We start from the raw sequence: 123,108 nt of genomic DNA, 5'->3' as shown, positions 1-123,108 counted from the left end.
CATTTTATTTCAGACACAGAGGTGCTTCAGGAAAAAACAGAATCTTTCAATCTTTTCAATCTTTCTGAAACCAATGCCACCAGTATAAATTAGAACAAAGCTTAGAACAATGAGATATGATCCCTAACAACTGGGACAATGTAATATAACTAAAATGAGAATGAAAATAAAAGCATAAAACCAAGTATCTGCCAGTTTTAAGAATCTCTTTGCTTTACTAGACTTGTAATTGTCTTTTGTTTTACTTTTCTTTTTTTCCTCACATACATAACACAGGCTGCTATTTCATGCTGACAATATTTTGGATACTTCAATAGGAAGAGAAATACAATACAAAACTAAAATTGAAAGTATCCAGATGTTTGCATCTACAAAATTATACTTGAAAATATTCAGATGTTTGCATCTAAGTTTCCTTTAAAAAATTAAAAAATGGGTTCAAATAGAGACTTCTAAGATTAAAAATCTCTGAAATGGAAGAGGCCTCAGGGTGCATTGAGAGCACTGACAGGTTTATATTGAAGATTTATGTTGTTGACAGATTTATATTGAAGCTGGACACTTCATTTCTACTAATTTTTGGAAAAGCAGTACATGGATTATACATTTTGCACTTGCCAAAAGATTGCTGAATTACTTGTGACTTACATAAATTCCTAAAATAGATGATGCTTCCATTCTGTTATAGTACTGACTGTATTTTGAAAGATATGTCCTCCTGGAAGCTCAGCTTTCCCTCAGGCAAAATCCACAGCTGAAACTGCACTTCCAAAAGGACAATGTCTGGTCAGCAAAGTCATCTTGTTATTTGACCATGGGAGAGACACAATTACTAGCTGGTGTAGGTAGTCCCCAGCGGAGCTTTCCTGTAGCCTAGTGGGGATTCACCCATAAAATCCTTCACACAATGACCTTCCTAGACTCCTACCCTTAAAATCTAGGTGGGACTCCATGAGGTCTGTCTTTGTCTCAATGCAGGCTGGTAAAGGTGGCATGAACCTGCAAAGTACAACTTTAGGGTTTGTGTTTTTTTAAAGCCTGCTCTTACCTCAACCCTACCAGCTTCATATTCCTTTTGATAGCTAAATGATTAGTGCTTTCTCCTAAATTTGTAACTTCAGAGTGCTCCTGGACACCAACAGGGGTAGTACACTTTTCTGCCCCCGAAACTGTCTGTTTGAACAGGGAAAACCCAGGGTTTTGGGCCAGGCTGCTGTGCCCCACTTATTTTCAAAACTGTGCAGAGCATCCTCATGAGGCATGAAGCCATGAGCATCCCAGACAAGAAGCCAAGGCATGAGCAATGCAATTCTGAGAATCAAATTTCCAGACACTTTTATTCATTGTAACATGCCACTGCTGGGAGAGAAATTTACAATTTATTAATCTTTTATATTTTGTTCTTCTGAAGCCAGAAGAATGGATTGAATGCTGGAATGAAACTGAAATAAAAACCATCAGTTTTTAAAAAGGCTTGGGTCACCTTCCTGACCTTTTATTTATGAGTAAATCAGACTTTCACTTCTTTGTGGAACAGGATGGGGATTTCTTAGTTAAAAGTTTGTTTCATTCTTCAAAAATAATTATGCACATGTTGTATTAGGGTTTAAGCTGGAATTAGAGACTGAAATTATACAAATGGAAATATGAATTTTCTGTAGGGTTGCAGTATCCCAAACTATTAAGTATACAGCTGATGTAAACAATCCAAGTCCCAGTTTAAGGAACAAAGAGGTCATTGGGCACTGCAACCCAGCTGTCAGGAGGGGATCCCCTTCCACTCTCAGTCAGGGGTTGAGGAACACATCTGACCAGAAGTGGACCCCAAAAGATGAGCCATGTGATAAGTTAGGAATAATTAATGTACTTGAGATGCCTCACAGAGGGATGGGAGTTGTTCAAAAGCCTGTTTAGAACAGGAGCTGACTCCTGAGTCTCTGGTACTGGGAATGAAGCTGTTTTGTACAGAAATGGCTGTGCAGGCACAGGAGAGCAGCAGACCTCCCAGCACAGACAGACACGTGGCAGACAATACAACTGTCATGCTAAAAGGAGTATCTGTGCAATTTAGAAAAAAAAAATCAGAGGATAGAAATTCTCTGTGGCTGCTCCTGGGAGTGAGAGAAGAAACACATCCTGGGTGTCCCACACAAGGATCAGAGCCTTGTCTGGTCGCAGGCCTTCATGTGCCAGCTCACCTGATAGAAGCATGGCGGGGAACAGGGAAGAGCTGTCAGCCGGTGAATGATCTCCCCACGGAACGCCAGCGCTGCGCGGCTGACATGGAGGGGCCTGATCAGCAGGTGTCACTTACAAGTCAATGCTAGCCTAAGATCTGCCTTGAAAAATCCCTCAGTGCTCTGTAGAAATTGAAATATCTCTCTTAAAGAGATAACAAGATGTGAGATTGATGAAGTAAAGGATTGAAAACCAAACAGAAATCTGTTCTGGGTGCAATCACTGGGGATTTAGTAAAATGAAGAGTAGAGAGACAAGGTACTTGAGGGAAAGTAAAGTAGATATTTTAAAATCCCCCTTACTTGCATTTTTAGGGTGCTGGATGTCTGAAGGTATTTTCTCAGCTGTGAGCAATTCATAAGAAGAGAATAAAATCTGAAAAGCACATTCCTTCAGGAATACTAGGCCATAAAAAAACACACCAGCACTTCCAAATTGTAATGTGAGTACTAAGATTTTTCCAGCCACACCTAAAGTATCTGAAGATAATCTTTGATGTCCTAAAATAATGCTGCTTAAATGTTGCTTGATACTTTTTTAGGCTGTGGCAGCTCTCATTTGATCCTCCCATCTAGGTCACTTTTTCTGTTCTTGAATTAAATGTTGTGAGTTTTTCCTTTGCATATTTTCACTGTAATTACTGAGCTTTACTTCACAAATAGTTTATATAGAGTCCAGACTCTAAAGAAACATTAAAGACAAGCATTTTTAAACCTTCTCAGATACTAAAAATGCAAATAACCACTAACTACATTTAAGAGTATGGATATCTGATCTGGGGTAAATTTTTTTCCTAGATTATTTGAAAAAATTATTTTCCATAGTTTGTAATTTAAATACCTTTAAAGGACCTAACCCAAGTGCTCAGTTCTAGTGTAGTGTTATGAATCAACATTTAAAATCATGGAAGCAGCCTCCAGTCCTGTCATAGTCCAGCTCTGCAGAATTTGAGGACATATTTAAGCATATAAATAGTCCCAGTAGAATTAAAGAAACAGCATCCAGCTTTAAACCAGACAGATATTAAAGGAAAAAAGTGTGATAGTCTGCAGAGAGACTGTATTTATAATGTGTGTGCAAGTGAGAGGCTAAATTAAGGCTGTTTGGAAGCCTCTCAGCCTGTGTTTTGAGCCTGTGCCTGTTTAACTTCAGGCTCCTGAATCAAAATGTGTTAGTGGTCCTCAAGGCACTTTGTCTGCTCCTCTATGCAAGTGGAAACTAGGACTGAAGCAATGAAACACAGCTGATTATTAGAAAATAAACATATTTTTGAAACACATATTTTTAAAAAAAATATTCAGTTAAAGCACTTTCTATATGGCATTACATTGTTAATTCTGGTTTGACCATCACAGCTGCTAATATGTGATACATCCCTTTGTCAGAGTGATTATACTAAACCCACATATTGCTAACATTTGCAGTGCCAAGGAAGCTGTTTCAGAAATTTTACACTTTTGTCTAGAATTTGAAACCAGAAACCATATTGAAATCTGGAAATCCATGTATCTGCAGCCTCATTTTCAGATGGAAATGTGAATTGTGTCTTGCCTACAATCCTTATTTCTCTGAAACCCCCATCTCAGCATAGGCTGTATTTAATCTCTGACCAAGTCTTCATACAGGTGATAGAAATTTTTGGTGATAAGCATCCAAAATGCCATCAGTCACAACCCAGGAAGGGATATGCTGAGGGCATTTGTGGCAGAAAGCATTGCTTCTCAACACCCTGTGTTTAAATCTAACTTTCAGTTCAGTATAGCTGACTGTAGTGCTGCAAGACTACCTGAAAAAAAAATCATAAATTTAGCTTTCTGATTGAGTCTGGTATGGGGAGAAATCCTTTTCTATGAGCTGGGTTGGATGTACTGCACCACATTTTCAGGTGGATCCGTGTGCTGACCAGTGTCTGCGATGGCAGTACAGGATGGCACACGTTTATTAAATATTTTTTGGTTGCTGTAGAGAGTTGTGACAGTGAAATATACTTCCGTGTATATATACTAGCAGCCCAATTACACATCCCAATACCTAATACACAGACTGATACCCCTCAACTCCTGTGGTTCCTCTTCTATGCATCTGTCCATGCCACAGTCACACCCCTGTGCCAGTGTAGGTGCACCAAGTGTGGTCTGAAGTGAGAAGACCATGGTTCTGACAGGCTGCTACCTTGCCTACATCCTGCTCTCTGAGGCCTGATCCTCTGTCAGAAGGTACAGGTTTTATACTTAGGTGTATCCTAAGTAAGAGGCAAGCAATACTAAAATTCTGTGAGACCTGTCATTCAGCCATTCACAGGAGATGCAGCAAGAATGAAAGAGGTCAGTCCTAGCTATTGGCTGCTAATGAAACCTTTGACAGAAAGAATTGTAGATGTGATCCTATAGGAAACAGAAGCTTCCTGGAAGTGAACATATAATTCCTCTCGTAATCCATTTTGGTTCTGAGTATTTAATTGTGAAGCTTTATGCCTTCTGCCACGTCTGCAAAGGTCAATCCACACCTACCCTGAGTCTACACCCTTCTCAAATGTAAGTAAGGGCAGATCTCAGCATGGTTTAAATTCTTATCATTTTATCTCCACACAGAGAGAAACGTGGAGTTCATTTCAGGTTCACAACTCGTTCTTTTCCCATTAGAGCTGGAAATGCTTTTAGAGAATGCAAGTATCTGATACTCAACAAAAAAAACAAAAAACAGAAACAAAACAAAAGAAAAGCCTGGCAAATATAGGTGCTATATTTAAAGCCTGTAAATCAGGAGGGTGGATTGCACAGAGCCATCCCAGGTTTCCAAACTGGGGGACTGATCAGATCAGGCAGGCGGCTGACAGGGAATTTTTAATCTCTGAGGAGCTGGAATGGCAGACAGGAAGAAGAGAGAAGGATGAATGATTAAAAGCAAACCAGTACCTGCATTACTGCTTTTAGAGGATGTAATCTCACAAATATGTGCCTCGCCTGAGGAGTCAGCATCCTAATAAGAAGCTGGCTCAGCCCACTTGGGAGGCAGAGTAGCAGTTAAATCTCCTGCTGGCTGGATCCCATGGGCTGCTTTCCACACGTTGCAAAATTTCTGCCTAATCCTTGCAGGTCAATATGCCTTTGAACACTAGCAGAGCTCCCCCAAAGAATTCTACAAAATTATTTCCTTTGTGAGGCTGCACCAGTGCAAGTTACTGGGTTCCTCCCCTGTGAGATGAGGTGAGAGGATAAAGGCATCTGAAGGAAGTTTTAAATTCATAAAGCTACCCAATCCCCATTTCAAATAATTCCTTAGGAAGCTTACATTAATGTAAGTTTCATATAATCTCATTGTCCAGGATGCTCTCTGCCATCCCAGTATTAGTCCTCAATAGATCATCACTGCAAATGCAGACATTTCACAAGGAATACAGGTTTGGAGTTGCACATGTGCATTATGGCTGGGTATGAATAATGCTGTAGATATTGTTAGGGAATGATCAAGTCATTTTACTACAGCTATTTAACCACGAATATTTGAGATGAAATTGCAGGATGACTTCTAGCCACCCAAGCATTGTGTTTGCCAAATGCTCTCCTGTTAGCTCTGGCATGCAAGTGGTGGGCACCAGATTACACTTTGACAAAGCTTCAAAGGTGTTGTATGATTTAGGGCACCTAAATCTACATGAGATGAGAGAAGGCCAGTTGAGGATGGGACACAAAAAACTACAAGTTTTATTACACATTTACTTCAGCTTCACCTTTTCTATTTGGACTTCTGTTGCCAACTTCTCTATGGTGAAGGGGAATGAAGAACAACAGTGCAAATTTGGCACGAAATTATCAAACCCTAAATTTCTTTTGGTTCCTAAGAGAATTTCTGTTGCTTTTTGAAAAGATTGGGCTGGTAACAGGGGGAATGTAGGGAAAGCCTCCTGATGGGGATTGGAGGGCTGTTTGTGTTCATTCAACAAGCAGAGCCAAGAGCCTGTAGCTCTGTCTGCCTGTACTTGTATTTCTGTCCTGTTGTTGCATGTCTTTTGCAACATCTGCTCCTGCTTCTCTACAGATGCTCAGTGAATAATGCACTGAGTCTGGTCACCCTCAGCACTCACAGGGAATTAAGGGTTTGTCTCTACTAGAACTTGAATCGTAATTCAAATTTGAATTGTTTGCCTTTGCCATGTGTTGAGTATACATGTAACACTCAGAGACACTTTTTCTCAGAGCAGTAAAACTGATATCCATTGTGCCAGCTTTTCAAAAATAGTTTAGCAGTTGTTAGTAACAGCACATAATAAATGTCTCTAATTCAGATCCCAAGTTCATATTACAAAGAGTCTCTTGGTTAATTTCTGAAAAGCCATGTCAATTTTCAAGCTCATCTGACTCTTTCTGAAACGTCTAGACTCTGTAGAAACCCTTCTTACACAGAAATGCTCTTTCAGCCTTGCCTTGTCTCTAGGCAAATGTCTATTTGCTTACTGAACATTGATAAACCCTGGGCAGGGCAGTGACAGTTTACACAGATCATGTGTCATTAGCTCTGGGGAAGAAAACTCAAACACAAATCTGTGACAGTTTTGAAGTGGAGCTGAATTGTGGGTGGCCATTTCTTGCTATCCATCATTTGGAGAATTTGTGGTGTTACCTCTCACAATAATTTCTGTGAGCTAAATTATATATGGATATGGACTTACAGAAGACTCTCAAGGTTAATTTTTAGTAAAAAGTTCTGCTTAACCTGACTCACAAATTCTCCTTGAGCTCCTGCAGGGGAATCTCAATAGACCAGAACCCTGCATTTTAACCCCTCCTGCCTTTCTCTATGATCTCAGGCCATATGGGCTCACTACACAAGGCCCAAACATCTGAAGTCTCAGAAACAGCTATTGAAATAGCAAAACGCAAAAATAAACAACAAATGATGTAAGTTCAAGTCAAAACCTAGATAGATATTAGCTAATGTTTGAGCTGGCTTTCAATTTGACTTTTTAAAGCAACATTGTAACACAGTTAGCTATGTCAAGAAACAGTCCTAAACTCTGTCTTTGGGCAGGTTTTGTTTGTGGGTTTATTTTTTACAAGGTTAAAACAAAGAATAAAATTCATGCTGGTGATCAGGAGTGCAAAAGAAAGTTTCAAACAAAGGCAAGACTTGAAATGACTAAGCATCAAGGATGGGGAAAAAATGCAAAGAGGTAAACTTAGGGAAGATGACATACTTTTAATCATTACATAATATTTGATGTACAAATATCATGCAGACACACCGAGTAAGATAGAAAGTTAAAAAAAAGTAAAATGGTTGTCTCCAGAAAGAGTTAAGTATTTGTTTTTGGAGGAGAGAACTGGACATGAAATCATAGAAAGGAAGATAAGGGAGTTCGAAATGCAGTTTAAATATTACATGGGGCCAGTAAAAGAGGAGGGAAGAAAGAGCCAAAGAGCTAAGAGTAGCAATATGATATTAGAAATCTAAATATACAAATGGAATGTGGGAAGGATACTATATAGGCAGGTAGGGGTAAGAGATAAATGAGAAATAGGAGCAGTTTAAACAAAGATACTAAATGTCAAATTGAGAATTTCAAAAGAACAGGTCAGAAGGTACCACTGACAGAAAGAGAAGATGGAGACACCTGAAAGGAGAGCGAGATTATGTGTTTTGTTACCAGTTCTCTTGGACATTCTGGGGAACTGCTGGAAAAAGCACTGCTCACCCTGTCTGCAAAAGGAAAAGACAAAAACAAATAATGACATAATGTTTTTAGCTAAATGAAGCAAGGATTTGGGAAAGCCACTAAATACAGCAATGGAGAAATTAGGGCCTAGGATCACGAGGATGTGTACCAAGAGGGTGATACTAGCTGATACATGAGACAGTTCAAAAATATGATCTGCAAAAGATAATATTAGAAATAGGGAGTGTAAGGAGGAAAGAAGCGTGCCAGAAAGTTGGGCCAACAATCCTAACATTAACATTAGAATTGTGAGGATATCAGTGAATATAAAATGGATGAATAAAAGGTGGAAGGGGAAAGAAATAGAATTTTGAATAGCGAAGTATCATATTGCATCATTTATACAGGTTAAAAATAGAGGCACCAATGCTGCTAGAAGAAAAGCAGCGCTTTCATTAGGTTGTCTCCTTGCATGCATGATACAGAGCACATCTCTCAAGAGAAGTGGCTGACTTCAGATGAGAAATCCAACAACTAGTTACCACATGTTGAAGGAGTTCTTGAATAGCGAGTGTTTTGTAAGAACTTCTCCAGAGCAAGAACTTCTTATTCAGCCTTGCTACTGAGCAGGCACCAGGAGAGCTGAGACATCTTAATGCTCTCCTCAGCAATCCTGGGTCCCACAGTCTTCAAGCAATAAACCATGAATTATTTCATTTGGCATTTGGGGTGAGGTTGCACTATCCCATCAGACCAAACTTTCTCAGACAGATGAGTCACTCCCTTGGTGATTACAGCCAAGTGCTGGCACAGCACATAGAGCAATGCAAGCGTGGAAGGGCAGGAGGATGCAAACCAGCTCTGGAACTCACCTCCCCAGTGACACAGCCACTACCTGTGGGCAGGCTGACAACTCACATGGATTGTGGCTACCTGTGTGTTGATGGGAGTAACCTGTTCCCCTTGGTGCTATTCATGCACAAGGCTGGAATGTTGTGGCAGAGGTAGCATGACATGAAAGCTTAGGAAGAATGTGACTTTCAGCTGAAATATTGTAAAACACAGAAAGCTGTTTTAAAAATTGCCAAAAACACAGCACATTCTCACTCAACAGATTTGGTAATTCAGTGTGCTATTTGTTCACTTTACTGATAGCACTAATTTGCAGTTTGCACTTTTCCATTCTGCTCAAAGAACAGAGGTGACACAGCTATGAATAAGTTGGCAAGACACTACTGGCTTCCCCACTCTGCCTTAACCCAGAGGTTGCATGGTTTTAACTAGACCAATGCAATTAAACAGATACATTTGAAAGGAGAAAGTTCAGCTCAAACAGAGTAACTGAGCTACCAAGAAAGGAAATGAGCTACACCTGAATTCCCATTTCTATAAACCAATGACGTGCAGTGGTATCAGGAAAAGGGAATCACATGTCTATACCACACTGCTTTACCAGTATAAATGATCTGTGTAAAATCAGGCTGTAAGACATCAAGTTTTTATATTTTCATCTGTTGCAAAGATTTTTTTCTGTTGTTAAAGCATGAATTGACAGAAATATGCTGTCACTCCTCCCACTGCAAAAATTTCAGTTCCATTTGTTTGCTTATTAATTGACTAGGCTTTGTTCTGATTTTCAAGGAAGGGTCCCCCCAAAACAGACATATAAAACATTTAGATACAAATACTGACTTCCTTGCATAAATATAAAATCTATTCTGTGGCTACAGGAGCATTAAATTCTCAATGAGAACTTTGCAAACCCTTCATTTAACCAACGCCTCCCAAAAATAGGAAGCACCAGCTTTTATTGATATTAAAGGAATAAAACAACATGGAAAAACTGTCATTACATTCCATGGGTGCCCAGTCACCACACATTTCAGGTAAGTCTTGAGTAGGCCAATATTATTCTATCACTTCAATAAACACAACCACCAAAAAACTTGGAGGTATTTTACTAATATTCTCATGTTACATTTTAACTTTACAAAAATATTGCACATAAAAATTAAAATCACTTAGTGCTCTGTGTGTTTGAGAGTATTATCCTCAAGATTTGTGTAGTAATGTGAAACCATTGACTTATTTACTCCCATGATTGCTTAGCTATCAAAATGTCACAAATCTTGGATATACAGGCACCCATGGATTGCTCTCCTGTGGATCCCCGACTGCCTCCTCTCTTCTATTTTTGCCTAAGGGTACAAAAATTGTTATTTCCTTTTACCATTAGGGGAGAGCAATCTTCCTTTTGGTAACAGTTTTAAAAGCAGATTTTATAGACGTGAAAGATATCCAGAACTGCACATACAGTAACAAACACATGCAAAAAAATCAGAGTGCAATATTTCTAACAGTTTTCAAAAAACATGTATTTTTGAAGAGCATATTTATTTTACACATTGCTTACCTCAAGAATGAATCTGAGGATGTTTTTTATTATATCAAACATACCTTCAAAATATCTTTTTCTATTTTGGCCTTGTCTAGACATCAGTTATATTTTTAAAACTTCGTATTTTCAGTTCCCACTTCTAGAAGTCACTTTTGGGTTACCAAAAGCAGCCTCAGTGACTTGATGCTGAAGAACATAATCACTATCTAACCATAACATGAGGCAGAAAAGCTACAGAGAAAAAGCACCTTATTTTCCATACTAATATTAAAGTATTAAAGCAAACAACAGCCTTAGTTACCTGCCTTTTGTAGAAAAGGTTCTTAATTTTAAATATGATGCAATCTAAAGCTATATTCTTCCTCTCCCTCCAAAAGATACCACCCCAGGATGTAAAAAATCAGTGTGCTGGTGGTTTACCCAGACAATGTAAAGAGATCTCCAGCTCAAACTGTGTGCACAGGCTGAACTGACAAACATTTACACAGCACACTGCTTCCTTTTCCAGTGTTTGTACTTCAGATCTGGGAGTCTGCATCTCCCCATGACAAACACCTGAAAAAGTCGCAACTTCAGAATGGATTTCATTTTCACTCACTATAAATGTGACCAAAATCCAAGTGAGGAGAAATATTTGGGCTCCTAAATAACTTTGAAAGCTATAGTGTTAGAATATAAAGTGTCTGACTTACACAACCAGTTTCAGTGAGTGCATTTTAGTTTGGTTTCTCAGAATGAACTAGGAGGCTAGGAAAAAGTCATAAATTCTCTAGAGATACAGGATTTTGACAGGCTGTATGTTTTTTAAAGCAAGTTTCACAATTTACCTTCAAAGTCCAGGCCAAATTAGTAAATCCTTCCTGTTGCTTTCATGAGGGAGTATGAAAACACCCAGTAATTCACTTCCTTCCTTTCCAGCTAACAATGTTATTTCCCATCTGCTGATTTTACAAGCCTCTTCTTGCAAAAGTTACACTTCTTGTAGAGTGCACCCTTGTTTAACCAAGATTTGCTGCTTACATAAATGAGTCTTCCTCAATCAGATCCAATACCTTCACACACTGAATTCTCTCAGAAGGAAACAGAGAGGTTCTTTACCTGGAACCCAGGCCAGTGAGGTCCACATGGAGTCAAATTATAACAAATTATACATTTACTACATGGATAAGAGAAACTTTTCCCTAAACTTGCCTTTAGCAGGAAAAGCTGTTCCATAGAATCTATTTTAAATTGGAAGATTACTATAGGAAAATTATCTACAGATGTCTATGGGATTTAGATGAACTTCAAATAAGCTTAAGTAAGTACTTTTCACAAGCTTGTTCTTAAGTATTTAAGCAAGAAGAATGTAACACAGATTGTTAATTGAAAATATTTTGCATCTGTTTTAAAATACTAAATACCCAGAAAAGATAATTCAGAGGAATATGTTTTTCACCAGTTTTATAAATCTCCATGTAGGACTTTATTTATTGGGATTTCAACAGAAATTTCTTAATTAATCAGAATATTCTTTGGATGGAATTTGCATAATATATTTCACAAGAAGATACCAGAAGTTTGTGGGGATTTTTTGGAAGGGGTTCTAGTAAAATGTTCTTACAGCCAAAAGCTTTTTCTCACCAACCGTAATATTTTCACTGTCTTCCAACAATCTGATACATTTTCTGAAATGATTTCATGATAATGAAAACGGATAAACTGTCCTGCACCAGAAAAAAAAAAAAAAAGCCAGTAAACAAAGCTATAGCCAAACTATTTATTTAAAACTGAAGATTCACATATGCATGAGATTTTTTTTTCTCATGGTTTAATTTTAGGCAGCATAATAGATTTTTTTATTACTCAGGCTTCCTAAAGGGCCTCTAAATTAGAAAAATTATTTTCTCCAAATTTTGAAAAAAAATTAAATTTATAGATAAGGAAAAGATTTAAAACAAGTTTTGAAAAAAGCCAGAAGGTCATATACACTGTGGGTTTTGGCTCTGATATGATTACCTTGTTTGAAATGCATACTCAAAGACATGTAAATGTCCTGTGATTTACACAACTTCACACTGCAATCATGCAAACAGCACCCTTGGTAATGGGACTTGTAGTGATAAACCACATTAGTGCATTGAATCTTACAGCAAAGCCTCCAAGTATTGAAAATAAAACAAGAGCTCAGTGAGGTTTTTACTCCAGATACTGGGGTTTAATTTCTGTAGAAATACATGGAGTTGCACAAAAAAACCTACATCAAATCTATGCACCAAAATGGCTGAAAAGGAGAGAATGACCTTTCTTTTTGAAGTAAAGGTTTGTTTGTCTTTTGACTCTTGGATAAATGATTATGCCATTTGAGTGTATCCATACATGAGCAGTTTTAAGAAAACAAACCAGCACATTCAAAGCTGCGGTAACTTTCTGCTGTTCGTCATCTGCTGCAAGAGTAAAGATGGCCAGAATTCTTGATAAAGGGCAAAAACTATTTCTTTTTAAAATGCCTTAATTCTCTGAATTTAAACATGTATTTTCTGTGTTATTCAATTTTGTGTTTATGTATCAAAAGCACCAAAGGGATAAATATTTACTACTCCATTGTCAAAACTCCAAAAACACCAGTGAAATTATTGATGTGTAGAAGTGCCAGTCTCTTGAAGAAAGAATTCCAAGTGGTCAACAGTTTATCCTGAGTGCATCAAACTGCTCAAAGAATTTCTTTTGCCTCCACTGTACAAATTAAAGTTAGCATTTTAAGGGTTCAGCTTACTCCCTCTCTTCACCTCAAATATATGCTATTTGCTCCTGATTTTGTGGAAAATTTCAGTTCATAGCCCTTTTTTCATAGTTTTGTTATGTTCATCTAGGCACCTGAGCAAAACATACCAGAGAACAGTTCAGCAATGCTCGTTTTTAAACTATCTTTGATTATATAATTTTTTTTTCCAATTACATGCTTTCCCACTTTGCTAAAATATCTATTCACATGCTACATGTTGAATAAAATTCTCCAAGTCAGCTAGGGAATCATAAAGAGAATCATCTGTGTCCTGACTTGTGAGAAACTTTCGAAGGGTATCTAAAGCACTCAAAGCCTCATTTTTGGATGGTAAAAGCTGTTCAGCTCCCTGAAGTTGATCACCTTCATCCTTATCTTCATCACCAACAAATGTCTCAGCTTTATCTGATGCACTTTCTTTGGCACACATTCTTTCATTATTTGTGGGCACTTCATAAGTGACCAAGCCATCATCTATAGCTGCATATTCTTCCAGAGACAAACCTTCTGGAAACTCTACTCCAGCTGCCCGTGCATGTGCAATCAAATCCAAATCACTTTTGACTTCATTGTCATTTTCATTTGTCTCAGTTTCTAATTTGGAAGTTGCTCCATTGCAACTTTTTGCAATAGTCTCTGGTGTTACTTCCCTCCAGCACAGGTACAGCATCTCAATTGCATCAAGAAGGGTCAGCATAAACTCTTTATTACTTTCTACACAGTCAACAAATCTCTTGATAAGACAGTGCCTGTATTTTACCTTCAGACTTCTGATAATCCTTTCTTTCATAGCTATACATGAAGAAGAGTCTGGAGGAAGGAACACTGATTTGACAGACTTCAGGTTCTTTACTTCTGTGTGAGCTGGGAGAGAATTAACAAGAATAACCACTCGACGCTGCTGTGCTTGAAATCCTTGATCGAGTTTGTGCATCCACTGTTCAAAGATTCCTGAAGTCATGCACGCCCTATCATTTGCTTCATAATCCACTGGCAGCGATTTCACATCTTTGAAAGAGTGTGGACTTTTGCTTTTTCCTATGATGAGCAGTGGGAGTTTCTCAGAGCCATCCATATTTGTACCCACCACTACAGTGATGCTCTCTTTGCTTTCTTTGCCTTCAGAAAAAGTTTCCCCTTTAAACGTAAACGTGTTATGTGGTAACATCTGATACAACAACCCGGTCTCCTGTATGTAAAACACATTTTTTGGCTGATAATCATTTAAATAACAAGGAAGCACATTTTGGTACCAAAGAGTTGGAGCACCCACTGCAGGAGTAGCAGCTGCTTCTACAGGCTGAGCTCTGAAAACTAAACCGTACCTCGACTTGAATCGATCGAGCCAGCCATTGCTGCATTTAAAATCACTGTGTCCAAGCTTCTGGGCAAAATCATTCGCCTTGAGGCGCAACATGGGGCCATTGACCGGCACATTCAGGCACTGCGCAATTCTGTACCACTTCATCAACGCTTCCTCCAGGTCGGCATAAAAAGCAGTTCTCAGTCTTTTCCTTTTAGGATCAAACCGCAAAGTTTCAAAGGCTTCCAAAACTTTTTCCTTATTCTTCATAATCGAAGACAGTGAGTTCCTCTTGATGCCATACTTGGCTGCAATCTCCGCCTTTTTCTTGCCGCTCTCCACAGCGCTTATGATGTCGATTTTCTCCTCGATAGTTATGCTTTTCTTCCTCCTCACTGTGGCTTCGGGCAGACCCTCTGCCATGGCACCGAGCAGCGTCTCCCGGGCGCGCTCATCCGCGCCCACAGCCGGCCGGGCTCCTTCCCTGCCGCTCCGGCCCCGACCGCAGGGGCTCGGCTCGGCGGGGCTGGCGCAGCCTGCCGGGCGGTGCCGGCGGTGGTTGCCATGGCTGCGACCATAGACATGACGGCCTAGAGAGGCCGCCGCCGTCATCCCTTTCCGGCCCGGCGCTTCCGGCTCCTGGTGCCACCGGAGAAGGAAGAAAATAAAGCTTGAGAGGGGCCGCCGGCGCCGCCCCGCCCGGCCTGCTCCGTTCCCCCTTCCCTCCTGCCCTGCCGTCCCCCGCAGCACGACGCCCCCGGGGCCGCAGCGGCGCCGCCGGCAGGTGAGGGACGGGCCGGGCCAGGCCGGGGCAGCCGCTGGGCCCGGGTTCGGGGAGGGCCGGGCCGCGCCTCCCGCTCCGTCCCGTCCGACGTGTCACCCCGCGGGGGCGGCCGCGCTTCGCCGGGCTCCGGGCCGCCCTTCCCCGGGCACCGGCAGCGCCCGGCGGGTCAGGGTCGGCCCGGTGCGGGCGTGCTGGGCGGCAGCACAGGGAGAGCAGCGCCCTGCTCGGGAGCAGGCGGGTTCCACGAGAGTGAGAGAGAGGGAAGCTGTGTGTTGGTGGAGGAAGAAAGCTCTAGATGCTGTGTTAATTTTGTGCCCCTGGGAGTTATTCCACACCCTGGCAATTACTGTTTTAAGTATGCCAATTTGTGTTTTGCTTATGTTCTTAAAGCATGGAAGCGCTTTGGTGTTGTGCGACAAGCAGGTGTTGCATGTGTAATTGTCTCCAAAGGAGTGGCAGTTCTTCCAGAACTTCTTATAGTACCGCTCTAATGGGTTATTTTTAACTGAAAGCCACTAATAGCCTTTAATTGCATGAAAGTCTTTGGAGGGGATCATTCTGAACATCCAGCCCAGGATGTAGTTTCTGTTTCTCACGTGTGCTTTTTATGCTTGGTGGAAAAGGTAGCAAGGAGTTATCACTTTGCAGTCGGCGGCTCTGTTACTTAAGAGTTGATTCTCTGGAGAAGATAACAGAAGGGTTCTTTTTGCAGGGCTGGAGAGGGATGTCATTTGATCAGTGCAACTCCAAAACTTTCTGAATCATGTTTATGTAGGTATGTGCATGTGTACTCACACAGTTAAAATGTCGGGAATAAGAAACACAGAAGAGTGTTAGATTGGCAGAACTGGAAGCTGAGGCAGTAGCTTGATCAGCTGGTTTTTTTCTGATTTGATAGAAGTTGAAACCATAATGGCAGCCCATGGCTCAGCTAATCTGGAGATGAGCAGAGCTTTAAATTGTTTAGGGCCGGGTTGATGTAGCATGGAGAATATGAAAGTCAGCAGCAGCCCTGTTCTCCAGTCTTCTTCTCCATCATGTCTTCTAACTCCCAAGCATAATTAGATCTTGCAAGTGCAGCAACCAGGAAATTCAAGAGCATTAAGAAGAAACTATGGTGTGATTGCAGCAGGAAGTGTTTAATACAGTTCCTTATAGTACTTTTTTTTTTAAAAGTATTACTTTTATAGTATAGTACTTTTTTTTAAAAAAAAAAGGTGGTTGATCTCTATCTTGACAAGAATTAGTGAAAGTGTCTTAGAAATTGAAATAGTCATTAAAATGGTCATTTTTCTACCAGAGATTTTCTTCAGTGTTACAAAAATTTACATTCTTTATGCAGTTAAGTAGTAAGACAACGATAAAAGTGTGTAATAAACTTCATTTTAAACATAAGATATCTTGCTGTTGTCTTATTGGTAATTGATTTAGGAGAAAAGTAAGTGAAGGAACCAGTGAATCTTGCTTAGAAAAGCTGATCTGATTCTTGAGAATCCCACAGTTCTTATTTCTGAGACCATCAATCATTTACCTAAGTGATGTAAGTATGTGAGTAATATACTTCTTATTCAAAATTAATTTATTGTTGATGATATTTACTTCATATTTTCATGAATAAGCAAATATGAATTTGCCTTTTTAATGAAAAGTACATAAGTATGCTCTTTTAACCATTAATTATAGATGGTTAAATGTCTCTTTATGTCTCCATCCTAGAGGAAGCTTACTATGTTGTTTATAAGTTCTTGCTTTGCTTTGCTTTTTATTTTGCCAGTTGAAAAAGTGATACTTAAATCCCCGGGACTCAAAAATCATGTGGTTTAATTTATGATGAACAAACCTTGAAATTACCGAGGCTGTAATCCAATATGCATTCAAGGTAGCTGCACTATGAGGGGAATGACTCTCAGTCTGATCTGTGTCTTCTCTTCTGCTGTGGTGCAGTATTTGTGTGGATTTGCACAGTTGGGATGGGAGGTAAAAGAGAACCCAGAAGGGCAGGAGTGATGTGGACAGGTTTTGTTCTTGTGGAACCAAATATGGATCAAGCATGTTTTTTCCAAGTAGAATCTCTTTGAGTTGTTCTGTTGCAGCAGATGGTAGCAAATGTCCTGGTACAGCAGTCACCTAATGTGTTCTAAAGTTGTGGCTGCTTTAGTGAGGAAACAAACCAAGCCCTGGGTAACACAATCCATGCTGTTCTGGGGATTAGCAGCTTCTTACAAAGAACAGCCCCTTGTCTGGCACCTGCAAGAACTACGGAGATGCTAAAGTCTGTGTGCATTTCTGTAGTGGAACTTTAAATGATAGATGTGTGTAGATGTTGTGATTACCACAATTTCACATGAGTGTCTTCGCTTCTGAATCTTGATGAAGATGTAGAAAGTTTTCATCCTTGCATCCAGTGTTTGATGCTTACATCCCCATTTTTTTCTGTAAAAGCAGTAATCAGGAAATTCTGCAGTTAAATTGGAATGTGCAGTTGAACTTTGTATGAAAGCCACCTTTAATCTACATTTTTTCGCCTTCTCATGTTTTGAAATTGATCACTGTGATCCTGCAGAGCTGCATTGAAACTGTTAGTACTACCTGTAGGAAAAGAACTCTACAAAATATTGATCATGGAGAGGTGTTCTAACATAAATGGTGAATTCATTTGGGTTTTAAAAAATTAATTATTTGCCTTTATGCAGTGTCTTCTACATGGATTTGTGAGATGGTTCTTGCCCCTAGGTTCTTAAATCTTTCAAAAGTTCTTAAATCAATCAAAAATGTTTTTGCCTGTAGCATTTAATAGTTTAGAACAGTGTTACCATGGTACATAGGCTTGTATATGATGAACAAATATGACTCCAGGAACACTGATGTGGTAGAACTGAAGAACAGATTGTCTTAAAGAAGGCTCTGCCACAAGATGAATTTAGCTTTTTGTTTAACAAGTAGAGCAAGGAAGTAACGCTTATTGTCCTATTCTATCATGTAATTGTTTTAGCTACTCCGAAATAAGCTGTAAAGCACAGAGGTTTTCAGCCACAAGCAGAGTTTGAACAGGACCATGTGGGCAAACAGCATCTCTGCTGTACAGTCTTCCATGTTCAAAAGAAATTTGAAAAATTAAGGAAGCTATATAAGGATGTTAAACTTATTTCTTAATTACCTCAAAGGGAGTTTTATACTGATCCTAGAAAAATCCAACTTCATTCAGTGGTAGCCCTGAATGAACTGTTTTTCTGGAGAAAACCTCTTATTTTACGTATTTGGTTTTCCAAAATAAAGTAATAGGTTATCCAGTGCAATACGATCTAGATGATCTAGGTGATTCAGTTTCTCAGCCTTTGTGTCCTTATTTTATTTCTCCTGCTATGTGAGCTGCTTACCTTATTAATTATTTGCTTTAGTTAGAATGTTTTATAGGTCAGGAATTTGAAATACAATATAAACACAAATAGCAATCTCTTTATAAATTTTCTTAATCTGGTATGTGTCTGAACATGTATGAAATAGTGCAAGACTTAATGAACTGAAGTCATGTGTGATTGTATGCAATACTGGCAGATTAATTAATTTTTAATGATTGGTTGTCTCCTCCTCTCAAACAGCTGAGTGAATTGTGGTGTCACCTGTAGTTACCAGCTATTTGGAATCAAATTGAGATAATTTCTTTACTTAAGATAAAATTGTGTATGTAATTCATCTTTCATGATCGCTATATTCACAGAGTTGATTTCTTTCTCATGTGCTTAGTGTTAGCAACTTTCTTTGCTTCTGCAGCTGAGATCTTTTTGAGGCTAAAATGAAAGGGATTCTGTTCTAGTAAACACAACAGATTTAACAGCTTAATAAGTTTCAGTGGCTTAGCATTAGTGTAATCTTGCAATGTTTGGATAAATCTTACGCCTTAACAAAATGGTGATCTTTGCAATGGTAGGATACAGTCAGTGTACTGTTGCAAGTGGCAGGATATATGTCACCTGAAGAACCTTGTTTGACTTCCAGGGTTTTATGTTTCAAGCTTAGTTGTCTGTGGGGAAAGGTTGCTTTGGCAGTGGAAGCTTACACTAGACTGTATTCCTAATCCCTCTTAGATTTTTGGAGAGCTGAAGGCCTGGTCACTATCAAAAGAAGGAGGGTTCAATTTGCTTTAGCAGAACTTGTAAAATAAATGTTTTCTGAAAGCCTGCTTTGGTTTCTGTGAGGTGCAGCATCCAGCTCCTTTCACTTCAATTAATGCATGCCAAACCTGTTTGGTTTTCAGGTATGTCAGAACACAGCAGTGAATCCACAACACTTGATGAGTCTCATCCATCTGCAGAAGAGATCCAGTCTGGCTGTGAGGTGATTGGGTGATAGTTATATTAGTGTAAAATCAACCAATCCTAACAAGTTTCAGATTCCCAAAAATTCTGCTTTACATAGCACAGTGTTGTTAGTATGGGGATATAAGTTCATGCACAGCATCTTGAATGGGTGGGGTTGGTTTTGAGACACCATTAATAACAGTCCAATTAATTCATAGCAAAGGATTACTTCAGCCAGTAGCCTGTTGCTGTGCTGCAGTATTTGTTTTGTAAATTGAATAGATTTAGGCATGGTAGAATCTGAAATGTGTGAGTATTGCAGGAAGAAAGGGTTGGTATTTAAAGGCATCAATCTTTGTGTAACCTCACTATAACAAGGTGTTTTATCTACTGCAGAAGGACTGAATCTTTTTTTCTCTGACAGCAGATACAGTTTTCACCTTCTCTATGGAGAAGTCTGTGATTTGAATTATGAACAAATTCCTAAGGTTCCCAATATTATTTAGCTAATCAGGTGTGTTTGGGATGCTCTTTCAGAAAGATAGGGTCAACATTTTCCTGACTGTTCTAGAGTAAAAATGAAAAAAAGTAATGCTGACTTTATCACTATTGGAGCTTCAGTGACAGTGAATTGTTTTTAAACTTTCAGTAAAAACAGAATAATGATTCTCTTTAGTGTATTTCCAGATCTGATATTTGTAAACATAGATGTACAAAGAAAACATAGATAGTTACCGAAGGACAATTCTATTTTTTCAAAATAAAACATGCATCTGAAATGCAATGTTTTCCTCTAGTCCAATTAATGTCTAATGCATCAATACAAATTTAGGAACTTATTTAGATTTATTTCAGGTTGTTTATACATATGGTAAACTTTCTTCTGAGGAATCAATTTCTTTGTATGTTTAGTTTAAGTCAGTTGTGGGCTACACTTGCCAGAGAGACACTTGATTCAGCAATCATACTCCTTATTTCAGCAGAAATGCTGCTGTGGTGTGGTGGTTTAGTTTTCTCTCAGATCAATAACCTTACCCTGGTTGTGTGGAGTTACAGGAACGCACATCCAGAGGTAAAGAGAAATGGCTGCTGGATTTGGCAGTAGCCTACGGTCAGAGTAAGTATTTTGAGGTGCTGCACTGCTGATGCTGTGGGCAGTGCTCCATTCTCAGTGGCTTCTTCACTGCATTACTGCCTGCTCTGTTTCAGAGGTGCAAGTGTTGGAGATGTGCCTGCTTGGGAGACTTGATGGGAGTGGAAAAATGACCCATCCTCTTTTTGAGCACAGGTCACTTTGTTTTGATCTGCAGTGTTTCCGGAATCTTGTTTGCTGTGCAAATACATTGCTCTGGCTCAGGAAGGAGGTGAAGGGATGGTGAAAGCTGCTGGGGGAAAGAGTTGGGGGAGAAGGGCAAGGAGTGGTTCTTGACAGCAGTGCAAGCTTAAACTGTTAACTAAAATGGAGATGATGGTTTCTTGTTATGTCTGAGTTAAATTAGCAGTTTATCACACTTCCCCTTTTCAGCTGCTCATTTCAAGGCTTTGGTGCTTGTCTGACCTCATTGCAAACTGATTCAGCTCACTGAAGCTGGAAAATTAACCTGGTGAAAAGGTCTATTGCCAGGCTAGTGAGTTGTGTATGGTGTCTGTAGTCAAGTGAGTGTTGGGGAGGTGAGGCACTGTGTGGTTCACAGTAGAGAGTGGAAAGTAGAGTGGTGAAATGTCCCCTTTTCAGCAATGGGAAGTTGTTGGTGTTCAAAAGTAGCATGGAACTGACATTAGCAAGTAATTTTTTGCTTTCTCTGAACTAGATACAAAGGTCTGACTCAAGTAGGAATGTAAAAAAAAAGGTGAATTGCTTCTAGTTGTCCAGAGAAGCTGATGAATTTTTGTTTCCTAATATATGTATTTATTAGAGATGTGTGCATGTGCTTTGAGCATGTATATCTCTCAATAAAAGCATAAAAATATATCAATGCCAATATTTGCAAAATTATTCTAGATTCTTGTTGAGAAGCACCTGAGTCAAGGTGTTTTTCCTTTTATTAGAGATGTAGTTTTGTTTATGATCTCTAGCAAAGTGCCCCTTGACAGAAGAGGACTTTCCCTTTGAACTGTGTTATCTGATAATTTGTGGAAAGAGGAACAAAAGTAGCTGTGACTGAACGTGGCCTATGCTAATGCTTCTGTATTATGCAAGTAGCTGTGACAGGCTAAGCATTTTGAAAAATACCTTACTTGACCATATCAAGTAGAAGTGTAGTTTCTAGCAGCCTTAGAGCTTAATTAAGCACATATGAGATGTAGAGCAAGCTTAAGAAACTTGAGCTATTGGACAGATTTCCCAAATCAAAATGTGATGTGGCAGGTAACTAGGGCATCTAGTCTGATGATGTTGTATAGCAACTCTCTGTGAGGAGCAGGGAGTTGGGCTTGATGATCCTTGTTGGTCCCTTACAACTTGAGATAGTCTATATTCTATTAAATGAAACAAATTACTCTTTTAAAAGTACTCATAAAATAAGCACAGACCTTTTGGTGTGCTTCAGTAGAAGCACATTTAATGGAGCCTACAAACAGTGACTAGTTAGAAGAAGTCTTGAGAAGCCTCAAGACTAATAAAGGAAATCAGGCTCACAAATGTAATTGAAGTGGTGATATGTGAAAGTGGAAGAAATATTAGTAATGGGGTATGACGGAAGATGTTCCAGTTAAGAATGATGCAAGTGATGCTCAGTAAGTACCAGTAAAATCTTTGTGTTATATTCATACTCTGTAAAGCTTCACGTGTGGTAGGAGAAGCTGATGGTACTTCAGATCCTGACCTCAGGCTGTGCCTCTTCCTGACCCTTGGGCTGAAAAGAGCTGGTTCAGTTTGATGATTTAAGAGCTTTAAGGGTATAAGGGTACCTATTCTCAAGTACCTGTTGATGGTACACCTTGTCTTGCCAGTCTAGCACAGGTGTACAGGCTGGTTTGAGGGCTTGAGACAACTTTTACGTAAGTGAACAAACACTGCCTTGGTTGTCTGTTGATTTTTTCTTCTGTTTCCACTTTAGATGACTGGTGAAGCTGCCTTGCAGAGTTAGGAGCAGCTTTTTCAAAGGGACGAAATTTTCACTTCCTCTTAATTTTGGAGTGTTAAGCTGCCATTCTCTCTTCACGTGCTTGTAAATGATGTGCAGTTCTTCTGGGAATGTCTCTTCAAGGCTATACCTTAGGTTGTACTTGAAACACAGCTGCTGCTACTGTTCGTGATGCAGCTGCATTTGAAACTAACTTTGAGTACTGAATTCTCTTGGTACTTTTGGGCCCTTTTTCATGAGAGTTGTATACCAACAGTTTAGTCAGAAGGTGGCACTATATTATGGTAAAATAAGAAGCAGCTGAAACGATTTCAAAGTTTGGAATAATTGCTTTTCTTGTTACACATAATTAAACGTATTGCTCTTCTCTAGTATTTATTGTTTATTAATTGCCAGTGCAATTTTTTTTAGCCAAGCTCATTATAATTGGAGATCTCAGGTTCAAGTGTGTGTGTAAAACATTTGTCTGAGCCCATGCCTCATTTGTGTCTTACTCCCCCAATGCCAATGGGTTAAATTTTCATTTTCCTTTGCTCTTAGCTCTGGAAACTTTAAATAACTTCTGACTGAGCTGTGCTAGAGTATTACTGTGATTCAGTGATGTGATTAAATAAACATATACAGACTGAGTATATCAGAGTATTTCCAGTCGGAGTTTGAAATAAAATCAACTGTTATGAAACCCATACATCAAATATTTTCATATGGATTACTTATTGGAAATGTAAGACAAATGCTAACCTGTTTCTTTTTACAGGGAAGTGCAATGGCTCAAGAATCTCCCAAAAATTCAGCGGCAGAAATTCCTGTGACTAGCAATGGACAGCTGGAAGATTCTCATGAACACAGCTTTAACAGGGTCAGAATTTTCTTTGCTTCTATTATGGTACCATTATCAGAAATGCTGAAGTTACAATTCGGTGCATAGCAGTCTTCACTTGGCGTAGTTTTCTGGAGGTTTACTGCAAAAACGCCTTTGAAGCTCAGCGATAATTGTAAGAGTTGAACTAACACAGTGTGGGTGCATATAGCAGTGACCTGTTTTTGTGTCAAAGGCACGTTCGTGGTGGCAGGGGCTGAGTTCTTCCCTCTCCGCTCGCTGCAGGTGAACGATCCGTTCTGCTCGTGCCCGGGCGTCCAGCAGAGGGCGCTGGGGCACAGCCCGTGGAATTTGGGGTCGGGCTCCTTTTATTTGGATTTTCCTTTGGAATTGTCCACGTTTACTTGATATCTGCTGAGGCTTAGGTTTTAAAAAAAGCTCTGAAGTCTTAACAGTTCCATACTGACTTGCAGTGCAGAATTATTCTTAAAAGAAATACTAAGCAGAACTTCAGCAGTTTATTCTGTTTTACTAAAATGCTGATTAGAGGGGGGTACCTTCATAAGGTTTGTTGTTCACCTAAGATCTACCAGTGACATAATGTAAAAATTAGTAGAGTGTTTAATGAAATAAAGCTTAAACTACATTTCTATGAACATGTATATTCAGGGAAACCAGCTTGGGAAATCATCTTGAAGTGGTAAGGAATTTGGGTTCACCTTAAAGCGGGGAAACAGACTTAGTAATTTGAAGCTTGATGATCTTGCTGCTGCTGTGACTTGACTGCTGTCTAAGTTACCTTTTCCTTACATAGTGATTCTTCTGCAGTGCAGTGCATGCAACACTTGTGTACAGCAAATGGAACTTGCCTTCTTGGTGACTGCATTAGGGCCTGTGCTCAGGCAAAATGTAAAGCTGGAATTTTAAGGTAGTTTTTGTCTATGGCCATATGTGAAAGTTGGAGTAGATTTTTCCTGCATGCTAATCGTTTTGCTGGCTTGGAGTCAACTATATTTTGAAACTTTTACTTTGACAAAAATGGGTCAAATCTTTGGTCAAATTGCAGAAAAACATGTACTCTGCAAGCATATTTGAACTTGCTGTAATTATTTTCGCAGTGCTTATTCTGAGATCAATGAAGAAGTGCACTTCAATTATTTTTTTGAACTGTCTTGTACAAGTTCACACCTGCATGTGTGACCTGAAGTCAGAATATGTGATAATCAAGGCTTCTTATAAACAAAACAAAGAAAATAAACTTCTTGGAATTAACATCTAGGTCTGTTTACTAATCTGTTAGTCTCAAATTCTAATATTTAGCTTCTATTCATCTTGCTTCATGTTTGTTATTTCTAATGCTTAATGCCATGCTTTTTCTTTTTTTCCTTGCCAGGTAATTTTTTGCTTTAACCTAAAGCAATATGCATTGCACCACAAGAATTTTGGGGTCTTTTTTCCTACAGTTTATGGAAATGATAAGCCAAGTACTGATTTTTATGAAGTCAATTGAGAAAGGGACAAGAAATCCTGACCACTCTAATTTGTACTGTTACCACAGTGGTCAGTATGTGACCACAGTAGAGTTTAGAGCACTCCAGTGTGCTGATTTTGATTGCACCTTCGTGGGAAGTTGGGGAACAAAGTTACTTTAATTCTCTGCTTCCTTATTTGTATGATCAGGGAAATAGTCATCTAGATGCTGTACAATTCAGATGTAAAGAACAAAATACTTCTTGTTCTGTACTTTTTAGTCTTCTGCAGCTATTTTGCCACCAAGACTTGAGCAGCTTTTTGCATATTTTTAAGTTAAGAGGTATTTGTAGAACCTTTTCTTTTGAATTCTTTGATTAAAAAATTACACTTTCCTCTAAAATTGTGTTCTCTTTGGCTCTTCTATGAGACCTCGTCCATAAGCTGCTCTGGCATGAAAATGCACATTTGTGTTTCACCAAATGCACTTTTAATATGCATTCAAGCATGAGAAGTATTTCATTTTGTGAGGCAGTGCAGAGCAAATGTATTTACCTGAAAATGGCAAGTAGGGTTGCTCCTTCTTCAAAGAAAGATGCCATTAGTTTTGCAGAACTTCAGACAGCATAGATTGTCATAATGTCACTTCAGAAGGAAGTTTGTTAGTTCCATTTTTGTGGGAATGTGACATAGCACTAATTGGTGCATCTTCTTGGTATAATACATATTTAAAAGGTAACTTAAGTGTTTTCCTAACTGTAAAATCTCAGTCAGAAATATGCTGCTACATTCTAATTCTCTAATAAGACATGCCTGTGGAATTCAGACAAGTTTTGTCCTGCCCATATGAAGGATGGAAACTCTTTTACTGAAAAAAGCTGTAGCTTCAGTCGTCACTGGATCGAATATCTAACGTTCTTTCAGTACAGAAAAGCTTCACATAGTGGTTTTTAACTCCCCAAGCTCTGTTAGATCTCACTTGAGCTTTAAGAACTTGATGTATGGAACTGTTTGCTAATGTTTGGGTATTTGTGAGACAGAACGCTCCAGCATTTCCTAATCGAAAGTTTTTCTTATTATTTTGTATAAGAAAGCCCAATGTACAAAAAGTCTGGCTAGTTTATATTTTTCACTTGTTTTACTTCAATTATCCCTGACTTGCAGAGCCCAGTTTTGGACTGTTGGAATGATGTGATTAGCATAGTGGTGTTTTAATGTGACTGGGGGTATTGGGAGCTGAGGACAGTAGGAAGGAGTGAGGGAAGTATATTATTGCTATATTCAAGTATATATATTATACTATACTATAATATAATATATATTATATTATTGCTATATTCAAGTATATTATTCCTATATACAAAAGCATGCCATATAGTGTGAGAGCTGCATAGGTATAAACTAAATTTTTCAAAAAACATTTGATCTGCCTGTAAAGATATTCAAGCATCTGTAAGCAATTTATCATGTTTAAAGTATTGCACAAAAATCTGCATGGTATTCTTATCAGTTTGAGCCTGAATTTGTTTAATCTAATTTTTGATACTGGCTCTCCTCATGGTTCGTATTGTACTTTCATGGGAACAAAATCATAGTTAAGCATGCATATAAAACCAGTAATCAACTACAGGATGAAAAAACATAATGAACTTCGTTGTGTGTCTTCAATTTGTCTTACTAGAATTACGAAATCAGATCTGGGATCTGATGAATCCGAGTGCATGTGTTCACGGTCTTGTTCTGTAATTTTATTGCTAGACTGCACAAATAGATAAGGTCAATTCTCTTGTTTTTTGCCCTCTGAAAAAAAAGCTAGCCTTGTCACTCACATTCTGCCTGCAATGTCTGAGTTAATCTCTTAGGTTTTGCTATGTTGACTGACATAGTTAGATTTTTACTCAGCATAATTTTAGTTTAATTAACATAGGACTGATTTAAAATATATTTCTAGAGCTGTGTCTGTTCTAGAAAACTGGTTTGAGGAGATAAAAAAGTCACATGTTCTTCATACAGTCTGAAAAACCAAAAATATGTCTGTTAATGATGAGAGTGGGAGGGAAATTAAAACAGGATTGTAGTATGGCATTAGGTAAATCAAAAGGATGTAGTAGAAAAGGTCTTCTCGTTGAAGAGCAGTGTATTGGAGAATAGAAGAAATGTGTTAATCTGTTATTTGCCACTTCATCAAAGATTAAAGCCTTCAGGTCTTCTCCCATTTATTTATGTTGAATTTATACTGATGTGAGCATCTAGTGTCTCAATTAATGGAAAACAGGAACTGAGTGATGTAATGGGGCAAAGAGAAAAAGAAACTGCTGAATGTATATGAGTAACTCTACTTGCACGTGATTTTGATAAGAAGTTAAAGTTCAGAGCCCATGTATCTTACTGGATAGACATTATGTCTATCTGCATAACCTTTTGTTCCATAGGGCTTGTAATCACACTTATCAATCAGATAGATATGTTGTAAATTTTTCCTGAAGTCAACTTGAGTAGTTTTATTTAAAATGTTATCCCCCATTAAAAACAAGCAAGCATGTGATTGATCTGATACTAGTTGTTCCACTGTTGAACCAGCCATTGGTGTGATATGTTAAGAATACCTTAATTCAAGGTATTAAAGACAAGTAAAACTATCTGTCAAACCTCCTGTTGGTATTAAGCAGAAGTTAATGTTTAGTGATGCATCACTAATGGAGTAGTATAACTAAGAAATTAATCCAGTGTTGTTTCCTTAGTTGCTCCTTAGTTAAGTAAGTTTCTATAAATTAAGTTTTGGCTGGGTTGGTTTCTGCTGTTGGAGAAACAATACAGTTCTTGTCTTTCCCCTCTTCATTTTAGATTATTATGGATAGCATGATTGGGAAGTGTCATTTTGGAAATAGTCTGGTAATTCAGCCAACATTCCTTCATGAACATGCATTCTGAATGACTTCTTTGCTGTGTCTGCTGTCTCAACAGGACTGCTATGTCAAAAATTCATACTGGTTCATCAAACAACTCTATTATGTGTATAATAGAGTTGTGTAAATAAGGCTAACCTGACTAAAATATATTTAGTTTAATACAGTGATTTGAAGTCATTAAAATGGGATTTTAACAAATGGTTAAAATGGCTTAAATATTCTATGACATACAGGTTTGAATAGTCTTGACTAGCTAGTTAGGGTAGTGCACTTATTCTCTTCAGCCATTTCATGCTTTTGCTTCTTGCTAAATGAGAATGGAGTAGGTAATGCAGTCTTTTAACTTGGGAATCTTCTGAGTTGTGGTTTTTTTATACCTCTAGCTCTGGGTCTCAGTGACCTTAGAAAATTAAAATGCTTTTACTAGGTGGTAAATGCATAAACATGGTTTCAGCCTCATACAAATGAAAATTATTAATGAAGCATTTTTCTATTTGCATTTTGGTGATGGTGATCCTATAATAGATTTGTAGGCTTGCTGTGTATCAATAAATTTTGATCAATTCTAAAGACTTGAATTTACCTTTTACAAAGAAAGGGGGAAGTCTTAAACTTAGCTGGAAGAGCAGTACATTACCAAAATATAATCATTCATGGTAGTAGGGGAATCTGTCCTCACTTCCTATCTTGTAAGTACCTAACTTACATTTAGTGGGAACAAAAAACAAAAGCTGTTTATGTTGCCTTCTTACCATTCAAACATTAAGTACACTCATACTTTCCTTTAAGTGTAACATTTTAGACAGTGTTTCTAAATTATCCCTCTTTGTAAGTTATTGAAGGGATAAACTGTTTTGTCAGTTTGAATACAGATTTTTGGTAGCTTTTTTGTTTATCTATACTTGTGTAAAGAAAAGAAAAGCAAGCACGATCAGTTGCAAGAATGACATTAAAACTTTTGGTTTACATGCAGCAATGTGTCTCCCCTGAACAGTAACTTGCATGTTTGTAAGCAACAAAAAGGTCTTGTTTTGATAATCACTGACTTTTTGTCAATTCTGGTCATGTGTTAATCAACAAATGGTAAAATTTTCTTTTAAATTTGTATGTAAGAATATCATTCTTCACAAAGATGCATTTGAACTGGTTTATAGGTGTTTAAAAAGGGGTTTGAATTGAACTTTGCCTTTCTTTAAATTGAACTTTGCCTTTTTGACAATGGGAAAAAAGTAGATCTCTTCAAACGAATATGTGTTTGTATACATATATATATATGTATATAGATTCATGTAAAAATTCTGGTATATGTATGGACAGTTGTAGATCTTTAAAATTTTCATATTCCAAATACCAAGTTTTTATTTAAGAGATGGATGCATTGTAGTATTTTGATTTATTTAATTCTGTAGTTTGTTCATCTTGTGTTTAACTTCAGGTTAGAATTACATTGAGTGTACGGAAGTAGTGCAGTTGCTTAGGTTTAGATACAAACTTTTGTCTTTACAAAGCAGCTGTTCTGCATTTTACCCTTAAATACAGATGATTGCTTAGATTCCTATTGCAAACGTGCTTAAGCAAGTTGGCTGTGTACAGTTGTTTGGCTTCAGGTTTGGATATTTCTGAAAACTGCACGTCACGCCAGGGTGCCTTCAGGAAAAAAATAAGTCATGCCATATCCTTTCTTTGAAATCAGTGCATCTTCTCTGCAATCTGGTTATCCTTTTTCAAGTCTCTCTGCTTTTTCAGCTTTTAGTGACTTGCTACATTTTGAGTTAAATGGTCCCTATTAGCTAAACTAAGTTGAAGCAAAGGCTTTCCAGCATACCACCTACTGCAAGTACTTAAATGGAAGCACCGGTGTTAAGTCAGTTGTGAAGACTGAAAAAGTATGAATCTGAAGTTCTGACATGCTTAACGTGGGAGATCAGGTTCTGCATGTGACTACTATTTGTTTTTCATGCTGTTTCTTTTTCTTTTTTTTTTTTTATATGATGCTTCAGGTACACAGATGTGGCATGATCTGTTATCACATAGCCTGTTCATGTCAGTGAAAGTTTGGTTGTAGGAACTGGTTACTCTTTGCAGTAACATGCTGGGTTTTTGATGTTGGTGAAATTTCTGGAATTCACATGGAAAAATTATTTTGCTGGAAATCATATATTTGTAGTTCTTCCTTTTTCCTCTTCCCAGGGGTTTGTCCTAAACTGAAGACATCAAAATAAATCTGGGGGGATGTGATCCAAAACTACTTCTTGACAATCTGAGCCTCTAGGCAGTATCTGCATCATTCTTATGCACTAACTTGCTTCTGGTTTGTGGATTGAGTGACTGCAGTTATAGGTCAAACATGGATTAGATTTTAAAGGTTGTGATTTCTTTGTAATTAGAAGCATTACATGGATCACGCACAGTTACTATCTGTGTCTGGACACAGACATCTTTGAGTTATGTATAGCTTTTCTCTGGTGCTCCTTGATACTTTCCCCCTTTTTTACCTCTGTATGGAAGCAGAGGGGATGCAAAATAGTATCTGACTCCAGACATTGACAGTTTTCTGATTTCTTGATGCTTTTATTTTTTTGTATTGTCATTGTAGCCACATGCTGCTACATTTTACCTTTTTGCTTTCACTTTCATAGTACTTTTTCACTCACTTTTTACTTTCATCAATAAATGGTTTTAAATTGCTTTAAAACCTGAATTTTTTTAAAGTTCTATGTCTAATTGCATAACACCAGAGGCTTAAACTTCAATTAGATCACTGGCAGTATAGTCCAGGAAACCTGTGGGGAGTTTTTTTGTAGAGGTAGATAAGACAGCAAAAATGGGCAGTAGGATGATACGTGAGCTGTGGTGTGTGGGATCTTTCTTAGGCCTATGCTGAGTTTCAGTGAAGACTTTGGTTACCTGGGAGCTGGTTGAATTACTTGATCCAGCCCTCAAAAGTTAAACAAGGTGATCTTGGGCAATTTTAAATGAAGGGATTTCAAAAGCAAACAAAAGTAAGTGGCAGCTTTGTGCTCTGAGCACTTACGATGCAGACTAGGTGCTCAGAAAGAAGCTGTTTAAATGATGCCTTTCTGGATGTCACTTCTATGTAAAATATTGAAAAGATTTAATGTGCTAGTCATAAGAAATGAGGATGCTATGAACTTTAGGGCTATTCCTTGCTTAGTGATTTTTTTAAATCTTCAACATTATGATAGTTGCTTCCATATTTTTGGTTTGTAAAGTGTTTTCTGCTTGAAAAATCTTGTATGATTCTGCACCCCTGACAGTTTTTAACTGGACACTTTATTAAACTGACATAGCTGCTTGGACCAGCTTCAGACCACATAACATAATGCTTCTGGCCACATTTTTGGTAACTGCTTCTCTACGACATGGCATTCTACTTGGTCATCAATATAACAAAAATATCTAGAATAAATATTCAGGCTATACTTACACTGTTTCTCATTCATTTATGTTGTATTTGTGCATACTCACAGAAAGCAGTGATACCAGCAAGGACTTTCTAGGCTAAAGGCAGAATTGCTTGTCTGAGAGCCGTTGAAACTGTATTATAATACTTTAGAGTCACTTTAATTGCCTTTTTTTTTATCTTTAACTTTCCATTTTTATGCATATATTTTCCAGGACTTGAAATGTTCATTACCAGTTGGACTTGGCCTTTCTGAAACCAAAATAACATCTCATGGCTTTGATGGTGCCAAAGAGGGAGTTGTTGAGGCAGGGCAGTTTCCAAATAAAGGTAAGTGCTTTTTTTTATATTTCTCAATTTAAAATCTTTAGTCATATTCTTACATGGTCAGAATACAATGTTCTGTAACTGCTTTGAGCAATTTGGATGAATGTACACATTTGAGTTCTGCATTAGTGACAACCAGTTTACCGTCTCTTGTTAGCTGGGTTGTTAAAATAAGAGAATACATGCTACACTTGCAGTATCTGTCAAGGGACTGGAGGAAACTACTTGGTGTTAAGTTGGTCTGCACTTATGGGAAGGGAAGGCCTTGGACACCTTGAACTGGTGTCAGGCTGAAGAATTTTACTATTGCATTGTGTTGAAGTTTTCTTCAGACTTTTCAGGTTACTGTTCTGATTTGAAACAACTGGAGAGTTATTTATTTGTTATATACACTTCACCTATTGAGAGTAGATTAAAAAGTGGGATTCTTCTTGGGAGTATTAATGTATGCCTTAGAGAATCTAAGTGATATTAAACAATGAGAAATACAAAGTGATAGACAAGCCAATAATGTCACTATTTCCTATCTAAGAGCAATAGAATACCATGATATTGTATGCGCAAATGGTATTCAATGAATTATGTACCTTTAACAGCTTCTGATTTGAAGCTGTTAAAGGTAAAAGATTTGAAATTATCTCAGTTGTGCAGCTATGAAAATAAGGTCTTTGTAGTCATAAATTTAATTTACATTTTGCTTCATTTCCTGTTTGGTAAAATTCTTTGCTTATGAAAACAGTTGATTTACATGTTGTACTTTACATATATTACAAAGTGAATGCTGTGTTTCTTTATGCCTTTGAAAGTAGCAAAATATCTAGCTAAAAACTGGAGCAGATGGCAAACTGCTCACCATTCCTGCCTTTTTGTATTCTATTACCAGGATAACTGTTGCAGCTGTTAAGTGTATTAGCCTGTAAGGGAAAAGTGTCTGAAGATGTTTCAAGCTACACTAATGTGTTTGAAATGCAAATGTTCTGTGGAAATTTCTGTACACAAATTATGAGCTTTGGACACTTTGGGTGTCACAGATTTTCTCCAAGGGTGTTTTGGGATTTTTCCTGATGTTCTAACAAAATCAGAGAGAGAAGTGGTAAAAGCTAGGGTTTCCTTTGAAACCATGGACAAAAGTTGAATGATTGCCCTATTTCAAATTCTGTCTTGTGTTTGAATGTCCTTATTAGGGTTTCACTTTTGAATGCAAAGTAGACAGTACTGGAGGGGAAGGGCTTTTAGGATTTGTGGGATGTTGAATGATGAAGCATGCATAAGGCTGTGTTAATACTCTGTCAAATGATAAGGATTTTTTTAACTGCTTGTCTTGGCTCGCTTGCTGAAATGATTCAGGCAAGATCTTGCAGTCAAACTTCTATGCCTGGATGAATTCAGTTGCAGCTCTTATGCAATGTATATCTACAGAAGGACACAGCAAGTGAGCTGTCTTTGTCTCATCTTTTCTCTGCAGTTGGATCCAAATCATTGGATTTATTTACCCCATGTTAGCAGTGCTCTGTGGAATGTTTTAAAGCTGATTGTTGATCCGATTACTCTGAGTGATGTTTTTGGTGTTACTGATAACTAAATTTTGTCAAAACTGCGAAGTTTAGGTTTAGTTTTCTTTCCCCTCAGCACACTGTTAGCCCTGAAGTATATTGGAATTTCTCAGCAAAAGTAAATAAAGTTCCTCCCCAGTATGGTGGTCATTCATCACTACAGAGGAAAAGCTTACTTACTTCTTTTTTAAATCCTGAAAATTCAATAATGTTGCTGCTTCGGATTTATCTGTTATGAAAGAGTGGCAGAGCTCTGAAAAGCATAATGCACATAATCCTAAAACAGCTTAGAGAACACACACAGTGCAGGTCATTTAAAGTTGGTTGCTTTTTGTTTTGGTTTGGGGTTTTTTGTTTGGTTTGTTGTTTGTTTGTTTTTTTAAGAGAAAAAACAAGTGCTGTAAAATCTTTCATTTGGGAATGAGTTTACACACTTTCATGGCTAATAACTTGTATGACCTTCAGGATAACTTACTGCTGCATGTTTACACAGACTAAAGAGCCGATGTCAATAAAGTGTATCTGAAACTGGCAGAGATTTCAGGGCTTAGTTCACCCTTTAATGCTTTAAGTACCATTCAGTGACAGTGCAGAGTGAATTCTACCTAGACTTGCAAAAGAGTGTTTTAGCTGTGGATTGTTATATAACAATCTTCCATGGAATTTTCTGTTTATGGTCTGTGCTTCACTGATGAGCCCTTCAGTTATACCTTGATTGTTCTTACAGAAAAATAGATGGTCATCATGACCTAGAGAAAAAGATTAAATCAAGAAAACTTGGAGTAGTTCACATGGAGAGATGCACCTCTTAAAAAACATTATCATCAGAAATTCCAGCAGCTTTTCTGTGAATATTTCTAAAGCTGCTGAAGCAAATGTTTCTTTGTTTTGAAAATATGTCTCTGTAAGAGAGCACATTCACTTTGAAGAGAAGATGATATATTTTTATTGTTAAATGTCCCGTTTTCAGGTTCCTCAGCATCACCCAAATCATCTGTTATATCTCCTAGCAGTGCAGCAGCTAGCAGACTGGCTGGACAAGGTTGTGATTTAATTATTCCCACAGGTATTAAAGCACTGAATGGATAGCGCCCTTGTCTCTGCTGAGACTGTACTAACCCTTCCATGTTTCTAATTATTTGATGTACTGTTAGTTGGAGATAAAATTTCTGTGGGATTTTGGTGGCTTTTACTTCTGACTTCAACAGTTGACAAATTAACCTCTGCTTTCCTCTCTCTGAGCTGCTTTTAATCTGTAAAATTAAAATTATAATTACTATTAATGATAACTAACAGTAGGTAAAATAGGAGTGGCCAAAATCTTTTCTTTAGGTTAAAGCTGAAACTTTCAGTATTTTTTCCTAAATGATCATATATTCCAATGGACTGTGGGGGCAGCTGTTAGGAATTCACAACACCCCAACTCAGCTTTGCCACTTGACTCATTTTGTGCCTATGGGCAAATTACTTAACATCTTAGTCCTGCTTCCTCCTGCATAAAAGGAGAAAACTTAACTCAGTTACCTCATAGGGGTGTTGAGAGGGTTAATTACTTAATGTTTGCACAGCATGTTGAAGATGTAAGAACACAGTAGAACTTGATGCTAAAGGAATATCTTGAGGCATCTGTATAGACTTTTTTCCAAACTCTTGCTTGCATAAATAACTTGGCAAGACTAAGGTGACTGTAAGTAGAAGTAGGGATCAGAGTAAGGGGTAGTTAAAATGAATATGGACATGATAAATAAAAATGTTGCTTAAAAAGTGACGATACTTAGCAGTTTTTAATATTTAGGACACTAGAAATTTTGCAAAATTGAAACATGGAATCCACATGATATCCCATACTAGCTTGAAAATGCTGAATAATGGCAGTTTGTGTGTGGTGATTTGCCCTAGGTATTTTAGTTAGTTGCTTTAAATCTCTTCTTTGCTGGTTTGTAGAATTAATTGTTCCTAATAGAATGAGCTAATAAAACTGAAATAAATAAATTAAATATTGGCTGAACACATCTTCTGGAAAGAATGACTTTCATTGGAAAAGATTAAAAACTCTGTACTGCATGACAACAGTATGCCAGTAATTGTTGTTTAATGGCCTTAAGGTTGCAAACAGACTTTTAGATTGATTAAATGCAAAAGAATGTTCAAAGAGTGTTGGAGTTTTTAAACATAGAAATAAATGTCTCAAAAATAATATGAATAAACGTGTCTCAAAAGCTGTTTTAAGCTCTCAGTATGCTTAATTCAGCCTATTCATGAAATAGTGAGATATATATATATATATATATATATATATATATACATTTTATATCAGTTTTAATATAAGTCTTTCTTTCTGGAAATTATTTTAAAAATCTCTTATTCATCTTAAGTTCATACTGTCACCTTGCTCTGCTTTTGGATGTACAATTGCACAAATCTTCCATACCTGCTACTAATCCGTTAAAACAAACAAACAAAAAGCCCCGACCCAAGGCCTTGAAGGTTTGCTTTGTGTCTGACACAGGGGGCAGAGCCCAGCAGAAGAGTGGACCTGTTGTGTTAGCAGATGAAGTGAAGAATCCAGCGATGGAGAAACTGGAATTGGTGAGAAAGTGGAGCTTGAACACTTACAAGGTATGCAGCTATGTGTGTGTGTGTATGTATTCTATAAGTGAGTTTGCTACTCTAGATAGGAATAGAGCTGTATGAAAGTAGGCTATTGTGGCAGTGAGCATAAGCAAGAATGTATAGGAAAGGCTTAATTTTCTTCTAAGTGTAACATTGTTTGTTAAATCCCTGGTGCAATGTGGAAAATCTTTAATAGGTATTACTGATTTAGCAAGGTAAAGAATGTTCCATTTCTAATGTTCCCTTCATCATTCCGAATGTAGAGATTTCAGCACTAAAGCTTGGAATTAAATATTTTTTGCTCTTTTTGAGTTGACTGTGGATGCAGTAAGATTTTAGTTGATGTGAAAAAATCAGGGGTATCTAGAAGTTCAAAACTTGTTAATTGCTACTCTGATGGTTTTGTTTCATCTTGGCTGATTGTTTTTTCTTAGTGTGGTAACAGTTGCTTCAATTTGTGTGTGTTTTATATGCTGCTACTTCATGATCAGTTCAGATTTGATGAAATTAAAAGAGTAATGTAAGAATAATGAAAAGGTGCTTAAATCACACCAGTTTGCTAGAAGTGACACTCATTAAAAAGCTATAAGGTAAGGAACAATTGTCAGGGAATGCATTCCTGTCAAAAGTTTAAAGAAAGACAAGTTTTGAAAAATAGCTTCTTGTTACGCCTACATTTTAAATAATAGAGTTGTGAGCAGGTGCATCGGTGAGGTCTACATCAAACCATGAAGAAATTCACACTCTGTGCAAGGAAAGTCTGAATCCCTCCAGTGTTCTTTATGTCCAGATAAGAACATCCTTCTCAGTGGGGATGAGAAGCAAGGATGGAGCATCCCTAGTGCATGCTTATGCTGTCTTTCTGTTAGAATCAGAAATTTCTTTTTTATGTCTAATGAATTGGCTTTTAGATTTGCTACTTTTCTTGTCATCTAAACATTGTAGCAAGCGCAGGAGTTGCAGTCCAATGGTATCCTGGGGTGCCTTAGGAGGAACATTGCCAGCAGGTTGAGGGAGATGATCCTGTCCCTCTATTCAGCCCTGGTGAGGCACATCTGGAGTGCTGTGTTCAGTCCTGGGCTCCTCAGGACAAGAGAGACATGGAGCTCCTGGAGCTGGTCCAGTGGAGAGCAGCAAAGATGGTGAAGGGACTGGAGCAGCTTTCAATGAGGAAAGGCTGAGGAAGCTGGGCCTGTTCAGCCTGGAGAAGAGATGACTGACAGGGGACCTCATGAATACCTATAGAGTATCTGAGGGGAGAGGGCCAAGAGGATGGATCGGGTTCTTCCCAGCGGTGCCAAGCAACAGGACAGGAGGCAGTGGGCAGAGCCTGATGCACAGGAAGTTCCACCTGAACATGAGGAAGAACTTCTTTACTGTGCAGTGACTGAGCTGTAACAGGTTGCCCAGAGAGATTATGGAGTCTCCCTCACTCAGTATTTTTGAGATGCTCAAAAACCCTCTGGATACAATGCTGTGCATTGTGTTCTGGGATGAACTTGCTTGAGCAGAGATGTTGAACCAGGGGACCCACTGTGGTCCTTTCCAACCTGACCCACTGTGTGATTTTGTCTGTCAGCTGCTTTGGAGTGCACTGTGGTGCAATCAGAATATGTGCTATTCAGCTGAAGCTGTTCTTTAAAATTCTCTTGTCTCTTTAAAACATTGACTCTTGGGATCAAATCTCCTATACTGTGACTAAATAGGACAGGACTTGACCTTATTCTGTATTTTTGGTACCTTGATTTAGAAAACAAACCCACAAAAACTCACGTCTCCAACTCCCTGACATGAACCATCAGCCAGAGGACTAGTGAAAAGTTGCGAAAAAGGGTCTTGGATCTTTGTTTAGAACACTATTTCTTTGGCTGTAGCATCTGCAAAGTTAAGGTTTTTAGTTTTCTTTTTATGGCTTAAGCCTTCCCCTTGTTGAGATCCAGAATCACACCAGAAATGACCTAGCAAACAAAGACTAGCAGTTTCAGAAAACAACGTTTACTTGTACCCATTCCTGAACATGCCTAAGGAGATGTGTCAGTTATGATCTTTCCCATATTGACTTGCTGCTCACTCTTTTTTTGTGGTATAAGACCATTCATAAAACTTACAAATTCATTTTGAGTTGATAGAGTATTGTGCAACTGTACTTGGAGATGCCATACATTTGTGTCGTAGGCTTTGTACAAAAAACTATTTAATATGAGTATTTAGTATTTAAAGTTTTGGACATATTGGCTTGCTTTGGTTCCCATCAGGGAGATCATGGGAAGAAGTGTCCTCCTTATCTCATAATAGCTAACTGTTCATAGGTTTGAAGATGCAGAAATAAAGGACAGGAGTAAATATCAGCACTTGAATCCCTCTGAATTTAAAATCCCTGGTATCAATGTACCAGACAGTAATCTACAAGGGGAGTTAGTGATGAAATTTGCTGTTAGGAAGTTCTTTAGGAATCTGACATGAGTAGTTGCTATACCATGGTGTCTGTATCAGGGGTTGAGAAATCCTAATTATTGGGTATGTTAGAAGTCATTCCCATCTATAAATGCCTTTGTAACTACCATTGCCATTCACATTCTCCAGTCAAATGCTCCCTAATAATCATGAATCCGTGTGAAGAGAAATTGCCCTTCTTTCCATAGTCTAGTGACAGGATCTTGTTCTGTTCTTTCTTCTGCCCATGCCTTCCCCTTTGGATGAGAAAGTGGTTTGCAGTTTAGCAAAAACATTTCGGCCCAAGAAAGTCAAGATTGTTCTTGACTTTCAGCAATTCCAACAAGCTTGTCTTTTTGTTTTTCATACAACTTAAATTTTGAGGGGGGAAAAAAAAGGCAAACCTGTTTTACAAACCTCTCTAACACTGGGTTAGTAGAACATTTATTTCTGAGACATGTCCAGTAATGCCTCCGTTCATCTTTGGCATATACAATGTATTTTGGTAACCTTTTTTTCTCTGAGTTCTTCTCTGAATTTTTCTTAAGCTTTGCATTGGATGGCTTCTTTTTGAGTTGCACAATCTTTTCTATGACAGCTTCCTTTATAAATACTCTTAGAACAAAGCACAATGGAATTAATGCATGGAATTTTCTTTGCTAGTGAGAATATAGAGCAACTTGTGTGCTTGTACTAGTCTACTTAGAACTGGAGTAAATCAAAATAGACCAGGGCATTTTCTTTGTCTTTTGCTACATCTGAGTTAATAAAGTATCCAGTGTAAGTCTTTCCAATTACTGGTGTTTCTTCACTTGTCACTGCTGGGCTTTTTAAGGTATTTTTCTGTGACTTATGAAGCAAATACCCCTTGGCTGAAAATAATTCCTTCACTTGTAATTTAGCTTTGCTTTCAAAAATTTTGCTTTCCGTGATTCAGATTTTTCTCTTGCATTTCCGTGGGGGTTTGTGTGTGTGTGTGTGCGTTAGCTCTTTTGGAAAATAGCCAAAATTTGACCATCACTTCCACAGTTCCTAATGAAAGGCTTATTTATGCTCTGAGCACACTTAGAGCTGAGCTGTATTTTGCAATTTCTCATGGAGTCTTTGGTAGCAAAGTTGTATTCTCTGTTATGATTTGTTATGCTCTCCTGAATTTGTGATGCTTAGCAGACAAATGTCACCTAGATTAGCTGTGCTTTTTCTTGTCAATTACTGGACTCTAACAAAGTAGTCCAAATAGTCTGTATCTTCTGACCTAAACCTCATGGGTCATGACCAACTTGATCTCCTTGGTCATTCTTGAGTCTCTCCTGTGTTCCTCTATTACGTTAAGAAGGAACATGGAAATCCTAGCAGGTTGAATGTGCATCTCCTTTGGGCACAAGTAAAGATGGTATTAATCTAAAGTCCTTGAATTGGGAAACCCTGGGAAATCCAGTGCTCCAGAGTATTTGGGGAATATGTTATAAGATAAGTTTGGGCATTATTTCACAAAAGTAAAATTTAAAATAGCAGCTTTGTGCTTAGGTTAAGTCCTTTCAGAGTAGTTGTAGCCTTGACTACTAACTTAATTTCCTTGTACCTTTTGTTTCTAGCAGTAATTTTTCATATGTCTAAGTTGGTAAGTTGGTTATCCCTTCACACCTCGTGACCACAGACTAACTTCAAGTAACTTACTAGAGCAGTAAATAATTCTGCTTTCCATAGAGAAACTGTATAGCTTTGCTGCACATCTGCTTTGCAAATGGCTTCTCCTGTGTCTCAGTCAAGGGAAATCCCCAGTGTGCATCTTGGGAGGCTCACTGCCAAGCTGGGCTCGAATCTCTGGCAGAAAAGGTGTCACAGATCCATGGAATGTGGTAGCAGCCTGCTCTGTCACAGCCATAGGCTGGGTGAGAGTGTCTACAGCTGCATAAGAGCACATTTCCTGCTCAGTGTGTTAATGAACTGCAAGCCTACTAAGAGTTTTTCATGACAGAAAAGAAATAGCCTTTCTGAGTAAATCATCTCCATTTTATAGATGTGTAAATAATAAGTGCATTTTAATACTCTTGTGTATTTCTCAGTAGGAGTTCCCAGTTTCCTATCCAAGCTTAAAAAAAAACATGCTGAAAACCATCACCTTCTTACTTGCCCCCTAAAAAAACCTCAAAATGAACATTTTTGGAAAATTTAACATGGATGTTCTGATCAGATACTTGGTAGACAAAGTCCAAAAGATTACTAACTAGACATTTTTGTATAGTATATGGTACTATAAACTGACTTAAATGCAAGGGGCTAAAATGCTTCTTTTAACTTAATGAGATTCACCAAACCTATAAAAAGATAAGTATTCTTTTACTTGAGAAACAATTAGTTATGCTCTTGATTTGCTAACTTGAATATTCATCTTAGTAGGAGTTGAGACTTGTCCAGCTGTTCTTGCTGAGTCCTGATAAACTTCTAAAGACTGTGTTGTTTTTTCAGTTTGTTGTGCAAACTTATATTGGGAGGGGTGGTTGTGAAAGAATTGTGTGTAATTATATGTCCCTTGAAGCTGAAAATGGGTGTATGCTGTGTTGTCTTGAATATACTTGAATCTTTATAATTTAATTTTTTTTCTGCAGTGTACACGTCAGATCATCTCTGAAAAACTGGGTCGTGGCTCAAGAACAGTAGACCTGGAACTAGAAGCTCAGATAGATATATTGAGAGACAACAAAAAAAAATATGAAAATATCTTGAGACTGGCACAGACACTGTCCACACAGCTCTTCCAGATGGTACATACCCAAAGGCAACTTGGAGATGCATTTGCTGACCTGAGTTTGAAATCATTGGAACTTCATGTAAGACTTTTACAGTGTTAAAAAATACAGCAGCAGAGATAAAGATAAGCCTAATTGACTCGTGCAGGGTGTCTGCTAGTTAGCAGCTACTTTTATAAACATTGAAGTTAACAATATATTAGATACTCGTTGTGCTGAAAGCACTTAAAAGTGTAGGAAATTATTGAAATTACTATAGTTCTTTATTGTTTCTTAAATGTTAGCCTCTAGTTGATGGTTGAACTCAAGAACTGACAATTTTGCTTTGTAGAGAAGATGCATTTTAGTATTAATTTTGCACCTAATGAAATGTCATCAAAGTGTTCCAGAGTGTTACGTCATTTCAATTACAAGATGTCTTTGGGGAATGTGCCTGGGAATAAGTAGATTAGGGCACATTACTTCACTTGGGCACATTTAATGTGAGTAAATTATTTTTCTGTAGCATATTTAAGCATTGAGATTTGATCTCTAAGTCCTTTTTTAATCAGAATTTTCCTACTAATAAGACTAATCTGTATTCTTATGTTGTCTGGAGTTGCTGAGCAAGAGAGGCAATCTTGAGATATCTGGGTTGTTATGATTCCATGGTTTAGAAGTTTATGTAACACTGGCACTTTTCTTTGCCAGTGGTAAAGCTGTTTGCTGTCAAGAGAGACAAGGTGCATGTTGCTTACAGAGTATAGTATCTGGCTTGCTTTTACATTGCTTTTTCTGCATTTGCAAAGTTAAAACAATTTGATCCTTTGGAAAACCAATATTAAATGGTTTAATAATTCCCTGAAACATAGCTGCTGAAACAGCTCAGATTATCTTTGTGATTTTAAAAACATGTGTCTTTTCATAATTGACTTTTCCCGTTGAGTTTTAAGGGAGTAGGTGGAGTTCATGCTTGCACAGAGGAACCTTAAGTGATAGCTAGCTGAAAAAATGTGAAACTCCTACACTAATGTGGAGGAATTTTTAATATTAGTCTGACAGATGAAAATCTGTGAATGTAGAGCATTTCTAGCAGCTAAGAAATTAAATTATCTGCTAAAAGAAGCTTTTAATAATCAGTTTATTCTTGACAAAAATATGGGCATGTGGTTTGTGGCAGATCTTAGTGATTGTTGTGAAGTATGTGCTGAAACTGGATGTTTCTTCCAAAACTTGGATGGAATCTGGCATCATGCTTATTTAATGAATCTTGGGGTTTTTCCCATGATTAGCTTGTAACTTCTAATGGGAATACTGATCTTCCAGTTTCTTTCAGCATCTTGTATTGGTCTTGGACTTTCCTTCTGTCATTCATCTCTTGTGTGGATTCTTGAATGGGGTTGTTGATGAAAGCCAAATAAAGGTTTCTGCTGCTGTAATGAGAGTTATCTAACCTTTGCTTCCTGGAGATTTGCCTGGTGTTTGTCTCTTTCCCTTTTGTGCTTTCCCTCTGTTTAATCTGTAATGTATTATCATCTGTAGCCAGGCCTACTTTTGGATATTTGGGTTTTTCCCTCTAAAACTTGTGCAGGACTAAAAGTAACATTTCTGGAGAGTTAGTCTTTCATGTTTAGTGTGATAACAGTAAATAAGCTTAAGTAAAATCAAAAAACCCCCCGAGTCTCAAGGTAATACTTTTTCTTTTAAACATGATAACAAAACAAATTTTTTATGTGGTATCTGGTGAGGTATTACTTCATGTGAATGGGTTGCTGTTTCTCTTTTGGATCCAAAGATAACTGCTGGTTCCAGGCTCATATGCCTCTAATTATATAGGCAGATGAATCCCAATTTTAATTGACCTGAGCATAGAGTATGAACTGAATGTAAACTCTGGGTGTAGAAAGGATTTCCTGTGTGTTTCGTAAGAGGTATCCACAGAGGTCATGGACAAAATTGAAAAGTTTGTATGAAACTATGAGCCATTGGAGGGAACATGATTGTTGGTCAGCATATTCCTTAGTACTGCAGGCCGCTGCAGACCCATCCTCCTTACCTCCCCCTTTGAACTGAGAGTGTTTTCATTTGGGTCTGGCATGATCTGTGTGAGAGACCAGCTGGAAAACTAATTGCAGTCTTGCCTGCAGGAGGAAGAATAGATGGGCCAAGCTGCTGCAAGGGGCACTTCTACTGCTGTTGTCTCTGCCAGCATGCTGCTGTTTCTTCTCTGTGCTAGCACTCGTGTTAGCTGTGTAGCTGGCAATGTTAGAGCAAAGCCAGCTGGAAAATACTTGTTTTGGTTTTTTCCCAGCAAAATCTGTAGCAATTTAGCCAAGTGCTTTTGCTGCCCAGGCAGCTGTACAAAGCAAAGATGACAGATCTTTAGCAGTGTTTACAGGGCTTAGCTCGTAAAAACTTGCCCTGATTTCTCTTCCTTTTTTCTTCTCCTTCAATTGCTCACTTCCACTGCACCTTCTTTTCTAGAGGATTCTTCCCTTACCATTGCCCATTACCTATTACCCTTACTGTTGTGAACTTGTTAACATGAAATATCATTTGGCTCTGGCGCTCATTTTCTAGACAGATGAAAAGAAGCTGGGAGAATAGAGCACTTCTGAGTCAGTTGTTGGCAGTGTGCAGGCCTAAAAAGACCAAAGTTGCAAATATGAACCTAGTGTGTTTTATAGTCATTACAACCAGGGATTGTACTCTTTTCTGAGAACTCCCATCTGTAGAATATGGACATGCTATATGGATGACATAGATATAATAATTGGATTCATTTGGCATCCTTGCATTGGGAAAATCTTTGCAGCCTTGCTCAGCTTACTCTGCTGTTAACAAAGAGACATGGACAAACATATGTCTAAATGTGACTAAAATGCCTTGGAAATAATTTTGCCCTCGTCTCTTTGAAATTTATGGATGAGCTACATTAAAATTTTTATTTGCTATTCATTATACTGCTCTGCTCTTCAATTATTTACAGCCTATTAAACCATGATAGATGTTGGGGTTTTTTGCAGTGCTCCTTTCCAGAATGTAAGAATAAAACTTAATAGCTAATTAATGCTGTGTGCCCTTGTGAATTTAGTTACATTTACTGTATTTAATGTAGCAGTGTCTCTGTTCTTATTAAAGTATTACCTAGACAACCATGAGAGATGATTGATTAAAACCCTGCTGAATGACAATATGAAGATTGCATTAGCACTTGATTTTAAGTAACATTCAAGATATTAGAGTGCAGAAAAATCACATAAATTGGGATTTAACATCATGTGTGGTAAAAAAAATCATAAACTATGTTTTACTGATGTTGGAGCGATTTCATAAGAACTGTGAACAAAATATTTTATTGAAATCATATTGATTTAATCATAATCATACCCAAACAGAAGTGAAAGACCTGCCACATCTGTGTTTGCATTTTTTTATATAGTTGCTGATGAATGCTATGATTTCAATTGATCTGCAGCTTTGTTTTCTCTGTTCTTTGTTTATAGGAGGAGTTTGGCTACAATGCAGATACGCAGAAACTTCTAGCTAAAAATGGAGAAACACTTCTCGGGGCTATTAACTTTTTTATTGCCAGTGTGAACACATTGGTGAATAAAACAATTGAGGATACATTGTTGACTGTGAAACAGTACGAAAGTGCCAGGTAGCTATCCTGTGTCCAGCTCCTTTCCCTAAGAATTAATCCTTGGGAAGCAGAGTCTCTGTCAGCTTAGGTCTTGTATTTGAGTGACTAACCTGTCAGATAAAAGCCTTATAACACAGCTCTCATCTAACGAGGATTTCTGTTTAACTGTAGATGATGGCACAGATCTTCCAATGTTTTGTACATGTTTCCTTGTAGACTGAATTTTACTTGTTAGCTGTAGGAGTAATTATAGCTGGTTTTTCCCACGTGCTAGATTAAGGTGGCTTTCCAAGTAGCGTGACAGTGGAAGATTAACACTTTTATCCAGCTGCATTGCAATAGGTAAAATAATCTCTTTGACTGAAAGATACTTCATCTTGTGCCTCTGTTGATGAACAATGCCTGCAATTCACACTTGGGTTTTTATGCAGACATTTCAGGCTTGGTCAGAAAGGGGAAAATAAACCAGAAATTTCTCAGTGAGTGAATAATGGCTTTCTTATCCTGGAGAAGGCTACTTTTAGATGTGGCGTAGTATTCTAAAACTGGGTTCCTTTTTTCTGTCAGGGACTTGTAGCTCTTTCTGATGAGTGGTTCCATTCTGGCTTTCTTTCACTTACCAGAATAAAGTGCATTTTTTTTTTAATTTGACAAAAGATGCAGTTTATACATATAGTTTTTTGTGATATTTGGGGGTTTTTTAGCTCCAAAATTGCAAACTGCCTAAATTTTGAATTTCCTCCTTTTTTTAATTGTTCTGTTCTAATGCTTATTTTTGAACAAAATAGTAGCTTATTGTTTTGGTATTTAGGTAAACTTTCAAAGGCACGAAAGGTAGAATTAATGTGTAGATAAGGTATTGCTTTATTTTTGACATGTGTTTTGAAGAAAAAAAAAGAATTGGTTCATATATCCGGGTATCCCCTGGAAAATTTATGCAAAATACATCTGCTGCAGTTGTTCTTGTAAGTCATTTTCAATATATGGTTCTTCCCTCCTGAAATACCTTCGTTGCTTTCCCGTTCTGTTCACTAAAGAAATCAAATATTTTGCCATTTTAATGAGTCAAATAAATTATAAAGGTTCTTCACTGACATGGCCAGTTCATTATTTTGCACTGTGAAAATAGGTCACATTTATTTCTGTGCCTCTTCTTTCCTGTTCCCAGTTGCACTTTAGCATTCATCTGTTCCCCTCTTCTGTCAGTTCTCGATAAGTTTAATGGTTTCCTTTTTGGAATTAAGCCATAAATTACTTATAAATCCTCAATCATAGTGGCAATGAGAATCAGGAGGAATATTTTACCTCTGAAAAGGTTGTATTTTTCTTTCGAGCAGTTACATCAACTGAAAATTGTGTTTCATAACCAGTTTTTAATCCTGATTTGTTTCCACTTAAAGAAATGTCTGTAAGAAAGCATGTTTAAAAGGCCAAAAATAGTGTGGTTTGTCCCATTAAAATAGGTGGATATGCTAGGTTCCATTATTTGACAACTACAGAAAAGTATGGAAGGAAGAGTGATGCTTTGGGTGGGGCTGCACCATCTTTTTGCAGTCTGTTTTTCCATAGGACTTTTTCAAAGTTCTCAGAAAAGTATTTGTGGAAGAACTATGAAACTGTCCAGTTAATACATATGGAGCAGCCTGGAGCATGCTGAAAATGCTTTAGGTCAGAGTTTGGTGTAAGTGACCTGTTCCTCAAACATCTGCTTAAAGGGGTGTCATGCTCTTGGTGTGCCTCTTACTCTCAACACAAACTCTCCAGTGAACTGATTCAACAGCAGAAGAATGACCTGAAAAATATTTGCTAGCTTTTTCTGGGTCAGTAGGTTGAGATGTCTCAGGAGAAGCTCTGACTACTGAAGCCTCTACAAAACAGAGGGGCTGAGAGCATGTGGCTGAGACAGGAAGAGAAAAGGGAGGATGCTTGTTTAGGCAGTTTTATACAATGTGCTTGATGAATAGGAGGACAGAGGAAAAAACTTGCCCAGGTTTTTTTTTATTATTATTTTTGGGGTTTTTTTTCCCTGTACTTAACTCTTTTGTTCATCTTCTGTTGTACTTAGACTTATATCTGAGGTCACTTTTGAGGCACTGCCCTTAGATGGTTCTTTTTTCCGTTCTCCTCTTTCTTGCCAGGATTGAATACGATGCTTATCGAACAGACCTGGAAGAGCTGAACCTGGGCCCTCGTGATGCAAACACTCTGCCAAAGATTGAACAATCACAGCAACTGTTTCAAGTGCACAAAGAGAAATACGACAAAATGCGTAACGACGTATCTATCAAATTGAAATTTTTGGAAGAAAATAAGGTAAGCTGCTACTTCTCATGTTATGATTAGGAGTTTTGTTCTACAAGTTGTTACATCTTGAAATATGTGTTCATTTAGAAGTAGAAGGAACAAGGAAAATAAGTTGAATTTTTGGAGTTCTTGCTGTATCACTACGAAGACAAACTTTTAGAGCAAGCAGCTTTAGAAGTCCCTAATCCAGCTACTCCAGCTACAAATGACAAACATTGTGACAGTAAGTTTCTTGTTGATACAAGAGGTTTCAAGTTTGCAGAAATATTACTTTGTCCAGTTTACCACGTTTATGGTTAAATGAGTCACATAATTACTGATTTAATATTCAAAGTAACTTGTACATTTGGCAACATTGTCACAGAGGTTATGCCCAAAGAAGGAGACAGAACCATGAGGAGGCTTCTTCAAAATTAAGCTTTTTTTTAAGAATTTGACCTGAGAAGTACTACTTTGTATAATTAATGCCTTTATAGTTTCTTAATTTAAAACAGGACTCTTGAACTGTTGGCTTGAAGGGTGGGGTTTTTTTCGTGTTTATTTCAACCCTACATTTCATCCATACCCTCTTAATGATGGGATTCTTACCCTTCTTATTCTACCAGGCAAAGATAAAACTGCTATACAAAACTTTAAAACTGTCCTTTCTCTGATAAATAAGTCCTTTAAAATAGTCTCTAATTAGATGTGAAAATTATGGTCTTTCAAGATCTGATTTTTTCTTACTCATGGTAAATGAGATGGTTATAATCATGTGTGATTATATTTCCCATGTTTTCAGAGGAAAGAAAAGGTGATTAAAACTTACATAGGAGATAGTTGTCACTCTAGCCAGGGTTAACATTATCAGTGGGTTAACATTTTCAGTATGGGTTGATTAACGTATTTTAAAAATTGAAACACAGGTAACTACAGCCTGTCAAAGAATACATGACTGGCCCCAGATTACAATAGCAAACCATGTTCCTTGCCTGGAAGGAGGAAAATTTAAAGGAAAAATCATAGGGACAGGCTAAACCAATTAAAATGGATTATTATTTTGTATTCTTGAATATATTATCACATATTCAGTTGCATCATCTTCTTAGAATAAACATGGGGCTCAGGGAAGAAACATGAACCATGAACAGATGACAAGACAAAGGTTGAGAAAATAAGCAAACTACTTTTTGGTTTCCAAAACAATATATGCTTAAAACAGCTCCTGAGCACTGTTCCTTCATACAGGCATCTGCCTTAGATCTCCCTGATCTGGAGTCACATAGCCAGCAAAAGTTGGCTTTGTGATGAACCAGATCATCAGGTGACTGAACTGGCATTGGCCTGACAGTATTTCTAGCTCTTGCTGAAAAAATTGGAAAATAAAAGGATTGAAAAAAATCATATTGAAGTTTATTTTCTTGAGGAAGCTGAATCTAATCTAAATGCTGATACTGATTCTTAAATTAGAAAATGTTCCTGAGAGCTGGGTTTTAAAACTGTGCTAGACTGAAAACAGGTATGCTGAAGGTGTCTTCCTACTCTCCCCACCTTTGTTTTCTTCTTTTAGTAAGTTACTTGCTACCACTACAATGTACCTCTGTTAAAATGGTTTAATCCTTCCAGCTTATATCTGTACAAGAATTATGATGCTTAAGTTCAAATCAGTTTAAAATAGGAGTTTCCCTACTTCCTCATGGTTTCCATTGTCTGTATAACACACCAGTTTATGTTTAAATGCATAGGAAGGCTTCAGAGCGAAAGCATTTTATTTCCATCTTGTACAAAAGATATTTCCATAAGTTTTTTAAACTAAATTAGATACCTTAGGGAACACTGAAGAAGTTGTCTTCCTAGTGACAGTCTTGAATTAGACCAAGCATCCTGTTAGCAGTCACAGCCTACAAATTGTTTCTGAAAGAGATTGTTTTTTCCTTCCTGCCTTTTATATTAATACAGTAGGGAATCTCACATGCTTAAGCCTTTTTTTTCAGTGGTTGACATTTCTCAGTTTTGACACTGGAGATGTAAAAATATTTACTAAAGGGTGTGTGTAATTTTGTTCCCAAATGAGCTATAGAAAGGACTTCCTTTACACTTAAATATTGGCTTAAATATAATTATCTGCTGAGAGCTTTTCTGAGCTGAGCTTTACTTTATTTTTTTCTATTTATTGTGTAAGATGATATTATGTCATCATGGCAGTAGTTTGAAGGGAGTGAAGGAAGCAGCTTACCCTGTAGCGTAGGAGTAGCAGGTAGGATGGTTTGTGCCTGCCTTGGGGAAGAAGGGCATAAATTGGTGGAGAAGCAGTGGGAAGGGAAAGGGATGTGCTGCTGTTTCCAGCAGGGTCCCTACTCTGAGGCACAGAGCAGCAGTGTATGAAGCTTGCACTGAGTGGCCTTGGACAGAAAAGCTCAGTCTGTGGTTTGCCAGTCTTTTGTTTCCTGTGGCTGAGACTGCTGGCACAGAAGCATTGCCTTTTACACTTCAGCTGCCTTTCTGAAAAAAAAGTGTAAGAAGGGAGCAGGAGCAGCAACAATTCTGCGCTGTCTGCTGTTGGTGGTGTATTTCTGTAAAGTACTTGTTCCTAGCATAAAGTGGGCATTCAAGTTTTTATAATGGCTGTAGGTGAACAGAACTTTGTTTTCTGAGCAAATACACTCAGTCTCATCCCTTGATGAGAATCTGTTTTAAAGAGAATAGCTACTGGAGGAGAGAGAGTATTTGATATTCCAGGAGGAGCAGAAAGAGAAACCAGGAGAATCTTTGCAGAGTTCCCGTGTAACACTGGTTGGCAGGACTGAGATGGGTCCCAGTGTGGCTGTCTTAATTAATTTCTTAATTAAGTGCAGAGATCAGATCTAGAACAGAATAAACCTGAAACAACTTTTTAGTTCAGGTTTTCCCTGTTGTTGCTGTTTATGGCAGCATAAATCCATTGGTTCAGTCAGGAGCAGTTCAGCTATCAGCAGTGTGTTCCTAGTAAATGGTGCTGCAAAGAACCTCTGAAGCCAGTTTAACTGGCTGGTGGGCTCCAGTTGGTCTGTGGTGCTGCAAATGTCACCAAAGAACCCATTATCTAGAAGGCCCTATCTAGGTTTTCCCTGTATGGGGAAAAGGCATCACATGGTTGCAGTCTCTTTGTGCCTGTTCTCCTCAGTTCATATGCTAATATTTCAATTACAAACCCTCAAAGGCTCAGAGATCTGCATTTACAGTAAAGCTGGAATTGCAAGTTTCTTTCTGTAAAACCAAGATACACAAGATTTCTATTGATTTTTATTACAGCATTTGATCTTGAAGTTAGAACTCATTTTTCTTAATGCTGATACAAGTTTTATTGGTGCTATCCCCAGCTGGCAGAGTTCTGTAGAAGTTTGTAGCATTTGCTGATGACTATAATAATAGTTGCATTCAAAATCTGCATCTTAAACATAGTTATTTTTTTAAAATAAGGATGATGGCCTGTTCTTAGCTCAAAGATTTCTGTCAGTTTTGAAAACACTTTTAGAAGGTTTTGTCATTTTTGAGTAAAAAAAACCCTCTTACTCTTGGATACACTTGAGAAATGTCAAATACCATTTTATACAGAGAAAGAAAATGACTGCACTTCTGTAAATTTTACTTCAGGAGTTTGATTCTTAAATGCTTGCTTCTACAAATGAATCTGCAGTCCAGTGGAAACCCAGATGATGAAACTGTTTAGAGTAAATGACTTCAAATTAAGATAGCTAGGAGAAGGGATTGTGATGGTTGTGAGGAGGTACAGATGCATGGATAGATTCGAAGGGGTGTGGTCTTTTTGGTCGTTGAGATGGCTGAATGAGGAGGGTGTAAAGAACTATGCACTTACTGTGCCACAGAAAATACCATGTTCAGAGGGAGGTGTGCAAAGAGGACAATATTTAGAAAGAACTGAAATGTTAAGAGCATCCATGTGAAAAATCAAGTCCAACCTATAGTATCTTCTGTGACACTTAAGTCTCCTGTGTAGGATGTGTCTACCTGCCGGTTTTTGTGCTTATCCACAATGTTTCTTTTTTGTTTTGAGATGTGTGCCACTTGTATTACAGAGTGCTTACTCTGCTTATAATTAGGAACAAATAGGTATATGTGGTTAATTAACAAGGAACAAAGATTTTAACTGTTGTTCAATTGTAAACATGATGGCTTTTTGACAGCTATGTTAGTCATACATTGGAACCTGTATTTTAGCTGTATTTTAGCAGCATACCATTAGCATTCTTTGATTGAGGCAAATCTTCAAACACTCCTTTCCTGGGATCGGTGCTACAGCTTGGTGATCAAGAGTTGGCCTTTACTGCTGCAATCTGACAATTGTTTCAAGGCTTTGATGCAAAAAAAATGTGATCCCTTCACCCCCTCCTTTTCCCCCATTGCCTTCTCTCTAGTGTTTGTGAAAGTGTTTGTGCAGCTGTGTAGAGAATCAGATTGGGGAACTGATCCAGGTTAAAGCAGATACATTGTTGTCTGCTTAATTTCAATCTACATCTGTTCTCTGATCCAACTGACTGCATATCTGCATGAATGTTTTGCCAACAGAGGGCTAAGGTGAAATACAGTGTGGAAATTGCAATCAGGGACTGGATATGGGAGTGGGTAATGTATTGACCCATTCCCCAAGGTGGAGAAAGATTCTTTCATGGGAAAAGTGGGTAAATTTGAACTTGGTTTTAAATGAATAGTTGGGATCCAGTCCTTAGCTGTGGTTGCAAGTGGTTTTGCTGTGGACATTGGGTGTTCCTCTTTGCTGGTTGCTGCTTCATAGTAGAGCTTCTTTGTATTCTGTCAGACAGTTTAAGTGGTCTTTTTCTCGAAAAATTTTATTTTGAAGTTACTTGAATGAAGATATGGAAAAGATCCCACCATCATTTTGGGGTTCACTTAGCAATCAGCTTCTGAAGGAGGAGAGTAGAAGTTGTAATACTTTGAACCTCTGCAAACAGTTTGATAACAATCATGAAATTTGTACCACAATGATCTAGGGGATAGAACCTCATACAGTGAAGTAGCTTTAGTAGTTAAAAAAATACCTCCAAAACAAACAGTGTTTTTTCAGTCCAAATTATCTGCTTCTACACTGTCAATTCCAGCCTCTGTGTGTGTGTGTGTGCACATCCTTGAGCTTAGGCCTGACTGAATTTTTTAAATTATCAGAAGATTTTTGGGGCAGTTCACCGAAGGTTTATGTTAAAAGCTACCCTAACAAAGTACCAAATACAATCTCAGACTGATGAAGAGGGCTGGGAGGGGAGGTTCGTTACCCCTGTTTTATTTGAGTTCCTATAAACTGTATGAGTAAAACTCTTGTAGCATTTTAATAATATGCTATACCAGTGAGTGTACTTCTCTGTAGAATTCCTGGCTGAGATTGCATGATGTCTTGCATGTCAGTGAGGAAAGAATCTGCTTAAGAAAAGCACTGTGCTTTCTGTCTAAACTTTTGAAAGCAAGCCCTTCGTGTTGTTGTGACATTTTCCACTTATAAAGTGTAATATTTTGGTAATTAACATTTTCATAGATGAAAAATCTGTATGTTTATATACCTGTCTGCTCACACAAACTGAAGAAGAGGCCGTCTTTTATGACTCAAAAAATAGTTTGAACTCTGTTTGAACAAGTGTAGTTAGCTAAATCCTGTGTCTCCTAGATGTTAAATTCTGTAAATTCTTTTGTAAATGAAAAAATTTCATCTAAAGGTATGATGGGGAATTCCTTTCTAACATTCACATCTCTCATGTATTTTCTTGGAGAGCCTTTTGGTGGTATAAAGTATCATTTTACGCTGTTAATGAGACAAAAAGCCTATTCTTTGGCATGTATTTGCATAAATTAACCTGAATTATTAGAGGAAACATAGGGAGAAAACATAGGAGTTCCAGTTTTCAGATTGTCAAAGCAACTTAGATGAAAATTTGGGCCAGCAAAGAAGAGGTTATTACTTAATTTTTGAATTGAGTCTGCTAGTCAGTTTAAAAAAAAAGGGATATAATCAGAAATTTTAACTTTGTGCAGAATTTTTATATATTCCTGCAGGGATACACACACATGGTCAACCCTTTATTCTCAAGGAATTTTTATAGTATATTTATTACATTTCTGAGTAAATGTTGCACTCTTCAGGTGTCATAGCATGTCAAATATAATGGTGGGGGGTTTAATTAGAGATCTTTCATTAAATGAAGAAGATGAGGTGTTTCTGTATTGAGTTTCATGCATTTCAGAGAAGACCAGTAGCCATAACAAATAACCTGTTAAAACAGGCATGGCCCACTGGTAGGCACAGGCCAAACCTGCTCTAAGGACAGTTTTGATTGCCAGCAGGACAGAAGTAGACTGTCCATTGTGGACTGTGCTGAGAAATGAGACAGTGATCTAAAATTTGAGTAGAGAAAGCTTAATCTGTTACCTCCCACATCTTCCCTTGAGGCTCACTCAGCCACCTCATTGCTCTGTTCTCTCTCTGTTGGCTGCCTGCTGCTGGGCTCAGCCTTGTAGGCTGGAAACAGGTACAGGGCCACCACCGTGGGGATTTGGGGTCTGACACAAGAGTAGGGTGTGCTGGGCTGAGAGTACACTCAGGAAAAAAAAGGGTTTGGCTGCAGGAGGAAATGGACAGATGCCTTTGAGCATACTGCTGTCCATTCACAGCTTCAGGTTTCCTGGTGTGCTAGGATGGAAATGTAACATTTGCTTAACTTTGACTTCATCAGTGGGGCTGTAGCTTGTTATTGTAGATAAAAACAGTGGTGCCCTCCAGCTTCCCTTGTGCTCTTCTCCCCAGGTTTTGGTTGCTGTTGTAACAGGTGTATTTCATGACTACTTTTCACAAATGTTAGAGTCAAAGTGCTGAAAATAATCCTGTGTTACAGGAGATAGGCAAGAAATATTTCTGGGAGAAGGGCATCAGTTTAATTTGATTTAGGTGTCCATGAGCTGGAAAGCAGCAGCTTTCTGCAAGGGGGGCAACACATGAGCTGTATACTCAGGTAATGCCCTTGCCATGTATTGTTTCAGGGAGGTAGGTCCATTTGGCCTGCAGGCACGTATCTTAGAGGTTTGGCGTCTAATTTCAAGGCATCAGGTACTTGTAATCAAGTGTTTGATATTTGATAGCATTATGCTGTTTAGTGAATTATTTGCTCTGTGCATGCTGAGTTGGTTTTGACTGTTAAACACACTTTATGAAAACTCTGAATCACTTTAATGTTAAAGAAATTCATATTTGCGTTTCATATCTGTATTTTTAAGCTTTTGTTAAATCAATCTATAGGAAGTCTGAGTATTTCAAATATACCTATTTCTTTGTAGCTGACCTGTGATGATGTTAACATCAGCCTCCTCTCAATGTCTCTCTCCTTGCCTGCAGGTGAAGGTATTGCACAATCAGCTTGTTCTGTTCCACAATGCCATTGCGGCGTACTTTGCTGGCAATCAAAAGCAGCTTGAACAGACACTTAAACAGTTCCACATCAAATTGAAAACTCCTGGAGCAGATGCCCCATCCTGGCTTGAAGAACAGTAATCAGATCATAGAAGAGGACCCAATGTTAACCTAAAATTCTTTAAATCTGAGAATAATTAAGGGTTGGGGTTGAAGGACTGTTGTAGTGATTCTTGAATGGACAGCTTTAAATTTTTCCCCTTTTATAATACTGTAAAACTGAATTTGATAGGAAAGTGGGTGACTTTAAGGTAACCAAACATAATTTCTGTAATTTCAAATATAGAGCACTCCTTTTGTATGTAAAGGTTGGCAGATATTTCTGTAATTGGGATAGGGGAGGGAAAGAGGGAGGGGAAACAAAACTATTATAGATTTGCACTGACAAATGATGCTTGTGATTTCTGATATTTTGGTGGCTAGTCAAAATATTTGCAAATGGAGGTTTACATGATTTGTACCAACATCTGGTATTTTATAGATGAATATAGAAAACATCTTTAGTAATTTTCATATAACTTTTAAAAAAATGAGAAAGTTAAAAGACTATTTTGCAGATGAATACTATAAGGCCTATATGTGATATCTGCATATAAGGCAACAGTAGCAGATGGCTCATTGACAAGTGGAATTGCAGCAAATGCCTTTTTTACAAATGTACCTTTCCATCAAAGGGTTAAAAAAAACCCAAAAAACACTAAAGCAAGAATCACTGTCAGTCTGAGGCTTCTGAGCACACGCTTTTGCTTTGCACCAAGTGGTTTGCTGAGTGAGGCCAACCATTAAATGTACTAATTTCATTTAAAATGTTTTTTCTCTATGGAACAAATACCGTACTAGCCTTAAATCACAGGTATGTGCCTTTTTATAAGATAATATTTTCCACCAGTGTACATAACCTAAGAACCCATTCATGTAATAGTTTGTCAGTTCCCAACAAGGGGAAGATGACTGTGTAAATGCTGTGTCATTGTACACTTAGAGCAAGTTAAAGCTTTAGTTAAATTTCATGGGCAGGTATGATTTTGAGAGGAAATCGGGCCAGTGTGTTTTTTCTGTTTAATTGAAAAGCATACTTTGGTAATGGGAGTAAAATGGAGGACACATTTTTAATTTCTTCATCATTTCTGTAGTCCTTAAATGTAAAATTATATGTCAATTTTATCATAGACATTATAAATTCAATATATTGGAGTCCTCATTTGCACATGTTATGTTGCTTTATGTTATGTTAAGTAAAATGAAATATTTCAAATATGTTATTTACAATGGTGTGGATGGTATGATTTATGTACTGTATGTTCAAACGCCTTTCAGCTGACATTCTAAAGTTTTCAGTGTTTAACACAACTGTAATGTAACTGTAAATCAAACTTTTTAATCATTCCTCATTAAATTCTTGGCCTGACAGAGCCTTCTTTATGTTTTTGTTCTGTCAGAGTCTCTTGTAATAGCTTAATTACGTTCCCTAGAATGTATATCCTATGTGAATTTTGTATTCATATTAAACATGTTTGCAGTCAAACTTTCTTGAGTTGTGATGTTAAAAGTAGAAGGGAGCTTCTGCAGTGAAAGCTTAGTCCTACTTTTGTGAGTTGTCACCCCTGCCCAAGAATATCTCATAAAGCAGAGCTAGGGTAGTGATGCTGTTTTAAATGTGGGCATATTCAACTGGAAAGTAAATCCATAGTGAAACAAATCTTTTAATATATGTGGGTTTTGACTTGAACTTCTAAAGGAAATTAAATTTTATTTACAATTCTTATGAAGCCATTGACTTCCACTGAATCTTGGCACACGTGTGGTACGATGTGCAAGGTAAGCGAGCCGAGTGACTGTAGCCTTGAACTGGGAAATGCGTTATTGCAGGCGTGAAGAATGCTAGCCCACTGGCCATAACTGAAGTATTGGGCTTTCAGAACACTGCAGGAAAAGGGTACATGAGGAACACGTGCTCTTGGTTTCTCCCTGAGATTCATGTGTCCCCTGCCTAGGATTGCTGCTGCTCAGAAGGAACTCGTCTGTCAGAAATGGTAAGAGTGAACTTGAATCTGCAGTTGCCTTAAGAAAGACTGACCAGTGTGGCATTGTGTAATCCTCAAACTTTTGCAATGGCTTGAAACTGCTGGAGTCTCTTCACCTGGAAGAAAAGGTGGGACCAAAGAGATTACTTGCTAAAACCTGTCTGTATTGTTTCATACTGGGGAAAGGAAGAATTACTTCCATTTTGCTCAGCAAAGCAATTGTTCTAATGGGAAGCCTCAGTGAGGAGGGTTCTCTGTTCAATAAGTTATTAAACTGATAGTAGCCTGCTGTAGTACTGTAGCTTTCTTTGTTCACTGCTCAAATACATGTGCTTATGAAATAATTCAAGCTCATATCTTATATTTAAAATTAGCTTTTTAGAGCTAACCAAATTTAGAAACTTGTATCAAGAGATTGTAAGAGAAAAGACACTTCAGCATTTCCAATGGGAAGTAGTTATGGTTGTGAGGCTTTCTGATCCTCATAAAAAAGCATTATAAATATTTTAAGGTTGTAATGTGGCCTTTATCTAGGTGGACAGTTGTCAGGATGGGATGTTTTTGTTGATTGTAGAGGAGGCCGTACCCACCTTGTAGAGACTTGTCTGTGACAGATTTCATCTCTGTTAAATTGTTACAATAATGCTTACAGTGTTGTGTGAGGTTTCTTAGGATGAAGAACTCAAAGCAATTAGTAACATTTTCAGATATGCTGTTGTAGCTGCTGTACCAAATATGGGGAGCTGTTTTGATTCTCAGTGACCGTACTATAAGTTATCTGTACTCCTGGCTTGTTTGAAACTTGTTGCTCATGTTATTTTGTTAATCTGAATTCTACAAACAGCTTTTGTGCTCTAAAAATGCTCCTTGGCCTACTTCGTGCTTTTACAAGCCTCTTACAAAGGACATTTCTGGTTACACAATGTCTCTGTATTTTTATTTGGAAAGAGATCTACACAGGCAAGAGTATACTAATACACCATTAACATCATAACATCATTAAAGTAACAGCTTTTTTTTCGATCTTCAGTCAGCTGGTTTTCCCAGAAACCTTATCTCTAGTCTGTCTGTCCTTTCAAAAACGATCAAAGTAATGTAAAAAGAAAGCTAAATGTTTCCCTCAACTCTGTTTTGAACTGAATGGGGGGCATATTCACTTTTTATGCTTTGCTTATCTGCTCTTGTTCCTTGTTGTGGTGTTACAAAAAGTGAAAGCTGTTGTAATTATGTAGCATTCCTCATCTGCAATTGCCTTCAGGTTTGGGGGTTAAGTCTGGTTATCTTTTCCATGTTGCATGCTTGGTGTAAGGGTTGTACTAGTCAAAAATGTTTTTATATTAGTTGTGAATGTTACCATATTTTATGGTAGCTCTCACCCTAAAGTTAACCAAACTACTTGTTGCTAAGCTGTGTCAAGATGAAAGGGTTTTTTTATTAGAGGATCTTTATTAGACAGAGGATTTGACTGCTTGGTTTATATTTCTCTCGTTTCTTACTGTTTGTTGCTCTTTGACATCTTTGCGTTCTTTCTGGTTGCTCTGGTGTTAAAGACAGGGATACACAGAAAACAGAGTTCTCTGTCTGTGACAGTGCTCTTGTTCACCTCTCTACACGTGTTTTACCAACACCCCTCCTCTTCATTTCCATGAGTCTTGTGTGGAAACCAAATGGCCAGGGACAAGGAGGGTGTTCACATGTTTTTGTCATCGTGGTAATAGATTGAAGGGAGTGAAGGAAGCAGCTTACCCTGTAGCGTAGGAGTAGCAGGTAGGATGGTTTGTGCCTGCCTTGGGGAAGAAGGGCATAAATTGGTGGAGAAGCAGTGGGAAGGGAAAGGGATGTGCTGCTGTTTCCAGCAGGGTCCCTGCTCTGAGGCACAGAGCAGCAGTGTATGAAGCTTGCACTGAGTGGCCTTGGACAGAAAAGCTCAGTCTGTGGTTTGCCAGTCTTTTGTTTCCTGTGGCTGAGACTGCTGGCACAGAAGCATTGCCTTTTACACTTCAGCTGCCTTTCTGAAAAAAAAGTGTAAGAAGGGAGCAGGAGCAGCAACAATTCTGCGCTGTCTGCTCTTGGTGGTGTATTTCTGTAAAGTACTTGTTCCTAGCATAAAGTGGGCATTCAAGTTTTTATAATGGCTGTAGGTGAACAGAACTTTGTTTTCTGAGCAAATACACTCAGTCTCATCCCTTGATGAGAATCTGTTTTAAAGAGAATAGCTACTGGAAGAGAGAGAGTATTTGATATTCCAGGAGGAGCAGAAAGAGAAACCAGGAGAATCTTTGCAGAGTTCCCGTGTAACACTGGTTGGCAGGACTGAGATGGGTCCCAGTGTGGCTGTCTTAATTAATTTCTTAATTAAGTGCAGAGATCAGATCTAGAACAGAATAAACCTGAAACAACTTTTTAGTTCAGGTTTTCCCTGTTGTTGCTGTTCACAGCAGCAACAAAATCCATTGGTTCAGTCAGGAGCAGTTCAGCTATAAGCAGTGTGTTCCTATTACTTAATGAATAGTGTGTCTTACTGTGCTAATTAAATAATTATACATCTTGCTGCCTTTTAAAAAATACTAAGGGCTGTAAATTCAAGCACTTAAGTGATAAATAATGTTAAAAACTAGTGTTGCTTGTTCAGTTTTGATTTGCCTTTCTTATATATGCATCATGCTAGTTTTATGTGATGGTGGTAATTAATTGCAGGATTTTGTTTTGAGAGCTTAACTAACAGAGTGCTTAATTTTGAGCCCTAATATAACTTGGTTATTGTGACAGGAGTGTCACAATTAACTTTTTCTCCTCCTTTTATCCAAGCTCTGTAAAATTGAGGGATTGTAATGAAGATGACACCTTTTTTCAGGTGGTGTAAATTGCTTTATTTCCATTAGATCTGTTCAGTCATTAGATTTGTGTACAGCTTAAATAATTAGATGCTCTGTGCTCTGAAGAAAAGCAGAGTTTACAAAAGACAATGTGTTTTTTTACTTCTCATAAGAAAAAAAAAAAGCTTTAAAAAAAGTAATAATCCTGAAAACTGTCTTGAGCATTTCATTAATTGGAAATCTTAAAAAATTAACAGTATGATTTGGTTTTGTAGTGTACCAACTCATCTAAATGCTATCTGTTCTAGGGAGGTGCATTTGTTGTTTATTATAGGCGGGGCTGCTTGATCTGCCTGTTATTAAAGTTGCCTAATATTTCCTACTGTAAAGACCAGTTTTCAGTTGTTTATAACTCAGAGTCATTTTAGCCGTGTGGGCAAAATATTTGCCTGTTGAGTGTTACATGTTTAGGTGAAAAAAATCTAAAGCTAAAAATTTAAAATGAATTTGCTAACATGTTTTGGAAAAGTTCAGGGAGAACAAACCCACAGGGTGAGGAAAAGTGAAGAGTTTAACTTCACATCCGGACTGGCTCCCAGGTCCTCTGCTGTCCTGTTTGGGTTCTGACTTTTCACATACAATGCCATTATGCAAGTCTCTTGTTTGGCTTACTCTTTCCGTCTTTTCCAGAGCACATTTGTGCTCATGACTGGCAGCAATGAAAACAAGTGCCTTTGGCTCCGGCAGCAGCGGTTACAGTCCGGGCGCAAAGCGCTTCCTCGGGATGACCTCAGGGCCGCCCTGACACTCTCGAGGAATGTCCACGCTGGCTCCGAGCTGAGCGTGTCCTCTCCAGCTGTGCTAACCCTGCCAAGCAGAGATGTGTGCTCTGATGGGAATTGCCTTTTACTGCACTTCAACTCTTTCCATTCAGTAAATTTTCAGCTTAAATGACTGGGTTCTGGCATTACGTTCCCTAAATTTTCCTTTTGTTCTAATATTACTTTTTTAAATTGAGGTGACTAAAGCAGGCTGTCCTGCCAGACCAGTAGGTCAGACAGATTTCTGGCTGCAGAACTGTGAGCAGGAATGGTGTAACCCCTGCAACCATGGGCCTGAGCCAGAGGAGGCCACCTGGTTCCCCACTCTTCCTCTGCTTCCTGCCTCCCAACACCTGAGCAGACTAAATAGCACAGGTGAGGCACTACACAGGTAAGATAAGATTTTGTCCTGCTGCTCTTGCTTTCCCACCCCTGGTTGTATCAAGGTGTTTTCTCTCTCCTGTGCTCAGCTCAGAAGCTTTGGTGGCTTATTAAGCAGGACTAGAAGTGAGGTTTCTTCTTCCTCCCTCCCTCCCTCCTTTCTCAGGAAAGGAAGAGTTCCTGTTTCCATCTTTGGAATTTGCCTTCTGTATAAAATAGTGTTGGGGTGTGTGGGCTGACTGTTAATTGACTTGAGTGAAGTTCTTCACCTTTACTCCTCCTGGAAAAATGTTTTTATTTTAGACATAGGATTCAATCTCTTGATAGAATATTTTAGAACCGTTTGTATTTGTTTGCTGTCTTATCAGTCGATGGTACTTTGGCTTTCGGGCATCCACAACTCACATGCGCTGCTGCCTGGAGCGCTGCAACCCAGGGCTGTGATCACATCTTAAATTCGTCTGCACTTCTCTCCCACCGTCCGCTTTGGAGTCACAAGGGGCCCGTCTTGCCTCTTCCCCCGAGCTTGCAGGGCTGAGCCGGCGGGGAGCGCCGGGGTGAGGGATGCGGGATGGACCGAGGGATGCGGGATGGACCGAGGGATGCGGGATGGACCGAGGGATGCGCTTGCTCGGGAGCGTGGGCAGAGGGCGAAAGGCTTCAGCCGTGGAGAGGAGCCCGTTCCTTCCAGCGGGGCCGCTGCCGGTAGCCCCGCTGTCCTGCTCCTATAGAAATAGTTGCAGTGAGTGCGGTGACAGCGTGCGGGCAGGGTTGGCTGGATGTGTCGATGGAGCAGCTCAGCCGGAGCTGGCTTAGACCCAGCGCCCCCGGAGGCGCCACTGCGCATCTCCGTTCGCCGCGGCGGCGGCACCGGCGCTGGTCCGCGGGTCGCTCTCCTCCCGCACGGGCTTTGCGGTGGCACGGGCCGGGCAGGGGGATCGAGGCCCCGCTGCCCCGCGGCCTCTCCCCTCCCGGTGCCGCCGCCGCCACCGTCACCTGCCGCGGCCCCGCCCGGGCGCGCCTGCGCTGCCCCGCCCCGCGCTCCGGCGGCGCGGCCGGGCCGGGCGCGATGGGAGGAAGCGGCGGCGGCGGCGGCGGCACCGGACCGGGCTGCGCCGCGTGCTCCCGCGGGCACCGAGGTGAGCGGGGCGCGGGGACCCCCGGGCCGGGCCGGGGCTCCGCGGTGCCGGGGGGCGCAGCCGGGCCGGGCAGAGCGGGGGTGTCGCCGCCCTCCTGCGCGGGTCCTTCGCCGCCTTCCCGAGGCGTAGGAGGGGGGAGCGCTCCCGGGGAGAAGACGGACTCCCCTTCCCGCGGGACCCCGGGCCCGGCCGGCCCCTGGCACGGCGGGAGAGCCGCTGCCGCCGCTCCGCTCGCACGGCGCTGTCCCGGGCGCTGTCCCGGCTTTCTCCGGCGGGCCGAGCGCTGCCCCCGCCGCGTCCTGCGGGGACAGCGGGGTCGGGGCGCTCCCACCGGGCCGGGGCGCGTCTCGGGCGGCGGGGTCCGGCGGAGCCGGGGGGCAGCGGGCGCGGTGTTACCCCGGGTGCAGCCGAGCCGCCAGCGCCCTGCGCGGTGCCCCGTGGCCTGCGGCGTCGGTGGAAGGGAATTAGGGAGTAAGGATCTGTCGCGGCCCCTCGGGTGGTCCCGGCGGCAGGGCCCCCACAGGCACCGCAGCCTGGCACCTTGTCCGGGCGGAGAGCGCAGCGGTGCGGCTGGGGCTCCTCCCGAGGGAGCCCTTTCCCTGCGGCACCTGGGAGCCCGAACAGAAAATAGCCGGGGTCGAGCCCCCCGGGCCAGCCCCGTCAGGTCCCGGCCCGGCCCGGCCCGGGCGGCTGCAGGGACGCGGTGCCGCACAGCGCTTCTGTGGGATGCACTGCACTGAGCCGGCGAGTGCGGAGTCGCTGAATAGCGTGAGCTGCGTGTTCCTTGTAACCCGCAGATTTTGGCAGGATCAGGGGATGGTTATTGGCGTTTGCAGCTCCTCTGTCTGCAGGCAGCAACTAGTTGCTCCCTTTTCCTTTTGTAGAGTTGTTCTTGAGACACAGACAACCAAATGCTGTGGTTGGGCTCGGCGTTGTTCTCATGAGAACTTGGAGGGCGCCTGATACAGCACCGTGGGCAGGGGAGAGCGTAAGGTGTGAGTTAAAGAGAGTCAGTCATATCTTGCAGTATGAATTATGAAATGCCCTTCAGTGCGTCGTGCACCTCACCTGTTAATTTGTGTATGCAAACCCAATCTGTGTCGTCTTAGTGGCAACTGCCTTTTTTGCAAGAAACAAATTACTTTAGAGTGCTTTTCTTACCTGGGGAGAAAGTTGTCCCCACCCTCTTACTTTTAAATTACATTTCCAAGTTAGATTAGCTTGGCTAAAACAATGAATGAGACAAAGAAATAAAATATTTCTTTTATGCTAAATATGGACACAATTAAAACGTGCAGTAAAGATGTTACTTTAGCGCTTTGGTGCTTCTCCGGCTGTTTTGGATAACAGACATGCAACAATGAGGTATAATTGCAACGTCTTAAACGTTTGTTCTTTGGTTCATTTTTTTCCCCTTTAATCCTTTGAAAAGTGTGGAGAGGTTCCTTAGGAGTTAAAATTTTGCTTGGCTTCTATTACGCATCCTGGTCCCGCGTGTCTTGGTGTCTGTAGCTCACAGTTGGAACGGCTGCCTTGTTCCCCACCTCCTCTTGCTGTACTTCCTGCTCAGAGGCACCTGCTGATACCAGCGAGCAGCCCAGAACCTGTCCTGGCTGCCAGCTTCTCTCCTCTCCCACCCACGGTGGTGGTGGGAGCCTCCGCTGGGAAGAGCTTTGAGCGGCTCCTCCGGAGAGGCAGCATGAGAAGGGAATTTTGACCAGTCCCCTGGTGTCTGGTAACTCGAGACTGCCATCCTCTCACAAGCAGGTGACCTCTGTCACCTGGATCGTGCTTATCTGTCAGAAAACAAAGCTGAATGCCAGCCTTTATGCTGTGCCTTTCCTTTTGTGCCTTCTTTCCAAATGCTGATTCCTCCCCTTTCCTGGTTCTGGGTGTTACCTCATCTAAAGCAGTACGGGACTCGTTGGATTGAAAACAGTTTTTCCTGTTCTATCTATCTTTACATCTAGGTTGGGATGTTTTCTTCCCCGTGCCTTCTCCACTCCTTTCACTAGGAGTGTCCCTTGTCTAGCGCAGGAGCGCTCAGGTCTGAGATCAGTCGTTTTCCACTCCTGTGTGTTAGTGCTGTGACTCTGATGATTCATCTCCTACAACCCTGTTCCATTAGGATTTGATCCTGTTTTTCCTAAAGCAGATGGACTTATTGAAAGTCTCAAAATGAGGTTCTTGACTGTTGCCTGGGGCATGGTCGGTCAGTCTGTCTGTGTCTTTTTTTAAACTTTTTTGGTGAATGTGTGGGAACCCAAGTTAGAAAATAATAATGTTGAATACTGCTTTGTATGATGGTGGAAAACTAGCTAATACATTTTTCATTTTTAAATAAGTAGTAGGGAGGAAAAGTGTTCTTCCTAGTTGAGTATTTCTTTAAATTAATGCAACACTTAATTGCTTTGAGTGGTTAATCTCCTTCCACCACCTTGCACCTGCTTTTTTATGCCTCTCTGCTTCTATGATCATGAATTTGGGAGGAGAGGCGTGAACATGCAGAGCCCTGTAATAGCAGCTCGATATTAATGCTGACTTAAATTTGAAACACTCTATCCTGATCCACTTTCTTTGTAGCTTCTCTCCTTTTTACCATGCCATTAAAATATTTTCCATCATGCCTGTGATTTAAACCTTATACAGGCTTTTTATATATGTTTTCTGCTCTTGTAAATGCACGGATAATGTAAGGTATGAGATCGGAAAATCTGAAGCAGGAGAGAGGAGCTCATTGCTACCTGAGCAAGGTTTTGAGAAGAAAAGGTACAGTGGATGATTTTGTGTTGTTTTCCATTGATTTCAGTGAAGCTCTGAGTGGCTGAGTCCTTGCAGACCAAGAGAGAATTTACCCTAAGGCTTTTTTCTGTGACTTGGGTCTGTTTGTTCATGTACGGTCTAGTGATGGATCTCTGGCAAAAATAGCGAAGTTTTTTCATCACTATTATACAATGTCAAATTGATCTGGGTTGCTGTTAGCTCCATGTGAACCCTGCTGAGGAGGCATACCACTAAGTCAGTGCCAAATTTCTGATTTGATGTTGTTCTTGTGCCAGGGCATTACTTGAGCTTTTTCTGGTGAGGTTTCCTGAGACTGAGTTTTCCTCAGGGGCCTGTTTGTCTCCTATCTGAGTTTGCATTGTGTGCCATCTTTGAATTTTCAATTTTTTTTCTTGTAAATTCCCAAATTTTTTTTTTTGAGATAGCTTCCAAATTTCCATAAAATCATGAGATTCCTCATTGGTATGTATTTGAAACACTTTAGTTTTTCCCTGAGACTTATGAATTAAATCTGTTCAATAGATTTGGTTTGTTAAAAGTGTGGGGTTTGTGGAACTCATGCTCTTACCTGAAGGTTTGCTGCTAATAACAGCATTTTTATTTAGAAGGTAACAGTATAAAAAAGTGCTAAAACCCACTGTGATTCCTGTTGTTTTATGAGATAATCCGGAGGTTAAAACTTCCCAAAGTATTTAAAGCTTTGCATATGTGTAATGCTTAGGATGTGTGGGGTCCTGTTCTACCTACCAGCTACTCTGTCCTTTCTCTCTTTCTGTTATTGAACTGGCACTGTTAACCTGGATGCTGAAGTAAATTATCAAGGACAGCTTGATCAAACTGTGGTCTGTCTTCTCTGAGTGTATTTTGGGAGATAGTGCAGCCACACCAATAATACTTTTAAGTTCATGCTCAGCAAACAGAGAGACTTAAGGGATTGTACACTATTTTTGCCCTTATTTACATTTATGTGAAAAATACAAGGGCAAAAAAAGTAGTACACTAGGCTAGACTGTTAAATCATCAGCAAATTTTTAGCTGTTTTTATGCAGTTTGGGTTTGAACCATGGTTTAGAAGATTCAAACAGGGTCTGTTTGATGCAGTTAGTCCCATAGTTAGTACTGTGTGCAGTCAGCTTTAAAAGCATACCTGAAATTAGCGGTGGAATAATAGTTTTTTTAATAATTTGAGATAACTATATTCTTTTACAAAATTGCACTGAATGGAGAGTAATAGGTAGTTTTGATACCCACGGTGGGTGACGTAGAGGTATTCTTGTGTTTATATATGTTCTTGAAATCTAGGCACCTGAAGCTGTTTGAAATCTTGGTGTGGATAAATGTTAAACTACTGCCCCGTGAAAGGCTTTTGATTCACTGAATTTCCCTTCTGGATTGAGAACTTGATAGGTGTTGTGCCTTTGGTGTCTTTTCAGTGTGAGGGACAGTGTCCAGTGTGTGTGATCTGAGTGTCCCTGTTGTCCTTTGTCGCAGGTTGCGGAGATGGTGCAGTCCCCTCTTGCGCTGCCGCTGCTGGCAGATAGGCTTTGAGAGGGCGTGATCCCAGCGCCTGCCGCGCCGGCTGTTCCATGTTCCAAACCCATCCAAGGAAGTAACACTCTCCCCTTCGGGGAGGCTGTAAAATGCATGTTATGAATTGTCTCTCCTTGGTCAATGATAAAGAAAATGGGGCAATTCCAGTTGCGACGGGATTAATGAGCGAGGATACGACGACAGCGCCTCAACTTTCTCAGCCTGCAGCATCGCCGCACCCCACGCCATGTCCCCTCACTGGGGCTCCCCCAGCCCCTCCGCTGCCCCCGGGCATGCCACCCCCTCCACCACCCCCTCCTCCACTGCCCGGCCCCAGCGTACCTCTGCCTCCACAGCTGCTAAATGGGCACGACAGCCACGGCAAAAAAAAACGAATGCGAAGCTTTTTCTGGAAAACTATCCCCGAGGAACAAGTCCGTGGTAAAAACAATATCTGGACAATTGCTGCACGACCACAGTATCAAATTGATACGAAGACAATTGAGGAACTTTTTGGGCAGCAGGAGGAAGCCAAACCCCAGGACTCCCGAAGACGATCTTTAAAGTCTTCGTTTAAAGAGACTAAAGAGGAGGTAAGAATTAAAGTAAAACCTCTTTTTTTACATAATGCTGTAGGAGTGGATGTGAATTCTGCCTCGCCTTTTTCTCTTTCTCTGTCATGTTTCATCCTTACGGCAAATTTGTCTTGATTCAAAGGAGAGGGGAATGATGGGAAACATAAACTCTTTGTTCTTAGTGGCACATATTTGTTTTTCAAAGAGCTAACTGTGTTTTATTATTTTTACTTGCTAAGTGCTGTGATTTGATCACCTGTTAAAATAAATATGAATAAGCGGAGGGAGCTGAAAGCATCTGTATTTACTCATGTTGGACAGCCCTTGAGTTTCCAGTGTGGAACACAGTTGTATTGTCTCTTCAACTCCTGCTCTGTGTCTGTGATGCAGGCAAGATGTTGCACATGCAAACATGTACCAGGCAGGGGAGAAGAGGGTCCTGTTTGCAAAGGTTAATGCTATGTTTCCCACAGTATCCTAGAGACATCAGGAAGGGAAGTGCCAGTATGGCAGCAGGGATATAGAACATATTATAGTGATTAAAGGTATTTGTTATTTAATAAATTTAAAGTTTCCACTTTCATAAGCATGACTTTCCTGCTAAGAAAAACTTTACTTCATCTTCCCTACTTTTTCTGGACATGAAGATAACCTTCCAGGAAAGTCCCAAGATTGCTGCTGATTTCTGTTCTGGTGGCGAGGAGTACTCTAAACCAAGTACTCTCAGGTTCAGACACTCTCCAGGGAAGTGATAAGTAGCTTTTCTAGTTCTTAAATCCTCATTTATAGACAGCCTCTTTGTGAAGCCTGAATTGAATTGTCTCAAGTGATCTTTCTCTGAAGTAATTGGAGGGCTGAAATGCAGATTTAATCACTAGTGTGTGTCTACATACATGTTGGCTTGTAAACAAAATACAGAGGGCATGGGGTTAAGAGATGTAACAATGCATCAGTTTTTAGTGAGAAAATAGGGATATGAAGTTGCTGATATCTTGCAGGATTCAGGAGATGTCAAAATAAGATCAGAAGGGACAAGATGAGAAACCAATGCACTGATAGTATGCATGTTGCGCATATTGAAATTTAAGGTTTAAGAGGGCATGTGTATCGTAGGCTCTGAAACCTGATGTTGGGAGGTAGTAATTGGGGCCATCATCAGAGGTAGTCATTAACCTGTGTGCTGTTTTCAGGCTATGTTCATCTTTGAATCAGGAGTGTAGTGAGTGCATTTCCTGTGCTGAGAACAGACGTACAGAGCTCTGGCCTCCTGCTTTTCCTCAGAGGCTCCCCCTTTCAGGACTGCTGTGTGATAAAGATCTAGTTCTGGTAAATATTACAATGAGTTTCATAAACTGAATGTGGCCCATAGTGTGCAATAGGTAGGTCAGAGAAAACCCCAGTGAGCTCTAGAACTCATGCAGTGGTAGAGATTAAAATCAGAGGCCTGCAAAACCAGAGATTCTCCAAGATACAGTGCCTTGGAAACAAAACCCTGCCTTGCCGAAAGTTATGGTTTTCGTGCATCTGTCTGGAGCTGATGTGGTGGTGCAGTGCATTTGCACTGCTTGGTGCCTGTGCACCTGGCTCAGGGCTCCCATGGTGACTCTGCACGTGGCAGGTGGTGAGGCAGCAGGACTGGCTCTGAGTGATGCCACTTAAGTGACAAAGTGTTCCACTGGCTCGCTAAGCTGTGTCAGGCATGCTGCAGCAGTGTGTCAGTGGTGAGCAATTTCTCATGTGCTAATGGACTTTGCAGTCCTATCTGCTTAGCAAGGGGGGAAGGAGATAATCCTGAGGAGCTGTGTGGTACTGGAAGTACAGATGGGCAGCAGCTCACGTGCCTCACCTGCTCAGGCCTGGCTCGGCAGGGGCTGGGATGGGAGCACGGGCCTGGTTTGTGACTCCGCACATTGTCAGCTGCCATCGATCGCTTCAGCGTGGATGGCTATCCTCAGCTCACTCTGGTAAAACCTACAGAGGCTGACAGGAGCTGGGGTGTGAGGAATCTGTGTGACCTGTGTGCTGGTGTGGGGCTGAGGGAGCTCTAGTTCTGCTTGTGGCTGTTCCATAAACCAGGTGGATCAGACATTTTGAGTTTCAGTACCTCTGTTCCTTTTGTGTACGACACAGTTGATTTTAGTGCTTTGTGGTCCAGCAAAGAAAAATGTTCTTAGAAGTTTTCATAGTGGAATTAGCCTAGTTGGCATCATATATCCACAATGAATTTTCAAGACGACTTCAAGTGCATAAACTCAACTTTTACTTAGATCCAAATCTGAAAAAAGCAGCATGTGTCCGAAGTGCTGTACAGAAGGGCAGGGCCAGGGAGTGCTCTGTTGTCCCTATAGCCTCCCTCTTGGTGCAAGGTGTAGCTTCAGTGGAAGGGGAGAAGAGTTACTCTTCAGCCAGTGTTGAGGGCACTGCCCTACAGACTATGGAGGAGATTTGGGGTTTCATACCTTTGCCAGAGATTACTGTTGATTATGAAATGATGAGCAATTTTGGTAAAAGTTCTATGCATGTAGGAGCTTACAACACTGCATGTCCTTTGAATTCCTCACTCCACAGGGAATTCATATGTAACATCATCATTATAACAGAAGTCCCTTCTGAGGCTTGAGTCAAACTCCTACGGCAAATGCTTTCCTTTTTGTAAACAAGCCCTCACCAAACCCTTAGGAGATTAATTAAAATGTTTCCTTGACCAAAGGCTTAATTTGCCCTATGGTTCCATGTAATTTGAGGCTCTGAAAAATAGGGGGTGCAAGGTTAAGTTTACACGCCAATTTACTTTCCCCATCCTTCAGTGGTGTCCCAGTGTGGCACAGCAGGCACTCAGCCAGGCTCTAGTTAGCCTGGCAGCAGAGTGGGCAGAGCAGCTTCTTGTCAGCCAGAGGAACTGCTCTTGCTTTCTCCTTCAAACCGTGCCTCTGCTCCTGCCTCTCACCTCACCCCACCTGTCCGCTGCCTCTGGACAGGTTTTGGATCATGTAATACACATATTGCACCCTCTGTAAACAAGTTTAAGTAAACAGCTCAGCAGAGTGCGGTGGGGCTCTTAGTTTGTTTTCTACTGGAGCAGTTTCTGATCTTTGAGAGAGGTTTGATGACTTTGAGGAAAGATGCAGTGAATTCCAGAATCTGTGCAAAGGGACAGTGGGAGGAGGAGAGAGAAGGAAGATGGAGGAGTGAACAGGATGTCTCTTGCCCCCTCTCCTAGACATGCCTTCTGTGTTTTCCCTGTGCTGGCTCTGATGCTTGTTCCACCTTCTTGAGAGCTGATTCAACCTGTTAATCCAGAGGAGAGCTATCAGCAAGAACCAAATGAGATGAGTACCAGTGCCTGCCTAAGGGAAAAAGCAGGCTAGGAGCGTGACATGGGAGGATGACACAGAGTGGGGACAGCCCTTTAGGAAGCTGCTAGGTTCACTCTGCTGCACCGTGACTGCAGGCATGGAGTGATGGTTGCTGTGTTGTAATGTGAAGTGGAGGCTGAAGCAGGAAGTTATTTATATCCTTCCTAACCTTCAGCACCCAGCCTGAGCCACCAGGCTGTTCCATGCTTGCTGTAATTTGTAAACTCTCTCCCACCATGGGAAATCCCATTATTCTTGGGCAAAGAAAACCTACAATGTTTTGTTTTACTGATCTGTTATAAATCCACTTTGTTGTGTTTCTCTTCCTCATTGATGATTTCATGGCAAGAAACTCCTGTTGCATCTCTCCAGTCACTACAAAGTCAGTTTTGATGTGTCTCCCAGAATCTTTTGTACACTCCTCTGAATCTTTCGTATTGGTTGCAAATTCGTGTTGGGATTCCTCTTACCATCAACACAACTTCACCATGGTACTCAGACTAATTTCCCCTTTCTCATAGCACCTTGAAAACGGTGGTGGATTAACATTTGTCAAATTGAGGCCTGTGTGATCTGTGCCTTCTGCAGATTTTGGAATTATGCTGGGTTGAGTACTCTGATGATGAAAAGTGGATTAATGAGTGAATTGCTGTCCTTGGTTTAGAGATTGCACTGTTTATAAAGTAGATGTGGGAAGTGATGGCAAGTGACTTGTGATGTTTTACATGGGCTTGCAAAGTACAGGTATGGAGATGGTGGAAAGTATCTGAGAGAACTGTAGTATTTCCAGTTTCAGAGAGTAGAGGATTAGAATGAAGAAAGCTCTCCTGAAGTTACTAAAGTAAATCATAAAAAACCATATGAGAGGTGTTTTTTTGCTATGGAGAATCCCAGTGAGACTAGGAATGCCTGTTCCCAATTCTCAATTATAGTCCAGTGTAACTTTTTGAGTCAAGAAGCCCAGGGGTATTACTGATGGACAGCGCTTCAGAACCTCTTTGGGTGGCAAACAGAGACCTGAAACGTACTGTGCCGGCAGCAGCGTTGATGGTGTGTGTGAGCAGAAGACAGGAGCAGACTGAGCAGAATTTAGAAAAAACTGTGGTAATGTTCAAAGGGTAAAAAGCAACAGCAGACAGTGCTCTGCATGAACAAATTTAAATGAAATCTCAGTGGAGAAGAGTAGACATTGTGAACAGATGTTCAGGCTGAGGTTATGAATCTAACATGCAACTGAATGTGGGATGGAAGACAGTGCATTTGTGTGCAAGGAGTAGGAACTTGTATTTATGGAGTATCTGCCAGGTTCCCTTTTCTCCTCCTTGTGCTCTCATCTGGAAACTCCTTGAAGGTAGTTATGTAATGACAGCAGTTTCAAACACTTCTGATAAGCTTGGAGTAGACACCAAGCAAAGAGTGACCAAAAAGTGAGACTTGTTCTGATTGTGTGGTTAAACAAGAAATCAGAGAAAAAATAGAGTACAGCCATATACAGAGCAAGAAGTGTATGTAAAATCCTGGTACTTAACAACAGCTGTGACATTTTTTTGATGCGCTGATAAGACAAATGCAGCTGTATATGTTCCCCTTTGTTGTTTTTCTTTGAGAGAACATATTAAAAAAAATTATGTAATTTGTTTGAGGTTGTACTGTAAATCTAAGTTGTGCCATGGAAAACAAAGGTTTACTCATCTGATGATCAGTCTCCTTGTAACAGTTACTGACTGTGATTTAAAAAATGTACACAAGATTAACTCTGAATATGCTTAAAAACCCCAAACAAACCAAAAGCCAAATGATGGTAAAGCTTATAGGCTTAAACTAGTACAGAGAAACCAGAGAACTGGGGGTGACCGGAGCAATTGGAGACTGGAGCTGCAGTTAGAGAGGTCAGTGAGAGGTCCCTGCAGTAAAACATTTGAAAAAGATTAGATACTGCAGGGGGAGAGATATTTGAACCTGTCCTGTGTTAAGGGGCTTTTCCTTAATGATCTGTTGGGGGCCTCTCAACTCTTAAGATAATAGGAGAATAAACCACAATCTGCCCCCTTATCTCTGCATATGCTAAAACTGAAGGGCTTCAGGCTACCAATCATCTAATTAAAACTAATATGCTGATATTTCCTGTGTTTTCTAGTCTTCACTGTTTTCAGAAGGGAGGAAATTCCAGAATTTCAGAAAACTTTTCAATATGACTCACTATTTTCAGCAGACGAAGAGGCTGTCTCCTGGGTGCATGTTGAGGATAGCCCATTAATCATCCCTATATTTTCACTGTCACCAGCTGACTGCAGGCTAATTCAATTCCGTGATAATGCCGATGTTGCATTTATATATCTACTTCTAATCTGAGCACTGTCACAAAGGTCAAAATGCCTTTCCACTTGTCAAAACCACAAACACTTGCGAGTCCAACAGTAGTCTTGAACATCTATGTGTACTGAGCTCTTTTATTGTAGCCATCAGGTGGAACTGTTCGGGTGAAACAATTCTCTTGTCCTTGTAAATCTCATGACTTCTGTAGCTGCTATCACCAAAATAGCCGTGGTAAAATTTTAACCTTAAGGGCACAATTTGCTAAAGCAGGCCAAACCTCTCAGGTTTAAACCTGTGTGCTGTTACAAGAAGAAAAATAAAAGAGGCACTTTGATTTTAAAATTTTTTACAAAATTAAGGGGAAATATTGGGGGGTGGGTTTGGTTTTTTTTTTCCTGTCTGCCTAATCTTCAGAATTATATATGTAAGATGATACAGCAAACCAACTTTGAAGTACAAAGGTGAGAGAGCTTATTTATTATGGATTTCTGTTTGCTTGTAGGTAAGCAAACAGGTTTGAGCATTTTGTGTTTCAGGGTTTGATTCAAGATCGACATACTTATTTTCCCCTGAGTCAGTGTGGCTGTTAGTTGGCACGAATTAAATCAGTAATGCACCTGACCTCTGCTTAGAAATCCCATTTGTGCCTTTTCTGCTTAGAAATCCCATCCTCACATTTGTCACAAAACCTCTGAATTTACATGAGTTTTGAAGTGTGGTGTTCACTACCCTTGGGGCCTTCAAATGCCATACACTGTGTTACCTGATAAGCAACATTTTGCAGATGCAGGGTTATGAAATAAGCAAGAAGAATGTTTTTACTTTGTAATGAAATAGAAATATTGATTCTTTCCTTCATTATATGTTGCTATGGAATTTTTTGCTTCACTTGGAGAAAGGTGATGCGAGTGTGCTATATATTTCCCTGGTAAAAACTAGCTTTGTAGTATATGAGCTTTGTTGATAAGAAGTGACTCTGTATTTATTTGGTCTGGGATTTGGTGCAAACAGTTATCTGTAGCAATTTAAGAAATGATATCTGCATTATATGCTATTTTCTTAGGTATTGTTAGATTAATCTCTTGCTTTCTCTCTCAGGTTTCCATTTTGGATGCAAAACGAAGTATGAACATTGGCATATTTCTCAAACAATTCAAAAAGTAAGAATTCTTTGTAGTTCTCATAAAATATTTACATTGTGCTCTGTGCTTGTGGAGTTTGCAGTTTTATGCAGTTTTCTCAAAAATAATTTGGCATAATTTGTTTTCTGATATGTTCAGTTGTGAGTTTATGGCTTAGCATCAAACAGAGTTTGCTGATGTTAAGCAGTTGAGGTGAGTTTTCAGATAATGGTTAAGGGAAGCCCTTTTACCTCATGTAGCAGTGTCTGTGAGCTGCTTTTTGCTGGCTTCCTCTCTTTGTAAACAATTAGAAAGGGGCAATGGGAGCAACAGTTTTCAAGCTGTTTTATTGCCGTCTGTATTCACTGGTAATGTTGCCCTTCAGTAAAGGCATCACTGAAAATGGTGTCAGAGCAGTGCTGCTGTGGACACTGATGCATCCACAGCCTCTTTATAATTCTGTTGGGTAGCCCAGGCATGGTTTTTTCAATCTGTGTAACTGTTCACCCTGCAAGTGTTGGAAATATGTGTGCTCAATTGTTTTTTCAAGGTCTGCCGAATCCATCATTGAAGATATTTATCATGGAAGAAGTCAGCCCTATGGTTCTGAACTGCTACATGAATTTCTTAAATTATTACCAGAAGCAGAGGAGGTAAATCATGGTTTTATGTGGAACTTATTTTTTGTAGAGTTCTGCTGACTGGGATTCCAACATGAAGTTCTGTAAAAGAGGAATCTCAACACCTTCCTCCGGCTAGGGAAGAGGGAACAGGGAGCCACTGAGTGCAAATGTTTAATCTTTGTTTGACTTGTGCTATTGAGGTCACAGTATAGTCAGTCCCTTCAAGTAATTTTACCTGCTTTTAAGGAGTTAATAAGACATATTTTGTTTTATGATGTCCCTTTGGTCCCATACGCAGCAAGACCTGGAGCCTTCCTGTGTGCGGATAACTGCTCTAGGGAGTTAGAAAATTCAGAATTGAAGTGTATTCTAAGCAAACAAATTTCACTCCTTTGGCACCTGCCTCATGCCTTCCTATGGCAGTGCCTGTGAGTTGAATATTGGTAGCCCTGTGCTACTTAGTGCCTTTTTGCCTTCTGGTTCACTGCCTGCTTGGTTCATCTGGGTCTGTTCCCTGGCCTGGTCACTGGGTTGCAGTAGGGCAGAAAGGCAGCTCCAACGTTCAGCACCCATGGGATTTGCTAACATGGCTTAGTGCTCAAAGGAGACGTGCTAGAAGGCACAGAGTTGCCAGCAGTACCTTCCCAGTGTTCCTGTGATCACCATATGACCAAGATCCAAGCACAGCCTTCTCTCCTCCTATCCCAAACTTCAGGTCTATTCACATGATTAAAGAGGTGAAGCTTCATCAACTGACCTGGGAGCCCTGCTTAATGATGTACAATTCCTTGCCTGCTCACTGTTGGCACTGACCCATTTGTGTGTACTTGAGAGAAATGTAAACCACAAACCTGACAAAATTAACATTAGAATTGCTTGGGTGCTTCACATCAAAGTGAGTGGCTGAAACTTGGGAAATTGCTAAGTTAAGGTCCATGTGCAGATCAACCTCAGCTCACATGCTTTACCACTTCAAGGTCATTCTGCCAAAGCACTTTGTTTCCTCTGTGCAGCAGCAAATCTTGGATCCAGTCATAAGTAGAACGTGTTACAGTCTTTTGCTCTCAAATTTATGACCCTAAATTGAGCTGCTTTTGCACACAATCTTGTAAAAGTTGTGTTATGTTAGTATACTTGATTAATATATCTCTTAGATTTGGGAGGATATGAACAAGTTGAAATGTAATCAATCAAAAAAAAAATAGGTGACAGTAGTTCTGGGACCTCAAAACCATTCCCTCTTCCCTCTTTGTTTGCATTTTAGTACATATTCCATTATAGAAACAGAATTTATCTCCTTCCTCTGAAAGTCAGACAGAGGAGAATGGTGGAGTACTAACTTGAAAGAGAGTGACTCCTAGTTAACTTTGTGTACAGTCAGAAAATTAGACTGAAAAAAGAGTACTTTTTCTTCTCTTCCTCTTTCTGGCTTAGATATTGGTTGTTATTTTATGACAAGTAGAAAATCTTTCAGCTACTGTATTGTATGTGTTGTAAATGTTGTCATTCAGCTAGAATTGTAAGTTGTTTATCAGTTTTGTCTGCAATGCTCAACTAGATGCATTAGCTATCCAATGGGTACTGCTAAGAGTGAAAAAATATGTTTATTTATTTGACAGCAAATTTGACAACAGGCCTGTCATTCAAGACAGTGGGGCCAGAGGATTTAAGAAGTGCTTTTAAGGAATCACCTGAGAAATTAATAGAAGATATTCTATGACAGAGGAGGGTATTAGAAATAAAGGGGCATTAGACATGAGATTTGTTGCTATTCCCAAGGGAAGGCTGGAAAGGGGCTTCTTTCCAGTGTGCAGGTGTTTGTATGTATTTAATTAATTGCATGCATCAGAAATGGGAAAGACTCTCTTTATTACTCTTCTCACAATTGTTGAACTGTTTTGGATTTTTCCCTTTGAGAGCTGGATGGGTGGTGGCAGGCAAGACAGGGATGTAAGGGCCTGATGCTTCTGCTGGTATGGAAAAATGTTTCCATGCTTTCATGTCATCATGCATGTGTGATCTAAGAATAAATGGGTCCAGTAACTCATTTCCTACAGTAGTTTCTAAAATTTTAGTGTAGACAGTTTAAAATTTTGTTCTTTTTAGGATCCTCAGAGCTTTTTGGGGTTTTTTCACCATTTTTTCTCTACATGTATGTTCATTGTTCTTCTGCTATATCCTCTTACTTTTTCTTAGTTTATTGTCTGCCTCCTAGACTGAATACCTGTCTCCTAGAATAGTGATTCACCATTTGCTAAGGGAAAGGCATCAGAAGCTTACAGCCCCACATACAAATAATCCAGAACCACTATAGATACCAGGTGTAGTGGTGTTATTCGTTCTGTGTTCCCTCTTCTGTTTAATACTCCCTAATTCCTTCTTTGTCATATCACATGAGATAGCTTTAGCAAGCTGTCATCACATTGGCCTGTCCTTGCACAATGTTGCAGCCATTCTCAGCAAGGATTCCCTGGGATTGCCCTTTCCATACTTCCTGTTCTCCTGAGGACCTGCTTGGTTGTTGTAAGAGTTGAGGATTGCTCTGAGCAGGTCCTTGAGCACTCAGGTCCTGCAAGGTTAGCAGCTATTCAGTTACCAGGGCAGACTGTCTTGCTGCAGCCATGGATGGGCATCTGCAGTTCCTCTGTGTGTGCTCTTCCAGCAGCTCAGGTATTTGCAGACACATTTCCCTCTGTGCACACGTTTCTTGCAAGCTGCAGTGAGTACCAAGTGCCTTCTGTAGGCTCTGCACCAGTAACTGTGCTTTGAGATGCCTTCTGCTTTTTCTGTTCTATTTTACCATAAATCCTTAGTCTGTAAAAGTGGAAGGAGGGGGGGAGTGCCTTTCCTCCTCATACCTGTAGAAAGGGAAACTCTGGACTATTTTATTTCTTCTTTTTTACCAAGAAGTTTAAGTTTACAGTTTACCTGGTGTGAATAAGCACCAGCTTTATACTCCAATTGTATCTTATCTAGAAGTGTTGTGATATCCAGTCACATTACCTAAATGGGCTCCGTGTCTCTTGTTTGACTTTTGTGACATATTTCAGATCGTTTCAGTTCATTGTATCTCAAGCACCTGATGGTATTCCAGCTCTTTGGCAATGGAGGCTAGGTCCTTGGGCTAGCAAATACATTTAACATCAGTTGTCTTTAAAATTATTCTATTTGCACTGTTGTAATGTGGCAGCTCTATTTGCATGCAGAAGTAGGTGTCAGTACTACTAACTTTCTAGCTGTTTTCTATGAAAAATCCCAACAGCTATCAAAGTTGTGGAGATTTTCACATGTAAATGGCAAATACAGGCTCCTTACTGAGTATTTTTCTCAAGCTATCAAGACTATTAACTAATAAGACTGTTATTGAAATATTGGCACTGCTGTGAAGTCTTTTCTACAACTTGAAATATTTGGGTATTTTCAAATGTTTAATTTGAAAAATTTGACAAATACTTGAAGCTGGCCATGATGGAGCTTGCTGCAAGGCTCCACTCAATGTTTTGTCCAGGGCTGTCTGGGTGTGTGGCCTGGCCACTATACAGTGGTGAGAGAAAAGGCCAAGCAAATTTATAAAAATTCTCAATACATTAACAACTAGGATAAGATCACTGATTTTGTTTAAGCCTTCTTAGAAGTCCTGCTGTTTGTACCATACTGTGCTAAGCAGTTTGTAAGGAGAAAGAAACACCTATTTGGAATCTCCTTTGCTTCATGCCTTTTTTCAGTTTGTTGTTTTTCCAGGGAGCCTTGGCTGAAGCAGTAGTCTTCTCTGCTGTATCTCTTCTGAAAAGTTTCCTAGTTGTTTCTGAATGATACCCTGTTGAAATGGCTGACAGGTTTTATTTACTGGCATCCTGGCTGGAGCAGAGAAGAAGCTTTTAGCTGCTTTTATGTGCATGTTATTGCACTCTTCAACAGGCCCAGACTGGCAAACATTGAGAGTCCAGTGTTTAACGAGCTAGAATAGCCAGAATTTGTACTTCAGATACATACTGAAGAGAGCATATCACACAGGTAATCAGCTCACCCACACACCTGCACTCCCAGGTTATCAACACAGTGGCTCAACTTCCTTCACAATGTCTCAAGCCTGTCCTTTGCTCATGCACTCTGATTTCAAACCCTGGCCGTCCATCACCTGCTTTATTGGGACTGCTTCTGTCAGCTCTACTCTTTTCAAACCATGCCTGTAGTTAAATGCCCCCTCCTTTCCTCAGCCAGTCCTTTATAGGGTTGACAATCCTTCAGAGCATACATCTCCTTTTCCTTTTTTGCCCTTTATGGTTACCTGCAGGTTTTTATCCCTTTCTTTTTATCATTTGCTGGTAGTGGTTTGCCACTGCCCCGGCAAGTGCCACATCGTGCCTCATTGCACAAGAAAATGTTTATTCCTCTTCTTCAGAGGTCTTGCATAACTACAAGATCCTGCAAGGTTTTATGCCATAAAATAAAATCCCACTAGAAGTGCTGCTGGTAGCTTAAAAATTACCAAGAACTTGAATACAGTAGCTTTCATGTCTGCCAGGTGCAGTGGCATACTTGCAATGGGCATCTCTGCTGCAATTGTTCACAAATCAAATCAAAGATCAGGCTTTCTATGTTTCATAACTGTTCTTAAAATTAAGCAAATTATATATGTGAGAACCTTGTGTATCTAAAATCAGATTGAGTGTGCATGGGCATGCATGGACAGTGCAAATGCATATTCCATATACAAATATAATGAAAAATTAAATTAGTAGCTCAGCACCCAATTTGAGTAATACAGAACTCAGCATACAATGTAATTATGCTCTCTTGCATATACACATTACACTGACATATCTCAGTACATGGCTGCCTACTCTTGTGGAAAATTTTTGTTGTGCTTCAAGAAAGGAGGTCGAGGCCAGAACTGATAGGGTTATTGATTATGATTTTATAATAAGCTACATTTTTATCTCTCTTGTGTTCTGAAGCCATCTACTATATCTGCTAACATAATTAATAGTGAACATGGTTGTCAATCCCCATGGTTTCTTTGCAGCTCCTGGCTGCAGTTGGTATTTGAATTTGACCCCCACTTCTGGGAACCCTCACAGAATTTCAGTTTTCTTCCAGAATGCTTGGACAACATGGCAGCAGAGAGTAGAGGCAGTTTCATGGGATTTTGAATAGTCACCTGCGGAATGTGTAATGACAGACATCCAAAATGTGTTCCAGTAATTTTTTACCTTTGGTGTTCAGAAGTTGTTTTTTTAGTTTATTGGTAGTGTTGATAAAGTCAAATAACTTTATTTTCCTTCATAGTGAGAATTATTTTTAAATTAGAAAGCTATTAATAAAAAAGGGAACACAGAATAATTGCTGTCCTATCTTTACCTTAGCTATTTCCCAGACTATTTACTATTTTAAGGCCAAGTTAACAGATGTTTTAGTCTTCTATGTGAAAAACTTCAGACGTGTATGGAGAACCAGGCTGTGTTTGCTGAGTTCCAGGGTGAAAAGGACCTTACAACTCTGTTGTGTTCCTGTTTTGACTGCATGTGGAATGGGTCACTGTTCTCCACCATCCTTGGGTTTTGGGCTTCTTGGGCAAGCTGCCTTGATGCTTCTTACAAAGGTAGTTTGGGATATCTAAGGAGAAGACAGTGGGGGTTGAGGTGGTTGGTGTAGGCTGGGAGAAGTGGGGTGATGAGCACACCTTTGTTTCAAGTCTGATTTCACAGACTTTCTTCTGGGCTGAGCATTGCCCAAAGCTTTCTGCATGGTGACATTCACAGCCCATCCTACCCATCAGAAGGCAGCCTTGTCAATGTCTTCTGTTGCGCATGTTTAGGAATGTTCCTCCTCTGAATTAATTCTGGGATTTAGTACTCACTCATATGACTCCAGGCGTTTTTCCTGGTAGGATAGAAGAGGATTTCATCTGGTGCATGTAAAACTAAAATTCCACATAGAAAATATTGATTTCTACTTACTGTTTAAAGTATATTTAAATATAGTACTGGAAGCATGAATAAATTAATATTCCTGCCTCAGGATCTCTTGTTGTTCACTTTTTGTGCGTTTAAGTCTTCAAATTGCATCTTCCTAGAATTAACCTGTGGCTTATATGATCTGATTTTGGTGAGGTGGCGTGGGTTTTTTTGGTGGGCTGCTTTTCTGGCTTTCCTCCCTCTCTCCCATATCTGAATGCCTGTATCCTTTTCAGGCAAACACTGATATCTGCAAGATACTAAAATGAGGTTGGAGGATTTGCAGATTTTTAAGGTTGCAGGCCACTAGTTTTGGGAAGCTAGGTTAAAGAACACCTTTAAAGACTGAGATAGTATACAATCTCTCACTCCCCACTTAATGATGGAGAAAAAGTGTTTATTTTGGGTTTGTTTCTTGATCATTTAACACCTTAGAATTATCAGGAATGTCAAGTCTGGTCTTTCCTGTTTTTTTGTTGGCAGACTTCTTGAATTACTCAGTAAATTAGGAGTTTTCTCAGGCCTAAAAAAATGAGTATGCTGTTTATCTTCAGAAGGGGAGCTGTTGTCTGAGTGTCTTGAGTTAAATGGGGGGTGGGGGGTGGTGTTAGGAAATGAAGCTAGATATCCTGACTAAAAATTGCTCTCTGATTAGAGGTCTTGTCCTTGGTCATAAGTTTTTATTAGGTTTTTTCCTTGTTCATTTGTTTGTTGATGTGGTTTTCAATTTGAAAAGAAATTATTTTCCATTCTGTGTTTAACTTGTATTTTTATCTTTCTTAATGTGTTCTCAACATTTCTATTTTTTCTGGTGTGGAAAAAAAATGGAAACAAAGCAGAAAACAACTGCTCAAAGAATCATTTCCTTCAGTTAGTTCAGAACCGTGATTTAGCATAGCATATTTGTCTTCCACTACAGATCAGCTACTTTTTTACTGTCAAAGCAGAAAAGTAACTGAAGTGAATAATTTGTAGGCTGATTCTTTAACAAAACCTGTGGATATCTTGCTGCATCACAGCAGTGGGGTAACTGTTGATGCCCTGATGTAGTGTTCTTCTCTCCAATAGCTTAATATACTTTCTAAAACTAAATACCATCTGTGTAAGTGTGGTTGTGAATGGGCTTTAAGTGTTGCACAAAGGAAGGATGATGGGCTGGTGTATAAATCAGTGGAAACATGCAGCTGCTGTTGAGAACTTGTTGGTTGAATAAAGAAATAGTGTAACTGAGAGTGAGCTCTGCTTTTGAACATGGTTGCTGTGTTGGAAGATGTGAAGAAATTCCAGTTACGCTTAAACATATGTGCATGTATTTTTCAGTTCTTCTGTATAAACAAATAGTGAGTATGTGGGTGGATCAGTGGCTTCCAGATCATGCAAATATATGGATTTTGGTGGAGCTGGGAAGGAAGATTGACAAAATTAATGCAGTGATATTTCCTTTGCATGTAAATGGTGTCCTCAGAGTACTGAGAGTACTGACAACAAATTACTTAAAATGCAAGATTGCATTTATCTTTAAAATATTTCATATTAATGAAAAAAATACAAACTCAAGATCATGAAGTTTACCCCTTAAGAGCATTTTAGGGGAAATGGTTGAAGCAAGTATCTTGAAAAATCCCTGTAACTGAAAGTTGAGTTGTGTTGTGCCACTAAGATCTAGGCAGTCCTGTGCTGAATATTCTGAACACAGTTATGCTATGCCCAAGTGTACATCACAGTTGTTGAAGAGTTGAGGATCATTTTTCAGATCATCATCAGTATCCTAAACATAGTGATGAAAGCAATCATTGATCAGAAATCAAAATCAGCAATCAGAACCATCAGCATGGTTTCTGCTGCTGGATTGTTGAGCTAGTCTTCTGGGAGAAGAGTGAGGCTATTTTTTAATTTTTTTTTTGTGGTTGGGGTGTGTGCAAATTACAGGATCTTGGGACAGTGAAGCCATTCACTCACTGGGTGGACTTTCCAATGCCTTCATTTAAATTTACTGCTTTTCAAGGTGTTGCCTTCCAAAGTCAGGTTAATCTTGATCTTTCATGAAATTCTTTGCTAGTGTTTTTTTTTTCTCTTTTCTAGGTAAAGAAATTAAAAGCCTTTGATGGAGATGTATCAAAACTGTCTCAAGCTGATTCCTTCATGTACTTACTAATCCAGGTGCCAAAGTAAGGAGATGGTTGGTTTGTTCTGTTTGTGATAAGTGTTCTTTTTTGGCTGTCAGTTCTAAACCTGTTCGTGTACTCCAGCTATGCTCTTAGGATTGAAGCCATGGTGTTGGAGAGGGAGTTCTCACCCTCCTGTGCTTCTCTACAGGATGACATGAAAATTATAAGACGGGCAACAAAAGGTAATTAAATATGTTGGGACATGCCTAATACTCTTGTTTTTGTTAGCATGTTAATTAGTCTGCATTACGAAGACCAGAGCTTGAATTTCAGGTACCTTAGCTATTAAAAGGAGGCTAACTCCCCTCTGACAAATGCCATCAGGGTGTGCCTGGTGGATCTTTGCTTCCAAAACCAAAAATCTGGGGACTTTGGGTACACTAGCAGAAATTCATGTTCAAAGCCTATAAGTAATGTATCCTAAACTGACAGAAGCAAAAGTGTCTATGACCAAATTAGGATGTCATCTTTTGAGTGCAGTTTGCTCATTCCTGCACTGCTCTCCCTGTGATGGAATGTGCTTGTTACACCTCTCTGCTTATTCTTTCGGAGATCCATAGGAAAAAAATTACTAATTTCTAAATTTCTCTATAGGCTACTTCCTTTTGAAGTGGCAATATTGATAGGTTAAAATCTTTATTGTAAAGAATACCTTTGCTATTCCTTGATTTTCTGTTTTTATTCTCTGTTTCGCTACATACCTGTTCTACTCTTTACATTTCTCAAGTTTTGAACTGCTGCAGATGGCTGTTTGTTGGGTAGTGTAGGGTCTTCTACTCTGCAGGAAAATAGTTGATTTCCTGGTTCCAGTTAAACATTAATGCTAACCCTTTACAGTATCTTGACTTCCTCTTTGTCCTGTTCCTCAATATGAAATTAATATTTCATGCTGGAAATTTTTTGACAGGCTACTAGATCACTGCTTAGACTGCTTGTAGTGGGTATAAAATAGTGCACTAATTAAAATATTCAATTATGATCACTGGTGATTAGAATAGTCCTTTGAAGTGAAAGCAAAGGGAAAAAAAGCATTTTCCCACCAGTGGAGATTGAACTTCTCATTGACTCAGGAAAGTGTGCAGTACTTAGGATTAGGTCTGAGTTTGGCCTTTTATTAGAATCTCTTTTAAATCATTGTTCTTTGTGTTTTGAGCAACAGACATATGTGAGGGAATATGTTATGTATAAAAGTAGCCACACCTTAATGTCCTTGTGTCCTTCACCCAAGACATGTAAACTGGTGAATTAATGCCCTCCAGAGAGGAGCCACTTTGGTCTCCAGCTCCTGCATCAGGCCAGTCACACAAATCACTGACTGGGCCTTCCCTGTGTTCAGTCCGCTTGGTCATGTGCTCTTCTCCTTTTGGTCTTTTCACTCCAGGGTTTGTTGATAGCCTGAAGTTGTTTAAGAACTATGTCTCCTTTTCTATTGCTGTCTCCTAGGTTTCTGTCCTGTAATTAAATGGAGAGAATATTTACTTCAATTTTAATGCTGATAATCACTAAGGGTTAGGATGGTCTGAACAGCCTGGTGGATTCTCACCTGGCCTGCAGATGGATGGGTGTCACAGTGACACGGGGCGGGCTCCCACTGTGTGAGGTCTTTAGGAGTTGCCTTCTCCTCTTGGCCTTGTGAAATTTGCTATTTTCTTATTTATTCTCTCCTCTCTCTTCATCCTTGTGTCCTCACCTTGGATCTATCTTGTTAGATCAAATGTTATTTAACTATTTCTATGGTTTTAGGTTGCCAGTATTGAAATACAAATGTGTAAGGGCTATGGGCTTCCAAAGTGATTCATTGCTGTATTGTGTTGTGCAGCTGAATGCAGGATAAATTACAGAATGTGGACTTGGAACCAAACTAGTTTTTCAAAGTATTTACACTACAGTCAAAAGGATTCCACCTTTTATTTTCTTCATTAGTATAACATATAGTACCTCACATTACAACCAGCTCATATTGATTTTCTTGCCATATGGATAATTGCAAATTTGGAGTTGCTTGGTTTGCTGTGCCACATTTATTAACTCTTTACAGTTTTGAATTTCCACATCTTATTTCTAAGGCAATCCCTCTGGTGCACATATATTGTTTTTTGCACATACACTGTTTTTTGCTGGTATGTGGCTGGGTGAAAGGGTGTATGAATTCAGACAGAACACTATTGTGCATTTTGCAAAGAAATATACGTGCATACATATAAACCAGGCTTGTGTGATGGGAAAACTTTAAAAGGCTGTTTTATTCCATGTGACTCCATGTCACACTGAATATAACTTTGTGCTAAATCATCTTTGGTATGACAAGTAAAACAAATGCTGCTCTGAGTTGGTGATCATACAGAAATAAAATGATGATTCATAATGGGAGTGGGATAAGCAAGGAAAATTTAAACATTGTCTGTTATCTTTTCAGGCCTTATGGCCAAGTCTCCTGAAAAAAGAGTAGTTGTTCAAAAGCCCAATCCTGGCAGATGGCAAATGGATCCTGCAGGGTGCAGAACACTGGAATAATTAGTAGGTGGTGAGGATACTTAACCACTTGCATGAGACATTTGCACATTGCAGGATTAGGCCCCAAATGTTTCCTTAGCTGCTGGAGGTTGCCTTGGAAATACTACACTTGCTAAGTTAAAGCCTGAAAATACACTTGAGGTTTGTCAGTTGTGCTTGAGAATTGGAATTAAATAGTGCCATTATCTTTCCCATGACCTCTTCAGTTTATTGGAGTTTCTTGTCAAATTTAAAAAAAAAGCTGGAGATGAAGAGGAGCTTGCTAACTGACTATATTTCTAAACAAACAATTGTTAGACAGCAATTTCCTTGTTCCTTACAGAGCTAATGACTTGTGAGGAGCTGCATTCCATATTGCACTTGGTCCTTCAGGCTGGGAATATTATGAATGCGGTAAGTGTCATCCCAAAGGGAGATGGCTGGTGGGCTGTACCTCCTTGTTAGTGCTGCAGTGCTCTGACGTCATCCCTCAGGTTCTCATCTGCTCTTTTGCAAATTGTTTCTTTTCAGGGGGGTTATGCTGGCAATGCTGTTGGATTCAAACTGTCGTCGCTGCTCAAGCTGGCAGACACGAAAGCAAACAAACCTGGGATGAGTCTGCTGCATTTTGTGGCTCTGGTATAGAAAATCTATTTTGCTGGTATAAGCAACTTCTACAAATATAGGTTCATTAATTGATACACAATATAAGGGGCTATGTGTCTCCAAAAAGCAACTGTCTCACAGCTTTGATTTAATCTTCACCTTTCTTCTCCTGCCATGAAATTCACCCAAAATTACCTCTACTTTGTCATCCTATCAGAAACCTCATGGAAAGGTTAAGTTTTTATATAATGTAGAAACTTGCTTTCATCAAACTTCTTCACTGTAGATTTTCTCTTATTGTCCCAAATTCTTACACTGTGGAAGTGATTTATTCTGATAAAAAATTCTCTCAATCTTCCCATTGAATCTTTTGAACAGCCTTCTTGATAGTTTTTTCTTCCTCCCTTAATGACTGATGTGTGTTTTTTAAAGCTGCTGCAGACATTTTCAAGCTATTTTTCCTTCCTTTCAAACTTTTTGATTTTAAAAGGGAGAGAATTTAAATGCATCTATTTGACTTTGGTTATCTGTGTACAAACTGGCTTAAGTGATTTAATAGGGTATAAATTGATGTTTGTGCAGGAAGCATCGTATCTGCTCAAACAATGGCATCAGTAAATTGTTCTTTCCCTGACATTCCTTATTAATACATCTGACTTGTGTTCACTGGCAGAAGCACCTCTTATTTTTCACTGCAAAATGGAAGCTGTCGTTTAAAATCCCCAGTTCTGATCCCTGCCTTTCTTTAAGGGATGTCCTCCACTCAGTTGTGTTAGGATTGAATGGGAAGAAAAACAGTGCAGGAGGGAAACCTTTAAGTGCCCTCCCAGAAGCTTTAGAACTGCCAGACTTAGGGATTTTGGCATGGTGCTGGAATGTTAATGGATTGTGTGTGTTTTGGTTTTGTTCTGTTTGTTTCAGGAAGCCCAAAAGAAAGATGCTGCTCTTCTCAACTTTTCAGAAAAAATTAGGAGTGTTCATGATGCCGCCAGGTGAGTTAAAAGAAAACTGAAAACTTATGGTTAGAGTGAAATTGGAATTTTCTTATTTGTGAAGCAATGAGGCTTATTCAGGAAAGTCTTGGCACAAAAACAGATCTTTACAAATGTTTACTGTAGCTTTGAGGTCTTCATTTCCATTTACTAGCAGAAGTATGCCTGCAATGTGCCTTCAGGTATGAGGTTTTTTTATTACATGATCTCCATAGGTTTTTGGTAATTCTGTCTCTGTCAAATGCATGTGCCTGTTCTTTATTTTCAAGGGAACGAAGTAAAGCATGATACTCTTTTTCCTTAAACCAATTTCCATCAGTTTCTGAGCAGGCTACAATCCTTTTCCAAATCTGGTACCAGGGGCAGGTGCTGGCCCTGGCTTCACTTAGATGCTTTTTGAGATTTCATTTACTGTCTTGGTGGAAAATCTGAAGGGTTTGTGGCTCTGCATTTGTAAACTGAAGCTGATTTGTACCTCAGTAACTGTGCTTACTTCAGTGAGACAGTGTGATCTAAATCTGAAACCTGGAAGCTAGCAATGCTGAAGTTCTGTTCCCAGTTTTGCTACTTCCTTACTTTTGAGCTTAGGGCAATCTATTTACATTCTTTTCCCAGCTGCAAAATCCAGTTTCTTAGATCTGATGGAGGGTTAAGTAATGTCTGCAAAAGACTGAAATCTTCTGAGGAAAGGAGTGGCCATGGAGTTAATCAGAAAATTTTTGAGGGACCACCTGTGTGGCTCTCTGCCATCCAACCCACACACCTTTCTGGCAGTTTGCCATGTGGCCTGCTGGGGAATGCAGCTTTCCTCAGCATCCAAGCCCCCTGGCAAACAGGAGAGAAACAGGCAGAGTCCCAAATTTGGTGATATTTATTTTCTAACCACTTTGTTCTTTGATCACATTTGTTAACATTGAAGATCTTCTGTTGTAACTCATGCTGAAGTCTATTCAGGGAGTGCACTTTGTACATGAAAATGAAACAAAATTAAATATGTACCTCACCACTGGGCATGAGGAAGGTCTTTAGACAGAATTGTCATGTACAAGTTGCTCATAAATCCACCCAGTTAGAGCATGTTAAAACAACTACCATTACGTTCTTTATTTTTTGTTGTCTTTCCTTCTTTACTTGTAGGCCATCCTCTTCCTCCTTCACAGGCAGAGAAATGTAGCCTGTATTTTCTACTGCTTTTCTTAGTTGCAAAACCACCATGTTTTCCCAAAACAGGGAACTATTATATATATTACTATTATATATATAACTATTACATATATAACTATAATATGATATTAATTTGTGTGTGTACTGACAAACTTACAGATGTGTCACCTTCTGCTGCCATGTGCATTTCAGTCAGGCTGCCACAAGTTCTTCAGCTTTAGTGTTTGGAAGTCATGCTGCTGGTGAGACAACCTTAGGAGGAGCATGTGTACAGTTGTTAGTTCTTAGCACTTGGCTACCTGTACTGCTTCAATTCCTAGGCAAAGTTTAGTTCTCTGGTGAAGGAAATGCCATAGGTTTAGAAGCATTTACCCTCCAAGTGACTGGGAGGCTTAGGTGGGAGCTCCTGTGGTATGGAATGTGGGTCTCCCAGGACAACACTTAGATTACACCAGATCAGATTCCTGTGCTCTTCAGTTTCTGAGTTCCCTTTTCACAGCAGCAGCTTCACTGCTGGTGTTTAGCAGAAGGATGAAATATTGTAACTGCAGGGTTGAGACTGTGTGGGTTGCATTGCTGTGGCTGCTTAGAAGAGTGTGATGTGCAATTTCATGATGCCAGATGCTACTGCCAAAATCAGTAGTCCTGCTGATGGTCTCTTGTGGCCCCCTTTTTGTGGTAGCTCCTGCACTCAAACAGTCATGTAGGCAGTTGGACCAAAGGATCCATCTGGAACAAATTGGCTTTTTCCTTTTCCTAGGTTAATTTTCAGTTCACAGAGGTGGCTGGCCATCTTGAAAATGAGTGCTAGGCACCAGGAGAGAAAAGGAACACCTGGACAGAGGCAGGGCAGCAGTAACCTTTTTAAGGTTAGGTGGGTAGGACTGGCTGGAGTTAATCATGAAACCACACCCCACGGGAATCTTTTCAGGTTGCAAATAAGAAGAAATGTGCTTATCTCTCTCCTAATTTTCAGTGTCTACTCTGGAAAGATTTCCTGAACAGGCAGGTCTTGTTTGATAGCCTGTTTGCACTCATGTAAAGCATCCACTTTTGCAGTTGTGGCTAACCTGTGGGCCACTCCTTCTCTCTTGATAAATGTTCTCTGTACATGCTATTTTTAGGTTATCCATTGATAGTGTAGAAGCAGAGCTGCACTCGCTGTCTGTCAAGACCAGATCTGTTAAAGACAGCATCCGACGAGACCCAAAACTCTTTCACCAGATGGAAAACTTTCTCCAGGTTTGTAGGATATCTGTGTTAATGTGTTACTGTTGCCTGAGTACAGCAGCATTCCTCAGCTGAATACAATTTGTGTGGACCTGTCAATAAACAGAAGCACTGTTTTAATATGCCTAGCCTGTCAGTTTGTACAAAGGTGTTCCAGCCTCCTGCTGTTTGTCAAGTAAGATTGTTGGAAGGGCTGTGTTTTTACAGGGAGGGATACTGAGTGTACATTGCCCAAGGCTTGTTAGGCAAGCGTGTTTAGTGCGTGCGAAGGCACTGATGAAGATCAGTAGTTAAAATATAAGACAATTTGGAGTGGTCTCTGCTTTTGTACTTTGCAGCTGCTCAAAATATAATGTCTGCATGTTAGGTTATTCTGGAGCACATCAGTTTTAGCTGAGGGTGTGCTGAGGGACGAATGTTGATGGCTGGGTGACTGAAGAGATATTGCTGGAAGGTTAAGGGACTCCTTTCTCTACTAATTTACCCTTAACACAGAGTCTCTCTTACTCAGAGCTGTACCATTAGGCCGTGTGGGTTCTCCTTTTTTTTTTATTTCATTGAGTTCTGCAATGGCTTTACAGGCCTGGATGTGTATAGCACTTACCTTGGAAGCAGAGTTCTTGGTATTTTCTGAGTATGTGGTGATGCCTCGAGAAATACATATTATACTTCAATTAAATGATTTTTTTCTGTTTCACACTACAGATAATTATTAAAAGTAAGAAGGCAGGTGTTGATCTGGAACTTAACCCACCCTGATTTTCAACTTGCAAATGTAGTTAATAGTCCCTGTAGTTTTTCAGGAGATGAAAAGCTGATGAAGAAAGGGGCAGGTTAAGATTGAAATACCTGTCCTCATTCACTCTGAATTGTTGGCTTTTATCCATTGCACCCAGACTCTTTAATGTTGTGTTTTAACATGTTTGGGATTTTAAAAAATTTAATAGGTGGTTTTATGTAACACTACAACCTTGTTTAGGCCACATTCCAAAAGAAATGTTGGGGAAAAAATAATTTTACAAATGCATACCTTGCATAAACACTTCCGGATTTTGTCTCTAAATTACAGGTGATAACCAAGCTGATCTAAAAGTCAGCTTTGATTATTTCACCCTTGTGAATAAACTCCTGAAATATGTGGGAGGAACTATTTTTTGATGTATGCTTTTATCAGTTGTCCAGTTTACTTTCAGGTTTTATTGTGGACTTTTTTGTCCCCTCTTTTTTCTTTTTTTTTCTTAAGACTAGCAAGTCATATTTGTTCCTATCCTAGTGGTAAAATTTTCCAAGTAATTCCTGAAACGAGGTTTGGATTAAGTGGTCACCAGTGCCTCCAGCTGTATTTTCCCACCCCAGTGCTACATTATGAAAAATGAAAAATATTTAGGGGACTATGAGTTAGAGAAGAGATTTGTCTGAAAAAATAACTTTTCTTCTCAGGTTACTTTGAGCTACAGGTGGTGTCAGGTGGGGGATTGTGCAAGAATAGAAGTGGATAGCTGGTGATGCAGACAGAGGAGACAGGGCACCTAATCAAAGTGTTTTAAGGAGTTCTGCTGCTCAAAGTCTAATCACAGTCTTATTCTCTTCCTCCTGAATCTTCTTCCAGTGAACTAGTCTCATCCTGTCTGTATTGCTCTGTACTTATGGTTCAAAGTGCTACTTTAGGGGAACATTTTCTGGATGTGTTAAAATATATGTATTTTCAGTGGTTCCTTACCTTTCAAGTATGAAAACCTTTTTTGTTGTAGTCTATGGTCACCTTAGGAAGGAATTGATTTTGTGGTGTATATCCATGAATCAGTTCATGTGTGTTTTTGGAAAAGTGGGGAGGAGGAATTAATCCTTCATGCTTAGTTGAAGGTTGAAGGGGAAATGGGAAAATAAGGAATGAGGAGCTTTTAAGGAGCTCCCAGGAGGTCTGTCAGTGTTCTAGTACAGTCTTTGATTTTACTCATCTAAAACTTAAAGCAGTAAGTTTGTTCAAGGGCTTTTGAGCTTTTTCCTGGTTTCCATCCTAGTCACAAGAATGTACATTTTGACTGATCCATTTTTCCTGACCTTTACTCAGTTTGCTGAAATGGCATGTGTCCTTTTGTTAGTACGAGATCTCCATTAAAATTTTAATTTCCTGGGCTCTGTAACAGCTTCTAGCTTGGAACATGAATTTCATAAGTTTCTGATATATGCACGACCTGTTGTGACTTAATTTTTCTGTCTGGTTCATGTGTGTATGGTTTTTGCTGCAGTTTGCTGTAAGGCATCTAAAGGAGCTTGAACACCAGAAACGAGAACTGCAAAAGGAGGGAAATGCTCTCATTGACTTTTTCTGTGAAGACAAAGAAACTATGAAGTTGGATGAGTGTTTCCAGATATTTAGGGACTTCTGCATAAGATTCAACACATCTGTTAAGGTAAGAGTGCTGAATGGGATTCTCACACTTCTGAAATGGATATTGGCTCACATGAATTAAGTTGGTTTTTCTGCTTAAGGGGCATTTTGTATCTTGTAGTATTTGATTTATTTGCTCAAATGGCTACAGAAAACTGCACTCCTGGAAGCATTCCTTGCCAGAAGCCCAGGTGGGAATGGCCATTGTGAGCAGCCCTGCTGCTCTGCATCTTCTGTTTCAGGTGGGCGAGACCACTGGGATGATAGATCAGGGTTGTTCATTGGCCTGCTTGTAAGTGGGCACCTCCCTTCTGTTTTGGTGAGGAGGCTGGTGACTGCTAAGCTGAGCTGTGAGACAGATTGCACAGATTTCCTGACCATGGGTCGCTGTTCAGGTGTTGGCCTGGTAGTGTTGGATAGTTGGAAAGGCCTTGAGGTGTGCCCTGCCATTCCTTGGATGTACCTGCCTGAATCCACACTAGCTCAGGCTCTCCACTGCCTTCCTCTACGTGGCTAGAGGCACTTCACCAAGTAAAGTAAGGGCTGTGTATTTTACTTTGTCCTTTCAAAGGATTTTTGTGGGTGAGAACTTGAAATAGGCCTATGGCAGCAAGATACCTTATCCCCAGTGTGAGCATTCATTTGCTGATACCCTGAATTGGTCCTAAATAATTCAGGAAATGTACCAAGATGGAGGAGCGAGGAGCAGTATTTGTATTAGTGTTGGTTAGTTTTGGTTCAGCAAAGGCTGTCTATTGTTACAGATATTTCTTAGGTCTTTATAAATAGAATTAATGAGTTGGATCGGTGCCCTTTTGCAATCTGCCTTTGGCAGCACTTTAGATAAAAGCTTTGGTTCAGAAAGAAGAGGACAGTGTTGATTCGGAGCGAGCTGACAGGATGTTCAGCTAACGTGCCTGTGGTACCATTAGTTTGCCTAACCTTTACCACCCAAGACAGCACATAGTTACAGGAGGGTGCACATTGCCAAATGTCTAAAACCAAATGGTGATAGCTGTTGCAGTCAGTTTAGCAAGAGAGGACTTCATCCAGATATGTTCAAATATTGGGGATTGAGGATTTCATTCATAGTCACATATTACAAGTGGTGGATAGATAGCTGTGACTTTTGAGGTCCCCTCTTTGTAATACGCACGTACACTCTAAAAAATGACAACTTAGACTCTTGCTTGCAAATTTGAGAAGATTTGCTTGCTAACTGTGGATTGACCATTGTTCCTACAACATTACCAGAACAATTTAGAATTAAAATGGCAGTTGCGACAAAAGAATGTGATGTGTTGACAGCACGTCCAACAGTCTAAAAAGATGGCTTGTACCACCATGGCCATGTGCATATATTTCAAATGCTTAAACATTTTTTGCAGTTTTTTGGCATGTCTAACTATGTGCTTAAAATAGGTTTTTTCATCTGAATAAAATCTCCTAAAACATGTTCTGGGTGAGGTTAAAATATTCTTTTTTTTAATATGGAATATAGTATTAGTATCTGCAACTATTTTGAACCATTTCTCTTGACAATGGTATTTTTAAAGTTGAACCTTTAGCATTTGGCAAGAATTCATTCTGTAATTCCATACCTGTAAACGAAAGCTTCCTGTCAAACATTTTTCCTGAAATGCAAGTTTTTTCTTTTCCTTTCTTAGATGTTCAGGTTTCTTAGGTCTCTAATGCATCCTATCTTTCAGAGCCCAGCATAGTCTCAAATCCACTTTAAGAGGTGAAGATTAATCCATTCATCCCAAAGCATTAGGCTTTTGTTTACTGAAAGCTTTCAGGTGACTTTTCCTAGTGGTGCAGCTCTTCTGTTGTCACAACAATGGGAAGATTAAACTACACAAAGCGTTAGACAAATAAAGGTGCGATTTTTTTAAACAGTGTGTCATTGATTAGACCAGATTTAACAACATGCTGGAAAATCATGTAATTTTTGAATCCTTTGTCAAGACTAGCCTGTTCCTTCTTTCTTTTGCTGCAGCTGTACTGGCTGTAGCAAGCCAAGTTCTTCATTTCAGAAGTAACCCAGAAAGTTCAACCAAAGGTGCAGTTAGATTAAATCTGAAGCCTAGAGGTAACAGTTAAAATGCTGATATTCACAGTAAATCACTGCTAATTATTTTAGTAAAAAAGTGTTTACTGTGTTGTCTTTCAAATTCAAACTACCTGTTCTATGGCTTCCTGAACCAAAATCCCTCAGTTTAGCTGCCAAAAATCTCCTTCCTACCATGGGCAATCTCTGTACTGCAGTTGGCAGTTTTTGAAGCCGACAGTGATTATGAGATCCAAAATTGAAGCGAGACATTGACTGATGGTCCTTGAGTGGTGTCAGTTATGTCTAACTATTGTGAGGCATTGTGTTAACTTATCTAATTTGCTTTCATATGCAATTAAGCAATGCCTTTTCACAAAATTTTCAGTCTGTAATGGTAGAGGAAAGTATCACTGTGCAGAAGTTGGACTTGCTGAGGAACAATTGCAGTGGTAGTAAGGTAGGCTGGAAAAACCACGTTGGCTGTATGCTGGTCAGACAAGTTTGTCTAAAATACGGATGTAAAGATTAGATAGAGGTTTACTCACCTGGTAAGACTGCCACCTTTAAACTTAGTGAGGACTTGGTGCTCTCCATCTTACATCTGGAACTCTTTGGCTTGACCAAAGAGTGGTTGGGCACTGGAACAGGCTGCCCAGGGAAGAGATCACAGCACCAAGCCTGACAGAATTCAAGTGTTCAGACAATGCTCTCAGGCACGACTCTTGGGGATGGTCCTGTCCAGGGCCAGGGGTTGAATTCAGTGATCCCTGTGGGTCCCTGCCAACTCAGCATGTTCAGTAATTCTAAGATGTGATATCTGCTTGGGTTTAATGGGTCAATTGGTTGGTCTTTGCAAGGTCTGGTGCTTTTTTTGCGTACGCTGACCAGATGGATGTGTCATCCCATTAGTTATGCAGGGAGCTGCTCTCCATAGGGTTAATGGTTGCGGGCTGTGGTTGCCACGGTGATTTCATGTGTGTGTATGTATTGGAGGTTGGGAGTGGGTGACAGCAGTACGAGCTAACTTCGATGGGAAGAAATAAAGGGAGAGAGGAAGGTGTGTGCCTTGTTCTTATGCATAGGACACTGTCCTCTGAGACACATATTTGTGATTTTCCTCCTTCAGGAGAATAGGGAACGAGAGATCCAGGAGCTCCATAGTCTGCAAAGGCAAAAGGAGCTGGAGGAGAAGCGTCGATCCTGGGCAGCTGGAGAGCTTGGGAGCTTTGGGCGGAGCAGCAGTGAAAATGATGTAGAGATGTTGGCTAAAAATGGACTTGGAGAATTTCTTCCCTTCTTGCAGCAGAGGCCTCAAAGCCCTTTGTACAGAAACACAAATTCCAGACGCTCTCGACTTTCTTTGGGGATGACTGCAGACAGGGAGTTGCAGAGTTTCCTGGAAATCTCCAAAGATGAGGATCCAAACAAGTTTAACAGCCTTCCCCGTGCAAACACCCGGCAAGCAAAACCTAACGTAGCCTGGACGGAATCCAAGGAGACAAGAGATCTCAACTTAAATACCTTGCACTTGCACCAGCAGTCTGAAATGGAAGCGAAAAGTGGTGGCCCCGTGCAGGTGCCTCCAGCTCAGCCCAGCCACCTCAGCAGCTCAGCCAGCCCTGGTGCCCATTACTCACAGAGGAGCACCGACTACAACTTGCACACTTGCAACGCGTCCTGCGAGGAGTCCACAGACATCAACGCTCTGGCCCTTGCAATTGAGGAGCGTGAACTTGTTAAAGGGCTACGAAAGTTTGATATCCAAGGAGCAAAGCCTGCAGAAGATGCACCTTTAATATATTTAGAGGATGCTGGCGGGACAGACCTGGAGACTCTGGATGATCTGAGCTTCCGTTCCCTGAGCACTGCCGATGATGAGCTGCCTCCAGCTGGCAGGAGTTCCAGAGAGGCCCGTGACCATCAAACCAGGGCAGTGGGTTGCAAGACTGAAGCTTTAGAGCCCAGCAGCAGCAGCCCTATGTCTATGGATACAAGTGTTTCAGGAAGTAGGGAAGATGGGCCAGCGTGCTACATGTCAGATACCACGACTGATTGTTCTTTGACATTGGACTCTGAAGAGGGAAATGATTTTAAATCGGCAGACAACGAAATAAGAAGTGAGGTTGGCAAAGCAGGCTCTTCTGGCAATGATGCTCAACACAAGGCTAGATCTTTCTTCTCAAACCTGAATTCCACCTCTGACAAGGACTTGTCTCTTCACACTTCTGCCAAGGATAAGGATGATGCTGATAGCAAACACACCCTTCCTAAAGAAAAACTCATAAAAAATAAAGATCTAGTAGGACCAAAGGCAAACTCTCTAAAAGATCGATCTCCAAGCTCCACAAAACCCGGTGGCACTCGCCCTAGCCACACAGCTCCTTCCAGACCTGTCAGAACTTTGAATGCCTCTGAGAATGAAAGTATGAGGAAAGTGGTGCCTATTTCTCGGTCGAACAGGGCACCCAGCACCATGAAAAAGCCAGAAGCCAAGCCAGCCCTTCGTGAAAGCAGCGCCGTGGAGAGTCGACTTTCTCACCGCAGCTCTGTCCGAGGCACGACAGACACGCTGCCAAGAAGTCCCTACAGGCACAGCATGTCAGTAGAAGAGCCAAAGTTACGAAGGGGCACTGTCACCTCAAGCAGTGCTCATTTCGAGAGGGACAGAGTCGCTCTCAAGAAGCCAGTCTCTAAACCCATTAGGAGTAGTGTCAAATCAAAGACAGATGAAACAAAGATGTGTCGCTCCAGTGCAAAACCCCAGACCCCTGCAGATGACACCAAGGTTGCCACAGTCAGTATTCCCAAAGCACCACCTGCTGTCCCAAACTTTGCAAGGAATACAGTGGCCTCTTCTTCAAAGCGTGCAAAAGTGGATCTATCCACCTCTTCCAGACCTCCACCCATCACAAGGTCTGTGTCCCAGAGGCTGCCTAAAGTGAAGCCAGCAGTGACCTCTGATGATCCAAATCCAAAGGAGAACAGCGTGAGTACTTTAAAGAGAGCAAATAGTGCCAGAGTGGTTGGAAGAAGCATCCTGCAGGGAGAAGCTGTCAGCACCAAAGCAGAGCCTGCACCAAAGGAACAGGGAACAGTGGAAAAGGCATCACTTAAACTGAAGGATGCAAACCGAACCACAATTGGTAAAATCCTGAAGCCATTATTGAAATAAGGGAGAGGGGTTTTTTAATCTTGGAATGTGAACACTTGTCCAAGCACTGGATGTCTGTGTAGTGAAATTCCTTAAAACACTAACCTTGCCAATACATGGCATCATGTGCTTATTGAAGTATGGCACACTGTTGGAAAAGGGCAAGTAGCTGTGTTCTGGTCTAAATCCTTTTTATGAATTTGAATGTATTTAAAGCTACTGTGATGGAATGTGAGCAGAACAGCAAATCTTCGCATTTGTGATAAAAAAAGTTACCAAAAGCCAAAAAGTTTTAAGAAGTTTTAGCTACGAGATGAAACACTTTGTGACAGAAAACATGGATTAAGGCCAGTTTTTTTTGTGTGTATATAAGATTCTTCCTAGGACTCAAGCCTTTGTGCTTGTTGGTTTCTTATTTGATGTCAAAATGAATCCTGTGGAACAGTACTGAAATGAACTTAGGTGATTGTACTTTCCATTGCTATCAATTCCTTGGATTCGGGAGCTCTTTTTGCCTGTTGCAAAGTCCATTGCTGGCAATTGGACAGACTGGGAACTGCTGGCCAAAAAATTGTAAAACAAGACCTTTGCTGTTTATGGCTGTCTTTAACCTCCCTGAAGAATTTATAGCATGTTTTATGAATGTGTATGTGTGTCTGGGGAAGGCTTTCTGCTGGGCAGGAGGCTTGTTCTCCAAGGATGTGGCAGCATTGTCTTGCATGCACAAGTGGATGTGGCTGGTGCTGCATTGGATAGCACAGCTGGAGGCTGTGCCTGTGGAAGGGCCATTGGCATGACGACTACTCCTGACTTGTTTTGATCACAAGCAAACTTGCCAGCTTTTGGCCATACAGAAGTGCCATATATTTATGATACATATCAGGATGTTTGCAGCTCAGCTCTTGAAGGCTGCAATGTAGTGCTGAGCACTTTCTTACCATTCCATGTTTCCACTGGTTTGTATACTACCAAACTACTTGAATGTTGCAATGGCTCTCGTTGAGCCATTCGTTTCCCTGCCTCCTCCTCCTCCTCCTCCACTCCTGCTCCTTGTCAACAAGAATATTTAGCATGAAACACAGAGCTTACGCATGACAATGTTTTTGTAGAGTTCTTTGGTTGCTTCAAATGTGGTTTTTTTATGTTTAAAGAGTCTAAAGGAATTAAACTAGCATTTGATAAGCTTTTTGCAAAGTAAAAACACCCCTTTTTACTTGCAGATACAAATTTTAACTTCTGTAAGACTTAAGATACAGAGAATGAGGGTGAAACGCATTCAGCATGCTGTGCATCTTCCCAATAGAAATGTATTTAGGTGGGGAAAGTGCTGTTCTCCTAAGCATTTTATTTAAAGAATTGCCTTTTATTCACTTATGAATGAAGCCTCATTTAGGAATAAAATAAAAAACAAAAGGGAAATCTCTTTGGACAACTGGCACTGACATGCTAGTGCTAGATCTGTTTGTCTGCTCTATCCCTCTGTGCTGGGAGAGTGTAATTCAGTGAGAATGAGCTCACATGCTTCTCACGGGCTGGTATCAGGGACAGCTGGCTTTGAGGTTTGAATCTGGCAAGGGGCCTTTGGCTCCTCCCACGTACCAGCCAATCTTGATGCAGACATCATACCCAAACACCATAAAGTATTGCACAGGGCCTCTTGTTTGTGTCTGTCCCACAGGGAGAATTTATAGAGCCCACTTTTCTGCAAGGGCAAATATTTTGCTTTTTGGATAAGCTTTTTGGTTACTGCCTCCATTGTGGGTTAGGTACAAAAGATCTCCCTTTATATTTGTATCTGTATGGATGTATGCACATCTGCAAGAGCAGATGATTGACCTTTTTCCTTTTTTTTAAAGAAAGCAACAAATTTTATTGGTAGCAAGCTTGAAAAATAATTTAAATGTGTTTGGAACATGTAAATAAATTTCTATAAATCTGTGTAAAAGAAAACCAACTGTATTTAATGGAACATTTATACATTTCTGAGTAACTCGGTAGTTTAATAAAGTTCCCATTTACTGGGTATGATGTTTGTACTTTCTCCTTCCTATTACACTCTTGGCTTTGGTCCTGGAGATCTCAAGCAGCTGAGTCTGGGTGGGTGACTGTGGGAAGGACTCTACAGCAGAAATCATGGTGCTTGAAATCCTAGGTTTGTTTTTATATTGAGACATGCAGTTGAATTGCAGTTTCTGAACATTTTTGGGCTTGGACTTTCTGCACAGGTTTGGGTATAACATAGAAGGCATTAGAGGTAGATGCAGCACTTCATGTGCACACTGTATGTTGTGGCCAAGACAAATGTTCATGGCACTGACAAGTCTGGATCTGTCGCTATCTTCATGCCTTTGAGCTTAGCACACTTTATTGAGAAATTCTGGTCTACAACTCCCAGGACTGTGGAAATACAGAACAGCCTGTTTTGCAGGAGCATGTGGTGACTTTTGCACTGCAATTGTGAATTTTTCAGTTTTGTCCCACTCTCCCATTATTTTTCCTTCTTTATTGCATACTAAAGAACATCTATTCAGCAGAAAAAAAGCGAAATCCAGCCAGCCTCCTTGTCCTCAGGGAACATTTCCTCTTCTCTGCTATGGAAATCATTTCTGGACTGGAATTGCTGCTTTTTGCAAACTTGTTTAACCTCTGACTTTTCTAGTTTGGTGAGTGTCTCTCCCCTTTTGGAGTGGCAAGCACCTGCTGTCTGCCAGTGCTGAGTGACGGCTGCTGGTGGAATCTACGTGGGAAAGCCCTTCACCATCAAAAGGTGTGTCTCAAAAGTTTGTTTTTTTAAACTTCATTTTTATGTCAAAAGGGTTTATAATTACCAATTCATTATTTAAACTACCAGGTGTGAGAGACAGTGATGCCCTATAGGTTAAATTTCCCATGCCATACAATTTTCCCAAAGGCTAGCAGGGCATGGACTCGCCTGGTTGCACTTGGCTTTCACAAACAAACTCAGACCTTGTGTCCTGCTTGGTTCTGCTGATGCTTCTTGCTGTGACCTGGGTCCATCAATCTCCTCTGGTCACTACTGAGGTGGCAGTGAAGTGGGTGAGCCCAAGGGACCATGAGGGTAATCTGGAGCTGTGGAGCTGGTGAAGATTGAGAGATAGAGGGAAGCTGTGGGAGTAAGAGGTGCTGATTCATACTTGGAGGAATTTAATATTCACATCTCATGTGGGAACTGCATACAAATGAGGGGCTCGGTGGATCCCTCATTACAACAGCTCATTAAATTATCAAGAAAGACAGAAAGGGTTCCCATCACACCTCCCACAGTGTACAAGCCTGGACTATGTCATTCAAAATAACCCGTCAGTATCTTTCTAATCTTAGGGTCCGTCTGTGTGGATGGATGCAGACAGCCACACGCTGCCTCCTGCCTCACCCTTCCCGAGCCAGCTCTGTGCTGGGAGTGTTCCCTGGGCACTGACCCCGAGCTCCCGGCCCGGGGCTGTCACTGCACATCCTCCCAGCTCTGGGCTATCACTGCACATCCCCCAGCTCTGAACTGTCACTGCACATCCTCCCAGCTCTGGGCTATCACTGCACATCCCCCAGCTCTGAACTGTCACTGCACATCCTCCCAGCTCTGGGCTGTCACTGCACATCCCCCAGCTCTGAACTGTCACTGCACATCCTCCCAGCTCTGGGCTGTCACTGCACATCCCCCAGCCCGGGGCTGTCACTGCACATCCTCCCAGCTCTGGGCTGTCACTGCACATCCCCCAGCCCGAGGCTGTCACTGCACATCCCCCGGCCCGGGGCTGTCACTGCACATCCTCCCAGCTCTGGGCTGTCACTGCACATCCGGCCTGGGGCTGTCACTGCACATCCTCCCAGCTCTGGGCTGTCACTGCACATCCCCCAGCCCGAGGCTGTCACTGCACATCCCCCGGCCCGGGGCTGTCACTGCACATCCAGTCCGGGGCTGTCACTGCACATCCTCCCAGCTCTGGGCTATCACTGCACATCCCCCAGCTCTGAACTGTCACTGCACATCCTCCCAGCTCGGTGCCTCCTGCTCGGCCAGCCCTGCCCAGAGCCCCGGCTGCCCAGCCCCAGCAAGGCCTGCCTGCTGCTGCCTGAGAACGTAATCCCTGTGAGAGAGGCCCAGCTAAACACTGCTCCTTTCAGATTTGGCTGCACAATGTTTTCCATTAACTTGATACATGCTGTTTACATCCTCCTGCTGCCGGTGCCAGAGATAACTGCCTTGGGAACAGCTCCCTGCAGGTATTGTTAACAGCTGCTGGAAACAAAGGAGTTTGTTCTAGCCACGTCACTATCTAAATAGCCAAAAATACGTTACTTTTTTATTACTCGCAAGCTGATATTAAAAACTCTGTTGTGTTCCCCTGGTTGAAAGATGCATTCTGGAAATCTTGTGTGCTGTTACAGCTGGCAGCTGAAGAAGTATCTGTGCAAGCGTAAAAGAAAGTGACACCGAGGCAAAGGACATGTGAAGGGACTTGCTGCAAGGTGTGTGATTGACACTATCAGCATCAAATACTTCCACTCAGAGAAAATTGTTTCAAGCCAGTGGTTGTTCCTTGCCATATAATTGGTTTCCATGCCTTTTCAACCTGAAGGCTGAGGCTGCAGGATAAGCATTGGTTGCCTTCGCTGGCAACTTGCTCTGATTTTAAAAAAAGAAAACAAAAATCCTCAATCTGCAGCTGCTGATGTCCTGACTTTCAGCATGGAAGCACTGGAGATACAAGCAGGTTGACTTTAGTGCTGTTCTTCAGGGTGAGGTTGGCGGTGGCTGAGCAAATGCTCAGCGGGGGTGGCCTTGTGTGCACGGAGGGGAGAGAGTTACACGAGTTTCTGAGACCGTTCACACCATCTGAAGCAGACAGACTCCCTTTGAACAGAGATGTGCCTCTTCTGCTTTTGATCAGGTCTGAACAATAGCTCCTTGTTTGTCCTATTCTATCCCTACTTGTTGCGAAGAGGAGTGGAAAAAAAGCCAGAAACTTTGATGCCTCCTCCTGGGTCAACTGGAGCAAAGATACAAACTCTAGCTACTTTGGTTTTTGTCTTTTTTTAGACAATAGGACTTTGACTCATAAAGAGAGCTGTTGGCTTCAAATAACTCTGCTGCACAGGGGCAGATACTTTCAGTAGCTGCAGTGATCCAGTGGCAAAATGAGCATAAAAGCAAGAACTCTGTTTATCTCCAGAGTACATCCCAGTGATTGTTTCCTCTTCTCTGAAAACAAACCCTAGCGACTGAACCCAGACAATGTTCATTTGGGTACCCAAGAGGAGCTGGCTAGAAAATACTTCATTCCACTTCTAAATAATTGTTTACAATTATTACAATTATTATTACAATTTATTTTTCAATTTCTTTGTCATTAGAAGTAAAAAGGTGACCTTCAAGAGAGAGCAGTAAAGCAGGGCTGAGGGATACAAAGCTACTATCACCTTCACTTCTCTGGTGCTTGCTCCTCATGGTCCTTTTCAGTAAGTTTGGGGAAACAGATGCATTGACTCTCTATGCGCACTTTTGGTAGTTTCTTCAAAAGAGTAAGATTTTACATCTTTCAGGTGGGCTAGCACAAGTTGTTGGAAGGAACTAAATATATATCTGAGGTGGATATGTACTCAGTTGGTGGTAGGAATTACTGATGCCCAGTGATTGGTGTGCTTTGTAGGAAAAAGTGCACAAGGAAGAAAGTGACAGCAATAAATAGGCACAAGTGGAGACAATGTTCAGAACCCTTACAGATCCCTTTCTGTCTGCTGTTTCTGGCAACTCTAGGTTTAAGCCACAGTCTCCAGGAGAAACCAGGACTTCCCTGTGCCTGACTCCACTGAATTGCTGCAGAAAGCAATTGCCTGAGAAGCTGCTGGAGTCACTTGAGTTCTGGGGCTGAAAATAGGACACGTTGCTCACTTCATGTTTTGGTTTCTGGTGTTTCTCACGCAGCATTTTAAACTGATTCAGACATATTCCCTATGCAAATCTTTAATCCCTGTTGTTAGGAAGAAAAATGGGTGTAAATGTGGTTTTGATTTTTTCCCCACCCTTTTACAGCTGTATTTTCCCCTATATGTCCCATGACTGCTTCCTCCCACTTCTGTTTCCTCTGTTATAATCTTCCATCTTCCTCTTAAATTTTCCATCATCATTAATAACTCATCTCTCTCTTAATCTTATTTTCACGTGGCAGGCTTTCTGTACTCTTCCATTTGCTTCATCCTGCTTTCTCTGTTTCTTGATTCCAGTGGCTGTTTTGCTCCATCCCTTTCTTCTTTCTGCCAATGTGAGTCGTCCTCAAACGTCTGTCTGCAAAATCTGCAAACTGGGACCTTTTGCTGCCAGCTTCCAGTACAGTGTGGGAATAGAGGAGCAAAATGAACTCAGGCTTTTAGGGCTTGCATGTCTGTACTTTGCAGCTTTGCCTTGTCACTGCAAGTGCGTGGCTGGGGGAGGCCATTACTGAGAGGAGCATCTTTGCCTCTGCTCCGTGCGACCGTCGCTCACCCCCTACGCCGAGCGGCTTGTGAGGGAGCTGAGAATCTGAGCACATGGGCTGACTTTGCAGAGGTGGGTGAGGAAAGTCTGTTCAAATAAAGGTGTGACTAATTTAGCTCTGCAGTGTCTGAAAAGCCCTAATGAAAGACTGTCGTCGACAGCTTCAAAAGCCATTTGGTGAAGTGATTTCCAACCCCACCCATAGTCTTGGTACCAAAAGCAAATACAGTTGTTCTGTCAGTTTGGTGCTTCTGCCCTGTGCACCAGAGCAAAATAATTGTATTACTGTTTCTTAAGTTTGCACGTAGCTTTTCATGGTATGGACTGAGGCTTCAGGATATTTTCGGTTTCTCTGCTAGGGTAAGGACAACAACCTTTTTTTTCTTAAGAGCACATGAAAGCCCTAAGATAGCTCTTGAAGAACATACACTCAATTTTACTTCTGCTGAAAGTAAGTAATCACTCCAGGAAAGGGAGAGCACTTGGAACACATACACAGTATATTCATACTATAAGCACTGCTTATTGCTGCAAGTACTTGGTGCTCACATGTGCTCTTTCTAAAAAGAACAGAATCCTGTTTAAGACAGTCTTTCCTCCCAGGAGGTTGTAGCCTAAGCAATTGAATAATTGAGCTGAGAAGGCATCTGCAGAGGTCACCCAGCCCAGCCTCCTGCTCCAAGAGCTAACTTCACACATAGGTCACTTTGCTGAGGGACACAGGGTGTTGTTCTTAGCACAAAGTAGTTCTAAGAGGGAGGAATAGGATTTTGCTACTGAAATAAGGGTTCTGAAGATGGGAAAACCCTAAGGAAAATGCTGGTCTTCTGTAGGCTATGGCTTGAAAGCTGGGAATATGTTGCAATTATTAATGTTAGCCAGTCTGAGGTGGCTGATGGTGATGTGAAGTCAGTAAAACAAGTAAAAGACGGGAGCTTGGCAAGAGATGCAAGAGAAAACTCAAAAGCAGCAGACAATCTAAATGCAAGAAAGAAAGAAGTTTGTGGCTTAAGGGACATCAGAGGTAAAAAGAGAACACTGGAAATTGCAAAGACCTGTGGGAACAGTGGACATTTACAGCAGGAGAGGCGAGAGATGCTCACTAGCCAGGCTGAGGACTGGTCCAGCTGTGTTAACCTGAGCACAGATGAATGTGAATGAGGTGCTGGCAGCTCCAAAATCAATCTGTGGGAAACTGAGGAATGATCCCTGTGAGCTCAACAGCTCAACCTTTCCTGGCAGAGGTTTGCTTACCCTCTTCTTAAAGGAATTAAGGACCAAACAAAATAGTAAGATACAGCAAGTGTTCCCAATGACTACCTTCTGTCCTGCAGGATGGGATACCTCTTTATTCCTGCACTGTTAACAGCAAGTCTCCTGGCAAACGTGATGCTTCTGATGCTTTTTTTTTTTCTTGCAGTATGGCTTTATGAAGGAAACCAGCACCCTCACACTTATAGTAGAGCTGCTGTGGTCATCCCAAGCAGTACAGATACTCATTTGGAGTGTGCAAAATAGCAGCTAACCAGGAAGCCTAGAAATCTAGGAAGTATTTTTGCATTGCTGCAAAGTACTGCCTGAGTTACTGTGAGGGATTTGATGCAATCTGTTGCCAGAGACTTGAAACTCAACTGGATGGAGCATGGGCTGGATCATCTAGCAGCTCCTGCTTTTAGTGGCCTCTGCAAAACATGAGACTGGTTCATACCGCAGTGGAGATGGTCCCAGGTCCGAATTCACGCTCTGAAGGACCTCATATTGGGTAAGGCAGCAAATGAGATGGCAGTAGGGAGAATATGAATTGCACAAGCCAAATCTTAACCCCTGCTCTCTCTCTGTGTACCTTGCAGTAGGAATGTAACAAATTTTCACTGACTACTTGAATCTACTAAACAACATAACCACCAAAACAGACCCTGCAAGACAATTTACAGATGAGTTGCCAGCTGAGGGTATGGCACAGAGGTTGTGGGTTAGCAAGGGGAGCTCTTTAAACAGTTGTGAGGAATATCCATGAAATCTTGGTCTGTTCCTCATCTGTGCAACAAGCACAGGAGCAAGGCCCCTGGGCACAGCCCTGTGGCCGTGGGGTCCCAGAGGTTGTGGTGTCCCCAGCCCTGCACAAAGACAGTGTCTGAAATAATGGGAAATGTGGCATAAGCAGCCCATGGGAGAAGGGCATATGGAAATACAGCAGGAGACATTTTCTAATCATAGAGGCGACCAACAATATTAAAAAAGACCATAAAGCAGAGATTTGCAAGAATGTGTAGCTTAAAAATTCAGCATGAATTGGCAGTGGGGTCCATGACTAATCACAGAGGTCCATTGTATGATCGAGTTTAAACTCTTGTTTAATGTAAGTACTTCTCTGAATAAGTCTCATTGAAAGTACAGTAAATATCTCTGAATAAAATGTCCAGCCTTAATATACAACATTTTAAATGACAGAGAAATCACCCCAACCTTTGGTAAATAGTTTGAACACATAATCACGCTCTCTGTTGAAAACTGTCATAGGATTTCTAGCACAAATTAATCGGGGTGGAGTGTCTAATTGCTGGTAACTGGATCTGTTACAATGTTGTGTGCCAAACTGGCAAGCTCTTATTATCATATTTCTGCTTGATTAAGCCTTTGCAGGAAAGGAGTTGTGATTTTCCCCACTGAGGGTCCACAGCGGCTCTGGGGCCAGCCCGTGCTCCAGGGACAGTTTGGGTGTGGAAACATTTGGGAGAGGGGTCCCAATGTGCTTCTGCTGCCAAGCTGGGGTGGGGGAAGCTTGTTCTCAGCAGGCTGTGGTGGCTTTTGGCACTGGGGGCATTGTTGCTGGCTCTTGGCCTTGGGCTGGTCCCCCTGAGCTCCGTGGAGTCAGAGGCTGCCATGGGATAGCGGCTCTGGCTGGCCGGGTGCTGCCTGCCCGCTGGCCTCGGGGACACCCACAGGAGCAATTCAGGAACCTGTTTAGCAGAGTTAAGTTTGACAGCAAAGTTAAGTGGAAGCTCTGGGAGGCTGGATCTGTGTTTCCTGAAGTGGTTTCCCAAAACCACTCTAGGTAACCCAAGCTCAGCCTCTATTTCACTACAAATGTGCCTAACAAAAGGGACTTGTTTCAGAAATACACGATAGTTGTGTTTAAAAGGTTATTTAACCAGGCATCCACTATGTGGCCAGTTAGAGTCCTCACACTTCTGGAAATCACCAGGGCTGTCTTTGGCTGGCCTTGTTGTACTTGCTGTTCCTTTCTCCCTGATGGGGACAATGTGGATGCTGCTAAACCCTATGACTTTCCCCTCTGTTGTCTTCTGCAGCTGGCCTGCAGCTCTTTGGCCTGATCCTCCTGTCCCTAAGTGAGGAATATGTATTTTTCAGCAAACCTCTCTCCCTTCCCCTTGGGACTGTGAGCATTCTGTAATTAAGGTGACAGTGATAACATCTAATGACTCATTTACTGACATCCTTTAAAAAGGGAACTCTGTCCCTTCTTCTCCTGGGTTTCTTTCCCTCCTTCTCTTCCGCTAAAGCTGATGAGAAACCCTGAGCTATCCTACAGATTAAATGGCAGCTATGCCACTTGCTTCTCAGCTCACCATTTTTTGACTGTTGACTATTTTCTTTATTTTAAGGGTGCATTTAAGAAGAGAGGACTCCTTTTCCCCTTTCTTTTCCTTTTCTCCCCAGTCTTTTTACTTTTTTTTTGAGCAGACCTGAGCTGTGCTGCTCCCTGATCGCTCGCTCCTGTTCCCCGTGCTAGGGAAATGAAACGTCTCTCAGTTGAGCACAACACGTTTGCTGCAGTGCCTCGAGGTGTCTATAAAACAGGTGGCCTCCTCTCGGGTCGCTCTCCTTTATTGATGTTATTGCAGAGTCCCGTGCTATGGCAACCACAGGAGCTGCACCCTCTGGAGCTGGATGGGGCGGAGGGATGGAGGGACCAGCCCTGCTGCACCGGCGCCCTGCCAGCGCGGGTGTTTATCCAGCCCGGCCGTGACTCATGGGTGCCATGCTCCACCAAAGCCACCTCCAGCAGCCTCCCCATGAATCATGGCAGCCTGAGAGGACTTGCAGCAATTCCTGGGCCACCAGAAGGATGATCTCATCGCCTGCTGAGTGGAATAAGGATAAAGTCACGTGGAACTGTGCTCCTGGAGCCAGGAACATGGCATCCCAGCAAAGAGCATTCAGGTGACCTAATCGGGCATGTGATTCAGCATTACAGGACCAAACAGGGCAAAGATCCTTCTCACAGGGAAGGAAGGAAGGTACTGCAATATACAAAGAATTCATTTGAGGTGACTTTCATAATGAAACTTGTAAGGCAGGAAGGAATGATATGGCACAGGGTCTACAAAGGACTTGGCTTTAAGCAATTCTCTTTGCATTGACTGGTTTTGTCTCCTTTTTTGATTCTCCAAGTGGTATTGCCTATTCCAAGTGATCACAACGTGAAGTCTGATGATGTAATCTTTGCACACTGTGTCCAGCCCATGGAGCTGTGTTACTGTGATACTGGTTCAAACTCACTTGCCAAACCCAGCTGAAGGATTTAGTCAAGCTTTTCTCTAGCTGAAACAAAGTGCTTTTGCCTCTTCTAAAAAATTAATTTGTGGCAGCTTTCCATTCCAATTGGATTTATTTTTATTTCTTAGAAATTGCTGATTTCTAAGAAGGAATCAAGTGGTCTTTTCTGATTTCAAATATAAAAGATAATAACCCTTTGCTCCTCCTTGCAAAGGGAGGGGATTTGCAAATCTTTAAATGCTATGAAAAGTGCTAGCTATTTTAAATGCATGGTGTTCTAAAATCAAAACCAATGCAGAAAATTGGTAAGCTTTTTAAAATCATCTTGAAATTGTAAAAAGGCTGATAATTTTACAAAAATTTAAAATCAACTCTTTAAGAAAGGTTGGGGGGTGGATTTGATGAAGATGGAATTTGCATCTATGACAATGAGGCAGCTCAAAGCTGCTTCTTGCCTCTATTCCTGTCAGCTGGAGTTCAGATTTCAGGAGAAAGTAAAGGAAATTTATTCCCAGAGATCCCTGGGGTTTCAAGGTGCCATATCTGCTGGCTCCAAAGCATGCGTGGGCAGCCAGTGGGCTGCAGCAAGGAGCAGTCAGCAGGGCTCAACTCCTGCACATATTTGCTCCTTGAACTGTGAGTGTTGGCCCTCGTCCCTCTTCCTGGGCAAGGCATGCCCACGTGTTGGTGCTAATTGGATAGTGCTGACAATCCCCAAAGTAATATTTTGGCAGCTGCTTTCCATTCCTTGACTCTGTTAGGTGTATGTTGGTGGCTAACCACAGGTAACAGCACAGGTTAGATAATGAAATCATTGGGGTAAGCACTGATAGCACTGAAGAAAATGATCCCAGAAGGGACTCCCTCAGTGTCGACCATCAAACAGCACCACCCAGCTCACTTCCAATAATTTTCCCTTCCCCAGGCCTGATGTTGTCTTGTGTCACAGAAAAGCCTTGTGAGAATCTCAGCTGAGGATAAATGTGGTGGTTCTCAGCAGCAGGTGGGTCCAATGGTATCAAGCACCACAGCTGAAATACTTGTGAAAATTGGCCTGCTGTGTTTTCCTCTTCTGATCAGCTTCTGGTTTCAACATTTGTTGACCTCAGAGCAGCCTGATTGCTTAGCTGGTGAAAGGGATGAGCTGCTACACAAGAACAAAGAAGCCTGGGGGATGCACTGCATGACCTGGGAAGCTCTCTAATGATTTTGTAGGCAAGATGAAAGCTGTCAGGTAAAAGGATCTTTGCCTTTCCCAGGAGAGCTACTTTGCTGGGGAAGGGTGCAACTGAGCATGGCCCAAGCCAGAGCTGGAGCACCAAGGGTGTGATTTGCACGGCACCTGTGAATACCAGCTCTCTGTTCTGGCTTGCAGGGTTTTAAGGAAGTGAGCTGCAATTGTGATGACATCAGGCAGCTAACATCAAATTCAGGCTTGGTGAGCTCTGAACGTGCCTACTCCATGGAGGTGCCTGTGGAGCCTTTGGAAAGGAATTTCCTTAGCTGCTGTGCTCGCTCTTTTGAGTCATAACCGTAGTGTGCACGGTGCTGCCCAAGTGCAGCAAATGACACGAGGCTCACACTTTGGAAGAGGTGTCTCAACAGCTTTCCCTGCAGCATCTTGGGTAATCTTGAAAATGCTGATATTTTTCTTTAAAGTGTCAGAGTGTGTGTGCATGAGAAAGTTGCTGCTTTCCACATCTCGCTCCTGTGGGGACTGGAAGGGCGACATGGGCAGCTGGTTCCCCGGGGTGGTCCCTGCTCTCTGAAAGCTTTAGAGGTGAGAAGGTTGGCAAAGGAGCTAAAATTTTTGAACTGTGGCTATAAATGGAAGGGGGGATGGTTTGAGATGTTCTCCACTGAAGTGGCTGAAAAGCCAAAGTGTTTGGAAATGTTCTGAGCACAGAGGAAACAAATTGTTTATGATCCCGCAGCTCTCTCAGGCCTGCTCTATGCACAAATAAGGCCAAAAATGATTTTTGAAGAGCTACACAGGGCTGGGGAAAGACCAAGAAGCAAGATCTCTTGGTTGGTTGCCTGGATTGCTGGAGGGGAAAAGGAGCCCCAGAGCCTCATGCCAGGGAGCAAATCCCTTGGGAAAAGGATGCTCCAGGGTGAGTGTAGGCAGACAGAGGTGAAGCACAGTGCCCTGATATTCAGCAGTGACCAAGCCAAGGCCACAGTCCTGCCAGGTGTAGGAGGCAGTGTAGCTCTCACCTCTGCCTTCCAGCCTCCCTACAGAGGAGCACATGGCTGAGCACAGTGGGGGCCTTGGACATCCAGGAAACTTATTGCCAGTGCCCCCAAATCAATCCTTGTGCTCAGCTCTGCAAGCTGGATGCAGGCACCTTGTTTTCATGGATGAGAAAGCTCAGTGTGCCCCAAATATTTCTTTTCTCCCCTGTCTTTTATCAGTTTATTCATCATAATAGGATTATGCTTGTGTTCCTCTTGGCTGGGTCCCAGAGGTGCCTTGTATCCGCTAGGAACAGTCAGCAGCCCCAGCCAAGCTGTCTTGTTTCAGGATGGCCAGCTGGGGCTGTGTGAATGGCACACCCTGCAGTTAGCTGTGTCACTGCAGGACTCCTCACTGCCAGATGATGGCTTAATTGCTTGAGATTGCAGCATAGCCCAGATTGGGAACTGAGGGTTTCCTTTTGGGATGCACCTGGGTCTAACTAGTGAAATGCACCATGAAGTGTCCAGAGTACGAGGCAGAGGTCTACACAAACTGCTTTATCTAAGGGCACTTTGGATGAAGGAAATGTGTGTGGATATGGTATGTAATAGAAAATACACTCAAGACTCCCTCCGTTCTTTAGACTGTTTTACATCACTGACCTATGCTGCTTTTCTGGCAGTTTTTGAGGAGTAGAATCCTGATGCTTCCTAGTGAAGAATCTGGCTCTACTGCCACATGTTGGAAACAAAACTTTGCTATTTAATGTTTTTTTAAAGAGAGAAAGAAGGAGGAACATGGTGGGAAGAGCATAGCGGATGAGGTGAGAGAGACAAGAAGAGCCAAAGGCATCAACAGGTAGTGACCAAGAGGTGTGAAATGTCAGCAGGTAGGAGCAGGTGCCCAGCGTGATTCCTTGAAGAAGAAGCTGCTCCAGGAGCAGTCGGGCTGAGGCATGCACCATGTAAGTGGTGAGTCGTTCATCATTACTCAGGGGAGCAAGACAAATGGGAAATCAATTGAACATCAAACCATTGTTTCTGATTGCCTATGTCAAAAAGAAATGATTCATTGAGTGCTTTAATTGATTCATACACATGGCTAGGAGCTCCAGTCTTGATTTACAGATCTTTTCACCAGTCAGGCTGGAAAGTCTTGCTCCCACTCACTTTATTTGTGCAACAAACATCCTTTTCTCTTGGCCAACCCGCTTACAAACTTTTTTCTCTCTCTGATTGTTTACTTTGCCTTTAAGAGGCTGGTGATTCCTCTCACTTATATGGTGCTTTTTAATTCTTTTTTTTAACTATCAGAGGAGCCTGGAAGGGATGGGGATGGCTGTGCATAAACCACTGGGCTCTGTGCCCAGCAGGGCAAGCAGATGACCCCATCTTCAGAGAGCTGCAATCTACAGTATGCCATAGATTCCTAGTGTCCACTGCCAAATAAGTGGGAAAGAGAACATTTGGTAACTTAAAAGCCTTTTGTAACTCCTTGTGAGATATACTGTGGAGTACTTTGTGTCTGGCAATCTGTATGCCCTCTGTAGACAGCAGCAGCTGCTCCAGGGGCTGAGGTGGTTGTGCCCTATCCCTGCTGCTGTCACTGTTGTCCACGTGCTTGAGGAGGAGGTGTTGGAGATCTGCCTCTGCTTTGCCACAGCAGCTGATAAGTCGTCAAAACAGAAGGGAAGCAGGGGGTGTTTACTGTAGGTGAGGGGAAGGAATGGTGGGGGAGAGGTGTCCTGGCTTGTGTAACCAGGGGTGGTACCATGGTGGGGAGAGGTGTCAGGACAGCTGCAGGGACAGGGAGGTGCTGCCCAGCTGGTTCAGGAGAGCAGACCTCTGGCAGTCCTGACTGGAGGGAGCACAAGTGGAGAAAGGAGGGGAAAAGACATGTGACAGTTATCTCAGAGCTTATCAGGCAGCTAAAGGCAGAGGCAGCTTCCCAATAGCGCTGTGTGCCCCCAGCCATGCAAAGGCAAATGCCCTGTCTGGCCCTTCACCAGCCCAGCCCTGTCGTGGCTGGATTCTGTTGGGTTGCATGGCTCTGCCTGCTGTGGGCCCTGAGGTCAGGGAAGCAGAGTTATCTTGGAAGAGCCTTCTCCAGCCAAAAACACCATAATGCCACCAAGCTCCTTGACTCATGGCGACCACAACTGAGATGGCTACCAATAAAGTGGGCAAGAGAAAACCAACAAGAAGAGAAAAAACCCCAAACAGTGGCAATCACTTGCAATTTTTTGCAAATCGAAAATTTGCAAAAGTTAGGACTCTTCTATTTTCACCAAATAGAAGAGTCCTAACTTAGCTGCCCAGGGGCTGATTAAGAATGGAACCCGACAAGTTGCTCACAGGAGTTGCTATGAGATGAACTGGATTTATCTGTCTGAGAAACAGTGCTTTTCACCAGATTGTTCTTCAGTTCATTAACACTTTTTTAAACACTTTTTTAAAAAACACTTCTAAAAAAATTAGTGAACGCTTTTTTCACTCAGCTCTTTGCTCTAGTGCTGGGGCTGGCAGGGAGAGAGATAGCACAGGGGTTGGGAGCTGCAGGGTGGGCAGGAGCTGCTTTTTTTCTGTTGCTGCACTCCACACCAAGGCTATGGGGCTTTGGCTGGCAGACCTGCATCAGCCTGGTGACAAGGGTCTTCAGCTCTGGACCCACAGATTTGAACAAATGTCTAGGCTAGATCTGTTCGGCAGTGGAACAGCTACAGTGCTGCTACATGTGTTTGTAGGGTTTTGGGTTTTTGCATTGAAATGGAGAGAGTTCATGTCCTGTATCTGCTCAAGGGAGCCCACACAAGTGAGAATAAATCTAGAAACAGCTCCTGGTCTGTGCCCAAGCTGTCTCTGGTGCTTGGAGGCCTGAGTCTCCCACTGCCCAACAGTGTAGCATGAGTGGGTTATTTGCCTTTGTGTTCCAGACAGAAAAACCTGGTTTCTGCAATATTTTTGAATTTTGAAAGCCTGTAAGGGAAGGATCTGAGTCCTTTGCCCTGTCCAGAGAAGCTGAGCAGGGAGGCACTGGTGGCACAGCCCCTGTGTTGACTGTCAGGAGCTGAGGTGACAGAGTGAGTTCTGCTGAAGCTGGGTCTGTTGTTCCACTCTTTGATGTGTAACTTCCTTCTTTCAGCAATGATTCAATCAAGACAACTTGGGTTGGGTATAGTGAGGGAGGGCAGGATTAAAGAGTGGGAACTTTGGCATTGAAATAGGGTGTTTTGGGGAGGGAGGTAGGTAGCTTGGAAGTACAGAAAATGTAGCTTGTGGTGAAAAGAAAGGAAAAAAGAAAGATGCTAAGAATGTTGCTGGGCTAATAACCATTGTGATCATACAGCCACAGACAGACCAACACCTGGAAGGATGCTGGTGTGCTTGTGCTGCCTGTTACTTCTTTTCTTGTTACTGGTTAAAAGAGAGCAATGTAAAACAAATCTGGGGAGGATTCAGTGTTCCCCTTCCATAAGCCATACATTTGCAGGGAAGTGTCTCTGTAAGCCTTGCTTCAGTCCTGGTTCTGCAAAGAGGTTGCAGGAACTAATTATTCATGATTTTATCTTGCTACCTGAAATACATAAATAGCCTAAAGGTTCCTCTGATGGACTTCTTCCAGCTCTTTGATGTGCCAAAGATAATTTCTGTACATACTCCCTCAACCTGTCCCCACTCCCTACCTAAAGTTTAATGTTTCTACTTGTTATGTTTACCTGTCTGTACTAGACTGCAAGGTCTCCCAGGCGGGGACCGTGCTGTCTTTCATGTTGAAGTACCTTGAAGGAGCTGTAACTTCAACAGCTATAAAATGTGATATAAATTGTTAAAGCAATGTCAACTAACACAACTCTTTGGCCTTTTCTGCACCGGGCAACTTTTCCACAGGGCTGCCAGCTGTTCCTGACATGATTTATGCCAGCAGCGCCGGCAGCCCATCCCCAAGAGGAAGTCACCATCCTGAAAACATGCAGTGCCCTGAAGTCTGTTACAACAAGCGGGCTGATGTAGCCTGTGCCCACTTGGAGTCAGGCTCCTTATGAGGTATCAGCAGTGACAAGGCTTTTTGGAAAGCCTCCACCTGAGAGAAATCATCCATGCCCCCACGGGTTTAAAAACTATCTCCCAGAACTTGTAAAATCTCAAAAAAACCCTCCCAGTGCTCTGGATTTAAGTTCCCTTATGTGAGAGTGCACCAATGAAAGCAAACAGATGCATCCCTGCCTACAGGAGGTAAGGCAAGAAACAGGCAGAGCCCAGCAACACACAGTGCCCTGCCCCAGCTCCTGCATGGCCCTGGTGCATCCCTGGGGCTGGAACCCCCATCACAGCGTTTCTGGGAGCCTGCCCCTTGCTCTCAAAGTCCACAGAGCACTTGCAGATGGGTCTCTCTCACCTTCCTCTCTTTGGAGGTGGTTTCTTTGAGCAGCCTGGGATGTGTCAGGGAGAGACCTTGTTTTTATAACCTCCTGTTATGGCTGGAGGTGATGCCTCTGTGGTGACAGCTGGGAAGCAGGCTTTGATCTGGTGCATCAATGCCTCCTCTGGGAATTCAAGCCTCTGAGCCTTACTTGCCCTGGGCAATCATTAGGAGGATTTCCCCTAAATAAAGAGCCATCAAACCTTATCAGTTGTCTTGCTCTGCCTGTGTCACTGCTCTTTGAAGACAGCATCTGCCACAGAGAGGTCAGCCAGAGCAATCTCTGGGTAAAAGTCCATTGTGCACACCAAAGCAGTACAAAACTGGAGGCACATGTCCTGGCATTAGTTCAGCCCCATGGCATCACAGCAGGTCTGGGACTAGCAGCCATTGGGCCGGGAGCCCAAGTCCCTGTTAACTCCCTGCCAAGAACATGGCCTTTCAGGCTTCCCTTCAGTTTGCAGTAGGTGTGGGCAGGATGCCATCAGCAGGGTCTCACCAGCATCAGGTTTATGCCACTCACCTAGGAAAAGACTGCACAGGGCCTACTGAGCCCTGGCAAGGGGGAAGGTCAGGCTGAGGCTGCTGGCAAGCAGGTGTTCAGTCCTACAAGGTGTCCCTGGCACCCACCAATAACAGCCTGAGGCCAGGCTGTCTTGCTGCAGTGGTGGGAAAAAAGCAGGGCTTGCTTTTGGGTTTTGCAGCCCTCATCACTGCAGCATCCTAGAAATGAGCAAGGGCTGGTGGAGCAGCATGGTCAGGATTAGGGATGGGAAATCAAGACGTCCAAGTTCTGCTTCTGGCTTTACTACATGCCCTTACTTTGCCTAACTGTGAAAATGTTCATAATGCCTTCATGTTTTTCATGCCAGTTTGTCTTCTGAAAGATTGATCATGACATTTGGAGGTAAACTGCAGGGATAAAATGCTGTTGCCCATACAGGTTGTTTTTCTTCTCTAGAGAAGCTTATTTCCAAAGACAAGGGAGTGGTGATGTTAAAGGCCCTGTAAACTGGTTCATGTGGGGAGCTGCAGACCCTGTGCCCAGCCTGGCTCGGAGCTGGCTGTACATGAGACCTCACAAGTGCCTGTAGTTTGGTACTTCTTTCACACATCTGCTCCTGCAGACTGCTCAAGGCTCTTCCATATTTCTTTCAATCAGAGCTATTCTTTCACTGACCCAAGCCTGCTATTCACTGATGAATTGGGTGCTGTTCACTGCAGCTTGAAATACTATTTTGCTACTTGTAATGCTTCCCATTCATTTGCTGTGGTGATTGGATTCATAACAGCAGAGATGCAGCTTTCATTGATACTTGATGCAGCAGCAATACCCTCAGCAAAGGCTTTTTTGTACATAGGCTCCAAACCTTTCAGCCACGCTATCATAGAAAGCTATAATGTCCCTTTTCTGCAATGCCCCGAGCCACCTGCAGCCCCTGAAAGAGGACATTGTTTCCCCAACTGACCAAACAACATGGGCAGTGTCTGTGCTGGTTGCAAGGGAGGGCTCTGGGTAATCTCTTTTTGCCCTGCCCCAATCCCTCACCCTCCACATGCCCCCATGCTGTTTGAGGCTGAATTTCAGCCCCCACTGCTGTCTAAAACTAAATGGAAGAAACTTTGCAGGGTGAGTTATTTTAGTTGCTAAATGAACCTCCTGATACTATTCTCACAGGTGGGGCTGGTGATCCCACTAGGAGGGATTCCTGGATGCTGGGGCTTTGCATGATCAGACATGGTTTTCTTCTTGCCTCAAAGTGACCACTGGGGAAGTAGGGGTGTTTTTCTTTCTCTTTTTCTTTTCTATTCTCCAAAAAAAGCCCTCATGTGGGGAGAAGATACTGCACTATCTTTTGCTCAGAGAAAAGGAGTCTGACAGCTTAGCACTGTTCAGAGACAGGAAAATTACTCTGTCTAGTGAATATTCTAAAGAGATGAAGTAACAGGGTGCAATCAAAATCCCCTGTTTAAAAGAAGAGCTGTCTCACTCCTGTTAAGCCAACGATTTAATTGTTTCACTCATCTTTTGCAGAATAACTTCAGAGAAGGAATGGTGGAAATGTCTGTAAATGCTTTTTGATAAAGGAAAGGAAGATTCGGACTGTAATCAATGTTGGCAAGCAGAGGGAAAAAATCTCTGCCTCAACAGATAAGTGGTGGTTTATTATGGGCATATCCTTGCCTGTTTCAGTGAGTGGAAAAAGGAGTTGTCACCTGTAGCTCAGCGCTGTCAAGTGCCACCCAGCAGCAACACGGTTGCCGTTGGCAGGGTGTGATACCAGCCCTTGTTTGTTTTGGATAAACAGAGTTGTGTTTTGAAGGGAATAGCAACGCTGTTTAAGAAAAACAGAGTACTTAAAGAAAAGAAAAATGGATTATACACTGAGCTAGTAAAATGCCAAGAGATGGCAAAGATAATCTCTGAGCTGGCCCACTGCAGCCCCCTGGGAGCTGTAGTGCCTGGAGAAGTGGTTGGTGGGTTGTTATCCCAAGAGATGCAAAGAAGTGCGCAGAGTGCTTTGAATCATAGCTTTTTCTCTGCCCCACATTTTGTCTTTCTTCCTCATGGATGTCTTGGAGGGGATGGAACACTGGAATCACATCTGCATCTCAGGAGCAAGAGGAAGTCATCTTAAGTGTCAGGCTCTTGCAAAATTTCCCCTCTCCTTTCAAAACCTGTGTCTATATTTGTGTCCTGTCCAGTTTCCAACAACTGCTGACACAAAGTGCAAGCCTGCTCTGCCTGTGGCGTGCAGGGCTTGGGGAGAGGGGCTCTGGGGAAGTGGGGATCCAGCAGCATTGTCCTCAGCAAGGGCTCCTGCAGGCAGGCAGGGGCAAGGCCATCCTGGGACTCCCAGACACAGTTCCTACTAAAGCCCTGCAAAAAAATACCTGGCGCAAGAATAGCTTGCTGGGATTCCCCTTCCTGCTATTTCCCTCGAGGCCTTAGCCACTTGTTTATCTTGTGGGAGAAGTCCACAGCTACAGTTAGCTTTGCATATTTGATCCTGTGTGAGGTAATTTCTTCATCCTATCTGCAATATTTCTATTGCAAGCGCCTATAAACGTTTCATTGAGGTGACACAATTGCTCAATGGACATATTACCTCTATTGTCCCTGTGATCACAAATACAAATGTTGTGGCAGTCACCTCTTGTTTGCAGACTTAGTGACAGGCACCAAGAAGCAAATGCCAGATTGGCCGTGGCTGGTACTTTGGAGCTGATCTCTGCAGAAGCCCTGGAAGCCAGGCATGGTGCTACCACCTTTCCACCAAACACAGGGTCAGTGATTAATGCCTCCAGGACATCTGCTGAGAGGGCTGCAGTCAGATTTGAAGCACAACCCACTGCAGCAAATATGATTTTTTTAAAGGATGCAGGGCACAGTGCCTTTAGTTCCTATTGAGCAACCTCGGGACTGTGGGCGTGTGGCACTCTTGAAAATCAGGCTGTACTTGAATGGGAAAAGGCAGAGAGATGTATGACAGGGATGATCAGAGATGCACAATGCTATCTGTATGAAAAGAGACTGAATGTCAGATTTAGCCTAGAAAAGGGAGGACTCAGGGCTGTGACAGGTCTGCAACGTGACGAACAGCAGGAGGAATGGCTGCAGTCACTTGTAAGGCAAGAACCAAGGGATGCTAAATGAAATCATCACGCAGATATTTTTTTAAGGCATGGAGAAGGAAGTATTTTTTCACTCAACCATAATTAATTGGTGGAACTCGTTGCCATAGGATGCTTCAGGTGCTGAAACTATACATTGGTTCAAAAAGCAATTAGGCAAATTAATGGGAAAGCAGGCTATGGAGGCCTGTTAGAGCTGCTGCTGCTGCTGCAGATGCTGCCTGTGGCCTGGGAAGTCCCGGGACTGCCTAGTGCTGGGATTTGGAGAGTTGCATCAGGCTCACTGCACTCTTCCCTGACAACCCCTATGGGCTAGAGCTGCAGAACAGCTCTAGTGTGTCTTCTTTTCCCAGGGCACACCATGCCAGACTGGAAATACTCCCTCTGTAAGGATTTTCCTCAAATGTAAAAATCAAAGGACTTCTGAATATCACAGTGGGATACTGGGAGGGAGGGAAGAGAGCTTGGCAGCTCTCACTTGTCTGAAATGCATTACTGTGGGAGCTGTGTCTTTGCCTTTGTCCCCCTCCCTGACTGTCATGCTGGCAGCAGTGTTTCCTTACCAAGCCAGCAGTGTGGGTACTGACACAGAAGATGCTGTGAGGGGAGCAGGACACAGAGAGAAGACAGCTGCTGTAGCTGCACATTTAGCTTCACTTCCACACACCTGGACACATTGTCCTTCACTCCAGCACACTCTGGTTAATTGTGACATGTGAGATGCTACTAGATGCAGGTGTAACATGAAGATATTGCAGGGAAACAGCTCCCACATACATACAGATGGAGAAAGAGGTGTAGTCTGCAGACTGTGATTAAAGATCAGTGCATTTACACTTTATGTGCATCAGTACCCAGTCAGTTTAGATAGCTTAACCTCTGAGAATTAGCTTAATCAGGCAGAAATAGAAGCTGCACAATGAAAGCTCTATAAAACCTCAGGGCTCTAGGTACAGGAGCCCCAGTCTTGACTTAATTTTTGTTTAATGCAGCTGTTTGCCAGACACTTTTCAGACAAGCATAAGAAGAATTGGAAAGAGATTTCATGTATGAATATATGTAAAATAAGACTTGTGATTTGTTTATTACATGAAAGAACACAGAGCTTAAGATAAAAGGGTATAAAATAAATGCCATGGGAACCCAAACAGCTGCACTTTTTTCTTGGCATAGAGAGAAGTAAAACACAGATTGTGTCAGGTTGCCTCATCTGAACCTGGCTGCTTGTGTTAAGTGATGCTAACATTGCCCTAGGTCTGCCCTACCCAAAAGTCTCTGCTGCTTTCCAAGGAGGTTTGGGGTGGGCCCTTGTATGCAGCCATCCAGACCCTCTGTGCTGCATGCAGAACATAGGAGACCTGCTGGGGTGTTTGCTGTAGCTGCAGGAGGGCTCCCTTAGGGGCTACAGGCTTGGGGCAATAAGGACACCTACCATCCTGACAAGGGGACAGTCAATGGATGTGATCTACAGAGAATAAATCTGGAGTGACTCCAAGGCTGTTTATCGCAAACCAAAAATGCTTACCTGTGGCACAGCATTCCTGGCCTTCCATGAAAATTTGTGAGCTCTACTTTATAATCTGGTCCCTTACTCCTGGTTATTCTATCTTAATCACTTGGAAAAACTGTATTCACCCAGGAGAAATGTACTGGCCCCAAGGCGTGCGCGCGTGGGATTATTTACCTGCGCTCCGGAAGGGCAGAGCTGCTCGGCACAGGGATGGGCAGTGTGCCTGCAGGGAAACCCTGCACAGGCTGTGGGGAGCCCTGCTCTGCCTTTCCCCCACCTGACAGCAGGCACTTCTTTCACAGGACTGGGAGAAGCTTGTAAGGAAGAAACTGCAAGGTGCACAGGCAGCTCCTATGCCCTTCATTAATCCCTTGGATGGTTTGGTGTTTTTTTGGTTTAAACTCTCCATGCATTTAACATCATACTTCTTCCTTTATTGTTTCTTTCCTTTGTTTATTCTCTTTTCTCTCACTTTTCTCTACTGATGCCTGAGGAATACCAGAGAAAGGTTCATTTTAGACACTATTCACGCTTGTCCTTGCTTGCCCACCCCAAGTGCACTCAGCTAGGCTCTCCCTCCTTTCACTTTGCCTGTTCCCTATTTTGAGACTGGCCCCAGGGTTTGTCTCTGCAAACAAGCCACACATCGAGATGGTGGGAGCTCCTTGGGATGCACCAAGACATCATTGTCCCCTGCCCTCTCCCCAAAGCTCTGCTTTAAGGCCTGAAGTGAAGGCAAAATCCTCTGCAGTGTCAATCCTCAGCTGGATAGCATAAGGTAGTGAGGAGGGAGAGGCTAATCTATTCAGGTCATTAAGACGTGGGCAGAACTCAGTCTGTCCTAATGCTCTCCTTTGAAATCCTATATGTATATAATTCATCTTGTGCTCCAGTGGATCCTGCCTGAAACTGGTATTGCAATTCTGTTTCCATGCATCTGCTTTTGTATTCAGTACTTTGAGGTAGTTTACATAAATGGGTGGCTTTAATTTGCATTCCCATTGTAAGTGCCATGCAGCTGTGTGGGGTTAGGCTCCCTCCACCCGATTTTTGGCGGGGGCAGAGTTACTGAAGGCATAAGGAGCCCTGTGTGAGGTACCAGCAGGCATGTGCTCTATGGCAGAGGATGGGGCAGCTCTGCAGTGTCACCTGCCCTGCTCTCACAGCCCTCCTGGCTGCTCAGAGCAGTCTGTGCCACCCTGACCACACAGAGTGGGGCCACAAAGGCTGTGACAGTCTGTGTCAGCCCATGAGGGACAGTGAGAGCTGACTGGGATAGCTTTAAAGCTTACTGGCTTTATTTGTACAAGGGTTTGTTTGTTTTCCTTTATGAGTGATTTTGACTTGTTCCTAGAACATGCTTTCTAGGCTAATTGAGTTGCCATTAGCTGTGACCATACATGCAGCCTGTTGTTGGTATCCCTGTCCTGTTCCACACCAGCATGGAAATTGTGGCAGGGCGTGGGGCTTCCTGCACCAGTGTTTTGCTTTGCAGCATATACCACAGCCCCACTCCAATCTTGATTTGGGGTCTTTGGATGTGACCACAACAGATACCTTGTGCTGGGGCAGGCAGGCCTCTTGTAGACATGAGAATTTCTGCTGTTGAGAGGCACCAGCTTTGTTTTGGCAAAGCAAATGAGGCTTTCACATGTAAAAGCAGGGCAGCAAGAGGCCTCCCTGACAGTTGTTGTCCTTTCATTGTTACCCAGCGAAAGGGTCCTTGGAAAAAGACACCATCCTGCTACCTGCAGGGCATCCCACACTGCTCTTACCAGCTTTAATTTTAGCAGCTTGGCATAACTGGGTGTGTGTGTCATTCATGTCTCCCTTTGCTGTCTGTCTCTGAAGGCTTTACTGGAGCTTGTGGCCTGGAGCCTGCATGTACAGCAGATGAACATAAGGAAATGACTGAGAGATTTATGTTAATTCATCGTTCTCCAGCACTCAGAGCCATTGCATTGGTCTGAGGTCAAAGCTGAAGCTTTCACTGTAAACAATAACTAACAGATGCTGTACTTAAAACCAATCTCTTGTCTGTTCTAGGAGGACACACAACTCCTTGGTAAGTGCAGGAACTGGTTTTGGGGATTATAAAGCAGAGTAGAAGAGGCAGGGATGAAAAAACCCACTGTGTTTAGTGCTAAACCTGTGGTGAACAGTGTCAATGGTGATATACAGGCAGAGAAAAAACACCTCACCTCACATCTTTCCTGGCTGGATGTTTCCTGGCCAAAGAATTGATTTTGGAGTTTGGCAGACAAAGAGAAAAACTGAGACAAAAACTGCTGTTTCTGACAGACCTAAAAAGTCATTCTGTCTCCAGATTGTTCAACTCTCCTCAGTGTCACCTGTAAGCTCAGCAGCAGAGTCAAAGCAAAGCTTTGGCATTTCATCCTGCTGAGCCTTCTCATATGCCAGCAGTTTTCAGCCAAATTTTCCTGTCTCCCAGCCAGGGAGCAGTGCTTTTCCCAGCTGAACTCTGGTATCCAAGAGGACTGGCATGGCAGCAAACTGGCACACAGCCAGCCCTGTGCCTGGCTGAGCTCACAGTTTTGGCCAGTGACTACCATGGGGCAGAGACTGCTTTTACATCTCCCTGTCCCAGCTACCTGTGTAGGCAGTGGTTATAGGGTCACTGTGCCCCAGTTATCCCCACCAGTGGGTGGACTCAAGAGATGCTACCTGAGCCCAAGCATCAGCTTGGACCAGTGCAAACCTGTCAGAGGACAAGGGATTTTGTTAGGTTTTTTTCTCCTCATATCAGCTAGTGGGCAAGTTCAGCCTGTTCATTTGCCCAATTCCGTAACTAACTGGAAGGTGCTGTGAACTATGGCCATATGACAGGGATTTGGTGGTGTTAACAGTCTTCCCCCAGCTGAAAGAGGCCCTCTTCCTTCTGCTCCTAGCAAAAACCACTGCCTTTCAGAGAAAAAAGTACCTTCCATTCACCTTACTCTATCAGTAAGGTTTGTACTCAGCTGTGCTGTGCTGTGAGGGGCTCTGGGTGGAAACACACACTGGGTTCCCTTGCACCTCTCCCTGCATGCTGTGGCTCACCATGTCTCCTCTTTCATTCTCCATCAGGGATGCAAGATCCCTGAACAGCAAAACTAATTAATGATTTTTTTAATGCAACATCTCAGGGTAAGGTGCTGCAGCTCATGGAGAGGATTGCCTTTGAAACGAAAGGTGATCTGAAACTTGCGGTCAGAAATCCTCCAACTGGTCTCTGCCATGTCCCTAGCACAGATGCCAACCTCCCCCACTTCCTGTTTATTTCTCTCTCCACTTTCTTCCATTTCTTGCATGGAGCTCCTTGGCTGCACCACACTGTATGAACTTGTAGTAGGATTAATGTGACTTGAAGCCTGAGGCTCTGTTCAGCTTGGATTTATGTCAGTCACACGGGGTCCATGGTACTGGAAAGCAAGCAGGCCAGCAGTTGCTGAAAGTGCTTGTTGTCACCTCTGCAGCCAGGATGTGCAGGATAGGAGGGGATAGGAGCTGGGGATGCTCTGATGAGACACTCACATGGCTCTGCCTCTGGGTGAGTGCCATGCTGCCACCATCCCCTTGTGCCTGTGAGGGTGAAGGGGTGTCTTCTCCATATGCACCATAAGCCACAGCTGGACTGGGGGTTTGGGCAGTGAGGTTCCCTGTGCTAGCTGCTCCAAGGCCCCATAAAACTGGGGAGTTCAAGAGCCAGAGAGAACCCCCAAAAGTGCAAGGTGACCACATGTTTCTTACAGGGCAGAGGCAAATCTTGCAAACCCTCTCAGGCCACAGCTGTGCTTGGGGCAGGCTTTGGCATGCTTAGCCCTGACACCCACCTGCTCCTGCAGAGTCACCAGGGCTGTCCAGCCACGGTGCAGGGGCTCAGGACCAGCTCCTGAGCTGTGTCCAGCTTCCCCAGCACCACAGGTGTGATGGGCTTGGCTTGCACAGGTCCCTGAGTTTTCCCTCTCCAAAAGGTGCTGCAGCAGAACTGGAAGTCCTGACTGGAGGCCGGTGTGTGAGCGTGCTGGGTGGCTGACGAGCCTTGGCAGGTCTGGAGGGAAGCCTCCTTGGTGGCACAGGGAATGGTGCAATGTCCCAGGGACCTGGGAAAGGGAGCAACTCTGTACAGCCAAAGAGGCTTTACTGTGACAGTGATACACCACAGCTCCCATTGGTGTGTCAGCAAAGCACAGCTGAAGTCAAAGGATGAATTACCCTTGACTAAGGATAACATCTAAGTTTGTCTAAAGCCCAATAAGGTAAGAAAAAAATAGTTTTATTTTTACAGCTTCCCAACATCAAATTGCAACTATAGCAGATACTGATTTGCTTTCTGAAATTAAATATAAAATTAGCTTCAAAATTATTTAAAAGCTATTTCTGTTCCTTATAGTGGGGTAATATATAGCTAGACTCTTCAAATTTATTAATCTCATCACAGCTGCTCACCAGGCACAAA

General features: G+C 41.4%; 3 protein-coding genes across 6 annotated transcripts; 2 read left to right on the top strand and 1 right to left on the bottom strand.

The window, feature by feature from the left end:
- Positions 1–13,252: 13,252 nt before the first annotated feature.
- On the bottom strand, positions 13,253–14,968 carry TIGD4 (tigger transposable element derived 4). The gene has a single exon (XM_054295372.1). It carries the CDS (start codon positions 14,966–14,968, stop codon positions 13,253–13,255), a length of 1,716 nt encoding a protein of 571 aa, XP_054151347.1.
- Positions 14,969–14,993: 25 nt separating this feature from the next.
- On the top strand, positions 14,994–55,795 carry ARFIP1 (ADP ribosylation factor interacting protein 1). 3 transcript variants are annotated; one of them, XM_054295815.1, is made up of 10 exons: positions 14,994–15,140; positions 19,396–19,475; positions 23,282–23,383; positions 31,363–31,477; positions 33,998–34,093; positions 35,537–35,646; positions 40,683–40,904; positions 44,309–44,466; positions 46,587–46,761; positions 54,125–55,795. In XM_054295815.1, exons 2-10 carry the CDS (start codon positions 19,398–19,400, stop codon positions 54,278–54,280), a joined length of 1,212 nt encoding a protein of 403 aa, XP_054151790.1. In that variant the 5' UTR covers positions 14,994–15,140; positions 19,396–19,397; the 3' UTR covers positions 54,281–55,795. The 3 variants fall into 3 exon arrangements, with proteins under 3 accessions (XP_054151790.1, XP_054151791.1, XP_054151792.1); XM_054295816.1 differs by lacking the exon at positions 19,396–19,475 and having other exon boundaries at positions 54,125–55,794; XM_054295817.1 differs by lacking the exon at positions 33,998–34,093 and having other exon boundaries at positions 54,125–55,789.
- A 4,984-nt stretch (positions 55,796–60,779) lies between these two features.
- On the top strand, positions 60,780–97,927 carry FHDC1 (FH2 domain containing 1). Of its 2 annotated transcripts, none has more exons than XM_054295618.1 (12): positions 60,780–60,798; positions 65,656–66,287; positions 73,040–73,101; positions 73,613–73,715; positions 81,725–81,810; positions 81,892–81,992; positions 84,647–84,717; positions 84,835–84,942; positions 85,831–85,901; positions 88,190–88,307; positions 90,545–90,709; positions 93,867–97,927. In XM_054295618.1, exons 2-12 carry the CDS (start codon positions 65,805–65,807, stop codon positions 95,910–95,912), a joined length of 3,414 nt encoding a protein of 1,137 aa, XP_054151593.1. In that variant the 5' UTR covers positions 60,780–60,798; positions 65,656–65,804; the 3' UTR covers positions 95,913–97,927. The 2 variants fall into 2 exon arrangements, with proteins under 2 accessions (XP_054151593.1, XP_054151592.1); XM_054295617.1 differs by lacking the exon at positions 60,780–60,798 and adding an exon at positions 61,294–61,380.
- The last annotated feature ends 25,181 nt before the right edge of the window (positions 97,928–123,108 follow it).

Source organism: Melozone crissalis, unplaced genomic scaffold (genome assembly GCF_028551555.1).
Source record: "Melozone crissalis strain CALT ecotype California unplaced genomic scaffold, PUWL_Pcris_2 ptg000006l_1, whole genome shotgun sequence".
In the NCBI taxonomy this organism is placed as follows: Eukaryota; Metazoa; Chordata; class Aves; order Passeriformes; family Passerellidae; genus Melozone; species Melozone crissalis.
The sequence above is the reverse complement of the archived record's forward strand: the minus strand, read 5'-3'. Positions and strand labels throughout refer to the sequence as shown.

Excerpts from the sequence above, each read along its gene's own strand:
- TIGD4 (XM_054295372.1), bottom strand. The coding sequence starts at position 14,968 with ATGACGGCGGCGGCCTCTCTAGGCCGTCATGTCTATGGTCGCAGCCAT.
- ARFIP1 (XM_054295815.1), top strand. The coding sequence starts at position 19,398 with ATGTCAGAACACAGCAGTGAATCCACAACACTTGATGAGTCTCATCCA. Across the intron at positions 19,476-23,281 it reads AGATCCAGTCTGGCTGTGAG|GGAAGTGCAATGGCTCAAGA; the intron begins GTGATTGGGTGA and ends TTCTTTTTACAG. Across the intron at positions 35,647-40,682 it reads GGAGCTTGAACACTTACAAG|TGTACACGTCAGATCATCTC; the intron begins GTATGCAGCTAT and ends TTTTTTCTGCAG.
- FHDC1 (XM_054295618.1), top strand. The coding sequence starts at position 65,805 with ATGCATGTTATGAATTGTCTCTCCTTGGTCAATGATAAAGAAAATGGG. Across the intron at positions 66,288-73,039 it reads TTAAAGAGACTAAAGAGGAG|GTTTCCATTTTGGATGCAAA; the intron begins GTAAGAATTAAA and ends TTTCTCTCTCAG. Across the intron at positions 85,902-88,189 it reads AGTGTTCATGATGCCGCCAG|GTTATCCATTGATAGTGTAG; the intron begins GTGAGTTAAAAG and ends TGCTATTTTTAG.